The following is a 144,179-nucleotide window of genomic DNA, read 5'->3' as shown; positions in this document are numbered from 1 at the left end:
AGTGTTTTTTCAGATATTCCAGACAACGGCACTCCGGGAAAAATGGCCAGAAGAGCACTGGGCTGAGTTGATAGCCCCCTTTTTGATCAACGAAACGCAAGTAACGTATCAGGACTTAGAGCGCGCTGGAAAAGTTGACTTCCGGGTGTTGAAAGCGGAAGCGTTACAGCGATGCGGGGTCACGCTGTTAATAAAGGCACAACGATTTCATGAATGGACATATGACACCTCCCTTTCTCCGCGAGCCCAGATGCATGAGATCAAGAGGATTACGACGGCCTGGCTGCACGCAGAGCCAACCGAGGTGTCGCCCACCGATCGTGTCGTCATGGACAAATTCCTTAGATCCCTCCCGTATGAGGCAAAAAAATTGGCCGGCCAGAGAAACCCCCGCAACCTCGAGGAACTGGTAGAGATCATGGAGGGTTACCACGCAGCACAAGCGTTAGTGCGTGGGGGAAGAAACCCGAAAGTGGAGGGGTCCACCCGCAAAGAAAAGATGAGAACGGAGGAAACTACCTATGTGTCTCCCTCCTTTCCCCCAGGCTTTCCCCGACGTCGGCCGGCGTTTGGACCGGAAGAGAGGAGGTGCTACCACTGCGGCGAGATCGGGCACATCGCCTGGGAATGTCCTCACCGCCAGGACGCACCCATGCCCACGGCCAGTGAGGGGAGTCGCCCATGCGGACTGATTACCGGATGCTGGGCCACTCACGAGGACCACATGCCCCTCACCCCGGTCAAAGTAAACGGCCGCGACGCCTCCGCGATGGTGGACTCCGGGAGCGCTATTACCTTGGTGAGACCTACGTTTGCTCAGTACCCGCTCCTAACCGGCACCCGAGCGGTCACGTGCATCCATGGGGAGACCCGCGAATACCCCACCACCGCCCTCGAGATATACACGACGAGGGGTAGATACGTCGGCACTGCAGGAGTAGTGGAAGGACTCCCCGTAGAGGTGCTGGTCGGCCGAGACCTGCCCGTGTTCCAGGAGCTGTGGCGCAGCCTGGTGGTGAAACCAGGTACGACCCCTCACCGAAAGTACAAGAAGAAAGCCATCTGTGGGCTGGGGGAGGAGATCTCCACCGATCCCCTATCGGAAGGAGTCGCCAGTGCCGTGGCCCGGGCGTTGGTGGAGGCCACCCAACCCAACCCCGAGGACGTATATGCCACAGCCGTCGAGAACGACGGACCCTCCAGCCCCAGTGAGCCCGAAGGAGAGGCGCCGCCCATCCCCGAGGAGGCAGATACCCCCTCCCTCGAAGAAGAGGAGCTGGCCGGGCTGTTTCCCCAGGACCCGGAGGAGCCCATCTTACCCGGGCCCCTCACAGGGAGGTTTGGGACGGCCCAGTTGGAGGACCCCAACCTAGCCCACGCCCTTCGGCAGGTGGCCGCCGTAGACGGACGACCACTGGACGGGGTAAGAGACCTCCCTCCCACACATTTCTCCATTTATAACGGGCTCCTCTACCAGGTAGTAATAAGGGACGGGGCCCCCCTCAGGTTGTTACTGGTACCCCGTCCTTTCATACCCTCTGTCCTCCAGTTAGCCCACTCCCATATCCTAGGTGCCCATCTAGGAGTGGAGAAAACCCTGGAAAGGGTGAGGGCCAGGTTCCACTGGCCCGGAATAAAAAAGGCCGTGGAGGATTACTGCCGGAGCTGCCCCGAATGTCAACAAGTGGCCCCACAACCCCATCACAGAAACCCGCTGGTGCCCCTGCCGATCATCACCGTCCCCTTCAGCAGGATCGGGATGGACCTAGTGGGGCCACTACCCAAGACCAACCGGGGACACAGGTACATCCTGGTGATAGTGGATTACGCCACCCGGTATCCCGAAGCCATTCCCCTACGCTCTATGGCCACCAAGGGCATTGCCAGGGAGCTGGTGATGTTGTTTTCCAGGGTCGGAATACCGGAGGAGATTCTCACCGACCAAGGAACCCCGTTCATGTCTAGGATCATGAAGGATCTGTGTGGCATGCTGAAGGTGACCCAACTGAGGACGTCGGTGTATCACCCCCAAACGGACGGACTAGTAGAACGATTCAACCAGACACTGAAAAAAATGTTGAAAAAAACCATGGACCAGGACGGGAAGAATTGGGACCAACTGCTACCCTTCCTGATGTTCTCCATCAGAGAGGTGCCCCAGGCATCTACCGGATTCTCGCCCTTCGAGCTCCTGTACGGTCGACGACCCCGGGGGCTACTCGACCTGGCCAAAGAAGCCTGGGAACACCAACCCTCCCCCTACCGCACCATGGTGGACCACGTCGAGGAGATGAGGGTGAGGATGGCATCCCTCTGGCCCATCGTCCGAGAACACATGGCCGAGGCACAGGCGGCCCAAGCCCGCGTGTACAACCGGGGAACCCAACCCCGAGTGTTTAACCCAGGGGATCGGGTGTTGGTCCTGGTACCCACGGCGGAATGTAAGTTTCTAGCCCGATGGAGGGGGCCGTATGAAGTGATGGAGAAATTGGGGCCGGTAAACTACCGAGTCCGGCAACCAGGTCGGAGGCACCCGACGAAGGTTTATCATGTGAACCTGCTCAAGAAATGGGTGCGTAGGGATGCCATGCTCTGTTTCTCTCTCTCTACCCTCCCAGGAAAAACGGAGCCAGTCGAGGTACCCGTGGGAGAAGAGTTGACCCCCCGGCAGAAGCAGGACGTCCGGGAAATGGTGGATCGGTTCCGGGACGTGTTCTCCCCGGACCCCGGATACACCACACTGGTGCAACACCGGATAATCACCGAGCCCGGGAAGAAGGTGAAGCTAAGGCCGTACCGCATCCCCGAAGCCCGCCGGGGGGCGATAGAGAGGGAGGTACAGAGTATGCTGGAGGCCGACATCATCGAACCCTCGACGAGCGAGTGGTGCAGCCCTATAGTGTTGGTTCCGAAACCCGATGGCTCAGTCAGGTTCTGCAATGACTTTAGGCAGCTCAACGCCATCTCAAAATTCGATGCCTACCCGATGCCCCGGGTGGACGAGATGATAGAGCGCATCGGGAGGGCCAGATACATAACCACCCTCGACTTGACTAAAGGCTACTGGCAAGTGGCAGTAGCCCCCGAAGACAGGGAAAAAACGGCCTTCACTACTCCCATGGGACTGTACCACTATAAGAGGCTGCCGTTCGGTCTCCACGGAGCCCCCCCCACGTACCAGAGACTGATGGACCAGGTACTACGTCCCCATCGAGAATACGCGGCAGCCTATCTGGACGACATCGTCGTGCACGGGGAGGAATGGGGGGCTCACCTCCAAAGACTGGAAGCCGTCCTGAAAGCTCTGCGAGGGGCGGGGCTGACAGCCAACCCCAAGAAATGTCGCCTCGGCCTCCGGGAAGCTGACTACCTGGGGTACACCATCGGCCGCGGCTGCGTCAAGCCCCAGGTAGGGAAAGTCGAGGCGATCCGGGAATGGCCCCGCCCCCGCACAAAGAAACAGGTACGAGCATTCATTGGGCTAGCTAGCTACTATCGACGGTTTGTTCCCCAGTTCTCTGCTCTTGCAGCACCCCTGACGGACCTAACAAAAAACCGGCTGCCAGATCGGATCGTATGGACGGCAGAGACCGAGGACGCCTTCGAGAAGCTGAAGGAAGTACTCTGTTCTGAACCAGTGCTGGTGACCCCGGACTTTACGCAACCGTTGGTGGTACAGACGGATGCCTCCGAGACCGGGGTGGGTGCCGTCCTGTCCCAGCTGAGGGATGGAGAGGAGCACCCGATCACATACGTAAGCAGAAAATTATTACCGAGAGAAACGAGATACGCCACGGTCGAGAAGGAATGTTTGGCCATCAAATGGGCTCTGGGGGAGTTGAGATATTATCTGCTGGGACGACACTTTACCCTGGTCACGGACCACGCCCCCCTGGTATGGATGTCCCGTTCAAAAGACAATAACGCCCGGGTCACCCGCTGGTTTTTATCCCTTCAACCGTATGCTTTCTCTGTTGTCCACAGATCCGGGGCCGCTCATGGAAACGCGGACGCCCTGTCAAGACGGGACGCCCTAGGTTCCTGGAGCAGTCCTCCCCCCAGGTCGGATTTAAGGGGGGGGGTATGTGGCAGCCGGAGGGGCAACCTCAGAGGAGAAGTGGTAGAGGGACGATATTGCCTGACATGGAGGCGGAGCCCCCATGTCAGGGAGTGGAAAAGAGCGCCAAACCACCATCAGCCCAACAAGCAACACCTGAGGAGGAGAGACGAGGGAGCGACCACACCCTATCAGAGGAGGAGGAGGGGACTATAAAAGGGCCCCGGACACAGGAAACTAGGAGAGAGAGTAGGAGTGGAAGGAGACGGAGAAAAAGCAAACCCATTGGAGACAACTGCCTTACCCCTTGATCACCCTGGAACGTCTGACTACCCGCCCGGCTCCCGACCCCTGCCTGTACGACTACCCTGCTCCTGCCCGCGCCCTGGACCGTATGAGGAATACCCGTTGTGCACCGAACCGTGGAAGTGAACACCGACCATCCCTCTGGAAAGCGGACAGTGTATTGTTGAGTGTCTATCCTACCTCTATCCACTCTCTATATTCAGTAAAAACCTCACTTGCACCATTTATCTACCGACTGGTTGTGTTTATTGGTCCGTGTTGTCGTGAAACCCCCTTGCCACCCCGGGGGCTGTCACAATATATATATAAAGACACAAACACACACATATAGAGTCACAAACACACACACATAGAGACACAAACACACACATATAGAGACACAAACACACACATATATAAAGACACAAACACACACATATAGAGACACGAACACACACACATAGAGACACAAACACACACATATAGAGACACAAACACACACACATAGAGACACAAACACACACACATAGAGACACAAACACACACAGATAGAGACACAAACACACACATATAGAGACACAAACACACACATATAGAGACACAAACACACACATATAGAGACACAAACACACACATATAGAGACACAAACACACACAGATAGAGACACAAACACACACATATAGAGACACAAACACACACATATAGAGACACAAACACACACACATAGAGACACAAACACACATATAGAGACACAAACACACACATATAGAGACACAAACACACATATAGAGACACAAACACACACAGATAGAGACACAAACACACATATATAAAGACACAAACAAACATATATATAAAGACACAAACACACACATATAGAGACACAAACACACACACATAGAGACACAAACACACACATATAGAGACACAAACACACATATATAAAGACACAAACACACATATATATAAAGACACAAACACACACATATAGAGACACAAACACACACACATAGAGACACAAACACACACATATAGAGACACAAACACACACATATATAAAGACACAAACACACACATATAGAGACACAAACACACACACATAGAGACACAAACACACACATATAGAGACACAAACACACACACATAGAGACACAAACACACATATAGAGACACAAACACACACACATAGAGACACAAACACACACATATAGAGACACAAACACACACATATAGAGACACAAACACACACATATAGAGACACAAACACACACATATAGAGACACAAACACACATATATAAAGACACAAACACACATATAGAGACACAAACACACACAGATAGAGACAGAAACACACACATATAGAGACACAAACACACACAGATAGAGACACAAACACACACATATAGAGACACAAACACACATATATAAAGACACAAACACACATATATAAAGACACAAACACACATATATAAAGACACAAACACACATATATAGAGACACAAACACACACACATAGAGACACAAACACACACATATAGAGACACAAACACACACATATAGAGACACAAACACACACATATAGAGACACAAACACACATATAGAGACACAAACACACACATATAGAGACACAAACACACACATATAGAGACACAAACACACACATATAGAGTCACAAACACACATATATAAAGACACAAACACACATATATATAAAGACACAAACACACATATATAAAGACACAAACACACACATATAGAGACACAAACACACATATATAAAGACACAAACACACATATAGAGACACAAACACACATATAAAGACACAAACACACATATATAAAGACACAAACACACACATATAGAGACACAACCACACACATATAGAGACACAAACACACATATATAAAGACACAAACACACATATATATAAAGACACAAACACACATATATAAAGACACAAACACACACATATAGAGACACAAACACACACACATATAGAGACACAAACACACACATATAGAGACACAAACACACACACATAGAGACACAAACACACACACATAGAGACACAAACACACACACATAGAGACACAAACACACACACATAGAGACACAAACACACATATAGAGACATAAACACACACACATAGAGACACAAACACACACATAGAGACACAAACACACACAGATAGAGACACAAACACACACATATAGAGACACAAACACACATATATAAAGACACAAACACACATATAGAGACACAAACACACATATATAAAGACACAAACACACATATATAAAGACACAAACACACACATATAAAGAGACAAACACACACATATAGAGACACAAACACACACATATAGAGACACAAACACACATATAGAGACACAAACACACACATATAAAGACACAAACACACACATATAGAGACACAAACACACACATAGAGACACAAACACACAGATATAGAGACACAAACACACACATATAAAGAGACAAACACACACATATAGAGACACAAACACACACATATAGAGACACAAACACACATATAGAGACACAAACACACACATATAAAGACACAAACACACACACATAGAGACACAAACACACACACATAGAGACACAAACACACACATATAAAGACACAAACACACATATAGAGACACAAACACACACATATAAAGACACAAACACACATATAGAGACACAAACATACACACATTGAGACACAAACACACACATATAGAGACACAAACACACACATATAGAGACACAAACACACACATATAAAGACACAAACACACATATAGAGACACAAACATACACACATTGAGACACAAACACACACATATAGAGACACAAACACACACACATAGAGACACAAACACACACATATAAAGACACAAACACACATTTGAGACACAAACATACACACATTGAGACACAAACACACACATATAGAGACACAAACACACACACATAGAGACACAAACACACACATATAGAGACACAAACACACACATAGAGACACAAACACACATATAGAGACACAAACACACACATAGAGACACAAACACACATATAGAGACACAAACACACACACATAGAGACAACTACACACACAGAGACAACTACACACACACATAGAGACACAAACACACACAGATAGAGACACAAACACACACACATAGACACAAACACACACACATAGAGACACAAACACACACATATAGAGACACAAACACACACACATATAAAGACACAAACACACATAGAGACACAAACACACACATATAGAGACACAAACACACACACATAGAGACACAAACACACACATATAGAGACACAAAGACACACATAGAGACACAAACACACATATAGAGACACAAACACACACACATAGAGACAACTACACACACACATGGAGACAACTACACACACACATAGATACACAAACACACACATCTGGAGACACAAACACACACACATATAGAGACACAAACACACACTCATAGAGACACAAACACACACATATAGAGACACAAACACACACATATAGAGACACAAACACACACATATAAAGACACAAACACACACACATATAGAGACACAAACACACACACACATAGAGACACAAACACACACATATAGAGACACAAACACACACATAGACACAAACATAGACTGTGTGTCTAAGCAGAGAGGCTGCTGTGGTGAAGTGAAGATTACAAGTCGTCACAAGTAAAAAGCTAACACTTTCTGTGAACATGTAAAACCTAATTCAGTCTGCCACCGCCGCTGAGTTTACACAAGCACAGCATGGACGATCGGCAAAAAGCTGTTTTTAGTAACCTTCTCTGCCAGCTGAGACAAAGCAGCAAGGTGGACAGAAGACAGGAGGACAGAAGACAGGAGGACAGAAGACTGGTGGACAGAAGACTGGTGGACAGAAGACAGGAGGACAGAAGACCGGTGGACAGGAGGACAGAAGACAGGTGGACAGAATACAGGTGGACAGAAGACAGGTGGACAGAAGACAGGAGGACATAAGACTGGTGGACAGAAGACAGGAGGACAGAAGACCGGTGGACAGGAGGACATAAGTCAGGTGGACAGAAGACAGGAGGACAGAAGTCAGGTGGACAGAAGACAGGTGGACAGAAGACAGGATGACAGAAATCAGGTGGACAGAAGTCAGGTGGACAGAAGACAGGAGGACAGAATACAGGAGGACAGAAGTCAGGTGGACAGAAGTCAGGTGGACAGAAGACCGGTGGACAGGAGGACAGAAGTCAGGTGGACAGAAGACAGGAGGACAGAAGTCAGGTGGACAGAAGACAGGTGGACAGAAGTCAGGTGGACAGAAGTTAGGTGGACAGAAGTCAGGTGGACAGAAGACAGGATGACAGAAGACAGGACGGCAGAAGTTAGGTGGACAGAAGTCAGGTGGACAGAAGACAGGAGGACAGAAGACAGGTGGACAGAAGTCAGGAGGACAGAAGTCAGGTGGACAGAAGTTAGGTGGACAGAAGTCAGGTGGACAGAAGACAGGAGGACAGAAGACAGGTGGACAGAAGTCAGGAGGACAGAAGTCAGGTGGACAGAAGACAGGAGGACAGGTGGACAAAAGACAGGAGGACAGAAGTCAGGTGGACAGAAGACAGGTGGACAGAAGACAGGAGGACAGAAGTCAGGTGGACAGAAGTTAGGTGGACAGAAGTCAGGTGGACAGAAGACAGGAGGACAGAAGTTAGGTGGACAGAAGTCAGGTGGACAGAAGACAGGAGGACAGAAGACAGGAGGGCAGAAGTTAGGTGGACAGAAGTCAGGTGGACAGAAGACAGGAGGACAGAAGACAGGTGGACAGAAGTCAGGAGGACAGAAGTCAGGTGGACAGAAGACAGGAGGACAAAAGACAGGTGGACAGAAGTCAGGTGGACAGAAGACAGGAGGACAGAAGACTGGTGGACAGAAGACAGGAGTACAAAAGACAGGAGGACAGAAGTTAGGTGGACAGAAGTCAGGTGGACAGAAGTCAGGTGGACAGAAGACAGGTGGACAGAAGACAGGAGGACAGAAGTCAGGTGGACAGAAGACAGGAGGACAGAAGACTGGTGGACAGAAGACAGGAGGACAGAAGACAGGTGGACAGAAGGCAGGAGGACAGAAGCCAGGTGGACAGAAGACAGGAGGGCAGAAGTCAGGTGGACAGAAGACAGGAGGACAGAAGTCAGGTGGACAGAAGACTGGTGGACAGAGATCAGAAGACAGGTGGACAGAAGACAGGTGGACAGAAGACAGGAGGACAGAAGACTGGTGGACAGACAACAGGAGGACAGAAGACAGGAGGACAGAAGACAGGTGGACAGAAGACAGGAGGACAGACGACAGGTGGACAGAAGACAGGAGGACAGAATTTAGGTGGACAGAAGTCAGGTGGACAGAAGTCAGGTGGACAGAAGACAGGTGGACAGAAGACAGGTGGACAGAAGACAGGAGGACAGAAGTCAGGTGGACAGAAGACAGGAGGACAGAAGACTGGTGGACAGAAGACTGGTGGACAGAAGACAGGAGGACAGAAGACAGGAGGACAGAAGACAGGTGGACAGAACACAGGAGGACAGACGTCAGGTGGACAGAAGACAGGAGGACAGAAGACAGGAGGACAGAAGACAGGTGGACAGAAGACAGGAGGACAGAAGACAGGAGGACAGAAGACAGGAGGACAGAAGACAGGTGGACAGAAGACAGGAGGACAGAAGACAGGTGGACAGAAGACAGGAGGACAGAAGACAGAAGTCAGGTGGACAGAAGTCAAGTGGACAGAAGTCAGGTGGACAGAAGTCAGGATGACAGAATTCAGGTGGACAGAAGACAGGTGGACAGAAGACAGGAGGACAGAAGTCATGTGGATAGAAGTCAGGTGGACAGAAGACAGGAGGACAGAAGACAGGAGGACAGAAGTCAGGAGGACAGAAGTCAGGTGGACAGAAGACAGGAGGACAGGAGGACAGAAGTTAGGTGGACAGAAGACAGGAGGACAGGTGGACAAAAGACAGGAGGACAGAAGTCAGGTGGACAGAAGACAGGAGGACAGAAGACCGGTGGACAGAAGACAGGAGGACAGAAGACAGGTGGACAGAAGACAGGAGGACAGAATACTGGTGGACAGAAGACAGGAGGACAGAAGACAGGTGGACAGAAGTCAGGTGGACAGAAGACAGGAGGACAGAATTCAGGTGGACAGAAGTCAGGAGGACAGAAGTCAGGTGGACAGAAGACAGGAGGACAGAAGACAGGAGGACAGAAGTCAGGTGGACAGAAGTCAGGTGGACAGAAGACAGGAGGACAGGTGGACAAAAGACAGGAGGACAGAAGTCAGGTGGACAGAAGACAGGAGGACAGAGGTCAGAAGACAGGTGGACAGAATACAGGAGATTTAAAACAATGATTTAGTCATGCAGAAAAGCCGAGTATTGACAAGAGTAGGTCCTAGTAGTAATACAATCCTAAAGATACATCTCCCTTCACCACCCTCAGGCCACCCTAGTTCTGAGTATTTCGTTGGTTGCTATCTGCCACAAACATGCCACTAAAACTTACACACTGTCCCTTTAAGTACATTGCTGATAATACTTCTGTCTGTTTACTGAACTATGCTTTTGAATGCAGGACTTTTAGTACTTGTGTAAAAAAGTTGTGTGTGCACACCCAAATCTACAGCGACAAAGTCGTTCGTCTTGTGGATCAGGAGAATACAGAGGCAGTGAGAGGAAGTATTGACAGCGCTAAAATCAAACTAACCCCGTCTTCTCTGGCTTCATTAAGCTTCCAAACGGCCACTTATCAAGAGTCCCTGAAAATGAGCTGTGAAGGTAACAGAGGATCATTAGATTGGCACTTCACTCAATATCAGCACGTTGAATGATTAATTGCTGAAGGGGGGGGGGGGGGGGCACTTATAGGAGGCACGGAAGAGAAGGGACTGAGAATAGACAAATTAATAATAACAAGCTTTATTCATAGAGCACTTTTAAAACAATGTCTGCTTCACAAGATAATTAAAATGACACAATTAAATGACACAAAAGTAAAAACAAAAGAATAAACTATTAAAACAGCATAAACTAAAATAATAGTGAAACATCTATGGCTTTATTTTTTAATGAAACTTTGAATGTTTAAAAATCTTGAACAAAATCCTCAATTTTAATAAAGTGATTCATCGTCTTTATATCTTGATGACATCATCTTTCTTTAATGGATATCTTTCAGTGCTCCCTTTGTGCACAGTAAGCGGGACAGGACACAGGATGTTGACCGCAGTGAAAATGTTGGTTGTGAAAGGTTAAATGCCAATAAATATGGAGAGAAGCAGAATATTTTGTTTGATTAAAACATGTTGAGTTTTCTATCTTTTTTCAATGTTTCATATGAGTCAGAAATAATCCCACGCAGCAACCACTGGTATCTAATTCTACAAATATTATAATACTAACAATAAAATGGTAAATGGACTCTATACTCTTCCGACCACTCAAAGCACTTTAACACTACATGTCATCGTTCACCCATTAACACCCATTCATACACTGATGGACAGGGCTGCCATGCAAGGTGCCACCAGCTCATCAGACTAACTAACATTCAAACACATTCATACACCGCAGGAACAGCCTGCAATTTGATTTGTCTTGCCCAATGACACACGGACATGGACATGGAGCCAGGGATCAAACCGCCGATCCTCTGATTAAAGGACGACCCTGCTCTACCACTGAGCCACAGTCACCCCTAATAATAATATGAGTGTAGCCTGATGTTGTATGTAGATACGTACACACACAGAGGCACATACATATTTGTCTTTGTACACATGCTTCTAGGGATGATACATTTATATTTTAGTTTCATTTATTTAACTTGGCCCAATACTCATTTTACTGAATAGAGCTTGAATGCATCATAGCAACCTCCATTACCGTTAGCTTATAGCTCTGTTATTCAACAGGCAGGACCGTGCTGCCCACCGGCTGCTAACAATCGGATTTAACGAGCTCTCCTCTTGCCGATTACAACACGGAGTAAATAAATGATAAATAAATACAACATGTGACACAAGAATAAACATAGTAAATATTATATAATGTTAATGAATCTATTAATCCAACAATTCAAAACACAAGAGTTTACTCAACTGTGTGTGTGTGTGTGTGTGTGTGTGTGTGTGTGTGTGTGTGTGTGTGTGTGTGTGTGTGTGTGTGTGTAGGGGCTTTTACATGAGGCTCACTTTCTTGTACTTGTTCCCATAAGAATACGTGCATGTACTCTGACTGATAAGAATATAATGTCTCAAAATAATCACAGGCAGCTGATGTATCAATGTGGATATAATGTCAATACTCACTGGCAACATGTGGAGCAAGCCATTTCCCATTTCAATCTTTATCATTTGGCTTATGACCAACAGTGGTGGGCTGTCAGGGCCAGCAAGGCCTCTCTGCTGCCTAAACAGAATCAAGTTATAGCTATTTTATGATTGAATAATTTTTCATAAATACACTACATGTATTATAATTTATAAACATATTTTTCCCATTATCTTATGTTCTCATTGCACAGCTACTGTCTTCCTCAGTTGCTCTGCTTCCAGCGCAGCTTGTTTTAAGTAGAGCTTTTATCCAATCAGATCTCACCTCTATGTCTCTAAGAAGAGAGGCTGGAGGCCTGCAGACTCTCAAGTGAATCCCTTTGCAGTTTAAGTGAATGGGGACGATATTGTTGATTGTTATAATCTTCAACCAATCAGATCTTTAGTTTGACGTGTTGGGCGTATTCTTTGATGTGTCAGAGCTGCTAGCTGGCCTACAAGTACGTCAGCATTAACGTGCAGCTCAGTTTTCAGGTGCAGCGTGTGTTTTGATTGGTCAGTGGGCGAGCACATGACTATTGTGAACCGAAACTTAACATAGCCATCAGAGGCTTAGTTGGAGGAGTAAGAGTTCAAATTGAAAGATATGGAAGAAATGATAACACTTTTAGGGTTTTGCTTGGTGTAGATTATTTATTTTTTTACCGAGCTTTGTTTTTTTAACACTCAATGGCTGAATGAGGAGGAGAAACGGATTTAGTGGCGGAGTTACTGACAACGCCTTTCTCAAGAAGGACATTTCAGGAAAAGCTGGACATCGTAAGAAATGGTCAGTCAACGCTGCAGCTGGCAGCCTGACTCAGCCAGGAAAAGGATTTGTATGAACGGTATTTCTTGCTGACAGCGTCGGAGAAGCGTTGCACATTTTATGGCTGGGAATGCGTTTCATTGTGAGCGTCTTGGTGTTAGGCGCTACGCTAACCTGAGGACACCATAGCACGGCAGCACACAAGCGACGGTGCTTTTGAAAACTTTTGAAGAGACTCGAGTGGATTTACAACTCAACGAACACGTTCACAGGGAAACAGCTCCACAAAGCGGCCGGTCTGCAGCGGCCAGCAGCGGCCAGCGGGTGCCCCGGCGGAGGTGGGATCCCGGCCCCGCTGCGAACCGGGCTGCCGCAGACCGGCGAAATACAACTGGGGCGGCTCGACTGTTATCACTGCCGTCCATGAATCGAGAAGGACTTCTTACTGGAACTTAAACGATGTACTGGGATTAAACTCTTTAACAAAGAAAGGAGGATGGAGTTTGTCTTTAAGTGAACAGCATTTGGTAAGTGAAGTGCGTTTGTTTGTTTGTTTACATCTGCAGTAATGTTACGAGTGTTCATTTGTCTATCGTGTCGTTTTTATGAATAATATTTGATGGCTCGTGCTCTTGTGTGGTGGAATGCGTTGTTGGGAACTAAAGGAGCGTGTTTGGGTTATCAACATTTAAGAAACTGAATTCTTGACATCAATAGAATTATTGATGTATGTAACAATTATTAATGATTATTAATAACAACGGGGCACCACCCTGCGAACAGGGACCAATAACCAAACGATAAAACTAAGTCTCATAATTAGTAGTCACTCATAATGTCAATAGTCTGCGTATGACTATACATTCAGTGACAGTGAAGGTTTTTAAGTTCGAGCACAGGCTACTACATACAGGTTCATCAAATACATATGCACAAGTAATCACAGACGACTGCTCCTTAAAGTATAACAGAGTTTATTAAATCAAAATAATAAATGATCAAATCAATTAATATTGCAACCAACAAACGTTATCATACAATTTTATATGCCTAAACTAAAGAATGAATAAAATGGATGAGGGTGTATGTCTGTGTGTGTGTGTGTGTGTGTGTGTGTGTGTGTGTGTGTGTGTATGTGTGTGTGTGTGTATGTGTGTGTGTGTGGGTCTGTGGGTGAAAAGGAAGGGGAGTCTTACAGCTATTGCTAAAGACTACAAAGATGGCGGCGTCGAGTGATGCGGGCCAAAAGGGGAGGGGCCTTAAGATACTACAGCTAAACTACCACCAGATGGCGGAGTCGAGTGACTCGGGCAAAATGGCGGTGAGACTGCTATACGTAATCACGTGTGCCGATGCACACGTGTTGTGAGGCGATCGTTTGAACGGGGTTTCCCTCAGGGGCAGAGATAGGATCTGTGTGTGTTCGTGTTACGGAAAACACGAGGAACAAAAGGGGAGAGAGAGGAATCAGAGTTTCTGTGTGCGATGTCGCGTTGTAGTGAGAATGAGGATCGGCGATCGTATCTCACACAAGTTGCCGTTGTCGCTTCGCGAACTGACGACACTTATGCCCGATAGTCGCGTTTCCACACTTCACTCACAGAATCGATTCAAGGAAATAGAGCAAGAACAAAAATGAAATCAAATAATCCCAAAAGCAACAGTCAAACAGTTAATACACAAATACAGCGGAGCTTCTCTGCTCCGTAATGATTGCGCAATACCTCCGTATCACGTGACAGTAACCTAAACACACAAAAACACGGGAATATCAACATATAAATGAATGGCCTGAATTAAATTTAAGTTAATTTAAGCTAAGCTACGCCCAGATACCAAGAATCTTACTTGTCGATGCTTGTTGCAACGTTGGAGTGTGTTTGTGGCAAAGTGGTTCGTTTTCCTCGTCAGAAAGGGGGGGGGAAGCTTTCAGCGCGGCCTTGTAGCGGGCGCTGTGTGTCGCACGGCTTTTGCTGGTGCGGCTTCGGTCCGTTAGCGTGGCTCTGGAGCAAACGCAGACGTGATCTATCCTCGCTGCAGGGAGGGTGATCTAACTTCGGCTGACGGCGTGGTCCGTGCGTCTTACCGGGAATCGTCGGTGAAGGAGGGAGGCTTGGTCGTCTTTCCTTCGCCGGAATGTGTGCACCAAAAGAAAAAGAAAAGCAAAAAGCGGAGAACGGATCGCTGAAGCGGATTCGTTATCGCGGGCGGAGTGGGTCTTTACTCAGCGTGGAACACTGTCGTTTCGTCCAGCGAAACGGCTTGTGACCTGACAGGGTTTGAGGCGGGGTGAAGGGCCGTTGCTTCCTCGTGGCCAGCGTCGTGCTGCCGGGGAAAGCTGGTTCTTCTGTGGCCTGGACGGGGGTCCGAGCGAAGAGAGTGTTGTGTGCTCCCTGTCTCAACCGAGGTCGAAGGGAAAAAGCATTGAGGTGTGATCTGCAGGCAGTTTTGTTGAACAGTGGTTGAACCACAGGGGTCCTGGGGTCTCTTGGCCTTCGGCCAATGAGATTGCAGCGGTGCATTCAGGTGACCATGGTTTTTTGGGGGGGGGAAATTTACACCCTAGTGTGAAGAGGTTGCTCTCATCAAACTACAAATCAGGATGAAACCTTTGCTTGAAAAAGTGAAGGCCTGATTCTCTTTGTCCACAGCACATGTTGAAGCCATATGGTCAGACCCCAACAGCGTGGATCCGCTGCAGGTCTGCTGGATTGATTTATCATGCTTTGTTGTCATATGAATATATGTGAATTCTTGTGAGTTTGTCATTGTATTAATTACATTGATTTTGAGTATATGCATTGTCCGTTAATGACGCAGCATCCCGTCATGCACCTTTTCATGTATCTGCACTCTGTTTGTGTTTTGTAGGTGTTGAGCTTCATGTAACATTTTATTTCACTTGATTCAACTGTAGTAGGACAGCACTGAAGGCCCGGGTTTAAAATGCACGGCCCGCCACTGATTACCAACCATGCACTGTTGCATGAAAATAAGACTCTTCCTTACATTCTCAGCAGATCTAACTCCAAAGATGAAGCAGATTTCCCACTGAGATGTCCTCCGGCCCCACAATGTCTACTCCATCCATGTGAAGGGAGACTGAAGGTCTCACCAGCAGCACAAGTGTAGGGGTCTTCGCCACAACACATCAACAGCATCTGAAATGAATATATGGTATTTGCAATGTGGTGTTCAAGCACTCTCAGTTTTACCTGACTGTCTCCAGTGGCAGCTTAAGTGCTGTTTCCATTGAATATTAATCTTGTGTCTGTTAATTAGGCATTAGTTAGACACCAAATTCGAAACAATGACATCATTAATAAGCCACAAAGTGCTGGTAAGCGTTAGGTTTGTGGAGGAATTTAGGTAAATCCGTTGTGTGCCACTGACCACTTTTCACATAATGCTATTAAATATGTATATACTTTGTTAATTTCCCCTTCTGGTATAGGAGGATGTGGGCACTCCAAACCACCATCATATTTGATCACTTTTTGAGGATTTTCTAATTTCTCAAAAACAAAACAGACCATTGCAAAACAGACCATACCTAAAGCCACATGCTTGTTCATAGGTTAGGCATTTGGAGGGTGAACTAAATAATGTGAAATCCGTCATGCCTATTGGAAACTGTGGGATTCTCTTTTGCTTATGATAGTCTTGCATATTATGAGCTCTGGCATGCCTGCTGTGTTTTGTTTGGTTTAATGGAACTCTAGTGTATTGCTACGTTGTGGTTCATTCTGATAGGTGAGGATGCTGGTGAGTGGACCTCACAAGTCTCTTTGTCATTTGGTACAAGTACATTTTAGAACACCAGCTGTTCATGAGGGTCAGGGGTTTCATCAATCTAACATCTCTCACATAAGTTTGACGTTTTAATACAAAATGTTTTTTTGGGGCACTATTATTATAACTAAAGAAATGAAAAACTGTAGAAAAACACCCAGGTTGTGATAAACAAAAATAAAATTCCAATTCATTGTTTCACACCTTTTCTATTATTTATATGTATGTATAATTTTTCAATGATAGAAAATGTAATTTCCCCCCCCAAAAAGCATAGGAAGATATATGAATACAAATGTTGAAGCTGAATATTAGTATAAATATTTTGCCTTTAATAAATACGACAGGACAGACTGGAAAGGAGAGCGAGAGACTGCATGCAGCAAAGGACCATGGGATGGATTTGAACACAGGCCGTGAACTACCTGGCCAACACTGTCCATGACACAAGTACATGACTGAAGACAGATGTTTTTTGTTTTGTTCTTCAGTTCACCCTGTGTGAATGCTTTGGTCAGAGAGAATTTCAATTGCCTCTCAACATGGCGATGCCTGAGCCAGCAGGATCAAAGCTAATGGTGCTAACAGCGCTAACAGTGCAAACTACAGCTAACGTGCTGACAGAGCTAACAGTGTTTACCTGAGGGGGTAATGCTACGCTCCCGTAACGACGCTGTTGGTCAGGACGGCGTTATCAGCTGTAACCGCTGTATGAGAGCAGTGCAGAGCGCCAGCCGTGAGTTAACCAGTGGGGCAGATACTAGCTGGTTGCTGCTATGTTAATGCCCTGAATGTTGTATGTTGCTCCTTTAAGTAAAACTGCTGCTGTATTTTAGCGGCTCATCCCTGTCATGGGTGGGGTGCTTGCTTCTCTGCCTGTGTCACCACCCTCATTAAAGTGGCACTGTGCAGCCCCCCCTTAGACAATCAAGCCCGCCCTAACACACAAGCCACCTATAAATCACCTTGTGAAAATCAATGGGCTTTAGTTAGCCTGGGACTCATTGTGTCCTTGGAAAGGTGTGAGATGAATTGAGATGAAGTGAGAACAAAACAGGAACAACATCCACCAAAAGGGACGGAGGAGAAAAACACCAAAGAGTGCAGCAGAGACTTTGGTTAGACTGAGCTTTATGGTCACTGACTCATCTTTACTGACACAAAGCTAACCGATATTCATTTGGCCGAATGATGTATGGCGCTGATCATTTTCAGACTCTGATAGTACAATTGAAAGGCAACAGAGGATTAGTCAGGTTGCCATTATTACTTTCTCTCAGAGATGGATGGAGGTCTTAAACTAAGGCTACCACATTGAATGTTCTTTTTCTTTCAGGAAACTTTGAAACCCCTGCTCACTGCATAACTTTCCTGAATATTCTCCCCATTCCGTTGATTGAACTAGAAAAAACAGCCTAAAGCCCTATTTTCAAATAGTATATTAAAGGTCATATATCATTCATTGATTTTCTACTAGAACATGTGTGCATGCAATCATGTTCTAAAAACACATAATTCCTCTCATTCTGCCTGGATTTAAACTCTGTCTGAAAAGTTCTTGTTCAGCGCTCTCTTTCAATCCAGGACCCTATTTCTGATCCACTTTATTTTACACAGATTTTCCTAGCCTATCCATCTGTGTGGCGCTCTCAAATCCTACACACTGCCCCTTCAATTAAAGATGACAAAATGATCATATATAAACCGATACGTCCTCATTGCAATTTCATGGAAAAGAAGCCGGAACAACAGGAAGAGGAAATACAAACTGCATGTTTAGTTTCAGGTCTTTTTACATTTTTATTCCATCTTTTAATTATTTTCCATAACATCACAGTAATTGATGTTGTGGAAAGGGTTAGGGTTAGGGTGTTTAATGTCTAATGATGTTTAAATTACCATAATATCCCAATTTAAAGAATACATGAATAAAGTAGTTCTAACAATGAAGCATAATCTCCACAAGCAGCCATTCAACACCAATGAATCAAGGACTTAAGTGTGACTATGTGTCTTCTGAATTGACTTTGGGCCTTTAGAGCTACAGTAGAGTAGGTAGGTGTTTTCTGCCTATGTACTCTAGCCCAGTGGTTCTCAAATGGGGGTACATGAAGGCACTCCAGGGGTTACGTGAGATTTTTTTTAAATATATTTAAAATTAGCATCCATTCAAAAATCCTTGAAAAATATATATTTGATAAATATTCAATAAAATATAAGTGTAAGTTCATAAACTAAATGTTATATTCAGTAGGCTATTCAATTTCATTGTCCTAAACCAGGGATTCCCAAAGTGGGGTGCGCGCACCCCTGCGGGTGTGCGAGAGAAAAAATGTAATGGCGGTGCAGTCCCGTCTCCTAAAAATTACGTTCCCCCAAAACTAAAATGCATTCTCAATTACGTTTTACCACGAACGTATTTTCTCCCTGATTACGTTTGTGTTTGACGTACAAATACGCTTCTCATCAACATATCTTTGCTGTACTCTAGTCTTTATGATGTTTCTGTGATCTGCCTCGCCTCTGCCCCGCCACCCACAAGTTATTGACCCGCGGCCTGTTCCGAGGGCTGAAGACCTGACGATCGGGTGCCTCACGGCGGGGGCGGCTGGAGACCTCGCGTCCCGGCGCCAACGGGTGAGCGCCGGCCACTCGGAACCGTAAAACCAAGTCCCGGATTTCACCCGGGGGACATTCTGGAGGTATTGTGACCGGGTGATGTGTCTCGTTGCTGGGGAGGTGCGTGCGTGTATGAGCGCATTTCTGCCGGAGACAGGCGGCGTGTTGTGGTAGTATTCTGACTGCGTAATAGGGAGAAGGAGGTGCGGTGGTGGAGAGGGAAAAAAATGTTAAAGAGATGGTGGAATGTATGATTGGAGAGAGAGAAGCGAACAAGTTGGACGTGATCCCGGCGTCCAACAACACTGTCGCGCGCATCGATGCTTTGTCCGAAGACATCCTGGCTACATTAGTCGGTCGCGTGAAGAAGAGTGAGTTTTACTCTCTGCAAGTAGACGAGCCTACAGATGTGGCCAATCTGGCCAATCGTCTGGTGAACGTCCGTTACCTTTTCGAAGGCACGGTGCAGGAAGAGTTTTTTGTGTTTTTTATCTTGTAAACAAACGCCACGCGCGAGCAAACTGTTCTCTCATTAGTCCGATTTTTATGCGGCTCTGTTGCTTTTTTTTTTTTAAAGGTGTGTGTGTGGGGGGGGGGGCGATTGGGGGTGCGTGAACCCGGTCTGGATGTAGAAGGGGGTGCGTGGCCTAAAAAGTTTGGGAACCGCTGTCCTAAACAATGCAATCTTCAGTTTAATAAATCCGACACTGATGATCTTTTTGTCAACCAAAAATGCTTTGCGCTGGTTGGAGGTACTTGGCTGAAAACATATTTCACAGGCGGTTGTTGGGAACGTAAAGGAGCGTGTTTGGGTTATCAGCATCTAAGAAACTAAATTCTTGACATCAATAGAATTATTAATGTCAGTAACAATTATTAATGATTATTAATAATAACGGGGCACCACCCTGCGAACAGGGACCAATAACCAAACGATGAAACTAAGTCTCATAATTAGTGTTCACTCATAATGTCAATAGTCTGAGTACTATTACACATTCAGAGTGAAAGTGAAGGTTTAAGTTCGAGCACAGACCACAAATACAGTTATTATCACAATACGCATGCACAAAGTAATCACAGACAGCTGCTCTTTAAAATATAACAGTTTATTATGTTCTAATACTAATGATCTAGTCAACTAATATCTAAACTAACAACAACTGTACATTCATGAGCACGCTATCTAAAATCAACAGACTATTGAAAAGAGGGTGTGTGTGTGTGTGTGTGTGTGTGTGTGTGTGTGTGTGTGTGTGTGTGTGTGTGTGTGTGTGTGTGTGTGTGTGTGTGTGTGTGTGTGTGTGCAAAGGGGGGGGAGCGAGGGAACAGCTCAGTGACGTGTGACGTAGTTAGGACGTGGTGACGTCTCTCATGCACGAGACCCAAAATGGCGGATAGCCAACAGGAGACCCGGTGTCTACATGTGCCGGTAGCTGTTTAGCACGAAGCTAGATTAGCTCAAAGCTATATGTGTGTGCGTGGGTTAGTAAAAGAGAAGGGAAAGGAACAAAACAAAATGAAATAAAACAAAACAAGCGATTACGATCCTCTGCGCCGCGCAGGCGTACGGAAGATTGCTCTCTCAGCCAGGGGAGAGAACAGCAACTCTTTGTCTCAGCCGGCGGTTCTGACCTCCTGAACTGATGAGAAGCAGCTTCGACCTCACTAGGCGGCTCGCTCCAACACAGATCACAGTAGCATGGAATACACTAGCTTCTCCACAACCCCAACGATCTCAGCGATCGTTAGTGTCGGCGATTATTAAGCATACACCACGTTATAAAAATGAACAGTACTTTAAGCACGTAAACAAGGTAAAATAAACACAAATGAACTCTCTCTAACTCTGCCCAGAATCTATTCGCCTTACGGTACGATGCAATCGTGGTGATTGAGGGGAGTCTTCTGAGGGGTTCTTCTGAGCTTCAGTGGGCTCGGGCAGCGTTTTTCGCGGTGGGAGAGAATCGCTGTCGTCTGGATAAGGGACTTTCGCGTCCTTATGGCCGGAGCAGACGAGGCGCTTGGTGGAGAGTGGAAGTTCTCTGTCTCTCTTTCTGAAGGAGTCTTGGTTCTTCACTTCTGCAGGATTAAACGGGTTCGCTTCGTGGATGCGAACCAAGATAAAATAGACAGTTTGGTGAATTCGGCCAGGGAATATAAACTGTGAAACCTAGGATTTTGGTTAAAAAGAGGAACAACGTTGGTGTGCTCCCTAGCTCGACGGAGGTCGAGGGGAAAAAGCATTGAGGTGTGAGCTGCATGAGTTTTGTAGAACAGTGGCTGAACCACAGGGGTCCTGGGGTGTCTTGGCTCTCGGCCAATGAGATTGCAGCGGTGTATTCAGGTGACTTCAGGAACGCATAGTTTTTGGGGGGAGGAAACTCACACCCTAATGTGAAATTCCTTCAGAGGAGGTTTGGTGCTCATCAAACCACAATCAGGATGAAACCTTTGCTTGCAAAAGGGAAGACCTCACTCTCTTTGTTCCACAGCACATGTAGAAGCCATATAGTCAGACCCCAACACGGTACATCACTGAAAAAAGGTTGAGAACCACTGCTCTAGTCTACGGTGCCTGAAAGCTATTTTGTCCATTGAATTTCAAACAGGAGTTAGCCTGCTGAAGTTTGTATCGCTGCCGTCTGTGTTCCCGTTACCACAGCAACTTCTGTGGACAGATTAGGTGTGGATTTAAAGCATGGTTACTTCAGTAGCACATCTGCTGTTAGTTCGGATGCAATTAACAAACCATAATTTGTGCAGATTACACTTTACACTTTGTTTTCAGAAGACCTGGCTGTCGACATGTTTCTTCAGTGTCTCAGTTCGTCTTTAAGAACAATTCTTCACTATTCTAATGGGGGATGCAGCCCTCACAGTGGTCCTTTGCATCCCTGAGTTGATGGAACTGTACGAAGTGTGATGAACAAAGTGAAAATAAGAACTCTACCGTTGAAAATGTCAATGGAGAATACGAATATAAATGTTGGTTGAATTCAAACCTCTCCCATGATTGTAGCACTGACTGAGCTTCATATTTGTGTTACTCATATTGTACTGTACATTTATCTGAAATACAAGAAAATACTTTTTTTTTTAAATTGTTTTATTTGAAGTGTTCCAGACTGCGAGCATGACGATACTTTCAGTATATGTTGGCCTGTGATAAAAGCATGATGAATTCTAAATGGATTATATCTATCAGCTGTGCAACAGGCTGAAAGGTGATGGACACTTGGTAATGCTTTGACAAAGAACTTCACAAAGACAATGTGGAATGGAAGGTACAGTGAGTCTCGAGTGCTCTCAGAGATCGGTGACATAAACACAGTTAATTGCAGGTGTAACGGAGCCTGCTTCCTCGCTCTTACAGATAATAGTAATACTTTTATTTGAAATACTTGTTCAAAAGACTTCCACCAGGAACAATATGCTGTCGTACTAGTAGCTGCTATGTGATGTCCACTGGGCATGTGACCAGAGTATCTCACCTGCAGCTCTTTTCTCAGCTGTTATCTTACATCCATATTATATTCAGCCAGCTTAGTCCTGTCAAACCCCTTCTGGTATCTAGTTTGTGTAGTGAGGAGTCCCTGCTCTGTGGCATGCATTAACCCTGTCCTGACTAGTTCTCCCGTCTGTGCCATGTTCGGTCACTGGATGAAGGGAGAGAGAGAGGGAGAGAGAGAGAGAGAGAGAGAGAGAGAGAGAGAGTCAGAAAATGAGACACATGTAGAGGGAGGGGAGGGTAATATTAACTATTCAGGAAACACAGAAACAGGACAGTCTGGGGTAGTGCAAACTGAGTGAAGTACAATCTCAAAGTATCCGTTACAAAAACACCAAAATAACAAATAGCAAATGTGCTTTGAGTCTGCTTGTAATACATGAAAGATAACTCAACTTGAAAAAGCATTTCTTGGAGAAAATGTGTGTGAATACAGACACGTGAAATAAAATGCAAAGCAGGACTGAAAATACAGGAATCTGAACCCGACTAATCTTAAACCCGGAGGCTGAAATGTAAAAGTGGAAAAATTAGAAGCTGAACTGCATTACCTAAAGAAGCTATAAAAGTCTGACGTTGAAATGAGTTCAAAGGCTGAAAGAAGAAATTGTTTGTATTAATAAGAGACAGATGAACTGCTTTGCCCTGAAGAGCTGAAATGTATTGCCTGAAAGACATCAGTAACATCACAGGTCACGTGACACACTAAGCAGCTCAATACACAACCATTATAAACTCAGAAAATACAAATGAAACTGAAAATTCAGTTCAAAGTCTTGTGACCCGTTTTAAAATTGAAATGAAATCGGACACTGAAAGTTTGCTTCAGTAGTAGAACTTCACAGTGAAGTGGGTTTGTAGTGAATTCAGAGATTTCTACTATTCACTTAAAAAGTTGAATATTTTTAAAAAACGTAAAAGGTAGAACAAAGTTGAATACAGCCATTCATGTCTTACAGAGGAGAGCGTGTTGATACTTGAATGGTCTCTGGAGCTGAACGTATGCAGAAGTAGTAGTTGACCAAAAAGTGTTTGGAAGAAGAAAAATGAAAAGCTACGATTGTGTGAATGCTGCTGAATCAGCAAAAAACATGGCTCTCAGTCGACATTGGAACAGGAGCGAAGATGTGACACAGCTGCATCAAGGAGTTAGTCATTAGAGGGTGGAATACTTCCAGATGCTGGATATTCATTCGACAGTAACAGAGCAGTGAGGCGCTGTCCAGAGAAAGGTTGTGTCCCAAACATCTGTGAGCAGGACACACCTGGACGCATATTAAACGTTGGCCTTTGGTATCATAGCAGTTTAACAGTGTCACCATGCATGACCTCTTGATACAGATGTCCTGATGTTTGTCATCTGCATATAAACCGACTGAGGATGACATTATAATACATTCTCAACTAACTTTGCTTCTCAAGGAGTGGTTTCCAATAGTTCCATCTTTGTCCAAGCACTGTGAGAAAGTAGCACCAAAAACATATAAAGACATCTATACTCAGGCACAGAGGAATAAAGTAGAAAGCATATTTAAAAGTACATATTTAGAAACATATTTAATACATTTCAATGCAATACAAAATGTTTACTTTTATTTTAAAAAAAGAGGAAAAAAGGCACATGCAGTGATCTGTAAGAGCCGAGTGAGCATCCATCTCCATCCTCTGTCTCCTCTTCACTTGTTCTTGGCTGCCAGTGGTTTGCGGCTGATCTTCTTACTCTTGTCATTGCTCTTCTTCGGTGGTTCTGGGTTGGCCTGCATGTGTCGGCCATAGAGACTGGGGGGAGAAGAGGAGGGTGGGGGAGGGGAGAGGAGTTTTTAGACGATCTAGTTCTGAGAAGAGTTAGCTGGATAAACAAACCAAAGAAAGCATGGTCTGCCACTGATGCATAGGCTGCTTGCAGGGCAAACACCAACTTGGGAGTGGTCGAAACTAATTCAAATCAAACCATCTCTGGCACATTCTCACATCTCAAACCCCTCTTCTTGGACAATCCGTGATCCTCACCAGCCAAATAGTGGTCGACAGTTTCATTTCAACAAATACTGAAATACCAAATATTCACACAGCATACACTGGACACACACAGTTGTGGAGTTGAGTTGGTGGTGATCATCAGCATTCACTGAGGTTCACGTATTAATGTTGATTGATGCTGAATAGTGGACAGTGTCTACCCCATCTGTCACTTCTCCTCTCCCATGGGTGTCTCTTGTTCACCAGCAAGAGAGCTCATCGGACTGTGAAATACTCAGTCCTCTGTGCTTCCTCCACAGCCTGTTAATAACTGTATCTTGGTGTTTTTCCTCCTCTTACTGTATTCATGCTTGGCCTGGGTTTATAACAAGCTTACTTAAAACTGGGAAATGTTGGCGCTCCACCAATCCGCTCACACCGTAACCCAGTAGCTTGTGTTTATATTGGTGTAGATCGCTTCCTTTTGTTCACCTGCTGTTTCGCAGCAATGAAAGTGTTGCCAACCCTTTCGTTGAAGGTCAGCGTCAGCGTTTTGCGCCGTGGATTTTTTTTCTTCCATTTTCAGGCTGGTTTTGTGGATTCAAGAAAGTCGTGGTTAAAAGTTGTGTGGTGGTGATACTTGCCACCCTGAGAGTGGAGGAGAGATCCACTTCTAAAACATGACTAAAAACCCGTGGAGCTAACAAGAAGCAGAAGCAGATTGAAGTCTGCTTCTCTCTGAAGTGGCTTTTTAGTTTTTTCCTAAAATGAGATCATATTTATTCAGCGAGTTCAGTTGGTGACAATGTGGGTCCCGTGGTGGCTCTGACAGCTTGACTGAGTAGCAGCAGGGGGTGGGGCTTAGCAAGCGGTCAATTGCCACCCTATTTCACAGCCAATTAAAACTTCTGCACACATTTCTCTAACCACTCCAGCAGCTGTCTCTGATTGTCCACTGGCCGTCCACATGCTCAATATATCCCGCACACTCATATTATCACCAAGGAGAGGCTGATGGAAAAGACGGGTCCGTAAAGTGAGCAAGCTGTGGCACTTCTACGGTCACTCATGGTGCCACACAGATGGTGGAAAGAGGAAAACAAATATAAAACACATCAACATCCCTCTAAGAACTACAGAAGACACTATGGCCGTGCTTTTCTACAGTGTATGCATGCACACACCCCTACACACACACACACACACACACAGACACACACTCTGAGAAAGTGTGTATACAAATCCACAGTGGTGGAACTGTCAGTCTATGATTGAAGTGTCTTGTATTCTCCTCCCCTCTTTCTGCCTCCATCCCATGTCAACACTTCCAGCTGGGAATTGAATGCTGCCAAACTCCATAATATCTGCTGCCCATCAAAACCACGACAGGCCTACGGCAGAGAGAAAGGGAGGGGCAGAGATACAGCCAGCGTCAGACTGTTTACCTTTGAAGAGCTCATCACAGCTGCTCGACAACTCTGTCGAAGAGTCAACAGTACAGTCAGCCACCGTGGTTTATTTCCCACATTCCTCTTACGAGAAGATGTCTGCCTGTTTGGACTTAAGAGACCACCCCATTTGGAGGTTTCTAGTCTGCAGGGATACTTGTTTGACAGAGCGGTTGAGACAAAGTGGAATACTGGGACTCGGTGGAGCTTATTGCTCAGTCAGCTGGGCTGCAAAGTCCCAGAGGAGAGTGTGGAACAGGGAAAGGAAGGCTCCCATAGTTTTGCCTACGGTGTGAGAATGTTAGGTAGTCCTGATGGGCAGGTGGCACCTTGCTTGGTAGCCCCTGTCATGAGTGTATGAATGGATGTGAATGATGCCGATATATTCAACATTCTGATTGGACTTCAGAGCTATGACAGCAGACCACAGAACAGGTTAGCTTTCAAAGCTGATACCCACTCTGAACCGGTGGACTGTGAAGTTCTACCTGTTGATATTTCTAGTACATTAGTTGTGAATGTGACTGTGTCATGTGGGATTGTCTTGGTGCTGCTGCATATACTGTATGGCATTTGTTATCAGGCCTCTCTTGCAAATGAGATGTTGATCGAGACGAGACTTTTGACCTCGGTAAAATGAAATGACTAAAATCACACAAAGCAATTTTGAAAAAACTAAATCTGAACAATTTTAAGAGAAATGGAACTTCAAAATCCAAAATGTGTAACGACCAACATCCCAAGATGGAAATTCTTGGGTTTTCCTGTCCCATGTATGCGGATGTTGAACATCTATAATTTCCCCACTGTGGGACTAATAAAGGAATGTTTCTTCTTCTTCTTCTTCTTCTTCTCCCTTATTTAAAGGATCAATGCAGCACCTCTGCCTTCTCTCAGGTTCTGAAATCGATCCCGTCATTTCAGGTGAGAGGGATGACTGTTGAGCATTAACCTAACAATCAGGTCAAAAATGTGAACATTGTTCATTTTTCTTCATTTCATCAATCCCTCATTTCTTAACAGACATATATTACAGATATCAGTTTCATAGCTTCTTCCTGTCACAATATGGGTGGGTATTCAATTTCCACTTTGGGTCATTATTTGTAAGACAGAAATTATAACATCATAAAGATATTTATGATATATTAAGATATGATATTCCCTTTGATGCCTGATTCTATCGCCCTCGTCCCAGGTCAGGGCCGTATGTCCTAACTTTACCCCGAGGGAGGAGCCCCGTAAGCGGATACACAACCACCGCGATGGGCTGCCCCTCTCTGTGCCAGTAACGGGGAGGGAAGAGTAAAACTGGGTTTATACACATATTTATTTATTCATAGGGATATTAGTAGATGTACAGTATTTGTGTATTCATGTGTAGATTGAAATGTGTCCCATATTATTACTTTGTAAATTCATTCAACACTCCTCACTCACCCATTAACCGGACCAGACATAAGATGGACACACACACACACCTACACAGACGCACACACACGCACAATCACACAGACGCACGCACACAAAGTGAAGTTGTTTTTTGTCTCCGTCTTACTTTGAAACATTTCTTGGGTCGTATATGAGTTCATGTACTTGTTTTGTACTCACTTTTCCACTCAATAATAAAAAAAAGGATATTCATGCTTTGCCAATATGTGCCATTACAGCTGTTTGTATGTGACGTGGAGGTCTAATGAACAGAGGGCAGAGCTGCTGGACCAGACCAGGACTGTGCTGAGGGATTGTGTACGCTCCTTTTCAGAAAAGCAAGATTATTCATTTAGTCAATAAGCAGCCAATGCGGCACACTTGGTGCTGTCATAACGAGCTACTGCTAGCATAATCGTGGGTTCCCAGCATTGATGGATGAGTTGAGGAAAGCAGGACGTATAGGGAAGAAGGGAATGATCAGTCAGTGTGTCATAAAGGAGGAAAATAAATCAATGTGAAGAGGGGAGAATAGTGCAGCCTGGCTGATGATGGAGCGGTCACTCAAAAGTCAATGTTTATTCATGTTTTTAATCATTTGTGTCATGACAAGAGTGTATAGTATGTGGTGCTGTGATGTTAAGTCACACTCTTGTCTATCTGACAGTTGAAAACTGACACGGGGCCTAGCATGGACAGAATAATGAGGACGGTAATAGGAATGTGTCTCATTCCAACACTGAACCGGGAAGAAATGGAGGTTTAGAGCGTTGTGGACCAGAGCAGCTGGTCTAGATGAAGCAGGTGGTCTATGACGGCGACATTTTGTGATGTCACTAATCAACACTTCACATCAGCATCACGGTCACCCTCAAAGGGCCGGTTGTAAATGTAACTACTCCTAACATATTGGTAAATAACTGTCTCTGCATTTGATTATTGTTTATTGAAGTGTAAAAATATTGTACATGCAGTTATATAAATGTAAAAATATATTTAAGCACATTTCTGTTATTATAACTTAAATCCTTTTAATTTAGGGTTAATAAACCCACATGACTCTATCAAAGATCAAACTATTAAAGAAAATATCAAAGACAAATATCAAACAAGTTATTACAATAACTTTGTTCAAAGCTAAAAATCCTTTCAAGGGTGCGTTCGCACAATCCCGCGTGAAGTATTTCATGTGTTTTTAAAGCCACGTTTAAAGTCTTGAATGTACTCGCAATACATTTCCATTTCAAATGTGCAGTAACCAGCCAAAGAGCTGCTTCTGTGTTTAAGTATCTCATCATTATGACTTTCTATCTCATAATTTCGACTATGGGGATATTTTTATTGTCTAACTTAAACTTAAGTCTAACTTAAAAAAAAAAAAAAAAAAAAAAAAAAAAAAAAAAAAAAAAATATATATATATATATATATATATATATATATATATATATATATATATTTTTTTTTTTGCTGGCGGATTCGCGGGCCACATAAAATGACGTGGCGGACCGGTTACGGCCCGCGGGCCAGGAGTTTGAGACCCCTGACGTAAGGGATACGCTGCAGGGATCACTTGCATATATGTTGGTCCACAATGTGTGTGTGACAGATCTATGGCTTTAATGAGTCTCAAAATCCATGCACATTAAACCAGGCGCGCGCATGCAACAGTATCCTTGAGCAGAAACATGGCCTCGTGAGGGAGCATTTCTGCAAGCGCTCAAACCCGCTTGAGTGGACTCGGAGCGGCAGGGCGCTGCCGGGGGCAGAGCTCATACTTTGTCTGTGGAGAGTCCTGTGCTGCACTACTAACCCTGTAACATGTGCACAGTCTGGAATAAGGGAAGGCTTCTTCTTATCTTAATCTATGACGCTGTAAAGCACAGAGTAGACATCTAGTCCCACCGGTGGCCTGCTCTCTGTTCTCTGCCTCTCTCTCTCTCTCTTTGTGTGCTGAGGAGGCCAGAACCCAGGAGAACATGGGGGAACCAACCAGCCACATCCACAGAAGACATATACACATAAGCCATGACAGAACCACTTTCATTATGCTTTTATACAAGCAATAGCAGTTCTAGCCATCGATCAACATAAAGATTTCCTATTTCTTTTAAGTCCATGTGTGTGTGTGTGCGTGTGCGTGCGTGCGTGCGTGTAGCTCTGGTGATGAACTGTTAGGGCCAATTAAATGCAGGAGAAGAGAGGCGAATGGATTCAGATTCCTGACGATGTCTTTATGGAGCTCTGCTATTCCACAAGGCTTAATTAATCAGGGCAAAGTTTTGTGTGTGTGTGTGTGTGTGTGTGTGTAAAGACATTGAAAGTTGGTATTTTCTTTCCTCTATGTGCATGTGTGTGTTAGAAAGTTAAAATATGAATGTGTGATAAATGCGGAGGGAGGCCAAAGGCCATTGATCTGATGGGGGCCTTCCTCTCACAGCCTCCTCCTCCTCACCAGAGCTGCAGAGCAATTTAGCAGCTTCTTCTACAACCGGAGAAACATTAGTGGGAAAGAGAAGAAGGAGCTGTGAAGGTAGGGAAGGAGGAGCAGGGAGGGGGAGGAGGAGAAAAGATCAGAATTAAGATTCATGACAAATAACTGGGTCTTTTAGCCAATAGTGGCAAAGATCTCTGCCCTCATCAGTAGTTAGTTACAATTCCTGCTGACTCACCAGTTCTCTGAGGGATGTGTACATGGATATATGTGAGCACTATTTTATCCATTATTTAAATCAACATAAATAACCTCTAACTTTGTCAACCGCACGCACGCACGCACGCACACGCACGCACGCACGCACGCACACACACTTTCCGCTGCATTTGACCTCCAGGCCCTTACCTGTGCATATGTAGAGGAGGTCACCAGTCTAATATCAGATTAGTCTCAGCTAACCTGGTGATCCAGATCAGAAGGAGATTGGATCATCTGAACCCCCCCCCCCCCCCCTCACAACAACTGCACGCAGCCCACCTGTTTACATCCTCCACTGGATGTATTGTGTAGTGAAGATCTCAAAGAGCGCAGAGACTTCCCACACATCTTAAAGCCACTATAATGTGTAGAATTTAGAATCTCTCCGTGGAGATACCAGCAAAGGAACTGTGAACGCATGCTGCTCCTTGTTCGAGACTTCATAACCTCATCAGCACCTAACCTCCATAAGAACCTATACAAGTCAATGAACAGTACACACGGATAGAGCTGGAGACTCACAGGACAACAGTGAGTTAGACACAGAGGGACACGTTTCTTCGTCCTGCACTGGACACCATGCATTTCCATATCAGGAGGCAGTTATGGATGTAATAATCAATGGACCACAGATCATTATTTGCTGCCGTTTGAAATATGTCTTTGGTGATTAATAATTGTTCTTGCTTTTGTGCCACTTGAGAGTGACTGAATATGGTCTGCTCATTACTCTTGAACAGCGCATGGATTGTTTGCATTATCGTGGTCAATTAGGCGACTCATTTTGGGGCATTAAAGAAAAGACGATTGTTGCAAATCAGCAGAGCCTCTTTGAGAAAACCTGTTTGACTTCAGCCTCGACAGTACATGATGAATGGAGGCCGGATGAAGGGCCGGAGACACTCCCAGACAGACAGCAGACGTGTAAATAAAAATATCTTCATTCAATGTTAAATAATATGAGCTATACTTGTAAGCTTATATTGCGGAGTTGTGAGGTCACTGTAAGTAGGTCAAAAACTCCAAGCAGGGCATTCCGTCGCCTGTTCGCACGATAGAAACAGATACAGTGGCCCTGAAAGAAACACTTGCTTAAACCACCAGATTAGGGCGGAAACTGCCATCTTAGAGTAGGAGAAGAGTTCTCTTTATCTATTCACACAGAGACTTCGAAATAGCTTAGAACTGCACCCTTTTTCGGCACCTTAAGTGTTAACAATATGCTGTTACATCAACATTTCACACACACTGACGTTCCAGAGAAGGCGGTCCCGGACGTGAGCCAGTGTGGGCGGAGATGCCCAGTGCTCCAACAGGCTGTCTGAAAGCTAGAAACAGATCCGCCTCCAACTTTGCTTTAACCAATAGGCTTCCATCAGAAGAACCTTTAACACGCATGCGCACTCTGTCTAAGCGCCTTTTAGCTTTTCATTCGCTCCTACAGAGTGAACTTTTCTAGGTCCGTGCACGTTTAACTGCTGGACATAATACTTCTGTTACAAATAAACCTTATTGCTTGAATTGAGCTAAATGCCTCGACCTAAGTCTGTTCACCTGAGTTTTCTCCTCAACATGAGTTTTATTCTCAACACATGCACTCTTCTGTTCCACTGCATTGGGTTTCTGCACACTGACGGGTCACACAGGGCTTAAAAAAAACTTGCTGAAATAATCCTGACAGAAGAAATGAATGTAAATGCACATGTAGAAACAGGCCAAACAAACATGGTCACATCGCTCACTCACCGTCCAGCCGGCCAGAGTGCCAGCAAACACAAACGTCACATTACGCTCGGTACTGCACAGTGTGGCGAGTGAGTCCACCCGACACACGTTAGCTCAGCTAGCATCGCAGCTACATCAGCTGATGGCATAGAGCCGTACCGCCAGCTACAAAGAGTCCTTTACTGCAAATGGAAATAAAGATTTCCTTTGGCTGAACGGGTCCTGACTGAGTTGTCAGCAGAAGCTTCGTTGAAAAATCAAATGTGTACATTAGGCATGAATGTTTCTTGAAAACTGATGCTACTGACCATTGAGCAGCTAGCGTTAGCTTAGCCTGGGTGACTGCAGACAGCCTCCAGGATACCTGACCTCAGCTGTGTGGTTACATTTTGGAATTACAGGGAGTCACATTTCTCCTCGTTAGCTGGAGGCCAACAGCCCAGTCTCTCCACTGAACACAGTAGCTGTGAAACTAATACTTTCAATTCAAATACATAATTGTATACGTTATAAAAGACAAAAGACAATCAAATATGAAAATGAATATGTAATCGTGGTAAAGAGCAGCAGTAACTCGGCTGTTTGCACCACAAGCAAAAACACAATGTCACTGTCATTGATTGATTAACGATGTCAGAGAACTCTGCCGCAGAGAGAGCGAGAGACAGAGAGACTACGTAGTGATCAGCTGTGTGCTCCACATCAGATTGGAGATGTAACCACTTCAAAGACAGATGACATTTCTACTTTTTAAACCGATAACACACCTTTTATATTCTGCCTCCTTGTCAAGGTGTTTGTAGTGAAGTGAGGAGGTCTCGTATGGAGAACTCCTCACTTCAACTTCAGCGCTCAGCCTTCCTGGATCACATCGCTCCAGTTCTGAGGTCTTTGCACTGGCTTCCTGTCCAACAAAGAATTGACTTTAAAATCCTGCTGTTGGTTTACAAAGCACTGAATGGTTTTGGGCCAAAATACATCTCTGATCTGCTGCTACCTTATGAACCATCCCGACCCCTCAGGTCGTCTGGGACCGGTCTACTTTCTGTTCCCAGAGTCAGAACTAAACATGGAGAAGCAGCGTTCAGTTTTTCTGCTCCACATATCTGGAACAAAGTCCCAGAAAGCTGCAGGTCTGCTGAGACCCTCAGCTCATTTAAATCAAGATTGAAGACCTTTCTGTTTGCTGCTGCCTTTAATTGAACCACGTTCAATTAATATATTAATCAATTTCCTGCATTTTACTACTGTATTCTATTTCTTGCACTGCTTTTTAGTGTTGTAATGACCGTTTTTTATATTTCAATGAATGTTCTTAATTGTTTTTAAATCTCCTTTTCTTTTGCCTTATGTTTTGATGCTTTTAATGGTTTTATGTGAAGCACTTTGAATTACCTTGTTGTTGAAATGTGCTGTACAAATAAACTTGCCTTCCTCGTCCACTGTGGCCTTTCAAAGCAAGTCTACAGGAATAATAAGGAAACAGAGTGCGTCAAAACATTGTGCAGTGAGGACACGCAGTCATGGACATAACATGGAAAAATAGATATTCAAATGGTTCAAACCTCGGAGTTTTCTATGAATGAATGTTGAAACGTAATTTTTAGCCAATTGTGCCCGCCCTAGAACCCGGAGATTAAACTGATATCTGGTGGGACCCCAAATGTCAAAGTAAGAGAGCACTACTGGGACTAGTAACTGTAATCAATCAATTTGTAATGCATCACTACTCGTTACTGAAAAAAGTAATCACACTATTCCAACATTCATTAAGTAATTGTAACAATATGTGCCTTATACAGTAAAGTTGCACTTTAAGTTCACACTCTCTCTCTCTCTCGTACTGTTATTCTCTCTCTTTTGTTCAGTGGCCCATTCACTAATTTCTGCTGCTTTTTATTCAGCTGTTGGTTTTTAGATCAAGTGACATCAAACTAAATTCCCAATGGTCTAAAGAAGAATCTATTTCCTACCAGTGTTCATCTGCATCCTTCACACTGCTGGTGAAAGACGTTGCATGCATGTTCATTGTGATAATGCAAATAGTGCTGCACCCAAGCAGCTGAAGACACTGCCTGTGAGTCAAGCTGTCACCCTTGCATGTATGCATTGTTTGGTGTGTGCAGTTTAACATGTGCATGGCTCAAACTGGAATTAGACTTCTCCAAACACACACGTAACCATCTACGCAGAGGGGGGGGGGGGGGGGTATGGGTAACCGTAGGTTGGATAGGCTCACGAAGGACGTGCACACCACCCGGATCTCAATTACATTGGGAGCCTCTGAAAGCTCCCAGACATTTCCCTGCCCCTGGGAGTCCCATTCAGTCAATTGTAAGGTGTCACTGTTGAGTCTGAGTCATGTTCCTGTGTGACGGCCGTGTTTGTAAAATATAAAGGACATGGCAGCATAGAAGATAGCGCTGGGCGTCACAGACTGGCAGAATATCTGCAGCATCCTGTTGGAGACTTTGAAGCACCTGATCCTCGGCAGAAAGCAGATCCGGTTCTAGCCCTACTTGTAAAGGGCCCCCGTATTCCCCGCCCGTTCTGGCCTGTTTTCTGGGCGCACTCCCATTCAGCAGCTTCCAATTCGTGGCCTCAACACAGCCCCCTCCTGATCTGGTGGATGGCAGGCTGTATTGTAGCAAGAGACGAACCCGGTTGTGATCCGACCTGCCAAGTGGAAGGAGGGCTATGGAACTGTACGCTTTGTTGACATTTACATACATATAATCTCCTTAAAATGACAACTAAGATTATAATCTTCAAAGGAAATGGGGGTAAAGGCTAGGTGGGGGGTGAAGCCTGTTGACCTGGACAAAGTAATTTATAGTTGGTGGAGATGTCTTTAATACGAGATCCTCAACTGAATTGAATGTCATGATAGCTTTTTAACCTGAATATCTATTAAGGCAATATCCCCCACCTAGTTTAGTAGCCCGAGCAACATTGGGAAGCTTCAATTAATGTTCAGAAAAAATTTGGTTTCAGCCACATAAACCAATCCTATCCACGCCATGAAGTCAGCAGCAAGTAAAGATGAATCTACCGTGTGAGTTGCGTCCGTCCTTCCATATTTGCTCTCCTACACAGGAGCAATGTTGTCAGCAGCGTTGACCTCGTCCCAACTCTCAGTGCTGCTGTTTAAATGATGTCTCATGTTTCAGATGTCCCTCCTGTCTGTCCTCACAATCACCGGCTGTCCGAGCTTCCTCTGCACCGACCATTTGTTTCTTTGTCTTTCCCTCTACCGGTCGATGTTCAGTTGCTGCTCTGTGCGCACCGCAGGCTCTCTTTTTGTGAACCCAGCGGCGCAGACAGGTCCAAGTGAAGTGTGACGGCAGCATGCCAAGGGAGTTACAAGAGGAGAGAGGAGTTTTAAGTGACTCACAATTATTTGTGTGTAAAATGTTTTCAACACACCTGTTGATGCAGAAGAAACTTGCTTAATCATCATGCCACTGATGCTTAATCAAGCGGCACCTAATGCGCACACAAGCGCGGCGGTTGTGTTATTTTACAACAGTCTGACGCTGGTTGCACCAAATGTAACCAGCAGATTTGCTGTGCGTCATTGTGGCTTAACGGTGACATCATCGCTCCTGAAATATGACCATGCGTTCCCGTAGACAACCGTCTGCCTCGGGAATAGAACTGTTCACATACCCGCCTGTGTACTACACGTGTTACTGGAGGACTCCACTGGAGGGCACAGCAGAGAACTCAGAGCATATAGCATGATGAAAACAATTAATATGGCTACGCTCAGTTCAGCAGCACCATCAGAGATGGTACAAAAGGCCTCTAAATCAAGCATGTTGGCTTCTACAATGGTACTGATCCGTCGCCAGCTACTTTGACGAGCATAATTGTCACTATCCAGCTGCAATAACGCATCCTACAGATGCCATGCAATAGAAATGCAGCATTAATAACTCAGAAGAACCTGTAAGAATGAGTCAAAAACTTGCAACACGCCTTGGCTGAGCAACAACACTAGCGGAATAGAGAGAGGACAGTCAGGTGGTGTCGTATGAAATTCTGAAACATCTAATGTCCACAAGCCTTATTTCTCAAACACAACAGACACAAGCTGTGTTAACCCCAGTCGGACACAAGTGTCCGACTAAAGCCTTATCTCGTCCTTTAGTTGTTCTCTGAAGGGGATTATAACGGCATTGGTCCCACATTTATCTCCATTGTAAATAAGTCTCTGCCCTGAAGCATGCAGGAGTGCACCCACCAAATTACCAGCTTTCTACCGAGGAAAATAGAAGGGCACAGGGTTATTATTACTTCCACGTTCAAGCTACATGCTACTAAAGTAGACAGAAACTGGAAGTGCAAACAGATGTGTGTGTGTGTGTGTGTGTGTGTTCACAGAGCTTGAAGATCAAGGACATTTAGGCAGGTGTGAATGAAGCTGTGAGGACACAAGGAGGATCTCTTTGGGAAATGGTTCAACACCTGCCTAAAGGAAGGCTGCTGCTAGCTGTCTGCGTGTGTTTGCGCGTGTGCATAAGTGTGCCGCCTCTTTCCCTCTTACACTTCTTCACTTGCACTCATACGTCTTTCTCACCCTCACGCATTCTCAGTCTGTTTCTACCGTGTCTCTCACAGACTGAGGGGGCATTGTCAGTGTGATAGCCGTCACAACGGACTGAAAATAGGGACGCATGCCGTGCTGAGGCCGGGCTGGTCCTTATCCTTCATCACTTCCAGAGTAACTGAACTCTGTTGCTGCCCCTCAGTGGTTGGACGTCTCGCCTTGCTGCAGTGATGAACAGGTTTAGCTTCAGACCGCTACCATCACCGTTAGACCCGATTACAGGTTTAACAGAAACACACACCTGCTCACACAGTGATGCAGGCCATGGTCACAGGTGAAACCCGCCTCAAACTTTCATCAGGAGGCGGTAGCGATTCGCAGCGATTACATACGCCCATTTATAAACTTATTTTTCCTCCTTTTTGTCATGTTATGTTTTCTTTCTCGTTTATTTGAAAAGTTTGTCCTTAAGAGGGCCAGCTGGAAGTGCAAGTCATTTAATACAGCCTAAAAAATTTAAATCAACCAACCAAAGCATAACTACCACGCTTTCCATCTTGTGTTCCTGCCTCATCAATCATGTGAGGACTCTGTTATTATCTCACTCATTTAATATCTAAACCATTTCAGCTCTTCTTTTAAGGAGGATTATTTTGGCCTTTTGCCTCTGAGAGTGAAAAGACAAACATGGGCAAAGGGGAGCACATGAAATGGAACAGGCTTGTTTCTAGGAGTTGATAAGGTTTGGGGCTAAGCCCCCCCAGACTCTCTAGGGCTAAGCCCCCCAGACTCTCTAGGGCTAAGCCCCCCAGACTCTCTAGGGCTAAGCCCCCCAGACTCTCTAGGGCTAAGCCCCCCAGACTCTCTAGGGCTAAACCCCCCAGACTCTCTAGGGCTAAACCCAGACTACCTAGGGCTAAACCCATACTTCAATTGTTAATCATCTTTCTAAATATTTGAAGCTATATTCTATAATTAGTGTCGTTATTGCTGAGCTAGTCTGTTCTCCAACATATTCTATTGTACCATTGACTGGGTGTTAACCTGTGTTAATCTTAAAGTTAGTCTTTTAAGGCATTATTTGAATATTTCTGTGATTGAAGAGTATATGCCAACAGTGTTTATATAGCACAAGCGTTTAAAATGGAAGAGCTCACTAACATTTTGGATAGCATGTCAAATGACTATATTAATGGCCTGAATGTTAATTATTTCTAATAGCAATGTATGTTTTTTTCTTAGTTAAGGCGACTCCAGGTGTATTCAGTACAGAAGGTAACTTCAAACCTCGTGTCAGTGTAACCTTAGCATTAAGTCTTGCCCGAGGACACATGGACATGGACTGTAGGAGCCAGGGATTGCACCGCAGGTCTTCCGATTGGAAGATGACCGCACTTGCTCTGAACTCTGTCTCTGGATCAATGCAAACCACATCCAACACATCTCACTCATCAGCCAAGCAGCAGCCCAAACATCAAACAGTAAAGAGGGCCATGGAGGCCTTCTCCTGTGAAGATCACACCACAGACCTAAAGGACCTGGACCTTGCTGCTGATAAGCTACTAGTGCAGCGCAGCCTGGGGTTACACTGGGACCTGAAATCAGAGCCACGTATCGTGTTCAGGGTGAGAGAAACATTTATCTTTACTTACTTTGGTCCTTCTCAGAGAACTCACTGCAGACTCTTCTGACTGATGTTCCACTGAAGGTAGAGAGGCTGACGTCCTGGGTCAGCTAAAGAGATTCTCATCAGGAGTTATGGAACCTAAGTCTCGCTAGGCCGCAAACTGGCATGTCACCATCTGCAGCCAAGCTAACTGAACTCTGTGCCTTCGAAGACGCTTTAGAGAGGACAATAGCTGCGCTGGCAAATATTAACACTGTGGATGCAGATGGAAAGTGTCACGTAGATTAACTCTCAAGTAGTGGTGCAACAGATCATAAAGATCACGGTTCGGATCGGATAAGAACTAAATAAAAGAAGGGAGCAAATATAACTTTCAGGAGATCCCTGATCACTTTTTTTTTCGCAAAATGGCAATCATTGATGATCGACATTGTCAGATACAGATCTCTTTGTTGTTGGACTATAGCAGCTGGTCTACAAGGCGCCAGACTATTTTTTTTGCCACCATTCCAAAAATCATTGCAATGCGCTGAAGTCAGTAAACCATCAAAAGTTCTAAATGTTATCTTTTTACTTTGTTGTAGTAATTTATGTTTTTTCTTCTTCATAAAAACACTCAATTCAAATGATTAGGATATAAAAGATTGTATTTTCATTGAATAAAACAAATCTAGTCATTAGTAGTTTTAATTATGTATTATAAGACAATTACAGCTAGTGTAAACAGCTCATAATTCATCTCTAACATCTATTTATGCTGTTGTGAAAACATCTCCTTCATACAACTAGATTTATTCAAGTGTCTCACCAACACTACATTTTGCAGATTACATAACGTTATAATTTAGCTTTATAAATGCATCAGAAGGTTTCTGGGGATACAAGGACGCTCTGATAGAGGGACTAATCTCACTGGAGCCTCCACAGGCCTGGGAATGCCCACCAATGTTGATGGAAAAGATATGGAAAGGTTTCTCTCAACAGGGAAGTGCATGGACATTCAACTAGTGCCCGAGTCGACTGACTCTACTGATCCTTTCAACCTGCTTCATTGCTGACCCAGACAGCAGCCGTTGTCAAAGACTTATTCAAGACGCAGTGTCGAAAAGTGGCCATCTGACCAATCGATTTCTGTGAGCAATAAATGGCCTGCACCTGATGACCATTGACCAAAATATCAAACAAATGATAGTTTGGTCAAATCTAGGGGCAGTACGGTGGCCGGTGTGACATGAGCCCGACAGCCGAGGAGAAGCAGCTTCACACTCGTTGGGGCTGCAGAGGGACAGACTGAGCTCCCTCAGTCTGTCTACATTCAAACACACACAAGTCAGAAAGATTCGGGGCTAGACAACAAAACATTCCCCGCCAAAGACCTGAAAGCCCAACGCTGACAACGGCACTGACATGCGACAAAGATCCCTGGTTGGAGTCACACTGTGGACGGTCATGTAGCATCGCTAACCACCATGCCATCGGGGCAACTCTCACTTTAGCTCTTTTGAAGAGAACATCAGAGAACAGAGACAACAGACAGGTTTGGTGGATGTAGCGCTGCTTTGCATGCATCGATTAGAGTGATAGGTACATTATGCATGTGTTGCTTTATGTGTGCTGACTTAAATGTTGACAGTGATTGTTTTATGGACTGCTATCTGTCTTTGTGATCAGAGTAGCTCAGCTCTCCATCATCCACCCTGACAAACGCAGGTGACTAAACATAATGTATCGTCTTTCATTTCAAAATAAAAGTGGGAATTCATCTGGCTGGCCCATTGGCTTCCAGTGGTCAAACACCTATAGACGTAACAAATGCCCTGCTTCAGTACTTTTGGTCAGGAGAATGATATCTGCAAGTACCACTAGTAGGGAAAACGTCCAACTGTACACAATTCATCAAATCATATTCATGCTGTTCAAAATATGAACGATTACTATCTTTAAAAAGACGACGAGGTTGACCAACACCCACAGTACAAAAGCAATGAATGGATCTGTGATACCAGCATGTATTTTAATGGGGGGGATCCACAGACATGTTGGTGGATGGAGATCAGTCAGATGCTGTATACATACAGTATACTAGCAACTCTGTCTGAATACCTCATGTTGATTCAACAGCAGTGTATGGAGAGATGTACTCAAGAGATAGAAAAACTCACAGCCACACATTTCTCATACAAGTATGCAAACATAGTATTGTAACCAAGTGGAACTGACGGGGTGTAACTATTGGGTCCGTCGGACCGGTAATGAGGTGCACGGTCCTGATTCGGTGAAAAGAGGCACCTGCTGGCAACTCGCGTCCTGTGTCTTTCTCTCCGCCGTCACGAGCGGCTGTGCTGAATCTGCTCTCTGTCTCCGCCGCCACAAGCGGCAGGGGGGGGGGCATCAGTTACGGAGGGGACAGCGTGTGTTTGGGGGATGGCTGTTTCAGGTATATGTCATTTTATGCATTTCATGTGCTGGGGAACTTCAGTATAATTTAGGAATATGTAATGGTGTATTTGTGTTATTTTAGAGTTTCCGGAGCAGTGCACCCAATGGTAGCTGGGGGGGGAATCCAAGTAGGGGTGGCTGGGTTGCTGAACAGGTGTGTGGAAGTATAATCTTTTGGGTTGGTTTTCTGGTTATTGGCAGTTATTGGTGAGTACTTATGTTTTTGTTTTCATTTCTTTTCTAGTTAGTGGGACGCTGCCTTGGTCTTTTTGTTTTGTTTATTTGGCTTTAAATTGTTTGTGATACCTATCTTATCGCCTGGTCTGTGAACTCCTCCTGCCTGCTAAACCAGCTATCACTGGTTACTCCACATAGTTTGTACCAATAAAGCATTTATATTTTTATAACACTGCTTCCTGTGTGTATGTGCCATTACGGTGTTGTGAACCGGATCTCTGTGGTAACTAGGTGCTACAGTTTGGCGCTGTGAGTAGGGTACAATTAGGCAGTGACAGTTTGGTTGGGCCTAGGGCTGGAGGGGCAGGACTGGTGCGAAGGCAAACGATTTTAGACCAAGGCAGTGGGTCTCACGAAGTCTACACAGCTACAAGAGCCGGGGTCGTCAGCTGGTGAGGACGGTGCGAACGGTGGAGATGGAAGAACTTCAAGAGCAGATACAGGCCCTAAAAGAGAGGGTGGTGGCAGACAAGGCAGCTATGGTGGCCTTAAAATACATTAATGACTCCTTGAATGAACAGTTGCAACAACAGGGCTCTCCCGTTACATCCCGCGCCCTGTCTTCCCCACAACCGGAGGAAACAGGAGTACTGGGGGATGGTGCTGCTGGTCCGAGGGGTAGAGAGCGTGTCATTTACGTACCAAAGGAAAAAAAGTGTCCGGTTTTCAATGAAGGGTCCTGTGCTGAGTTTTACGAGTGGTTGGATGAGATAAATGCAGTTTTGGGTTATCGTCATTTCGACAGAGGATACCGAGAAGGCGATGTACATTTATGACCATTTGGGTGGGGAAGCCAGACAGCAGGTACGTTATCGGTCTCAGAGTGAGAGGAGAGACCCTAGGCGCATTCTGGAGATCCTGAAGGAAGTATATGGGCAGCCTGATTCCCTGACCAGATTGCAAAAACTATTTTTCGACCGGAGGCAGCGAGAAAGGGAATCTGTCAGGGAGTATTCGCACGGGCTGATGGCTATTATTGATGCTATTAATCATTGTGACATCAAGCAGGCCTGGTGTAGTGACTTTGCTTTACGTGACCAATTTGCCGAGAACGTTAGGGATTTAGCGCTCCGTAGAGAGCTAAAGAAGGTGATTCGGCAGAATAATAAAATCACTTTCTTTGGGTTACGCGAGGAGGCGTTGAGGTGGGACGATGGAGAGCCAGCGGGTGGTCAGAGTCGGCGGGTGACATACTCATGTGAGATGGGAGCTGTTGAGTCCAATAAAATTGTTGCGGCTGCCCTCCCCGAACCTGACCCACTGCTGGTGGAAATTCTGCAAACTTTAAAGAAACAGCAGGCTCAGATTTTTGATTTGGCACAGAAAGTGTCTGATTTGTCCGGTCTAGGGATTAGCTGGCAGGGGGTACGTGGGGATCAGCCGAGGTTTGACGCTGATGGTCAGCCTGTTTGTTTTAAATGTCGGGTTGCGGGTCACATGGCGCGACAGTGTCTGGTACGAGCGCCAAACAGAGGGGCAGCTCCGGTGTTGCGCCATGAGGTCTCCCGTGACAGGCTTGCCCAGGTAGCTGAGCAGCAGGGAAACTCTCCCCCCCTGTGGTAATGAGTCCAGATACAGGTGTGGTTCAGTCGGGCTCACACTTTGAAGTTCCAAAGCAGGAATATGAATGTTTGGTCGGCAAATGTCCAACTGTGGAAATTTTGTTGGGTGATGTGAAGGTTATATGCCTCCTAGACGCTGGGTATAACGTGTCAACTATTACAGAGACATTTTTTGAGCAGCATTTTAGGCCAACTCTTAAAACCTGTGAGTGGCTTTCCCTGTCGTCGGCAAATGGGTTGGGCATTCCTTACCTGGGGTATTTCGAGAGAGATGTCTGTGCCTTGTAGGAGGGGCATTCTGGTTGTTCGGGACCCTACGGACACCGCAACATTCCATCGGAAAATAGCTGTTCCTTGCATATTGGGCATGAACGTAATCAAGCGGTTTTATGAAATGGAGCAGTTGGCATCAGATGTTGAGCAGGATTCGGCATCTGATTCGGATGAAGTGTGGGGTTTGGCATTCTCTGTTTGCCAGCAGGAGCAAGCTGTTTCACCTATAGGCTTTGGCTATTCCACCGTACCTTTCTGTGTTCCGGCTGGATCCATGTGTTTTGTACCCGTGTCAGTTCCACCTGGGCAGACTTTGTTAGGCTCATTTGTGTGTGTGGAGTCATTGGGGGCAGGGGAAGGGAGCCTCCCGGGGGAGTTACTCGTTTCCAATGCAGTTGTTCCAGTGGCGAATGGACAGGTTGCGGTGCCGGTCATGAATGTAGGACATGTGGATGCGAACATTGCATCTCAGACCTGCCTTTGCTCAATACATTCAGTGGAAGTGGTGTCAGGGGGTAATGCCCCTGTAGCATTTGAACAAGTAGGGCCGCAGGAAGAGAGAGTCTTTTTGTGCGAACAGACTGGTGGGGTAGCGGAGCGGCAGCAGCTGCCCCCGGAGGTAGCCGCACAGGAATTTCCAGGGCTGACTGTTGAACAGGTACGGAAAGTGAGGCAGCTCCTGAGTAAACATTCTGGGGTCTTCGCAAAGTCAGACATGGATTTGGGATTTAAAAACGTGATAGAGCATGAGATTCCAGTCCTGGATGAAGCCCCGGTGAGGCAGTGCTACCGACGTATACCCCCAAGTCAGTATGAGGAAGTCAAAACGCATATTGCACAGCTGTTGCAGCAGGGCATTATCAGGGAAAGCAGTAGTCCCTACTCCTCCCCCTTGGTGATAGTGAGGAAGAAAGATGGGTCGCTAAGGCTCTGTGTGGATTACAGGCAGCTTAATGCGAGAACACGGCGAGATGCGTTCCCTCTTCCAAGTATCGAAGAGTCCTTGGATGCTTTGAGCGGGGCAAGGTGGTTTACCGCCCTGGACCTGGCGAGTGGTTACCATCAAGTGGGAGTGGCTGAGAAAGATTGCAGTAAGACTGCATTCTGCACTCCTTTTGGCTTGTATGAATTTACACGGGTGCCGTTTGGGCTCTGTAATGCGCCAGATACCTTTCAGCGGTTGATGGAACGAATTTTGGGGGATCAGAGGTTCCAGTCGCTCCTCCTGTATCTGGATGACATTGTGGTGTTTTCATCTATCATTGAGCAGCACCTTGAGCGCCTAGATTTGGTGTTGTCCCGGCTGGGGCAGTTTAATCTCAAGGTCAAGTTGAGTTCTTTCAGTCCGAAGTTGTTTACCTGGGACATGTCATTTCAGCTACTGGAGTGGCTACTGATCCGGAGAAGATTCGGGCGGTTGCAGAGTGGCGTCGACCGCAGAGTGTGGCGGAGTTGAAATCATTCCTGGGTTTCGCTAGTTTCTACAGGAGGTTTGTGAGAAACTTTGCTAAATTGGCAGTCCCCCTCCACGCTCTGTCCACACTGCTGTCAGCTAAAGGGGGGAGGAAAGCCTCTTCGCTCCCCGTGTTTGGCCAGTTGTGGGATGCAACCTGTGAAGATGCTTTTGAAACATTAAAACAAAAGTTAATTTCCGCTCCCGTGTTGGGGTATGCAGATTTTAGCAAGCCATTCTTCCTGGAGATTGACGCTAGCCATCAAGGGTTGGGGGCTGTTTTGTCGCAAGAGGGGGAGGGACAGCGACGGCCGGTTGCATACGCAAGTCGGGGCCTCCGGTCGTCGGAGCGGAATATGGAGAACTATAGCGCCATGAAACTGGAGCTGTTGGGGTTGAAGTGGGCTGTTATGGATAAATTTAAGGAGTATCTGATTGGGACCAAGTTTACAGTGTTTACTGATAACAATCCGCTAAGCCATTTGAACACCACAAAGCTTGGAGCTGTAGAACAGAGATGGGTGTCTGAACTGGCTCAGTTTGACTTTCAGTTGGTGTATCGGCCAGGTAGCCAGAATGCGGGGGCGGATGCTCTCTCTAGGCAGTATGTAGAGCAGAAGGGGACAGAGGGGGGAGGAGTGGCGCAAAGTATTCAGGACACACGTAGTGTTCTGTCCAAACCCCATCGAACGGCTCTGTGTCAGGAAACCAGTGCCAGCCCCCAGCAAGCTTCTATGTCTAGCTTTCCCTCATTTGACATGTCGGCCTTGGCTAGTCTGCAGCAGGTAGATTCCGTAATATCAGCTTTTCGAACATACTGGGTGAGGGGTGTGAAACCTGGTAGGGACGAGAGGTTGCAGGAATGTGACAAAACAATTGGACTTCTGAGACAATGGGGAAGGATTGTGGAGCTTGGGGGTGTGCTGTACTGGACGCTGTGTGATCAGAAGATCAGAGATTAAGCAGCTTTTGTTGCCAGCAGTATTGCACCGAGAGGTGCTTGCTCGCATGCACTCTGACCATGGGCACCAAGGAGTGGAAAGAACATTCAAGTTGGTTCGAAGTCGGTGCTATTGGCCGGGAATGTTTGCAGACATTGAGGCTTTTTGCAAGACTTGTGAACGTTGTATTGTTGCCAAAGCACCACAGCCAAGGGTGGTTGCAGCATTGGGGAGTTTGTTGGCTTTTAGGCCGCTGGAAGTAGTTGCAATGGACTTCACCGTGCTGGAAACGTCGTCCGATGGACGAGAGAATGTCTTAGTTTTTACCGATGTGTTCTCCAAGTTTACGGTTGCAGTACCAACCAAAGACCAGCGTGCCATAACGGTCGCAAAGACACTGGTGAAATATTGGATTCAGCCCTATGGGGTCCCTTCAAGGTTGCACTCTGACCAGGGGAAATGCTTTGAGGCTGGAGTTGTCCAGTGTCTCTGTGGGTTGTATGGAATGAAAAAAAGTCGCACAACCCCCTATCATGCCCAGGGGAACGGACAGTGTGAGCGTTTTAATAGGACGCGGCATGATCTGTTGCGTACCCTGTGCCCGGAGCAGAAAAGGAGGTGGGTTGAGTACCTTCCGGAGCTGCTGTATGCTTATAACACCACTGAACATCAAAGTATGGGCTATTCACCGTATTTTCTCATGTTCGGGAGGGCTCCAGTGGTTCCGCTGGATGTCTGGCTGGGACAGGATAGGGAGGATTTTGACGGCAATATGCACGAGTGGGTTGAGGAACATCAGAGGAGGTTGGGCTGTGCCTACGCTCGGGCTAGAAAGAACATGGAGCAGGCAGCGGAAGCTCGTAAAAGGTATGCAGGCATGCCTGTAGGTGACCATCCTTTACAGCCAGGCCAATTTGTGTATGTTAGGAATCGTCAGTTTTCGGGTAGGCATAAGATTCAGGATGTGTGGCTTCCCACCCCTCACCGAGTCATAGCTCAGCTGGGTGGTGACCTGCCTGTGTATTCTGTGGTCCCGATTGATTCCTCGAAACCCCAACGCAATTTACATCGACATGAGTTGCGTGTTTGTAGGCCAGGCGTACAGATGGCAGATCAGGAACTGGGGGACCGGGGAGTGGCTGGGTCCTCACTTCCTGATGTGGAGTCCGATTCGGACGACTCTCTGCTTGCGATGGTCTGGGCCGATGGGCCGGGGGCGCAGGGGAGCATTGGGAGGGTAAAAAAAGGAAAGGGAGCGAGAGGTTGGCTTAGAAGGGCTGTCTCCCCCCCGTCCAACGGGGGCTACCCCCTCTGTCGGCGAGGAGGAACTGAGTGCAGGCGAGAGTACACATGTCCTGCATTCGCCACAGACACTGCCATTACCTGTGCCGTCGCCATCACCTCCACTTCGGAGGTCAAAGCGTGCGACTGCGGGGGTTCATTCTAACCCGCACCGACTGCCGAGGTCTGCGGTAAGCCATCTAAGGGAGGAGGGAGTAGCTCCGGTGGGGGTGACGCAGTTGCAGCAGATTTGCGAGGCGGTGCTGAAACAGGTTCTTTCAGGGTTAGCTGAAGGATTGGGGAAGGGTGATGTGGGATCTGGAGGGGACATATGCCATCAGTGGGACACTGAGTGATTAAGGGGGGGGTGGATGTAACCAAGTGGAACTGACTGGGTGTAACTATTGGGTCCGTCGGACCGGTAATGAGGTGCACGGTCCTGATTAGGTGAAAAGAGGCACCTGCTGGCAACTCGCGTCCTGTGTCTTTCTCTCCGCCGTCACGAGCGGCTGTGCTGAATCTGCTCTCTGTCTCCGCCGCCACAAGCGGGGGGGGGGGGGGGGGGGCGAGTCCACCTGCTTTCTCTCCCACAACAAGCGGAGCCGTATGGTGAGGCCGCATACGTTGCGTCAGTAGCGCAGTGTCTGAGAGGCATCAGTTACGGAGGGGACAGCGTGTGTTTGGGGGATGGCTGTTTCAGGTATATGTCATTTTATGTATTTCATGTGCTGGGGAAATTCAGTATAATTAAGGAATATGTAATGGTGTATTTGTGTTATTTTAGAGTTTCCGGAGCAGTGCACCCAATGGTAGCTGAGGGGGAATCCAAGTGGGGGTGGCTGAACAGGTGTGTGGAAGTATAATCTTTTGGGTTGGTTTTCTAGTTATTGGCAGTGATTGGTGAGTACTTATGTTTTTGTTTTCATTTCTTTTCTAGTTAGTGGGACGCTGCCTTGGTCTTTTTGTTTTGTTTATTTGGCTTTAAATTGCCTGGTCGCCTGGTCTGTGAACTCCTCCTGCCTGCTAAACCAGCTGTCACTGGTTACTCCACATAGTTTGTACCAATAAAGCATTTATATTTTTATAACACTGTTTCCTGTGTGTATGTGCCTTTACGGTGTTGTGAACCGGATCTCTGTGGTAACTAGGTGCTACAGTATGGAATGGAAGACGGTTGAGATGGTGTTATTGTCTCACTCACACACACAGTACAGGGATCAGTTCCACAGCATGCCTCAGAGCAGCAGCCTGGAGCGTTCACACAGAGGATTTGCAGCATCTCCTGCCTGGAACAAAGAATTAATAGCAGCCTTCTGCTTCACAGTGCAACCTCCAGCACGCTCTTCTTCACTAGAGAGACTGCTTAGACTTCAATTGTCTGTGCATGTGACATCAGACATTGCACATCACACACATTCCACCCCAAAACACAGATCCCCAAGATCTCCACTGTCTTTCCAGACCGTTTTCAGGGTTGAACACTGTTCGTTGTTTCAAATCTTTTGACTGCTCTTAAGAGCTGGTGGAAACCTTTAACTGTAAAGCAGCAGTGTAATGTGTAATGTTAGCATCAAACACTGAGTGGAGTGATGAGAAGATATAGATAGCTATGAATAGTTTTGCCCAGCAGTAGTCCTCTCTCTGTGTATTGCAGCATGAACGTTGGTTCATTCCAAGTTACAGGGTTAAACCCTCTGAGGGTTGGCCTCATGAACAAGCTGTGCATCAAATCAGAGAGGACAAGGAAGAGTAAAGCTGCAATCCTCTCCATCAGTACCCAACAATCTGTTTAAAGAGAAAAGAAGGTCCACACTTGGCAGAATGAGCGGAGTGCCCCGTTAGCTGCTACTCGTTGACAAATGTCCCGTCTTATAGAGCATGGACACATTCACACTATAGCATGTATAGAAGGAAGCAGTCCAACCCAGAGCTGAGCACAAACCCTGACATAATGAGACAAGTTTCTGCTGTTGTGTCATTATTTTCCTGGATCACCGTGAACATTGGATTGAAGTTTGAACGTAGCACCCTCAGTACTGAAAAACGGTTGCGTTTTTATATTTTTAGTGAAATGGGATCAGCAGGGCCTGCCCTGATCCAGTGCAGTTTGCAAACACAGTGACAACCTATCATGATGTATATCAGTAATGCAACAGACATAGATTAGGGATTGGGATACTGACATGTGGGAAATATGTTTATATTATGCTGAACTTTTGAATACATTGTGAACTATTCTGTTTAATGATCGAGGTAAAGTTCATCCAAAGAACAGACTGCACTGTGCAGAAGGAGTCCAGTGTTTGCTTTCAGTGTGGAGGTGCGTTCGTGTTAGTACTTACTACTTATAGGTCTCCGAGCGAACATACTCAAAAACATGGGAGACACCCAGCTGGAACTGGTCTGCAATGGGAGTGACCCAGGGATTATTCTCCGCTTTAAACACCTGTTTAGGACCAGTCAGATCCAGATTACCTGCAGACACACAAACATACAGAAGAACCTGTTCACATTGACAGTTACACACAGCCACCCACTGAGCGGACAGATTAAGCACCTCAACAGTGGTTAAGAGGGGGACACCACCGTGGTGTCCTGCTGGTACAGGGTGTGGAATGCTGACCTTCTGGACACAAGCATGATGAAATGGAAATTGTAACTTGAGGTCTTTTAGAAAGAAAATACATGAGGAAAGTTGAAATGTTTGCTCATTTCTAAGATGATACCGGATCCAATGTGGAACTACGCGGTACAAGCACAGACTGTATCCTCTGGTTTGTAGCAACTGCTGTAAAAGCACGAACACACACACGAGAGAGAGCGAGAGAGCGAGAGAGCGGTGAGTACCTAGCTCAGGGGGGAGGACAGTCAGTCGGTTGCCCTGGATGTGAAGCTCTTTGAGTTGAGCCAAATCCCCAATCTCCTTCGGCAACGAGATGAGATCATTATCCCTCAGACTCAACTGGACATTAGGAAAGAAACGGAAGAAAAACAGAACACACTCATTTAACACACACTGTTGTTTTCCCAGCTGTAGTTTGTACTCCAGGTGCAATGCTCAGTGCACTGGACCGGTCCCTCAACCTTGGTGTGCCCACATGGACTTCCTTAATGGAAACCAGGGGCCAGATGCTTAAAACTCAGTGTGGAGTCACTACAACTGTGTGTACGAAAGAAAACAAACAAACCAGCAGGACAAAAATGTTCGCATGTGGATGTTTTTGCATTCATTTATAGTAACCTAATATATTCGGCGACTGTTATGCGTGTGCGTCTGTTTGTCCTGTAAATGAGAGACCAGCAGGACCTTTTCCTTGTGGCTCTCCATGCTTTGCTGGTAACTCATGCATGCACTGGATTGCCAGCTGACTTGGCTCATTGTATCAGTTGCATTGGCATGAACTTACTATCTGAAGCTTGGTCAGCTTCCCGATGTCAGCAGGCAGGGCCTCGAAGTCGTTGTCACTCAGATAGAGACCCCGAAGAGTGGCTGCAAACAAGCATCAGTGTTAGTGTGTGTGTGGGAAACCAGACTGGGATGTGATCAGCACCACCAGGGAAGCAGTGGAACAGTGGAAAAAAGGGTGAGCCTCCTTTGCGTGGGAGAATGTTGTTTTTTTCCCATGCAACTGTAATAACACGGAGCCAGATCGCTGTTTGTGCTATAGAGTCCTATTCATCTCTTAATGTGAAATCAATAGTGTGTGTGTGTGTGTGCGTGTGTGTGTGTGTGTGTGTGTGTGCGCGCTCACTGAGGTAGAAGAAGTTCCCAGGCAGGGAGTTGTGGTTCAGGTTGTTGTAGGTGAGGTCCAGCACTTCCAGAGCTGGCAATGAACCAAATCCTCTGGGCAAGCCGCTCAGACGGTTCATACTGTCCTCACAAACACACACATGCAAAACATACATTACACACACAAACCACCACTGTATGAAGGCACTTCATTTAAGGGGTAAAGACACACACACACACACACACACACACACACACACACACAGAGTAGCTATCAGCTGTGAGCTCCACATCAGATGTAACCATTTGCCACAGATAGATGAGTACATTTCCACTTTTAAAACAGAATACACAGGTTTTATATCGTGCCGTTTACTTTGAGCCGACCTCCCTCCTGCCAGCTGCCTCCTTAATAAGGTTGGAATTCAGAGTCAGTGCGTCATTCTGATCAGGCTTTACAGAGACCAGCGATCAATCAGCTGATAATGAGCGGCCAGACCATTACGACACATGACATTGAGACTGAAGGGGTACAGCCTCTGGACTGTTCAAGTCTTTTACCGTTCCTCTTTCAAATGAGCCAGGCACCAGTTCACGGTTGTATTGCTGATGAACTGGATTGGTGGTCAACTCAGATGTGGATGGCCACGTGTTCTTGTATCGGGCTCTCATATATAATTCAATCTTAATTTTGATTTGGTGACATAATTAAACTTGATGTTAACCTTAATGTGGGTACAGCACACTGATTCACATGGGAATAAAAAAAATGGCACTTCATGTGAAAAGGGAGGCGGGCCCCTGGTCCACTATTACCAATTACAGAAATGTGCGAGTGATCTCGTGTCTCCACTCGTGTGGTCGCTGACGGTGCTTGCAGACTCACCATCACCCGCCCAGTGAGCGAGTGAGCAGGAAGCTGTTTAGAGACCTGCTTTGATGACGTAAGACACACCAGCTGACTTTAAGCAATCGACAGGTCATGGGGACGACTATTCTATTCCAATTCCATTATGTGTGTTTGACAAATGAGATTAAGCACTTACAAGGTTACATGTCCACTGATAAACAAACACACACACACACACACACACAGCCAACAGAAAAATAAACAGACGATGAAAAGTGAATGCACGGCCTGAATAGCAGTTTGCGGCTTACACTACCCAGATGATGTTTGTCTGTGGATCAATGCACACTACGCCCCCCCCCCTCCCTAATCCTCCCGTCACCGACACCCTGCCTGTGTGAGCCTGCACTCACATCTCAACACGCACTGGCCAACAGGTGAGGAACTGAACCTCCAGCCACAATTTTGTCGTACACATGCACAAACACGCTTTCTAACATTGGATTAGTACATGTGTGTTTGTACACTGAGCGTTATGCATGTGTGAGTATTACTTGTGAAGAAAACTGCTGATACAACAATGCAGAGGGAAGTGATGTGTGCTTGAGCTGAGCATTAGGTATCACACTGACGTGGGATGAACCCTGCAGTGGGACCGCCTCTCAACGAGCGCCGTCTCTGTCACACAGCCTCGTGAACAGAACCCAGCAGAGAGCCTCCAAGGTCCAGAAGAACCCTGTAACCAAATCTGAGCTGGACAGCCTGAGGGGGCGATTTGTTTTTCACTGCGGAGAGACTGCAGACATGGAAATGAGAATCTAGTGGCTGAGGAGGAATGTGAAGTGTGTGTTTGTGGTTATGAAGGAAACAGGAGGATGATCAGACAGTAGACAAGCCTGGCCTCAGGGCAGCAGCAAATAAACAACAGGCAACTTACCTATGCACGGCTTCAGCGAGTGTGCGCGCGTGTGTATGTGTGTGTGTGCGCGCGCGCGCAGAGGGACATACCCGAGGTTGAGGTGTTTCAGCTTCTGCAGACTGCTGATCTGAGTTGGCAGCTCTTCAATCTGGTTGTTGAACATGTTCAGAACCTCCAGGTTCTTCAGCTCAGAAACGTTAGCAGGCACAGCTGGAAAACACACGTAGAGGAGCGAAATGACAAGCATATCTCTCACACACACACACACACACACACACCTCTCAAGATGTTCATAGCTTTTCACACAAGTGTGAGCAGCACTCAGCAGCTCTTCGTCGTCAGCTGCATGTTCCTCAGTGTTTCCACAGGATGTAGTGAGACTGGTTAGGTGGACCTCGGACCCTCCAGCACGGTAGTGCATCAATCAGGTGCTCGACATTAAGAGGTCTATGAAGAACGTATTCACAACCTGTGCTCTGGTTGTGGTGGAATGAAGTGCATTTACTCAAGTACTGTACTAAAGTACAATTTTGAGGTACTTGTACTGTAACTTCATACTTCTAGTAAGTAAGTAAGTAAGTAAGTACAATTTATTTATAAAGCGCTTGTTACAGACATAAGTCACAAAGTGCTTAACGAGGCAGAATTACAAACATCATGAACACAATGTGACCATAGGGCCAATAATTTACATCCACAGAAAATACAGAATTAAAACATGGTTTAAAGGCAGGTCTAGGACATGGGTTTTATCCAAACGCCAGTCTAAAGAGGTGAGTTTTGAGCTGGTTTCTAAATGCGTTCACAGAATCTGCGAGGTGTAGAGGTGCAGGCAGAGCACTCCACAGCCTCGGTGCTACTGCCTCAGAAGCTCCGTCACTACGAGTCTTAAGGCGAGTGCGTGAGAACTACATCTCGGAGGGAAATACTCTACTTTTATGTATTTGACTATATTAGTTACTAGTTAGGCTACTTGCAGATTCAGATTAAAAACAAAATATAAATCAATGACTAATATATGATGTGTCATTTAGCAGTATATAACCTAATTGTGAAGTATATAAAGTAGTTTGAATAGATGAACACATTAATGCATCAATAATTACAATGATATAGGTCGACAGTAAATATATTGAAAAGTATGGCATAATGAGTACATTTTTACTTTTGGTAGTTGAAGTAGATTTTGATGCAAATACTTTCATACTTTTCCTTTAGCATCATTTTGAATGCAGGACTTTTACTTGTGAGAGTATTTGTTGGAATGCTGTTAAGCATTCCAACAAATACAATTTAAGCTACAGAAACCGTTCAACTATTAAAATGTTCAGCTCTTTCACCAGAGGTCTGCTATGACTTTTCATATTTCTAACCTTTAAACTTTTTGAATGATTAAGCTTTTTATTTTCAATGGGATCTCTATGGAGAATATTTTCAAATGGCTTCAGGCACACAGGTGTTCGCGATTGAGCCAATTAGTGATGTTTATAAACACACAGACTCACAGACACACGCGCACATACACTCCTCTCCCTCTCTCTCTCTCCCTCTCTCTCTGTGTCTCTCATACAGTCATTCGGGTCTTAGGGATCTTTAGAGGTCTTTCCCCCCTCCTCCACACACACACACACCATTTTAAAATAAAAGCCGCACACATGATTTGTTGCAGCTGTTACGTGTTGCATCTCGGCCAATCAGACATGAGTATTCTGATAAGTTTCCTGATTCGAGTGACATTTACACACGAGGCGAGGAAAGACATGGCAGAGCAGGACAACAGTCATGTAAGCTGTAAAAGATAAAACAGTACAATCTCCAAATGAGAAAGTTTGCCAGAGATATCAGAGCCTCTCTCTCGCTCTCTCTCTCTCTCTATCTAATTCTTTCTTCTCTCTCTCTCTCCCTGTCTATGTCTCTCTCTCATACAGTAATTCAGGTCTTAGAGACTTTTAGAGGACCCCCCCCCCCCCACACACACACCCCATTTCAAAATAAAAGCCCCAAAGAGTGAATTCTAATTGAACTGCTTGTGATGAAGCCAGGCATTTAATAACCTCTGTTTGTGTGTCAAACATGATGATTATGTCTCCTCTCCCCCCCCCCACCCAGCACCACCCTTTCAAAATAAAAGCCCCATGGATTAACTGCATTTAAACAAGCTCAAAATTTGGCTTTTTTGTTGAAATTACTTTTCACTCCTCTCCCTCTATCTCTCTGTGTCTCTCATACAGTCATTCAGGTCTTAGGGATCTTTAGAGGTCTTTCCCCCCTCCTCCCCCCCCCCACACACACACATGCCATTTTAAAATAAAAGCCCCACAGAATGAATCCTAACTGAAATGCTTGTGATGAGCCTGTCATTTAATAACCGGTTTGTGTTTATCTAACATTATGATTCTGTCTCCTCTCCCCTTCTCCCCCACACCCCACACCCCATTTCAAAATAAAAGCCCCAGAGCGTGAATTCTAACTGAACTGCTTGTGATGAAGCCTGCCATTTAATAACCTCTGTTTATGTGTCAAACATGATGATTATGTCTCCTCTCCCCCTCCCTCCCCCACCCAGTCGCAACCTTTCAAAATAAAAGCCTCATGGATTAACTGTATTTACGTTTCGCTCAAAATTTGGCTTTTTTGTTGAAATAATGAATGCTCTTACTAATACTGCGACAACTACTACTACTGCTAATATTTCTAGTATTACCACTACTACTACAACTTTTGCTGTTGCTACTATTACTACAACTGCTATTACTGCTACCATAAATATTATTACTACCACTACTGCTATTACTACCACTACCACTACTATTATTACTGATACCACAACTGCTAATACTGCTACTACCAGTACTAATAACCAGTACTAATACTACTACAGCTATTAGTACGACTGCTGATACTACTACTTCTACTACTTCTTCTAATTACAAATACTTCGACGACAACTTCTACTACTACTGCTACTACAAATATCACTACTGCTACAACTAGTACTTATTCAAATGCTACTCATACTTATACTGCGAATAATACTTCTACTACAACAAATATCACTACTGCTGGAATTCTTTTAAGCTACAGAAACCGTTCGAATATCAAAATGTTCAGCGCTTTCAGGAGAGGGGTGATATAACTTCATATTTGTAATCTTTCAACTTTTTGAATTATTCAGCTTTTTGCAATTTTTTTTATTTATTTTTTTTTAAATTGGATATCTATTTTCAGCAATGTTTTTGAGACTCATTTCAGCTTTCAGCATTCCAACGCATTTTCAGCAGGAAATGCATTTTCTAGTTTTACATTGTGCTCTGGAAAACAATGTACCGGTAGTCATAAACACGGCGAGCATTACATTCACGGAGCCGGGAAGCACTTCCACTGCAGCCGAGAGGCAGCCAGCCCACCCGTCCAGAAATGTAGAAAAATGATGTTTAGGTTCATTATGAAACTGTGGCCGGACAAAACAGACTTTGGCAGTTCGCCACAGTGTAGGTAATGAATAGGAAATAACAGATACGTCCACCAGCTGCCTCTACATGGTGACATTTACACAGCACACATATTGCACTCTGTCTTCACTTCCATCTGTACTTTTATCCCCGGCGGTCTGTGGACACAGATCAATGGGCTGATAACAAAGAGCAGGAGCTTAATCAGATTATCAGACTGATCAATGGAAGCAAGAGGAGGCAAGAGGAGGAGAGTAAACCAGCAGCCAGGCCCTGACCTGAATGCTGCCAGGAGAATGAGTGTTTGAGAGGTGAGGTCTGGGCATACTGATACTACATCAGTTAGACTGTGTGTGTGTGTGTGTGTGTGTGTGTGGAATCACACCAGTGATTGTTTAACCTGCCACCTATGAAGATGTAAAATACATAATGTCATTATTGTAGGACTGATCAAGCCTGAGTACCACTACTCACCCATCAGCGAGTCACATGGAAGTGGCCACGGGTCAGCAGCTCTTAATCAAAGATACACGCAGTGAACTGAAGTCATCAGCTTCCTACTCTGAAGACAACTGAGCCTGAGAGACGAAGAAGTGAACTTGTCATGTCTCCGTACATTTCTTACACATGATGGACTTGTACTTTTTGTATCTTTGTAACTTGAAGTGAAGTCTGTGTGCTTTGGGTTCGGATGTGCTGGTTGTGCATGTGCTGTGGAACCTGGACATTGTTGATGCAACTCCTGCTTTTGCTATGCAACAGATATGGAATTATGAGCATCGCTCAACCGTTGACTATATATTCTACAGCATGTGTTTGTCAGATTAGACTTTGATGTGTTAAAACATTGGTGTCATGTTTCCAACCCAGCAAACCACCAAGGGGGAGTCTGCATATAAGACTACAAAGGCTGGAGTTGTAAAGATCAACAGATCATTGGTTCATTTTGTCATTCAGTTTGCAGATCGTTTTCGGGGGGGGGGGGGGGGGGGGGTGATCTACCACACTAAGGCCATATTGTAACTAAGTAACATATTGTCCAAAAACAAAAACTGTTAAAAGGAAAACAAAAGAAGAGCCATTAGATGGCAGAAGGCTACTTGACAACATCAACTGGAGTTTCCTCACCTGCAAAGCAACACAATCACATTCACACCTGTTCATACACCTTCAGCAGCAATCTGAGCTTCAGGCCCAATCTCATACTCAAAGGTTTAATTCTGTCCCACTGACAAGTTGTTGAGTCTCTTTCTCTTTCCATAAGACCACATTTCTGCAGATTTTGCCCAAGGGAATTACCCACAATTCATAGCTATGTGACGTTAAACACGGGGTTACCAGTGGAAGCATGGAGACGTAAAGACGGTAAACAAAGAGGACGGCACATGTGTGTTAGTCTGGAATATTTAATTTACTCAGAAACATTAGGCTTGAAGATGGAACATTAAAACACATGAAATCAGAGGAATGAAACTAGACAACTGGTTTCTTCATCAAACATTTAATTTTGTCCTTGAAGCTGTTTTGACAAAAACAAGTAAATAGATTATTTAAAATGACCTCTCATCTCGTGAGGACAGAGTGTGGAAGATGTTGAAATCAGGGAGTAGAAAGTACAAAATAAATACCCATGTTGTACATAACGTGTTATGCGTCATGGTAACGTGATATGTCGCAGCAAAGTGCTGTCTCATTCATATTTATATATTCATATGTTAAGCCCTTACAGTCCATTACACTCAAAAATTCAACAGGTGACGGCACTAAGACCCTGAGGGTTCAGGGTTTAAGGCCTTAAGGGGGACACTGGGGTTGGGCCTAACTTCCTACCAAAGGATGCTAGGAAGATGACAAGCTTTACCTTCAGCCATTTACTCGTCACATACATAGTCTTTTCAAAATAAACCTTCATCTGCACAGGAAGTTACATTAAAGCGACAAAACCAGTTAGTTCGGTTTAGGAAAAGAGCGTGGTGGATGTTAAGCTGACTGACTAAAGACTAGTGAGTGACTAACGAATCACGTGACTCATCGTAGTTTCACATGAATGTGGTTCTCTTTCAGCGTCCACTGATGCCGTGGGAGGGTTTGCATTGGAGTTAGCTGAAAGCCAGGTGTGTCATACAGTCGCGAAGGGTGCCTCTGTGCGGCAGTCTCAACTGCTAAGGAGCACTGACCAACCAAGTTCGAAAGTCACCAGGTCCTGTTTGTTCTCCCAGTCAAAGCTATTTGCTCATGTTGTTTCTCCATCATCTCAGACTCCGACATTAGCCGTGGTGTTGTGAAATGTGCAGCTGCAGGCTACGGGTAAGCTATGCTGTTTTGTCTTGATGTTTTCTTGGGATGTGCACAAGTAAGCAGGGTGGAGAGGAAACAAAAGTACTGGGACAATCATCTATTCTACTTTTGATTTAGAGTATTGAAACCGAAAGCAGATTTCGATGGGTTTTCGAATGTAGAATCGCAATCGTGGCACCCCTGAAGCGTAAGGAGTGGAATCACAGTGCCAGTGCTTACAGCTCAACAGCCTGTGGTGTGCCAGAGATTCAGTGAGGACTGTCTGGTTTTAAAGGTCCCGCTGGTTCACCGACGATGTCGGAAATCAATTCCATTTAGCTGGCCTGTCCCTCTGTGGGCCACTGACCAGAGCTCAATCATTGCAACACTACAACCTCCTGTCAGGTGGACAAATCCACAGTATGGATAAGGTACAATATATATGATATTGATTTCCATATGGGCTCTTTTGCGCTGTTGCGTGTTAGTGTGACCTGGGGAGCCTCCGGATTACCAGCTTCTATGTTGCTGTGTTTGAGGAAGATAAGCCCTGCGTGGTCTCCTGAACTCATCCTCCAATTATAATAGACTTTTTCTGTCTTTCTTTCCTATGTAGCAAATTGGGACTACAATCTAAACGGTGTTGTGCAACCCTCTCCTCCAATGACAAAAAAGAAAACCTTGTAACTTGTGGTTGGTGTCTGATGACTACAGTTGTAGGAAATTTGAGTGTCGAACTGTGTGTTAAGAAGTTATAATAGAAGTGTTTAATGATTGATATTTAAGAATTCATAATAAGTAGAAGAAGAAAAAACGCCAGAAAGCAACTCCACCACCTAGCGGCCAGGAGGAGTAACTGCTAGAGAATAACAAACCGAGTGTTTCGAATCTGTAATTACATTAGTACTAAAACAGTCTGACATCTGGTGGCTTAGAGAGGCAATCACAGCCTAGTTTTATAATATTACAAGAGGTACGCCACCCAGTGGATTAATAGATCAATTATAACAATAGGTTTTTTTAGAGATATTCATTGTCTTTGAGTCTACATTCTGACTTTAGTTTTAATTAAGCATTTTAACTTTAGTTGTTGACTTTGGTTTTAATTCAGCATTCTAATGAACATTAATAGTTTCAGTTGTGCTTCTTCAATTCTTGAACTTAAATGTGATTCATTATTGTGTCGATCAGATTGCATTGTAATTGTAGTTCAACAGTTTGACTTGCATTGGTATTTCTGATTGAATATTTTTGAATACAGTTAGATTTTTTGAATTTAATTTTAATTACATTTTTACATTTATTAATTATTAATTATTAATTAAAAAAATTGTTTAATGTAATTTACATTTCTGAATTTGATTTTAATTTTGATATTGATTTAAGAGTTCTAATTTCAATTTTGGTTCAAGATTTCCTAACCTATCCAGTATTGACTAATTTTGGTACATTTGTGTATTTTACATAGTTCCTAAAACTCAATTTTGACACGGACAGTGCTGAAATAGTTGAGAGATCGTTGAACTCTCCTAGACTACAGAAGTATTCTGACGTTTACTGCAGAACTGTGGGCGGCAGTTTGTGTTTAATCAAGGTGCGTGGTCGAGTGGATCCAGATCTGGGAAGTGGAGCAGTGGATCCCAGTTTTGGAGTCAACGACCGCACACAATACAGCACAGAGTGTGATTTTGGCTTCATGAGATGACAAGCGTGTACATTTAATACACACATTTGAATACTCCTAGGCGGCATCATGTTTACATTCAATTTGGCAGAAAGGGTGTTGGAAGGACAAAGACAAGAAGTGCAGAGGGAGAGAAAGGAGGTGCATAGACAGAGAAGGGAAGTAGAAGAACTAGTAGGAGAACTAAAACGTGAATTAAGAGAAGTAGAACGCACCAAAAAAGATCTACAACAGCAGATAGAGGAAAGACGAGGAGAAAGTAAAGAAGACGAAGATCTGGAGAGAATGACGCGGCGGCTGCTGAAACTTCAAATAGTGGCGGCCGACAGAGAAATAAGTAGAAAACATCTGGCCAAGAAACAGATGGCCGTAGCCGAGGCTCAGGCCTCACAACAGCCCCAAAATCCAGCAGGACTGGCCCCCACAGTGGTGTACTACCAGCCTCCACCACATTACAGAGGCAGAGGGCGTGCACGAGCATCCAACAGAGGGAGAGGCAACTACAGAGGGGTCTATGGAAGACATGTAGGTAGAGGAGAGTATGCGGGAGTGAGAGTCATTGGGCAAGAGATTGCTCACAGAAAGCAGGAAGATCGTTCAGTGCATCACCACATCAACAGATGCCCATGCTGCCACCAGGACCATGGGAGGTTCAGTGTATAGCCGAGATACATAGATGATCGCCACGTGATCTCTTACAGCAGAGATATCGTGGCGAAGGGGGGATATGGTAATGTGTAAAATTTATTTTTGTAGATCCACATTTAGAACAGTTTTCAGGATAGGTGCTACTCACATTTTTTGAGATTAAATAACGTCATGATAAACCACAACTTTTGGATTGAAATACAGCAAAATCCAAGTCTTCTAACTCAGTGATGGGTCCTAGCCTAGACTTGTTAACCCTAGAAATTGAGGAATATACAAGAGCGCTAACTAACATGAGTCGAGTTTTGTTTTCTCAGGTGACAAATGCAGAAGCAGCAGCTGACGGAAGGAAGCAGGCTCCTGCTGTGTCACCAGGCAGTTTGGTGTGGATAAAAGTCCACAAGCATAAGTGGAGTGAACCAAGGTGGACCGGTCCATGGGAGGTCGTATTGGCAACCTCACATGCAGTAAAGGTAAAAGGTAAAACTGGAGCTACTTGGCACCAGCTCACTCACTGTGCAGCAGCGAAGGAAAAGACCCCAACCCAAGCCTTAAAGACCGACTAAAGATGTTAAATGCCCCCATCTTCTTATCACATGTGTAGAAAGGGAGTGGGTAGTTGTAATCCTTTAAGACTTGCCTTAACGAACCCAAAAGTGACTGACAGTGGACTTTACGTAGTAAAGGGAAAGGCAACTGCAGATAGCCCTGCCCCACAAGGGCTCCTTAGAATTATTGTTAAGCCTGTCAAAAAGATCATGGATGATCAGGTTCGACATACGACTGACTTGGGGAGTGATGTAACGGGTGTGGAAACGGGGATGGCGGATGGGAATTTATGGCTCCAGTGGGTACAATATACGGCTTCAAGCCAGAAAAGTACAGATTGTATTGTGAGTTCAGGACCTACACCCCTAGCAACACATGTTCCTTCAAGATTTCGACCCCTAAGCCCTGAATTTAGTTGTATTTTAACTCTGTTTACTGATGAAGCTTTGCCCCTTCATCACACTTGTCAGGGGCTACATTGGGATTACCCACCTGTAGAATATACTACTGTTGGGAACTAAAGGGGTGTGTTTGGGTTATCAGCATTTAAGAAACTGAATTCTTGACATCAATAGAATTATTAATGTATGTAACAATTATTAATGATTATTAATAACAACGGGGCACCACCCTGCGAACAGGGACCAATAACCAAACGATAAAACTAAGTCTCATAATTAGTAGTCACTCATAATGTCAATAGTCTGCGTATGACTATACATTCAGTGACAGTGAAGGTTTTAAGTTCGAGCACAGGCTACTACATACAGGTTTATCAAATACATATGCACAAGTAATCACAGACGACTGCTCCTTAAAGTATAACAGAGTTTATTAAATCAAAATAATAAATGATCAAATCAATTAATATTGCAACCAACAAACATTATCATACAATTTTATATGCCTAAACTAAAGAATGAATAAAATGGATGAGGGTGTATGTCTGTGTGTGTGTGTGTGTGTGTGGGTCTGTGAGTGAAAAGGAAGGAGAGTCTTACAGCTACCGCTAAAGACTACAAAGATGGCGGCGTCGAGTGACGCGGGCCAAAAGGGGAGGGGCCTTAAGATACTACAGATAAACTACCACCAGATGGCGGAGTCGAGTGACTCGGGCAAAATGGCAGTGAGACTGCTGTATGTAATCACGTGTGCCAGGGCAGCACGTGATGTGAGGCAATCGTTTGAACGGGGTTTCCCCAGGGGCAGAGACAAGAAAGAGAGCAAAGGTGGGGGTCATGAATCAAACTTCTGCGTGCGGTCCGCGTTGGAGTGAGAATGGGGATCGCTGGCGTATCGTACACAACGTGCCGTTGTCGGTAGAACTGCCAGCAGTTATGTACGATCGCCGAGATTCCACACTTCACTCACCGAGCTGATTTAATGAGAGAATACCATACGAATTGTAATAAAACAAATCAAAATAAATCAAAATAAATCCCAAGCAAACAGTCATAGCAGTTCATACACAATGCAGCGGGGCTTCTCTGGTCCGTAATGATTGCGCAATATCTCAATATCACGCGACACTAACTTAAACACACAAAAACACCACGGGAATATCAACATATAAATGAATGACCTGAATTAAACTTACGTTAATTTAAGGTAAGCTATGCCCAGATGCCAAGAATCTTACTTGTCGATGCTTCGTTGCAACGTTGAAGTGTTCATGGGGAAGGTGTCCGTTCTCCTCGCCAGGAAGGGGGGCAAGGCTGCTTGCAGCGCGGCCGTGCAGCGGGCGCTGTGCCGTCGTGGCGTGAGCTCGCTCTGGAGCGAAACGCAGACGTGATCTATCCTCGCTGCAGGGAGGACAGTTGAACTTCGGCTGAGACGACGTGGTCCGTACGTCTCCCGGTAATCATCGGTCAGGAGAGGATTAGACGTCTTCCTGCCGGAGTGTGCACAAAAAGAAAAAGAAGCAAAAAGCGGAGAACGGATCGCTGATGCGGATTCGTCTGGCGGGCTGAGTGGGCCTTTACTCAGCGTGGAACACGGCTGTTTCGTCCAGCGAAATGGCTTGTCAGGGTTTGAGGGGCCGTTGCTTCCTCGTGGCCTCCGTCGTGCTGGAGGGGAAGCTGGATCGTCTGTGGCCTGGACGGGGGGTCCGGGCGAAGAGAGCGTTGTGTGTGCTCCCTGTTCGACGGAGGTCGAAGGGAAAAAGCGTTGAGGTGGGGGCTGCAGGTAGTTTTGTAGACCAGTGGTTGAACCACAGGGGTCCTGGGGTCTCTTGGCCTTCGGCCAATGAGATTGCAGCGGTGCATTCAGGTGACTTCAGGAACCATAGTTTTTTTTTGGGGGGGGGGGGGAAATTCACACCGAGTGTGAAATTCCTTTGCTCTTATCAAACTAAAAATCAGGATGAAACCTTTGCTTGACAAAGTGAAAGCCTGATTCTCTTTGTTCACAGCACATGTTGAAGCCATATGGTCAGACCCCAACACTACCCCACCTCTGTTCAAGATTTCAGAGGGTCCATTTGATTGTATAGTCTCAGATACAGCTAAGGGGGCCAATGTAGGCAGTATTATTGAAGCAAATTGTAGCAACAATGCCAATGACCATCTATATAACAGCGTGTTAAGACAGACAGCACCCAGAGCTGATTTATGGTGGGGGTGTGGAGAGAAAACCATATATCCAATCCTGCCAAGGGATTGGCCAGGTAGATGCGCATTGGTGCAACTTATATTGCCATTCTATATCTTGCCTGTCAATGAAGCAACTTATAAGGAACTCATTTCTCCACGCACACATGTTAACAGAAGACCCAAAAGAGGTGCCGATAGCCCGAAGGGAGCTTTTGATGACCAAGTGTACATAGATGTCATAGGGGTGCCAAGGGGGGTGCCGGATGAATTTAAAGCAAGAGATCCAATGGCTGCCGGTTTTGAATCAGCATTTTATTGGTGGGTAACGATTAATAAAAATGTCGATTGGATCAACTACATTTACTATAACCAACAGCGTTTTTGTAAACTTCACCAGGGACGCCATATCAGGACTGCATGCACAGCTGGCGAAGACCAGTTTAATGACCTTGCAGAACAGAATGGCATTAGATATGATTTTAGCTGAGAAAGGTGGCGTTTGCCAGATGTTTGGGTCTGCTTGATGTACTTCCATTCCAAATAACATAGCTCCTGATGGATCGGTGACCAGGGCGCTGGCGGAATTGACAGCACTCAGCCAAGAGCCAGCGGAGAACTCTGGTGTCACCAACTCACTCACCGACTGGTTGAGGGTATGTTTGGCAAATGGAAAAATGCATTTTTGTCAATCGTAACTACTCTTTGTGTTGTCGCCGTAGGCCTACTAGTCGTTTGTGGATGCGGTTTCCCTTGCATCCGTGGACTTCTACAGGGGTTTATTGCTTCAACGATTAGCAAGACGCAAATACAGGGCAATCAGTTATGTGTCGAGGATGAGGAAGAATTGGAGCTGCTGATGGCCACAGTCTAGATGAGGCCACCAGCGATGCCATAGCAGGACTTCACAAGCAGCTCCTGAACATCTTCTCGGAGATCCTGAAGGACCTGATGAGGCCCAGATGGACCTCAAAAACACATCCGGGGAAGTATTGGAGATTTGGGATTGTTTTGAATGAGAATTTTGAGAATTTTGTTTTATTGGGTTATAATGGGATTTTAGGGTGCAAGGATTCAGAAATGTAATTTTGTCAAGTGTAAAAGAACAGTCAAGGCTTCTCAGGATTTTTTCTCTAGCACTCAGATTGTATCCTGAACCCACCAGCCCCACCACCTGGATGCCAGTGGACTTCAACCGGACTAGACTGTTTTTGTGTTAGTGAGGCAAGCGTCGGGTGAATCAGATAGGATAGGGGTACTTGAGACGATATCTGTATGCTTGAATTGTTTGCTGTTCTTTAGTTAGATAGGGAACCTCTCCCTGGAACAAGTAGGGGAGGGGTTTCCGGGGCATTGGGGTTGTGTAACCCGCAGTGAACTGCGGGTTAGGGGGGAGTTGTAGGAAATTTGAGTGTAGAACTGTGTGTTAAGAAGTTATAATATAAGTGTTTAATGATTCATATTTAAGAATTCATAATTAGTCATAATCATAAGTGTTTTGGAAATGCATAATTAAGATAAGCATAAAAGTGTTTTAGGATTAGTAGTTAGAAGTAGAATTTGTAGACATGAAGCTTTTGCCAAAAGTTGCAAAATCTTATCTTTTATATAGAATGTTTATCATAGAAGGGTTAAGCCATAACAGACAGTCCTTGAATGTATTAAGAGCGAAGGGACAGATCGACTTTTAGACAGGCGATTACAGAGCACACCAGGACAAGGGTCCTGGGAGTTAGCCAATAGGAATTGTGATGGACAAAAGGGGAGGGGTTTCAAACTGTATGAGGGTGGGATGAAACAGTCTTTTTCTCTTGCTCGCGCTAAGCTTCCAGGGAACATATGTGTTCTCTGAGGGGCTGAGAAGAGTTTTTTGCACGGGGTTATATAGTTTAATATTCCATAGAAGTAGTGTACTTCACTGTATTTGCTTCAGTAGGATTAAATTCCTTTTAATTGTAAACCAGTTTCTGTAACGTTATTGCGATGCGGCGCAGCTGAAGACTGCAGCACCGCGTGCGTACAGGCTTGCTCTCACGGTGGGGCAGTTCCGGCCTTCACACAGTAGAGGAACGTTAGCAATGGGCAGCAGCCAGAAGAAGACTTTCTAAATGTTACTAGAACTCCTGAGTACCTTCATAAAGCAGCAACATCCCATCCATCCTGTCTGACACAGTGCATCTGGATTTGTAAGGTCACCAAATGACTGTGGGTGAGATGGAGGAGGAAGAGATAGATCAAACCACTGTGATATTTGGGGCCGCTGAGAGTCCTGAGCATACATTGAGAGGGCCTGCAGGTGCGGAACAACACCAATTATGTTATCCCTGTTTCTGTCTGATCTGAGCTATGAATAACCTCGCAGTGAGAGATGTGTGTAATCTGTTCATCTCCAGCAGCAGATTAGAAAACACACCAGAAGGTGAACATGTCACTGAATGACTTCATTCATCTGAAGTTTTTCCTCAGTGTGGATTATGTATTATTAAGTACTGATCGCATCATTTTGTAGCAATGACAATATTGTTATTTTCTCAAAATCTTCCTACTGTCATGAAAACTGGCAAGTGAAAATTAATTAAATTGATCTCAAAAGAAAGTGAAATTGGGTTACGAGAGTGGAGAGGATCTCTGTAGTGAACCTACTGCATCACTTTAAATGGATGAGCATCTGTTCATCACAATCGTACTTTACTGTGAGCGCTGCTTTCTCTTACAAAATTAAATAACCACACTTACAACGCCATTATATTCCTAATAGTACAGTTTGATAATAATAATATAAGAGAAAAGATTCACAAGCAAAATTCAGTAGTTTTAGGTTGGTGTGAAGGTGTTTATGGGTCTGTAGTGACCTCTGCTGGTGCTAAACACCACTGATCCCACCACTCCAATCTGCTGGAGATCAACGTGTTTCCACAGGACATATTCTACCTCAGTAAACTGACTTCAGCTTCACTCTGTGACTCTGTGTGTGGTTGTATGCAGATCAGATCAAAGTCAACAAGTCCAGAGTGTCCAGATCGTCAAAGCCACGCAGACGTCACGTGTCCACGACATGAAAGCCCACAATCTGTCACACCTGCATGTCCTAAATAAGCTGTGAGGATACAAACTTAAAATCATTTGGAACAACTAACTTCATCAGGTTTAAATAATCAGACAGTTATTATATTGTAATTCACACCCATTAGGGGATGCTATAGATTGGACAGGAATACACTGTATGGTTTAGGATGAACACAGGAGGTCATTGGTCTGCGTTGGCTTCACAATGCCGTGCTGTTCAGACCTGAATCAGCTGCGTTGCTCCAGGTACAAGGGGAGGTTCAGTATGAGGAAGAGAACCAGGAATTGAAAGCTAAAGAAGCTACAACACTGCTGAGGAGTTTATGATACTCAGGACTGTTATCACTGTTATGTATTTTGTGTGGTAAACAGTAGAAATACGCCGTCTGCGGTACTAATGTGTCCACCATGTATTGGACTGAAGCGCAGGGCCTTTCTGGATGACATCGTGTCGCGCTGTGGCAAAAGTTAAGCAAGGTTAAACTTATTGGTTGGACAACACTTTGTTTAGTTGGTTTTTTTCTATCATGAATCAGCGGTCCTGCTAATTCTCTGACTGCCTGAATGCCAAAATTAAATTCAAAAAGGAGTGAACATAATAAGTACATTACATAACTTGAATAACAAGAAACATGCCCTGAGAGCATCGACACTTTAACCAGTCAGGTATCACAGAAGAAGAAGAAGCAGAGCCCCTGGTAGGGTCTTTAACTCGCAGTGATTCACTCAACAATGCTAAGAAATAGCAGCCACAGTGGGCGGGTCAAAGGGAGAGCAGCCGGGGACGGCCAATGGCTTGCATTAGAGTGAAGTCAATCTTCAGCACATGGATAAGTAACACCTTGTAACAGTTGTGTAGAAACCATCCGCACTGTGCTCAGAGATACATGATGGTATTATACCAGACATTAGTGGTGTAACGATACGCGTATTCCTATTGAACCGTTCGGTACAAGGCTCACGGTTCGGTACGCATGACGAACCGAATAAGTTTGAAAAAAAAATAATTATATATATATATATATATATATATATATTTATTTTTTTTAAAAACCTTTATTTAACCAGGTAGTCCCATTGAGATTAAAAATCTCTTTTGCAAGATGTAAGTAACAATACTACATAACATTAAGGAGCAGTTTTTGTTTTTTATGCTTATGTGTTGCTAAGAAGACTCCCCAGAAGATGGGTCACTCAGGTATAGTTCCATCATTGTTCAAAGTCAAAGAATAACTTCATGATGTTAGTTGTAATGAATAAATATATTTTAAAATAAAGTACATTTCTCTGCATTTATAGTTTTCTACTGTACCGAAACGTACCGAACCGTGGCTCCACTGTATCGTACCCAACCCAACCGTGAGTTTTGTGAACCGTTACACCCCTACCAGACATGCAAAAACACTGTTCACTACCTTTGCCCGTTGACGGTTAACCAATCAACTGTTCACGCCCACTTGGTACGCCAGATACGTCCAGCCAGCGGCAACCCTAGCACCTGCTGGATGTAGCAGGGATCCAGCCTAAAGTCAGCTGGGTTGGGTTTATCTCTACTTTGTTATTAAGCAGTACAACAATGGCTCGCAAGATTTCTTAAAACAATCACTGCAGGCTCTGGATGGGAATGAACCTCATGCCGCGCAGCATTTGAGGTGTTTTGGGCCAATAACAGATATGAAATACATTAAAGTGATGGAAGAGGTCCATCACTAAGGAGGACAGGAGGAGCCTGTTGGCTGCCCTGCAGGTGTCGATGTTGATGCATTTTTATCAGAATTCAGACTGTTTTATTTTTTTAGACAACTAAATATTGTATAGATGATACGGTCTGTATCTATACTATATCTGTACTATACTGGCAGTATGTACTTATTTAATGTAATAAATAATGTAGCATGTCGTATGCAAAGAAAAGCAGAATCTAAAGTATGACAAAAATAGTAATAATAATAATGTAATACTGATCTGGAAAAAAACTCCTGTATGGATCAGACCCGTCTACCTCGCCTAATGTATCCCACAATGCAAAGCGCTGTAACTTCAGTCCATGGCCACAAAAACAAAGGCCAAAAAGGTGAAGTGTTTTTACAAAGTCCATATGTTATTTCATCACCAAGTTCACTTCTGAGAAGTTTTGAGGTGAGAAATCCGGCGTAGCTCGCTGACAGAGCGGCTACACAGCAGCAAGCATGGTGATGGGAGAGCAGAAAGAGACTAACACATGTTCTAATATGTGGAGAGATACCATTCCATCCCTCATCTAGAGCAGCGGTGTCAAACTCATCTTCACTCTGGGCCACATCAGCATCACGCTCGCCCTCAAAGGGCCGGTTGTAACTGTAAGACTGTAGAACTAACTTCTCCTAACATATTGTTAAATAACTCTCTGCATTTGATTATTGTTTATTCAAGTGTAAACATATTGTACATGCAGTTATATAAATAAAAAATGATATTTAAACACATTTCTGTTATTATAACAAATCATTTTAATTGAGGGTTAAGAAACCCACATGACTCTATCAAAGATCAAACTATTAAAGAAAATAACAAAGACAAATATCAAACACAAGTTATGACATTAACGTTGTTCAAAGATGTTTGTTCACCTCTCTGCATCACTAATGTTCCTCCCTGTCGTCGTCCTGTGCATGGCAGCTACATCCAAGAGCTGCTCACTGAGAGTCAGGTCTGATGAACATGATAGATGATGTATCCGTGTTGTCTGTGCTTTCATCAACAGTTCATTACAAACACAAGTACCTGCTCGTCTCTTAGCTGCTGTGTTGTTAGATTGCTGCTAGTTCATCAACTCGGTCTGCGATGGTGTTTCTTCACAAACTGACATTTGTAAAAGTCTGTATCTGGTCGGAGCTCTGCTCACATACCTTCAGCATGCACTGGGCTGTAGCTGTGTAAATATATTATGCTGTGATTGCAGTCTGCCTTTTAATTCTTGGACAGTTTGATGTTTTTCTTGGAGGCTAAATTTAGCTCCGTGTTTGGTGTCAAAATGCCGACGTGAATTGTATCCTTCATCACCGACACGCCTCATAACACAGAAGACAGACCCGTTGTTCTCCTTGAAGCACAAACATGTATTCTCTTTCCCATCTTTCATTACATTTTCTTCCCTCTGTATCAATTTTTCTCTTCGTGGACATTTTGGGATTATTTGTCGATCTTTTTCAATCGTTGGAAAACCTCTTTTCGGGCTGTTGCCTCTCCTGTCCACCTGTTGTGATAGTTTTAATGTCGGTACACAGACAACATGCTATCTCATCATTTCAACTTTCTAGCTCATAATTTCGACCATGGGGATACTTTTATTATCAAGTCTAACTTTTAATTATTTTTCCAAAAACAAAAAAATCTTTTTTTTAATTTAAATTTCTTTTTTTGCTGGCGGATTCACGGGCCACATAAAATGACGTGGCGGGCCGGATTCGGACCGCGGGCCTCGAGTTTGACACATGTGCTCTAGAGCAATGTAGTATATTAACTGTCTCCCCTCTGTGAGGTCTTATTTCACCATGGACTGTTGGAGTACATTGTTGAGGGTGTGTGTGGGTGTGTGAGTGTGTGTGTGTGTCTGTGTCACACAGAGGAGACAGCAGGCTGTGACTGTCCTGCTACACAGTGATAAGGAAAAAGTACAAACGAGGTTGTGGTTAGAAATGATGCATCTTGGGTAAATAGGACGTTGCTTTGTTTATATTGCTATTACAGCTTTTACCATGTAAAGTGCCTTTGAGTACCTTTTAAAGAGCTGTACAAATACAATGTATTAATAAATATTATTATAAAAAATTAAAATAAACTTAAAGTGTGCAGCTACTGTTTAATGTTTCCACAGCAAACTAAACACTCGTCTGTTTGAACAAAAAATAGCGGTAAAGTAACATGGACATGATTTGCAGTAAAAACAAGCAAAAACACTAGTACGGTCCCTTAACTTGTCGTAATTCACAATAATCACTACTACACTCTCTATAGTCCCAGTCTATCCCTACTGTAGATGCCTTTTGGCAGGAAACTACTGTAACAATGATAGTTAATTCCAAAACTTAAATAATAAATGAAGTGGTCTGCAAATGTGTGGCTACCACGGCACCAAACAGGTTGTGAAAAGGACTTGAATATTTGTGCTGATATTAATGCCTCATAACTCTCCATTTGTTCTTTTTTTAATTGTCTAATATTCTGAATGGCCAATTTTGCTGCGTTTCTTAACCATTATTATATTCAAACGAGTCAGGGTTTGGATTCTAACATTATTTAAATATTGATCTAAATGCCACATGCAATGGTTGAAAACAACACTCTTAGTCACAGCTCCAGCCCAATGACAGAGGGCAGAGGACAGAGGACAGAGGACAGAGGGCAGCTTACCTGTGAGCTTGTTGTGGCTGAGGACCAGCTGAGTGATGTTAGACAGAGTGACTGAAACGACATGGAACATTAAGTCAACACAGCAATGCAACTACCTCAGCAGTTTGTTTACTCCTGCATCTCACTGGGTAATACTGTTTAAAATCAGGCTGCAATGAATACTATTCTAGCAGTAAAGTTGTTCTATAGTTCTAGGTATAAAATGACTCAAGTAGTAACATGATTCCCTATGTAGGTAATGCCATAATGTAACATAACATATGGTGTATATGTATATAAAAAAATATATCTTTGGAATGTATCTTGCAGCTTGCCAGTCAGTCCAGCAGAAAGCAGCCAGACCTGTAAGTGGACTAAAGGTAATGTCAAGAAGTTACACCTGATGAAGAGACAATCTAGGCTGAAACTTTTCTTCATGGACATCGCATCCATGCAGGCTAATGGCATCGCATCCATGCAGGCTAATGTCATCGCATCCATGCAGGCTAATGACATCGCATCCATGCAGGCTAATGGCATCGCATCCATGCAGGCTAATGGCATCGCATCCATGCAGGCTAATGGCATCGCATCCATGCAGGCTAATGGCATCGCATCCATGCAGGCTAATGGCATCGCATCCATGCAGGCTAATGACATCGCATCCATGCAGGCTAATGTCATCGCATCCATGCAGCCTAATGTCATCGCATCCATGCAGGCTAATGTCATCGCATCCATGCAGGCTAATGTCATCGCATCCATGCAGGCTAATGACATCGCATCCATGCAGGCTAATGGCATCGCATCCATGCAGGCTAATGGCATCGCATCCATGCAGGCTAATGTCATCGCATCCATGCAGGCTAATGGCATCGCATCCATGCAGGCTAATGGCATCGCATCCATGCAGGCTAATGGCATCGCATCCATGCAGGCTAATGGCATCGCATCCATGCAGGCTAATGGCATCGCATCCATGCAGGCTAATGGCATCGCATCCATGCAGGCTAATGTCATCGCATCCATGCAGGCTAATGGCATCGCATCCATGCAGGCTAATGTCATTGCATCCATGCAGGCTAATGACATCGCATCCATGCAGGCTAATGGCATCGCATCCATGCAGGCTAATGGCATCGCATCCATGCAGGCTAATGGCATCGCATCCATGCAGGCTAATGGCATCGCATCCATGCAGGCTAATGTCATCGCATCCATGCAGGCTAATGTCATCGCATCCATGCAGGCTAATGTCATCGCATCCATGCAGGCTAATGTCATCGCATCCATGCAGGCTAATGTCATCGCATCCATGCAGGCTAATGGCATCGCATCCATGCAGGCTAATGGTATCGCATCCATGCAGGCTAATGTCATCGCATCCATGCAGGCTAATGTCATCGCATCCATGCAGGCTAATGTCATCGCATCCATGCAGGCTAATGACATCGCATCCATGCAGGCTAATGGCATCGCATCCATGCAGGCTAATGGCATCGCATCCATGCAGGCTAATGTCATCGCATCCATGCAGGCTAATGGCATCGCATCCATGCAGGCTAATGTCATCGCATCCATGCAGGCTAATGACATCGCATCCATGCAGGCTAATGGCATCGCATCCATGCAGGCTAATGGCATCGCATCCATGCAGGCTAATGGCATCGCATCCATGCAGGCTAATGTCATCGCATCCATGCAGGCTAATGTCATCGCATCCATGCAGGCTAATGGCATCGCATCCATGCAGGCTAATGGCATCGCATCCATGCAGGCTAATGTCATCGCATCCATCCAGGCTAATGACATCGCATCCATGCAGGCTAATGGCATCGCATCCATGCAGGCTAATGGCATCGCATCCATGCAGGCTAATGGCATCGCATCCATGCAGGCTAATGGCATCGCATCCATGCAGGCTAATGTCATCGCATCCATGCAGGCTAATGGCATCGCATCCATGCAGGCTAATGGCATCGCATCCATGCAGGCTAATGGCATCGCATCCATGCAGGCTAATGACATCGCATCCATGCAGGCTAATGGCATCGCATCCATGCAGGCTAATGGCATCGCATCCATGCAGGCTAATGACATCGCATCCATGCAGGCTAATGGCATCGCATCCATGCAGGCTAATGTCATCGCATCCATGCAGGCTAATGGCATCGCATCCATGCAGGCTAATGGCATCGCATCCATGCAGGCTAATGGCATCGCATCCATGCAGGCTAATGACATCGCATCCATGCAGGCTAATGGCATCGCATCCATGCAGGCTAATGGCATCGCATCGCATCCATGCAGGCTAATGGCATCGCATCGCATCCATGCAGGCTAATGACATCGCATCGCATCCATGCAGGCTAATGACATCGCATCCATGCAGGCTAGAGGTCCAAACAAGCCACGGATTGTTCTCTGCACCAAGCGCACTGAGATGGAGAGTGAAGAGCACAGTTGAATAGGACTGTGATGAAGTAAACAGGTTAACTGAAGTTTCTTCTTTTCTACACCGCAGACGAGTTAGGCTGCGGTGACGTCATCGTAACCGAGTCATTACGTCTAACGTAACGATGGCCTGCCTCGGTCGGCGCTAGCTGCTATTGGCCTGTCTCGAACGATTCCGTCGTGACGCCCTTTCCGGTCATTTCGCTGTCATTTTCTTCGGCGATTGCCAACCAAACGTAAATAATATTAATTCATACATATCAAATAATCTATGTGTCAAATTTCATGACTATATATATGGACGTTTATATGTCTAAATACTATAGGAAAGTGACTTTGATGAGAGAAAGCAGAAAGAACGCTCGGGCGACGCTAAAACAGCTCAAACGGAAATTAAGGAGCTTTTATTGCATCATTTGGAGTTGTTGAAGCGTGAAGCGTATCTTATTGTGAAGGACAGAACTACGGTCCCGGATGTGTTGACAGCATTGATGGTCATTTTTGCGACCCTGGAACAAGCGAATATCCCCGAAAAACCAGCAGCAGCCAGTGTTTACAACGAGGATAGAAGTTCGTACGGATTAGGCCAAGAGCAGTGCACGGCTAATTCACCGGTGTTAGCATCGTTTTAACGACTCTGGTAAAGGCAAAGCTAACTGTAATAATTACAACAACATTTCGTTTGAAAGGTACAAAGTTAAACTTCAGTTTAACACCATTAAATCAACTGAAAACATTACACGATCATTTTTATCAACATTGTAAGTGAATTGTATTGAAACATTAGCTAAAAACTGTCCGGTTTGGGGTACAACTCCGTTATATGGAAGATCGTTATCGTCAGACGAACTGAACCGGACCTAACAGCACACTTCACACAGTCTGGTGGGGTCATGGAGACTTTGTCTTACACAGTCCGGGGATGTCCAGCATGTTAGAAATGCCTCTATCGCACATTTCCACCTCCGGGATGTTCTTGTCACGACTCTCCTCCACTATCTTCTTCAAAGACTTGGACATGTTCTCTGTAGACGTCGATCCAAACAAAGAACAGGGAGAGAGTTAGTCGGTGAAGTAAAGTGGTCATTCGTACGCTACATTGTAACATTTGGAGACACACGTTAGTCTACAGGAGAAACTCCAGGGCGCCATGTTGACACGATGGAAAACACTGAGGAGTCTTACCGTTTGGAAAAAATGAATGACAAATATATATAAATATATATATTCCCTGTTTCCTTCACTTGCGTCCTTTCCTTGCGTCTTATATATATGTATATATGAGCTCTTTAATTCCCGATAGAGACTTCACTTCGAGCAGCCACCCTTACCGGAAGTTTATGTGAGAGCCTAAATTCCATAATAGGAGACTTCCGGTCGTTTCGGCCGTTCAGCCACACCTCTGTGTCAAAGTAAGAGCTTCACTCTCCACATTCTTCCGACTTCTCCATGATGGTGGCCGGGTGGAGCATTCTTTTCCAACATTTCTTTTAGGTTATTTAATTAATTTATTAACCACAAACTATTACACAGTTCAATCATCACCTCTCTGAAAGAGTTTCACCAACAACGGAACATGATAATCATGAAGGGAGGATTTATTACTGCAGGGCTAATGGATTAGACTGCATTAGTTTTAGTTAGGTAGATTTAATAATCTGGCATCTGGGTGTATACTCCATAATCCCAAACCATCTGTATTTCTTAAAATAATTTAAGAAGGCAAAATACCTGTGCCAAATTCTTGTCAACTTTTACAGAGGAGCAAAGCATCCTGACTGAAACATTACAAACTGCAGGATGTTCACAGCTCAGTACAGGAGGGCTCTACAGTGGGTGATTAAACCGACCAGATCATCATTGGTACCATGTATATGTGTGTGTTTGTGTTGTTATTTCTGTCTTTGTTGTTTTTTTAGATTGGGATTACAATCTAAATGTCGTTGTGGAACCCTGTCGTACAGTGACAAATACAAAACTTGTAACTTGTAACCTTGTAATGTAACAGATGGTGGCGGTAATGCGCCATTTCGTTGTTTGACAACCTCCGTAATACACCACGAAGAAGAAGACGAAGAAGATGAAGAAGAAGAAGAAGAAGAAGAAGCAGCGTTAGCAGCCATGGAGAGTCTGCGGGTGCTCGAGCTCTACAGCGGGATAGGCGGCATGCATTACGCTCTAAAGGGTGAGCCTGTCGGTTTTATGATTTGACGTATTTCCGCCACAGTCCTCACGAGGCTAACGAAGACTGACCACATTATATCAGAGCCACACTGGGCTTCAACCGGACTCTCTGTGGACTCCGGGGGTACATCCCAAGTCTCTTCCCTGTTTCCTTCACTTGCGTCCTTTCCTTGCGTCTTAGTCCCTCCCACCAGGGATGCATGAAGAGGAAACCATGCGAGGAGAGAGGAAACGAGGAAATATGTTTTAAGGGAAATGAGACGTCCTTTCCTCAGTTGCGTAACGTGAAGCGACGTCTGTTTCTGATGTCGGAGGATCTGATCACAGCTGGATCAGATTTCAGTCGCCTTTAACAGCTGGAGAGACTTTTGAGTTTGTCTGTTCACATGATCACTGTAGCCTACTTAACTAATGACGCTAATAACTAATAAAGACACACAGTTATCATCACTGTAGCGGTGTCTGTAGCCGTTACCTCTTTAACAAACTGTGTTCTGTTTATAAGCACAGGATCGATTTCTACCGGCAGAATGCATTTGACTTATTTATGAATTATTTGCGTCTGTACGTTGTGAAATTGTGATCGTGACGTCATTGTTAATTAACCCAGAATATGATTATGGTGTCTCTTGAATACTGGAATAAATATATTAGGCTCCATGTTTCATCTTACCGGTTAACTTAAATGATAAAACTCAAACACTCAGGAATGATCATCCTCATGTGACTGAATGAAATGATGATAAATGATGTAAAAAGCTCTCACTGACTTTAATTGTTTCCATAATAAAAGTTATTGAGGGAAATATCAGATCATGAAGACAAATCTTTCTAATAAATGTAGAAAGTTGTTTGTGGTCCTTTTGTTGTTCAGACTACAATGAATATTTATTTAAACCAGATGTTGAATCAGAAAACGAATCAAATATAAACTAGATTAAATCTGTGATCCGTCTTCACTCTGGTATGAAACTCCAGTGATGTTTAGAAAAATCTGATCAGTCCGATCAAATAGCTGATGAACAATGAGGGGGCGTGTCGGCCGTTAAAACACTTCCTGTAAGGCTGTTCTCGTGAATCCTCGCTCATGGCTCCTCAGAGATCCCTCCTCGCTCCTCAGAGCAGAAATATGAGCTTTGGGACGGCCGTCAATATGGCGGAGCAGAACAAGGTTTAAGCGAGGAAATGACAAATAAGAGACTTGGGATGTACCCCGGTGGAGTCAGCCCGGGATGCAGACAAAGTTACCCATAATCCATAGTGGTATAGCTGTGACAATGTAAAAGAACAATGATAATATGTTTATTTTTTTAAGCTATAAACTCATTGATTGGCTGAATAACTTGGATCGGTTCTGTTCTGCTGAACAACGTGGGCGCTGGTTGTCTTTAGTTGTCATGTTCTCTCCCTACCAGAGGAGGGACAAACGGCTACATGTCACGTTGTGGTGTGGATATACACTGTATATATATTTCATGTTCTCAGTCATCTGGAAAGGCTCAAAGTATAGAGTTATTATTATTATCTAGTATCATTACGTGGGCTTATGTGAATAAACCTGAAAAACTTTATCAAAGAAATCACAATTTGCACCGTATCAGCAAAAAGAAAAAATATATTCAAGAGGAAAGGATGATGACAGTAGCTAAAATATTTTAAAGAAATCTTTATCTGTTTTTTCTCTTCCTCCAGAGAGTGGCATACCTGCTCAGGTAGTGGCTGCCATCGACATCAACACCACAGCCAATCAAATCTACAAGCACAATTTCCCAGACACCACCCTCTGGAACAAGACCATTGAGGTGGGTGATGGGGGGGGGGGGGTTAGCATGACGGGTTGCATCTGAACAAAACAGCAATTCAAACCTGTACTCGATGGACTGCTGGTGTGTTAAGCCTCTCTTAGCCTTTCTGTGGTCCGCAACAGAAATATTGAGGATGACCATTTAAACGCACACACATAGAGGGCTTCACAGACAATCCAACGTTTGGGGCTCTGCAGTGTTATAACTCTGAAACACTTCAATAGTTTTCTGTCTTGTTTTTTTATCGTCCTTTATTTCTAGGGCATGACACTGGATGACTTCAATAAATTACCATTTGACATGATTTTGATGAGCCCTCCTTGTCAGCCTTTTACCAGGTAGGTGTTGGTATATCATATATGTGGTGAATAAGATTGGCCCAAGCACAGAACCTTGTAGAACTCCATGACTAACGTTGGTGTTCGTCGAGGTTTCATCGTTTACATATACAAGCTGAGATCGATCTGATAAATAGGACTTGAACCAGCTTAGTGCTGTTCCTTTAATGCCAACATAATGTTCTAGCCTCTGTAACAGGATGTAGTGGATGACAAAATGAACTGGCTGAAGCTAGAGCAGCTAAAGTACTCTACCAGAAAACAGATGCGCTGGCAACCGGAAGTGAGACAACAGGTTTACCTTGGCATGCCAGCACAGTTGGCTTGATTCATTAATATGGCAATATATGATCGTAACTTATTTCAAATCACTGTATTTAATGTCTTTTATCAATTTCAAATAGTTTTCCCACTAAAATCTTTGTTTTTTTTCATGTGCAGGATAGGACTTCAGGGTGACATTGCTGACCCCAGAACCAAGAGCTTCCTCTACATCCTACATCTTCTGCCAAGGTGTTCAATCTCCACATTCAGCTTTTTCTTGCCCTTAGTGAAAACTATTTTCAACTACAGATCACCATCCTTTGGATGTGTGCAAGTAGGCAGGGGGAGAGAAAAAAAAGTGGAAAGCCCATTTTGATCGATCTCCACCGAGCATCCGAACCCGAAAGAAACTGAAAGACAATGCCCACTCCTGTAACAGCCTGTTCACCCTGTTGCCGTCTGGCAAGTGATACAGAAGTATCCGCTGTCGCACCATGAAGCAACTTCTTTCCTCCGGCTATAAGACACTCGTCTTTCGTACTTTTGTACAGCATAAAGGCACTCAAACTCACATTTCAAATGACAGTAAACAGACCTTGTAATGATCACAATAATTGTTATCAATAATGTCAGTATGCGTTAGAAAGGTCTCTCTCCTTCTGACAGAGCCAAAGGACCGAAGCAGGTATATTCCTTGTTGTAGAATACAATATAGGGCTCCTGTCCTAACACCTCTGATGCTAGTCTTGAGGGGCAAAGATTAGCATTAATAACATTTTAGAGAATTATTAGAATACAATGGGCCACCAAATTGTAGAATGTCCTCTCTCACACATTTCTCCTCACCTGTATCAAAGGATTACTTCTATATGCACCTCGGCATGCACCTTCAGAGCAGCACTGTTGTTTAATGCTCGTAATAACCCAGCAAGTATTCCATAAGCAGCTCTCTCATTAATAGTACATCTTTTACTTATTTTTGGTATCCACCTTTATGTTTGACCACATGCCATAATCCTCCCCAACTTTCTTTTGTTTGTCATACCACTCCTGGGTTCCACACACAGCTGAATATGAGGCCTCAGGTCTGTTCTCTTAGTTGTGGGACTGGGCTGGACATCTCTGCATACTTTCTGTCGATAAGCCCTCTCATCCTTTCCTCTCTTGCATATGACCGTGTGGCCAGGCTGTGCAGGCTGCCCCGATTCATCCTGCTGGAGAATGTGAAAGGCTTCGAGAGCTCCGCTGCCAGGTAACGTCAATAGGTCCCCATGTCGGCAGGCAGCAACATGTACAGTAGGCAGGTAGTATTGAAATCTACAAATGAGTACAATATTGGTCTGTGTCTGTCCTGCAGTATAAAGTCTTTGCGCCCACTGACTCACTTGAGTTTTACTATTTCACATGTTCTACTCCGTCTGTAGTTTGAAAACCAAGTGAATTGTGAAATGAACATCCATCGGCATCCATCCATCGGATTGGTCTACATCTACATTGGATGTTGATTAGCGCTAGATCTAGATCTATATCTGTTCCCAAAGTAATCATACTTATGGAAATGAATCAAAAGATGAGCAGAGGCACCAGTTGTCTTATGTCAACATGAACAAAGAGGGCCATCTAATAAATCAATCAATGCTTTTACAGTGCAGCTGCTGCTTATTGTGATTGCATGATGTTAAAGGGATATTCATCCATACTTGCCTGATATAAACAGTATCGTCAACTCAGTTTCCATCTTCAGTCTGACATTGACTCCACTAAGTGTATTTTCCGATCCAATCACGAGAGACCAACGTATCTACAGGAATCTTAACAGCATTTTAAGTCAACACTGATGCGAAGCCATTGTTTTTGAGAAGCTATGCTGGGGTTTTAAGAGTGGAGTAGAGCGAAGTATAAGATACACTACAATCGAGAAAGACTGCCATCTACGGCGCACAGCTCGACAACGCTTCACAACCGCTTGACAATAGCATTAGTCCCGCCCCTGGCGTTAATTACTTCATCATTAGTCTCCAAACAGAGCTCATTGGTTGATTACATTTCAACCAAGAAAAGTCAGTTTCATGTCACGATGCCAGACAAATCAGTCACCTCAAACTCAATGGAGGGGCTGAATTCAAAGGTCTGGACTCAGGCAGCATGCACATGTTTTTTCCAGTCTGAAAAAAAGAATGGGTTAAAGTAACATTAAAAATCCTCAAAAGAGCTTAGACCGTTTTCATTGTAACATAACAAGGTATGCTTGATGCTCAAACACAGTCAAAGTTGATGGACAATGTTTTCTGCCATATTATCTGCCCAGACAATTGTTTTTCTTGATGCTGTTTACGTTCCTTTTGATGCAAATTTAAAAAATAATTTCGTTCACAAAGTGCTTTGACAGTCAAAGCAGCAAAAACAAGGTAATAGTAACAACAGAAAGCTCAGTGAGACAGTTGGATACGTTAAAAATAAACGAAATAAAATAATAAAAGAAAACAAAAAATATATATATATACACACATACATATACACATACATACATATATACATACATGTACACACATACAGTGGCACATTTAAAATGCTTAAACCCCCACCGCAAATCAGGTCCATCTGCAAAATCGACCAACCCCCAGCCGCTCGATACTTTGATCTAAATGTGTTCTGTAATGATTGCAGATCAGAAATATACATCTATGCAGCACTTATGTATTACATCCAAAGTACAAGTTGTCCTTTTGTAATATTGGACATTTTATGTCTTTATTCGATAGCCGCCATCAGAAAAAGGATGAGAGATAAAGTTTTTATAGCATCGGACGAGGTGCACTAGGACAACGGCATGAGGCAGAGATGCTGACAATCTCATTTCCAATGTCATTTGGACCCTTACGTCCAGGCGCCATATCGCCTACTAGAGCAGCGCTAGTGTTGCGAAACCTCTTATTATTATGCTGTGGCCATGTTAACAGGGTAGAGCAGCCACACGGCTTGGCTGTGGCTCACCGAGAGATTCAGAGTTTTGCCCATGTTTTCCATGTGAGGAAGAATTTGATCTCTTGATAGTCATTTTGACGTCATGCCAGCAATATTGCACATTTTTTGTCTTAATGTCTATATCTTTAGAATATGTCACAGACATTGGGGGAAAGTGTAAATACAGATTTAATACTTCCTCCTTCCATTTCCAACCAAAAGCCCTCTCGCATTTCTGTGGCCAGCATGACATCTATAATGAAAATAAATGAAATATGTTATTGATGGTAATTATCAAAGACAAACTCAGTGTAGAAAGATGGTGCTGGTCTGCAGCTCACACGTTCGAGCCGTAGCAGTTCAGCAAGGCAGTCATCAGCTGTTGGCCAGAATTTGCCAGCGTCTCAGGACCATTTCTCATATTCTTCTTCTATTCTAGGGAGCTATTGGTGAAGACACTCATGGAATGCGGATACACTTTCCAGGAGATCATGGTCTCACCCACCAGCGTAAGAAAGACACACTGTGTGACTAATTCCATGAAATACGTTGTATTCATATCACCGTTCTATTCATAAATCCAGGTTGGGATCCCAAATTCAAGACTGCGTTATTTCCTGACTGCTAAGCTGTCAACAGAAAACGAAAGCACCCAGAGTTCAAAGGTGAGGCTTGCTGACCAGTTGTAGACAATAATAGACCCTATTATTTTCCAAGAGTCATTCCAACTGAACTTAAGACCTCATTCTTGCACAGAACAAGGCCTGTGGAATTTGTCCCCATCACTCAAATTGAAATTGCATTTAGAAAGGACCTCCGTGTAGCCACAGGGGGAACAAACAGAGCGACCAACTAAGAAGTACTGTGTTAAGATTCACCTTAAAAAACACTCGCACTGATTTTGTTACATGGTTGTTGTTACGACACTCAACCCAGCTCATTGATTTTTAAGCTGAGACTGAGATGCAGGAACCAATGAGATAGCAGGCTGGAGGGGGGGGGGACTAAATACTGCACATACTCGTGGCATGTATACCTTCAGGTAGTTCACAACTCAACCTTCAGAACCTCCATGAATTGCCCATGAACATAGACCAAGTGTCTTGGTATTTGATGATGTTAGGACCTCACAATACTAGTCGTGTTTATATAATGCTTTTGATAAAGTATGTGATCTTAGATTTTCGATGCCTTCCCACACCCTGCTGAGAGTGATTCTCCTGAGCAGCACACAGTCTCGAGTCCTCTCCGCCCAGATACCTGCCAGCCAGAAGAGGGTCACGTCCTCTACAAACAAGAGACAAACATGGATGCCCAGAGGAAGATGAGTCAGAACAGAGATCTGTCCGTCAGGCAGATCCAAGACTTCCTTGAACCGCTGATGGAAGTAAACATGGAACACTATCTTCTTCCTCCCAAGACGCTGCTGCGATATGCTCTGCTCCTGGACATTGTTCAGCCCACATGCAGGAGGTCTGTGTGCTTTACTAAAGGGTGAGTACTCTTCATCTAACTGTCACTAGCTTCACAGGGATGAAATAATAAATGCAACTAGGTAGGGGTTGCATCAATTTTCTTTTTGATGAATTGTAGACATGATTTATTTTCCTCAGATCTGACTGTAACAGAAAGTTGCTGCTCACATTTTAATATTCAGATTTGTCATTTCCTGATTCAGAGTATAGTTTGCAGTAGGGATATTAAAAATCAACCATTTAACCACGCTATCAGATTAACAGTTAAAAGAAATATTAAAAATAAAAAACAAACTCAGCGGAGCGGCCTGTCACATAAAGTCTTCAAAAACACGTTTGTTCGATTTGAATTTTCATTACATCCCGACAGCAATCAATGAATCAATGCTCTGGTAAAAAGAAAATGAAAAAATCCAGAATTTGTGCCTGTCGACTGTAATAAGCTCGTCCAATCATTCCATTCGGCCCAAATGTAACGATTGGACGAGCTACCTGCCCGTCTGCCGGTGCACATTCTGCCCTCTTTGCACGTTACCAGAGTCTGTAAATAGCCATGTTCTTTGTTCCATTTTTAATGATCATTTTTGGATGTGTTGTAATATTGCTCGTTACTTTCAATCGAAAAGAGTTGGCAAAACTGGGCTTTTTAATTCTTTGGTTGGACCATTTGTAAATTCCAGTCTCTAGCTAGTTTCTCAAGTTTGCCTCCCCTAGTTTTAAAGGAGAATAGCTGGTCCGCCTTGACGGTCAGCCAACCTTTAGCGTGCCTGAGCGGTTAGCGTTTGGGGCTAACCCTTCACTGTAATCAGGGGGTGACACAGGATGGCTTGGTTCTTGAGTTGTAGCATTTATTCACAGACAGATGAACTATTTCTGTTCTTAGTGCTACTTGTGCCATTACTACATGAGCTATTATGATCTCTCACACTTCTGTCCACCCTAGAGGGATCTCTCCCTGAGGTCTCGCTCCATGCCCAGCATCAGACAGTTAAACAAGTGTAATTTCAACCAGTCCGATATGGGTCCTGGGTCGGGTCACCTGTAATCTGAGCGGCCCAAGAGTGTACATGGGGTATTTGATAACCTGGTTGATAACCTGGTTAACCTGTCTGTGGTCGGTTGAACACTGTTAAAACGATCACTTAGAAATGCTGTTATTTGTTTTAATGTGTTTTATCCACAGCTACGGCCGGTATGTGGAGGGAACCGGCTCCGTACTGCAGTGCTGCATGGAAACAGAGGTAGGTTTTAATTTCAGTACAGGCATCAACAAGACAGCCGAGGACTGTGTCTGCGTTCAATGTCTTCATTTGGAATTCGGCACATGCCCCTTTAAACCCACTCCCGCTCATTCACGGCTCCACCGCGGTTCAATTTGTGTCAAAGGCTTTTGCTTTGTGTGCTCTGAAGATGGAGAATGTGTTTCGAGGTCTGGACCAGTTCTCTGAAGATGAGAAACTCCAGCAGCTGATGAAACTCAAGTTGCGTTATTTTACTCCAAGAGAAGTTGCCAACCTCATGGGCTTCCCTCAAAGCTTCTGTAAGTCTATTCGTCAGCCCTTGATGATGTGCAATGTAATCACTTTTTCCGTTAATGCTTGTTTATAGCAGAGAGAGAGAGAGAGAGAGAGAGAGAGAGAGCTGTTCAGAGCGGACCGCTACACGGCAAATCGAAGGGTGGCGGAATCTGTTTTTATACCAACAGTGGCTGCTGTACCGATGTGATGGTGGTTCTGCAGCACTGCTCTGCTGATCTGGAATCTTTCATCATCAACTGTAAACTCTTTTTCATACTGGTCGGAGTTTACATCCCTCCGCAGGCCAACGTGCAGGAGGCACAGTGCGCACACATCTCCGACCAGATACTGTGTGTGGAGCAGACCAACCAATCATTTGTTTGTTTATCATATTTATTGTACATTTTCAGATTTTCTATTCATAACTTGTCTTTTGCTATTGCAGTGTGTTTATTTTCACGCACCAATCACCAAACCAACTTCCTTGCGTGTGTAACGTACTTGGCAATAACATGGTTTCTGGTTGTGACGCTGCGGCATCTCCTGCTATCAGGCCTTATGAAAACAGAAAATGTTTGAGCTGGTATATTGTCTGACGAGATAAAGCTAAATTCAATCCAGAAAGCTATTTTGGAAGAATTACTGTTCACTAAGCCAGGTAACATTAATATGGTTCGACTGTATTACATTAGTCATTTAGCAGACGCTTTTATCCAAAGCGACTTACAATTCAGATTCTATCACAATTGTACACCGTAGGCACAGCTACATGTCATATAGCAAACATAGATCACAGTAGAGTTGGCAGGAGTTTAAAGTTGGATGACTGGCGTTTCCACAACCATAATCAGATTTTAAAAGATGCCCCAATAACCTGCCAAGTCTATTAGTCCGACTGTTAGACGGGGACAAACATTTCTATTGCTTCTTTTTTTTCGAATTCTAGCTGCAATGTGATATTAAACTGTTTTTATGTTATGGGATGGATTGCATAGCTATTTTGTTTCTTATTTTTATTTGAATGTGTTTTGCAGCCTTTCCGGAGCAGATCACCACCAAGCAGCAGTACAGAGTTCTAGGAAACAGCCTCAACATTGTGGTGGTGGCCAGACTCCTGCAGCTGCTGGTCTCCTAGCACTTGGAGCACTTTGAAGGACCAGACGATCCGTTTCATCATAGAGGGCTGCAGAAAGGAATCCTGAAACCCAGAAAGTAGTATGTGCTTTTGCACTTCCAGTTCCCTTGTTTCGAAGTCAATGGATCTTTTGAATTTTAGAAAAGACGACGACATTTGAGAAAACACCACAGCAGCAAAAGAGACAAGACATTAAGGCGGGACTCAAACAGGAAACGGTGGGTTCGTATTGGATAATGATTCCTCGTTGCTGCGTGCATGCACCGCCAGTCAACAGACGTACTTCCTCTTATTCTTCCTCTTACACTCGATGAAAGCAAAAAACAGAAAACAAAGACCTACTTAAATCAAAACACCCACCCACAGACAAGGCCTTCACATTTGTTTACGTAAAGTTTATGTAGTACAGTATTTTAAAACTATAGTTCAGTAGTTAGGTTGAATTGCAATTAATCAGACAGATAAGGGAAGGACAGAGGACCAGATAAATCAGTACAAATTACCAGAAATATCTCATTCGGTGGGCAACACTAATAGAGGGGGCGACCGTGGCGCACTGGATTAAGAGGTCGTCTGGGAACCGGAAGTCAACGGTTCGGTCCCCGACTCGGACGCGTCATGTGTCGAAGTGTACCTGAGCAATACACTGAACCAATGGCAGCCCCCTGCTCCCTATATCCAGGGATGGCTCAAATGCAGAAGCCAAATTCTGTGTATGTGTAAAAATGTACATGACAACAAAATCCTAACTTCCTTTTAGATTCTGAAAATATGAAATGAAAGGTTGCCATTTCTTAGCGAAATTGTCATTACATCCTCTAAGTGCATATTTAATTTGTTCAAGACTTAAGAAAAACATCACCTGAAGCCAGGCAGACTGAGATGGTGGACTTGGAGATTTCCAAGCAAGAAGTATTCTGCGACGCGCCAGAAGAGTGGTAAAGGCAATAATGTCCTTCTCTTTGGTACTGTATAGGATGGATTTGGCTGGGATTCCAAAGACTGCCAGAAGAGGGCACGTTGTACCTTGATCCCTAAAACTACAGTTAAAATATCAAAAACATAGTACCAGAAGTGTTCAAGTTTAGGACACGCCCAAAACATGTGTAGTAAATCTGCTTGAGGATGATCACAACGGTTACATCCTGGGTCGTGACCTGGGAATATTTTAGCTAGTTTGCTGTTACTAAAGTGCATCTATGGACCACTTTAAACTGAATGAGACCACGTCTGGCACAAGACGTAGATGTGTTCACCCTATTCAGTGCATCCACCCACCAATTCTCTGTCATGTTCATGTTCAACTCACTTTCCTATTTGGTTTTGATTACAGAAGAGGTATCTATTGTAGTTATGATCTGGTTGTAAACTTTAGAGATCAGTCCCTTCTGAGTTGGATGTGTGTCCAGTAGGCTTTCCCAAAGTGTTTTGCACGGGAGATCAGGGTATGACGGAAAGTGTTTCACTACAAAGTGACGGGCCTGAAAGTATCTGAAGAGATTTGAACGGTCCAGGCCACATCTCTTACAAAGAGAGTCGAAGCTAGAGAAGTGGTCATCGTCAAAAAGATCCCTGAAACACTTCAGTCCACTTTTTCCCCACTGTGAGAAGGTTCTGTCCACTACAGATGGTGGGAATAGATGATTATTACTAATCGGACCCTGAGCAGAAGCTGTTAGAAATTTAAAGTGAAGACGAAATTGAATCCAAGTTCTAAGAGTAGCAAGGACAATCGGGTTAGCAGAGTGGCTGGACAGTTTTATCGGAAGAGATGAGTATACCAATGCAGGAAGAGAAGATGAATGGCATGATTGAGCCTCCAAAATGCACCAATCAGTCTCAGGGGCATTAATCCAAAATGATATTTTTTGAATGTTAGTTGCCCAATAATAAAATATATAGAATTAGGAAGAGCCAGGCCACCCAAGTCCCTTGGGCGTTGGAGGAAGACCTTGCTCACTCGTGGCGACTTGCCTGCCCAAATAAAGTTTGGCAAGAATATTGGTAAGCATCTAAACGGGTACAGAAATTTGGGGAATACATTCATTTTTATAGACTGCACCCTGCCAGGTAGTGACAGGGGCAGGTTGCTCCATCTAAGAAGATCATTTTTCATATTTTCAACCAAGGGGTTAAAGTTGGCTGTCTGAAGAGAGGCAAGACCGCGGCTTATGTTCACACCTAGGTATTTGAAATCCAAACGAAAAGGTACTGAAGACTGTTGAATTTGGCAAGCCAAATCATTTATTGGGTACAATTCACTCTTTTTGAAGTTTAGTTTATATCCTGAGAATGAACCACATTCCGTCAGAATCTATTTAATTATAGGGGAAGATGCCACTGGGTCATTCACATACAGTGACACACTATGTTCTATCCCACCCCGCCGTACTCCCCGCAAAAGTGGTGACGTTTTCAATGCAATGGATTCTAATGGATTCTTTTTGGCATCTAATGAAACAAATGCTTCCGGGACCAATGCAGAGTGGGAAATATGAATTATATTAAGTAACCTGCGGATGTTGGAAAATGAATGACGACCTTTTATGAAACCAGTCTGGTCTTCAGAAATAATTAGAGGCGGAATATTTTCAAGTCGGCGAGACAGTACCTTTGCAATGATTTTCGCGTCTACATTGAGAAGTGAGATCCACAATCAGAGGGGTCCTTATCATTTTTTTGTCAGAGTGTAATGGTTGCTTGTGATAGTGTAGGTGGAAGAGTACCCCTAATCAGCAACTCCTGATACATTCCAAGAAGAATTGGAGAAAGCTTGTCTTTACATTTTTATTTAAACTCTGCGGTAAAGTCATCAGGCCCCGGAGTTTTGCCACTTTGCATAGTTGTAATTGCTGCTTGGACTTCCTCTAGTTCTACTGTACGATTCAGTTCCGCGATTTTATCTGATTGAAGACAGGGGAAGTCGAGGCCGTCTAAAAATGTTTTCATTGGTCCTTTGGTTAAGGTAGATTCAGAAGTATACAACTTAAAGTAATATGCCTCAAAAACTTTATTAATTTCTTGCGGGCTTGTTTTCAAGTTGCCATGACGATCTTTAATGTCAGGGATCAGTCGTGAGGCTGCTTCCCGCTTTAGCTGATGTGCCAGTTCTTGTCCCCGTACTCATATGACCGGCCACGAGAGTACAACAGTCGTTGTTCAGCTTTTTTGGTTGATAGTAAATTAAATTCTAATTGCAGGTTCTCCCTTTCTTTAAAAAGTTCAGGTGATGGATTAGAAACACACTGCTTATCAATGTTGTGAATGGATTCCGTTAAATTTTGTAGTTGTTGCCTACCCATTTTATTCGAATATGACGTAAAGGAAATGATTTCCCCTCGTAGAAACGCTTTAAGCGTTTCCCACAGAAGGGAAAAGGAGACTAATTTCGATAAAAGTATCTATTTTGCGATTTTATTGCAAAAATCTTTGTCAGAGAGCAATAAGGGGTTTAGCCTCCATAGTGGACGGTCTTTCTGATTTAAGGTGAAGGAGATGTCTCCTTGTAGAGGAGCATGGTCCGAGATAATAATAATGGGTAAATATTCTACAAATTTAACGTAGGGTATGAAAGCTCTGTCTAAAAAGAAGTAATCAATTCGTGAGAAGGAGGAGTGAACATGTGCAAAGAAGGAAAAAACCTTCGAGCTTGGGTTTGAAAGCCTCCAAGGATCTACACATCCATTGTCATTCATAAAATTTGAAAAAGCTTTGGACATTTTAGTGGGAGGAACACTTCTAGAGGTTGAGCGGTGCAGGCTAGGGTCCATGACACAGTTTAGATCCCCTCCAAGTATCAGTTGATGTGTATTTAAATTTGGAAGTGAGGCCAAAAGTCTGTTAGCAAAGCCGACGTCGTCCTAGTTGGGAGCGTATACATTAACCAGCAAAACGGGTGTATGGAATAGAGAGCCTGTCACTATCACGTATCGACCGCAAGAATCCGAAACAACATTTGTCGGAGTGAATTGTATTTTTTTTGCTGACCAGTATTGCAACCCCACGTGCCCTGGTATCAAAATCTGCGTGGAACACATGACGTTTTACCGGTCCATTTACCCCTTTCACATTCCATGAGATAAGTCTGATGGCGTTGTCTCCAACCCTCAAAGTATCAGAGGAGCTTTTAGTATTAGCCATAAATATTTGATGGTTTAGAGTAGAGGGACTCTAAGGTGAGAGTTAGGGAGAAGATTGTTTAAATACTGGTTGGAAAAAAGAGAACATATCTGGTTCTGTCCTTTAATTCTGTCCTTGTGATAACTGTGTTAATTTGTTTGTTTGCACTACAGTGTATTTTGTAGGCCAAGCCCATATTACCCCAAACCCCCATAAAAAAAATAAAAAAATGGAAAAAAAAGCTCCTAGGTCTACTTCCCCAAACGAAGAAAACCGCAGGAAACAACTATTCATAAATAGTTGGGGGGAATCCAAGGTTCTTAAATGTTTATTTTGATCAGATACAATGTTAGGTGACTGACAGTTAGAGCACTTTTAAGTCAAAGTGAAGTCACATTTAGTTTTGTAGTGAAAAATAATGTCAACGTGATTTTTAAATGCATCATTATTTCTTTATTATTAAAAGAAAGAAAAAAGTTATTTGGGGAACTATAAACTATTACATATAGCTGACGCTGTGCTGCTGTTTTCCCTCCAATTTGCCTGTCACCTGATCCAGCTCACTTGTGCGTGGTGTCTGTTTCACCCTTTTTTCTAGTTTTAATTGATCTACTAATAGTACGATGTCAGCCAACACGTACTAGAACTTCTTTAGAACTTTTTTAGAACTAGAACTGTTTTTGCATTGATCTGCTATGGCTTCACTCACCTCTCCATCCGACTGTGTGAGCTGCGCCCGCCTGGTGGATAAAATCACAGAGTTGGAGGGAAGAATATCCACGCTCTACAGGATCCAGTATGCTGAGAACCTCATGGACACCATCATCTTCGGTCCATCACAGACTGACACAGCCAGCGACCGCGTGCATGAGTCCATCGCTTCCAGTCCTGCTGCCGCGGCCCCTCCTCCGGTCGCAGCTCCTGAGGCCTCCTGGCTACGGCTCGGAGCTAAGCCTAAAGCCCTGGTCAGCTCTACTCCATCACATCACGAGCCCTGGTCCCTGGTCTGTGCTCGCGGCAGCCGGAGAGGGAGACGCACATCTCCTACACCCCATGGCTTCGATGTCCAGCTGAAGAATGGATTTGATGCCCTTGCCCTGCACGAGTTCCCTCCTCTGACTACGGACTCCCAGCTTCCTACATCATCCCAGCTGCCGCCTCGGGGGACCCACAGCCCCGGGTTCACCGACATCCCTACGCCAGTCATTCCTGAGCCCTCCTCTTGCCCCAGGACACGCCGCTCCATACCGTGCTTTACACCAGCACCGCGGCGAGCTTCGGTCGACCGTTCTCTCAGTCCTTGCTCGTCTGCTCCGCCACCACTGGTTAAATCCTCGCCTCCATCCACGCGTATTGCACGCGCAGTGTTGCCGCCTCGTCCCCTCTTCGCCCGACGACGCTGATAGTCGGGGACTCAATCATCAGGAACACCCGTTTCTTCAACGCGGAGACACACTGCTTCCCCGGAGCAACGGCTCAAGACATCCTGCTGACACTGCCTGGTCTGCTGCGCGCCCTCCCGTCTTCCATTCGGCGAATTATCGTTCATGTGGGAATTAACGATACAGCCCTCCACCAGTCTGAGTTGACCAAGATGGATTTTACATATCTTTTAAGCTTTTTAAACAGCTGTGGACTGTCTGTTTTTATCAGTGGTCCAAGTCCAACACTCGGCCGTGGATCACAGCGGTTCAGCAGAGTCCTCAGCCTCCACACCTGGCTCCAGGCCGCCTGCAGGACCAACAACGTGAGCTTCATTGACAATTTTAATCTGTTTTGGGGCTGCTCTTCCGCTTTTAAGAAGGATGGTATTCATTTTAACAAGCTGGGTAGCCGCCTGCTAGCGGCTAATTTACAGCATGCTGTTCACTCCCATTCACATGATTGACTGTTTACACCTGGATCCCCTGTCCGCTGTCACTCTTCCTCTACGATCATTCATCAGCCGCATTCATCCCCTACAAGCAACACCAGCTCCCCCTGGCGGCATGGAGGGTCTCCAGCCTCTACCGTAACTTCCACTCCACGACCCATGAACATTCCCGTGAGAATCACAGACTCGCGCTCACGCCCTAGTTATGGTCGGTTTCGAGGTGCTGCACGAGTGATCCGTCCTATTGCACATACCCCCAAAGCTTCCTGTGCTGATGACGACACAGTGTCTTCCCCCATCAAAATGTGTCTGATTAATGCACGCTCTGTAACAAACAAGGCTCACATTTTAAATGACTTGTTCACAAGTCATAATTTGGCTTTTTTATTTCTGACCGAGACATGGCAACGGAATATGGAATGCATCCATTTCAATGAACTCTGCCCTGTGGACTGCTCTTATGTTGGGACACCGCGTCTGACAGGCTGCGGTGGAGGTCTCGCCGTGGTCTGGAAGAATCAGTTTTCCTGCCACTTGGGGAGCACAGAATCCTATGTTACTTTTGAACTACAGCTGACTAAAGTGGGCCGACTAAAGCCGTTTTACTGTTTTTTAATTTACCGACCTCCAGGTCCTGCAGGTCAGTTTTTATCAGAGTTCACAGACTTTCTGACCTCTATTATCAAGCTAGACAAAGTGCTTCTGGTTGGTGATTTTAATCTGCATATCAATGATACCACAGACTGTATTGCTGCTGAGTTTCTCAATATTACTGAATCTTTTAATTTCACGCAACATGTTTCTGGTGCCACTCACAGGGGTGGTCACACCTTGGACCTTGTGTTTTCTCTGGGTCTTGATATTGATAATACCCGTTGTGAGGACCCATTGATCAGTGACCATAAATGTATTTTCTTTGATCTTTCTGTCAATGCTGACCCCTTGTGTCTGAAACAAACATTCCACTCCCGCATTATTACTCAGAGTACAGCTGATCATTTCTCTGTGCACTTCTGCTGTGATATTAACACAAATCTCAATGATGTTGAACACTTGATACAGTCATTTAATGAACATTGCACCACTTTGCTGGATAAAGTGGCACCTCTTCAGGAAAGGACCAGGGCTGCCTATAACACTACTCCGTGGATGACAGACGCTGTGTGCAGCCTGAGAGAGAAGTGTCGCAGGACAGAGCGGCTCTGGAAAGCTACTGGGCTAGAAGTGCATTGTTTATATCTCAAAGACCTCAGAGTTTCTTTTAATACTGGAGTAAAGGAAGCTAGAACTGCTTATTTTGCCAACCTAATCTCTTCTTCAAATGGAAATCCCAAGATTCTGTTTGACACAATTAAAGGAATTGTTTCACCGTCTGTCGCCACTTTACCATGCTATTCTGTTGACGATTGCAACTAATTCCTTATCTATTTTATTGATAAGGTAACAGGTATTAGGTCTGGCATTCAGCCTGGGATCTGTTCGTCTACTTGTAGCTCCTCGCAATCTCCTGCTGTTCTGGACTCTTTCCAGCCTATCAGCCTTCAAGACCTGATGGACTTAATTAACAAAACAAAGCCATCATCTTGCCCTCTGGATATAATTCCATCCTCTCTATTTAAGAAAGTTCTGCTAACTATTGGCCCTGCAGTAACATCTATTGTCAATTCCTCATTATCTACAGGAATTGTCCCTTCCTATTTCAAACATGCCACTATCCAGCCCATATTAAAGAAACCTAACTTAGATCCAGCTTTGCCCATGAACTACAGGCCCCTATCAAAACTGCCTTTCCTGTCCAAAATTTTAGAGAAAGTGGTGGCCAAACAACTGACTGCTGCACTGGAGAGGCACAACATGTATGACAAGTTTCAGTCTGGGTTTCGTAAGCAACACTCTACTGAAACCGCTCTCCTGAGGGTTTCAAATGACATTCTCATGTGTGCTGATGCAGGTGACTGCTCTGTGTTAGTTCTTCTGGACCTCAGTTCTGCATTTGACACTGTAGACCATGACATCCTGATTAAGAGGCTACGTGATTGGGTGGGCATATCTGGCATAGCGTTAGACTGGTTTACATCTTACCTCAGTGACAGAAGTTTCAATGTCTCTGTGGGTGATTTTGTGTCTGTTACCTCTCCACTGTCTTGTGGTGTACCGCAGGGCTCGGTTCTGGGGCCTCTGTTATTTTCCCTTTATCTGTTACCTTTGGGACCGATCCTAAAAAGCTATAATGTGTCCTATCACTTATATGCAGACGATATCCAACTCCATCTGTCATTCAAACCCAGCGAGGCATTCACATTCACTAGCTGCCCATTGCAACCTGCGCAATCTAGGGATTTTCTTTGATCGATCCATGCCGTTTGACCCTCATGTTAAGCAGCTGTCCAGGTCATGTTTCTTCCATCTAAGAAATATCAGTAAACTGAGATCTGTAGTATCAACACCTGAATTAGAAATAATCATACACACATTTATCTCTTCACGCATTGACTACTGCAACTCACTTTTCACATCACTCAGTGCATCTGCTCTTAACCGTCTGCAGGTCATCCAAAACGCTGCCACCAGATGACTCACCAGGACAAATCGACGGTCTCACATCACCCCCGTACTCCGATCTCTCCACTGGCTCCCTGTAGCATTTAGGATACACTTTAAAATTCTCACCATCACTTACAGAGCACTTCACGGCTTATGTAGCTGATCTACTTCGCCCCTATTCACCCGCCCGCACTCTCAGGTCAAACGCTCTAGGTCTTCTGTCAGTCCCACGCACACGATTTAAGACCCGTGGTGACCGAGCCTTTGAGGCAGTGGCCCAGAGGCTCTGGAATGCTCTGCCTGCAACTCTACGCCTCGCAGATACTGTGGATACTTTTAAACGCCAGCTCAAAACCCACCTGTTTAGGCTGGCGTTTGTGTAAAAGTAAACCCATGTCCTAGACCTGCTCTTAAAATATGTTTTCCATTTTTATTTTATTTTTTATTATTTTAAATTTTTTAATTTTTATCTGTGTAGATTATTTATTGACCCTTGGGTCACATTGTGTTTTTATGCTTTTAAATGTCTGCTCTGTTAAGCACTTTGTGATACCACTGTGAAAAGCGCTATATAAATAAAATTCATTCATTCATTCATGAATGACTATGACAGAGAGAGACAGACAGAAAAATAGACAGAGAGGAGAGAGAGGCTGAGTGAGACAGGCAGACAGACAGTTAGATGGACTGAGTGAGTGGGAGAGTGAGACAGGCAGATAGACAGTTATAGGCTTTTATTTAAAAATGGGGGGGGGGTCTAAAAGTCTCCAAGACCTGAATGACTATGAGAGAGACAGACAGAGACACAGAGAGATAGAGGGAGAGGAGTGTATGTGCGTGTGTCTCAGTGCCTCTGTGTGTTTATCAACATCACTAATGAGCTCATATGAACACCTGTGTGCCTGAGTGCATGTTGGTGATTGGAGCACCTGTGTGTTAGAGGCTAATTAAGAGAGAGAGTGAACAGTGATTTTCAACAAAACTACCTGTCAAACATATGCCCTTCATACCAAAACCATGAGACTAATCAATAAAATATGGATACCGTGAGAGAGATAAGACTCCCCCCCCCCCCCCCCACATGGGATTAAAAGACACCATGATTTTACATACATGAGGGGCAGGTAGGTAGACAGGTAGACCAGCAGGTAGATAAACAGGTAGGTAGTTGGATAGACAGGTAAGCAGGTAGACGGGTACATACATAGGTAGACAGGCAGGCAAGTAGACAGGCAGGCAGGTAGAGAGGCCATTTAACAGACAGCCACAGATACCTGATTTTCTGTCCTTGTTTTGTCCGAGTATTTGATCGTCTCACATTTCTCCTTGTCGTTCAGGAGATGGCGGTCTACAGGAGGTTTTAGATGAACACAAGATCAGTCTGAGGAGGAGATGTGAAATATGACTGAAGGAACTGATGAAAGAGGAAGTGGAACCCCCCTTAACAGGATCTACACTGAGCTCTACATCACAGAGGGACAGAGTGAAGAGGTAAACAGCCAACATGAGGTGAGTCAAATTGAGTCAGCTTCCAGGAAAAAGACTCTCCATGACGCTCCGATCAAGTGCCACAACATCTTTAAAGCCTCAGCTGACCAACAGGGACCCATTAGAGTCGTTCTGATGACTTCTCGGTGCAGAAGTTCACTCTGGAGTGGGCCGAGGGTTTGGAAAACCAAGATGTCAGTCTGGTGGTTCTGCTGTCGTGCAGGGAGCTGAACTTGATCAAAGAGCAGTACAGTCTTCTCAAGCTGCTCCATGTTTTCCATCCAACATTACAGAAGATCACAGCAGAGAAGCTCTCTGTCTGTAAAGTTGTGTTCATCTTTGATGGTCTGGATGAAACCAGACTTTCATTGGATCTCATCAACAATGAGGTCGTGTCTGATGTCGCACAGAAGGCATCGGTCAACATGCTGCTGGCGAACCTCATCGAGGGGAATCTGCTTCCCTCGGCTCTCGTCTGGATAACTTCCAGACCTGCAGCAGCCAATCACATCCCTCCTTCACGTGTTGACAGGGTAACAGAAGTACGAGGCTTCACCGACCCCCAGAAGGACGAGTACTTCAGGAGGAGGTTCAGTGATGAAGAGCTGTCCAGCAGAATCATCTCACACATCAAGATATCCAGGAGCCTCCACATCATGTGTCTAATCCCAGTCTTCTGCTGGATCACTGCTACAGTTCTGGACCACATGTGGACTACAGACCAGAGAGGAGAGCTGCCCAAGACCCTGACTGACATGTACTCACACTTCCTGCTGGTCCAGACAAAGAGGAAGAAGCGGAAGTACCATGAGGGACATGAGACGAGTTCTCAGGAGCTGACGGAGGCTGACAGTGAAGTTCGGACAGGGAAGTTCTGGGGAGGCTGGCGTTTGAACATCTGGAGAAAGGAAACATCATGTTCTTCCAAGAAGACCTGGAGCAACATGGTCTTGATGTCACGGAGGCCTCGGTGTTCTCAGGCGTTTGTACAGAGATCTTCAAAAGAGAGAGTGTGATCAGTCTCCTGCTTTGTTCATCTGAGTGTTCAAGAGTTTCTGGCTGCAGTCTACATGTTCCACTGTTTCACAAACAGGAAGACAGAGGTACTGAAGGACTTCATGGGGAGGGATGATTACCCAACACTGGATGTCTTCCTGAGGAGAGCCATGGAGAAATCCCTCGAAAGTGAAAATGGCCACCTGGACCTGTTTGTCCGCTTCCTTCATGGCCTCTCTCTGGAATCCAACCTGCCCCTCATGTATGTAAAATCGTGGTGTCTTGTAATCCCATGTGGGGGGGGGGGAGTCTTATCTCTCTCACCGTATCCATATTTTATTGATTAGTCTTATGGTTTTGGTCAAAGAAAATATTAAAAGTTTGACTTGAGAATAAAAAGATTCCCATAGTGGAATTATGAGATAGAAAGTCAAAATGATGAGATACTTAAACACAACAGTCATAGAAGCAGCTCTTTGGCTGGTTACCCTACATTATGAGCATCCCGAAACTGGCTCAGTCCGGGACCAGCGCAGTCCAGGACAAACGTTTGTTTGAAAAGTGAAGATGACGGTTTGTTCCGTGACTCGATATCAGTTCACATTCACATAATTATCAGTTCTCTTCTCCTGAACCGAACTAAACCTTTTGGTTTCCTAAACCAAAAGGTCAGGGTGAAGTTGCTAGGTTACGTAGAGCATGATGGCAGCAGCTGTGACCGAGCCATGTTATTTTTAGAGTTGGTGTAAAAACGTGTTGCGGCCATGAAGAGAAACCCTCCAGGAGGCTCTGGATCAAGAGAGGGGGTCTGTGCTGGGTCTACTGAGTCTGAGACTTGGAGGATCCACGGATACATTGCTGATGATGTCTCCTGTTTTAGTATCAGACGATGTGTCATTACAACAAAAAGTCAACTTACAATCTACAAATGGTTCCTTTTGTAAACATATGAGGTCACAAAACAGATGGAAACAGCAGATTTAATGCTCGATAATGTCTTTAATTCTACGATTATTGTGAGTTGAAATCTTAACTCCAGAAGAACTCTGGATGTTCAATAGGCAGTACAAGAATAAAGGAGCAAAAAAAGGTTTCAAGTAAATTACTCGTATCTAAAAACTGTACCTAATGTCGTAAATGTATTTAGTTCCTCTGTAGTAGGCTGTGTTTTTGTATTTAATCTCATTGTCACCAACTGTCGCCTCATGTTTAGTGATGAAGACGAGATTTGAACCAGCAGCTCTGGTTCTGTTTGTTCTGTAGAGGAAATGTAATCAGATGGAGCTGCAGACCAGCTGCTCTGTTTACATTTAACATGGCATCCACTCAGTCTGATTTCTGAGTTCACTGCACTGAAAACAATCCTTTTACGCAACATATTTTTGTTTTTTTACTTATTTTCCATAAAAAAATAAATGTCTGTAGATTAACAGATATTTACAGTAATTTCAATGTTTGCTGTTTTGATTGCAGGTAATTAACCATAATTTAAGATAACTTTATATATACGTGTGTATTTCTATGTAGACTGTATATAGATTACTTCATACCTAAATTTGGGTTATTACCGTCATTCCGCAGTTATTTTATCTTTTTCTTAACCGAACCGAGTAGTTTTTGTTGCATAACCCTAACTAAGTATTTCACTATCTTTTCTTATCCTGGGGATACAAGTTTACATAAAGTACTAAAGTATTTTACTTATCCTGTTTCTTTATTCCACTATTTCTTCCGTCCCCCGTTTCATCGCAACGCTTCTTCTTCTTCATTTTTTAAGCTACAGAAACCGTTCAACTATCAAAATGTTCAGCTCCTTCAGCTGATGTCTGCTATGACTTTTTCTATTTCTAACCTTTAAACTTTTTTGAATTATTAAGCTTTTAGCAACTTCTTTTTGAATGGGATCTCTATGGAGAATATTTACAAATCCTCTTAAACTTCTTCAACTTTCAAATCCTTCAACTTCCTCATACTTTCAGCTACAGACACCATTTCAACTTTCAAATGTTGAGAAAACCCTCAACTATTGCCAACATGATTCAGCTTTTTGATATCATTTTAACTTTTTGAACTGCAGCAATTTAACTTTTATGATTTTTCAGCCCTTTTCTGACTTTATAATGGATGTGTATTGCGCAGCTTAGAGTGCGTGATGTCACCGCTAGAGTGAAGAGCAGCTTGAGATTCTTGTGAAAAAAACATTTGTATTTTGCCACTGTGTCCACAATCTTCACTCTTCATGCATAATTTCTGGATGTAGAAGTAGCTAATATTGTCCTTGTCGTAGAAAAATTACTGTGGAATCCCACAGATTTCCACATTTGACACGGAAGCCGTTAATTGAGAGGAAAACCAACTTTCTGCTCCATAGAGACCAATGTTAAATTTTGCTTCAAAAACATCTTCCACAGAACACGGTACCCCATTTCTAGATCGCCAGTTAAGCCACATTTTTTACACTACAGACACAATTTTTACAGAATCTGTTCTTCAACTCATTCTTCCCCTCAATTATTAATATCGGAGCAATAGGAGCTACGGTTATGGGAGTTTTGATGATTTGTTTGAGAGGTGTTTCCCTGTTTTAGCTCCATGAAATGATAAACACACAGACTCACAGACACACGCGCACATACACTCCTCTCCCTCTATCTCTCTGTGTGTGTCTCTCTCATACAGTCATTCAGGTCTTAGGGATCTTTAGAGGTCTTTCCCGCTCCTCCAACCCCCCCCTCCACACACACACACACACACACCCCATTTTAAAATAAAAGCCGCACACACATGATTTGTTGCAGCTGTTACGTGTTGCATCTCGGCCAATCAGACATGAGTATTCTGATAAGTTTCCTGATTCGAGTTACATTTACACACACAAGAGGGAGAGACCAGGAAAGACATGGCAGAGCAGGACAACAGTCATGTAAGCTGTAAAAGATAAAACATCGGACAATTTCCAAATGAGAAAGTTTGCCAGAGATATCAGAGCCTCTCTCGCGCTCTCTCTCTCTCTCTCTGCCTCCCTCTCTCTCTCTCTCACACAAATTCTTTCTTCTCTCTCTCACAAATTCTTTCTTCTCTCTCTCTCTCTCTCACTAATTCTTTCTTCTCTCTCTCTCCCTGTCTATGTCTCTCTCTCATACAGTCATTCAGGTCTTAGAGACTTTTAGAGGACCCCCCCTACACACCCCATTTCAAAATAAAAGCCCCAAAGAGTGAATTCAAATTGAAATGCTTGTGATGAAGCCAGGCATTTAATAACCTCTTTGTGTGTCAAACATGATGATTATGTCTCCTCTCCCCCTCTCCCCCCACCCAGCACCACCCTTTCAAAATAAAAGCCCCATGGATTCACTGTATTTAAACAAGCTCAAAATTTGGCTTTTTTGTTGAAATTACTTTTCACTCCTCTCCCTCTATCTCTCTGTGTCTCTCATACAGTCATTCAGGTCTTAGGGATCTTTAGAGGTCTTTCCCCCCTCCTCACACACACACACGCCATTTTAAAATAAAAGCCCCACAGAATGAATCCTAACTGAAATGCTTGTGATGAGCCTGTCATTTAATAACCGGTTTGTGTTTATCTAACATTATGATTCTGTCTCCTCTCCCCTTCTCCCCCACACCCCACACCCCATTTCAAAATAAAAGCCCCAGAGAGTGAATTCTAACTGAACTGCTTGTGATGAAGCCTGTCATTTAATAACCTCTGTTTATGTGTCAAACATGATGATTATGTCTCCTCTCCCCCTCCCTCCCCCACCCAGTCCCACCCTTTCAAAATAAAAGCCTCATGGATGAACTGTATTTAAACGTTTCGCTCAAAATTAGGCTTTTTTGTTGAAATAATGAATGCTCTTACTAATACTGTGACAACTACTACTACTGCTAATATTTCTAGTATTACCACTACTACTACAACTTTTGCTGTTGCTACTATTACTACTACTGCTACTGCTATTACTGTTACCATAAATATTATTACTACCACTACTGCTATTACTACCACTACCACTACTATTATTACTGATACCACAACTGCTAATACTGCTACTACCAGTACTAATAACCAGTACTAATACTACTACAGCTATTAGTACGACTGCTGATACTACTACTTCTACTACTTCTTCTAATTACAAATACTTCGACGACAACTTCTACTACTACTGCTACTACAAATATCACTACTGCTACAACTAGTACTTATTCAAATGCTACTCATACTTATACTGCGAATAATACTTCTACTACTACTACAACAAATATCACCACTGCTGGAATTCTTTTAAGCTACAGAAACCGTTCGAATATCAAAATGTTCAGCTCTTTCAGGAGAGGGGTGATATAACTTCATATTTGTAATCTTTCAACTTTTTGAATTATTCAGCTTTTTGCAATTTTTTTTAAATTGGATATCTATTTTCAGCAATGTTTTTGAGATTCATTTCAGCTTTCACCATTCCAACACATTTTCAGCAGGAAATGCATTTTCTAGTTTGAGATGGTGTTTGGTCAGAAAATGTGCAGTATTCGTCTTAAACTCTTGGTGTGGAAGGTTGATAGTCTGTAAGGTTGATAGTCTGTTGAGGTCTTCTTGTGTCATTCTCCAGCATTCAGAACCGTACAACAGGGTGGATAAAACACACGTGCTGCTACCATGATGTGGTGGGGAGGCTTGCGTGCCTCAATGACCCTATGAGCTATACCGACGGGGCCTTAGGTCCCTGGCAGGTTTAACCATGGTTACGGGTGAGGGGTCTGACAAAAGGCGGCACCTGGTCCTCCAGGTTTGGGGGTTGGGCTCAGGGTTAACAGCTCTGTCCTGGAAAAATAAGTATTGTTACGGAAACAGCAACAAAATTATCAAAAGCAACTAGATGTGATGGGTTTCCAGGTGTATCAATTGATGCCAGCATGAATGCCAGTGGTCAAAGCCATAAGGAAGCCACTGACAGGAAGTTGGAAGTGCTTCATATCAAGCACAAGACAAGGATGGGCTATTGGAATGTGCGTACAATGTATGAGTCAGGGAAACTTGCGCAAGTGACAAATGAGATGAGAAGATACAACCTACACATACTAGGAGTAAGCGAAAGCAGATGGACAGGATCGGGACATCTCAGAACCAGTACAGATGAAACAGTATTATACTCAGGGAGGGATGATGGCCACCATTCCGAAGGAGTAGCCATCATTCTACAAAAAGGAGTCGGGAAAAGTCTTATCGAGTGGAAACCGGTCAATAGCAGGCTTATGAAGATCAGGCTAAAAGGAAAACAAATCAACAAATGATAGTTGTGAAGAAGCAAAAGACGAGTTTTATGAGCAGTTACAAGCTGAGCTCAACAACACACCAGGACATGATATAAAGATAGTGATGGGGGATCTGAACGCAAAAGTCGGAAGTGACAACACCGGCTATGACAGGGCCATGGGAGGACAGGGCTGTGGCATCATGAATGAAAATGGGGAAAGATTAGTGGAATTTTGTGCCAGTTATGACCTTGTCGTCGGAGGGACCTTATTTCCACACAAGGATACATAAATTGACTTGGAATTCACCTAATGGGCGAGACAGGAACCAGATAGATCATCTGACGATAAATGGAACCTGGAGACGCTCACTGTTTGATGTCAGGGTAATGCGAGGAGCAGATGTTGCTCGTGATCATCACCCTGTTAGCAGTGCTGAAAGTAAAGTGAAGGAAAGCTGGTAGCAGAAAGATAGGAAGACAACAGTTTGCCACTGAAAAGTTACAAGATCCTAAAGTGAAAAGCTCCTTCATAGTGCAGCTAAAGAATAGATTTCAAGCATTATCTGACCAAAGTGATATGCAACAGGATACAGATAGAGATGAGATTAACACCAAATGGGAACAAGCAAAACAAGCATATCTAGAAACCAGTAAAAAATGTCTGGGCTTCAAACAGAAGGATAGAAAGGAGTGGATAACCGATGATACATGGCAAGCCATTGATATACGCAAGGGAGCAAAGAAGAAAGTCATGGAAGCAAAATCAGATAGGCTAAAAGAAAGTCAATATCGAGATGCAAACAAGGCTGTGAAGAGGACAACGCGAGCTGACAAACGGGAATATATGGAGGACCTTGCAAAACAAGCAGAAGAAGCAGCCAACAAAGGTGAGCAAGGAAAGGTCTACAAGCTAACCAAGATTATTAGCGGCAAATACAGGGGGGCATCTGATGTACCAACAGAAGATAAACAAGGAAAGCTTACAACGGAAGCAGACCAAGAAGCTAGATGGGCGGAGCATTTTAGCGAGGTGCTGAACAGGCCTCCACCAACAACACAGGCCAACATCCAAGATGCAGAAGCAGATTTGGATATCAGCATTGAACCACCAACCACAGATGAAATTATAATCGCGATTAAATCTTTAAGAAACAGGAAAACCCCTGGCCCAGATAATCTCAATGCAGAGCTCTTCAAAGCAGACCCGATTCTGGCAGCAACAATTCTGCAACCACTTTTTACATCTATATGGGAGAAGAAGAAAATACCTGATGACTGGTCAGAGGGGATCATCATCAAAGTACCAAAGAAAGGTTCTCTAAGAAATTGTAACAACTGGCGTGGAATTACACATCTGTCAATACCAAGTAAGATCATGGCGAAGATTATTATTCATCGAAAAACAGATGCTGTAGAGCAGCGGTTCCCAAACTTTTTAGGCCGCGCACCCCCTTCTACATCCCGACCGGGTTCGCGCACCCCCCCCCCCTTAATAATAAAAAAAAAGAAGCAACAGAGCCTTTTAAGCCTTCATAGCCGCATAAGAATCGGACCAATGAGAGAACAGTTTGCTCGCGTGTGGCATTTGTTTACAAGATTTAGTCCGCTGTTAAATGTTGCAGTGTGAACACAAACCGAACAAAGGAGCAACTGCAACAAAGCAAACGAACTGAAGGTGTGAAAACGCCCTGAAACACTGCAACAAAGTTTCAATAACTTTCAGTGACACAAGGCGTCACTTTTAAAGAGCAATACGGATGGCGAGCACACACGCACAGGCTCAGAGGCAGATTATCACATTTAATTTACAATTAATGACCGACTAATGTAGCCAGGATGTCTTCGGACAAAGCATCGATGCGGAGACACAGTGTTGTTGGACACCGGGATCATGTCCAACTTTTTTGCTTCTTTCTCCCCAATCATACATTCCACCATCTCTCTGGCAGCTGGCAAGCTCACGTCTTCGGCGATTGTGTGCGGTAGCCCCTTTCTCGCTATTCTGTAACCAGATATGAAGCCCGTAGTGCGTCATTTATAGACCCAACACATGAATGAGACTGCAGTTGTTTTGGGCTGTTTTGTAACTCCTCCAATTTGGATATAAACAATGTAAGGGGCTTTTGACTTGCACTGGCATGCTTGGTGTTCAGGTGGCGACGTAAATAAGAGCTTCAGACTGTTAGCCAGAACCTCACTGCACACCACGCACTGTGGCTTTGGGGAATCTGCGTTGCCAATCCAAGTGAAGCCCAGACACAGATACTTTTCATCATATTTCCTCTTTTTTTCCCAGTCTGATGCTCACTCTCGTTTCCTCTTTTTTCACCTTGACTCCGCGATGGGCCGATGTGCTCCCGATTTGTCTGTGCTATCCCTTCCTCCTTTTCGGTCTCCTCCATCTCATCTTCCTCTGACTCTGGCTCGATGTCTTCTCCCGGTCTCTCCCCAACGCACCTCTCCGTTCCCCTCGCCTCCGATTCCTCTCTCTCTCTCTCTCTCTCTCTCTCTCTCTCTCTCTCTCTCTCTCTCACTCTCTCTCTCTCGCTCTCTGTCCCTCTCCTCTTTTACGACTGATAGCTTCAGATGTCCCACCTGACAGTTTCCCCGATTTCAGCCAGTTTAGCATATTTGCATGAATGTTGCTGAATGCATGAAGTTCGCTGTTAGCTGACGTTAGCTGCACAAGCTAGGCTGGCTAGTGTGTACGACTGGCGGCAGGCGGCAAGACTGCCGGAAGGAGCTCAAGTGCATTTATTAAATTGTACGTTTTTAATTTTAAATGTTACAAAGGGAATTTTTATAATTCATGTTTTTATTTTGTGAAAAATCCCACTTTTTAAATTAAAATTACATTTTCTTTTAATATTTAATATTATTACACCATCAGACCGCCATTACACTTTTCCTCTCGCGCACCCCCTAGAGGCAGCTCACGCACCCCTGGGGGTGCGCGCACCACACTTTGGGAATCCCTGCTGTAGACCAACATCTCCGAAAAGAACAGGCAGGTTTCAGAAAGGGTAGAAGTTGCAACGATCACATATTCACGTTACGTAACATCATAGAGTGCACAGAGTGGCAGAGGGAACTGTATATAAACTTTCTTGACTTTCAAAAAGCATTTGACTCCATTCATCGTAAAAGCCTTTGGCGTATATTGCGGCATTATGGGATCCCTGAAGATATAGTTCATGTGATCCAAAGTTTTTATACCAACTTCACATGTAGGGTTGGAAACAGTCTCCAGAAATTCCAAGTAAAAACAGGTGTGAGACAAGGATGTGTGATGTCAGCTTTGCTCTTCAATATTACTATTGACTGGGTAATGAGACAAACAACTGAAGACTAAAATAGAGGCATTCGATGGACACTTTTTTCATCACTTGAAGACCAGGGGTGTCAAACTCATTTCCACTCTGGGCCACATCAGCATCACGGTCGCCCTCAAAGGGCCGGTTGTAACTGTAAGACTGTATAACTAACTTCTCCTAACATATTGTTAAATAACTCTCTCTGCATTTGATTATTGTTAATTCAAGTGTAAACATATTGTACATGCAGTTATATAAATGAAAAATGATATTTAAACACATTTCTGTTATTATAACAAATCATTTTAATTGAGGGTTAAGAAACCCACATGACTCTATCAAAGATCAAACTATTAAAGAAAATAACAAAGACAAATATCAAACACAAGTTATGACATTAACGTTGTTCAAAGCTGTTTGTGTCACCTCTCTGCATCACTAATGTTCCTCCCTGTCGTCGTCCTGTGCATGGCAGCTACATCCAAGAGCTGCTCACTGAGAGTCAGGTCTGATGAACATGGATAGATGATGTATCCGTGTTGTCTGTGCTTTCATCAACAGTTCATTACAAACACAAGTACCTGCTCGTCTCTTAGCTAGCTGTGTTGTTAGATTGCTGCTAGTTCATCAACTCGGTCTGCGATGGTGTTTCTTCACAAACTGACATTTGTAAAAGTCTGTATCTGGTCGGAGCTCTGCTCACATACCTTCAGCATGCACTGGGCTGTAGCTGTGTAAATATATTCTGCTGTGATTGCAGTCTGCCTTTTAATTCTTGGACAGTTTGATGTTTTTCTTGGAGGCTAAATTTAGCTCCGTGTTTGGTGTCAAAATGCCGACGTGAATTGTATCCTTCATCACCGACACGCCTCATAACACAGAACACAGACCCGTTGTTCTCCTTGAAGCACAAACATGTATTCACTTTCCCATCTTTCATTACATTTTCTTCCCTTTGCATCAATTTTTCTCTTCGTGGACATTTTGGGATTATTTGTGGATCTTTTTCAATCGTTGGAAAACCTCTTTTCGGGCTGTTGCCTCTCCTGTCCACCTGTTGTGATAGTTTTAATGTCGGTACACAGACAACATGCTATCTCATCATTTCAACTTTCTATCTCATAATTTCGACCATGGGGATACTTTTATTTTCAAGTCTAACTTTTAATTATTATTCCAAAAAAACAAAAATAGTTTTTTGTTTGTTTGTTTTTTGTTTGTTTTTTGCTGGCGGATTCGCGGGCCACATAAAATGACGTGGCGGGCCTTGAGTTTGACACGTGTTATCTAGACTATGCAGATGATCTCTCTCTTCTTTCACATACTCATCGACACATGCAGGAGAACACATCCCGCCTCAGTGATTGGTCAGAAGATTGGCCTGAAGATCAGCAAAAAGAAAACAGAAGTGATGACTCTGAACATTCCAAATCCCTCACCAATTCAGGTTAATGGAGAAGATCTCCCTAAAACTGACGAGTTCACATATTTGGGCAGCACTGTCACACACGACGGGGGCACAGATAAAGACATCAGGAACTGTCTTAATAAGGCAAGGAACGCTTTCAAAGTACTGAAAAACATATGGAGGTCACAGCAGTACACCATCAAGACCAAACTTAAATTGTATCACAGCTGTGTTTTATCCACCCTATTTTACTTATTACTTTCTGTGAAGTAGCCGAGGATCATGGGAGTTGTTGTCTTTACCACCACTATGCTAACAGGTGCTAGCTGGCTGCAGTTTAAACTAGATTATGATGTCACTGCTCTTTAATATAAAATGTATCTTTTTTTAAAACAACCAGAAGATACAACGATGGAAGCAAAAAATCAAAAGGGAGATAAAAAGACAAAACTAGAGACGTGATGAAGGTAGTACTGGGTAATATATAATATATAAATGATCTACTGAATAACATACTGATGATTAAATGTTTTTTGATGCACTCTACTGTTAATGTACAGTTGAATACTGTAGATTTGTCTTTGTTTTAATGTACTTATGGCAATTCTATACATTATGTTGTAGTTATTGTAAATGAAACCATAACAATGTTTTAATGGTAAATTACTGTCGTTTGTGACAAAGTAACAAAGAAATGGGCTAAATTCACAGGAAGGTACTTTTTAAATGTATTTTAACACAATATGTTTTCCAGTGGTTTAATAAACATTTATTAACAGTATATACAGTCATTTTAATACATTTAGAAATTGCTCTGATTATTTACTGTTCATTACACTGTCCAATCATCAGCCTGTCCAATCACCAGACTGTCCAATCACCAGACTGTCCAATAATCAGGCTGTCCAATCACCAGCCTGTCCAATCATCAGCCTGTCCAATCACCAGACTGTCCAATCACCAGACTGTCCAATCATCAGACTGTCCAATCACCAGACTGTCCAATCACCAGACTGTCCAATCAGCAGACTGTCCAATCATCAGCCTGTCCAATCATCAGGCTGTCCAATCATCAGCCTGTCCAATCACCAGGCTGTCCAATCACCAGACTGTCCAATCACCAGACTGTCCAATCACCAGCCTGTCCAATCACCAGACTGTCCAATCACCAGACTGTCCAATCACCAGACTGTCCAATCACCAGGCTGTACAATCACCAGACTGTCCAATCATCAGGCTGTCCAATCATCAGGCAGCTGAACGTCCCTCCCTCCTCTGCTGCTCCTTCAGATTCAGCCACACTGAACAGTTCAAAGTGAAAACATCATCAACGGAGCACAAACAGTAAATCAGAAATAGCCCATTAGAGCCATTAAAGTTACTTACAAGGTGTTTGTTGCTGTGACGATGGTGAGCGTCTTCCTGAGGATGATGATGACATTAACTCGACCAAAAGAAATAATGAAGCAGACGAGGAAGATGATCTGCAGCAAACCCCCCAGAAACAAGATTGGAGCCGTAGTGAGTGTCTCTATATCTGTCTATCCTTCTGTCTGCCTCTCTGTGTCTTTGTCTGTCTCTTTATCTGTCCTTCTGTCAGTCTCTCCGCCTGCCTGTCTCTCTGTGTCTTTGTCTGTCTGTCTTTGTCTATCTGTCTGTCCATCTGCCTGTCTTTGTCTTCCTGTCTATCTCTGTGTCTTTATCTGTGTGTCTGTCTCCCTTTGTCTTTATCTGTGTCTGTCTTTATCTGTCTCTCTGTGTCTTTATCTGTGTGTCTGTCTGTCTCTCTGTGTCTTTGTCTGTCTGTCTGTCTATCTCTGTGTCTTTATCTGTGTCTGTCTGTCTCTCTGTCCCTTGATTTATTTCAGCTCTTTGTCAGGACAGAAACTCACTGTGTTGCTGTTTGTTTGGCTTTTGTGAACAATCTGTTTCCCCGTCAATTCGATTGATCAAGATGAAGGATGATGTAATTGCTTGTTTGTGGACTTTAGTTTGTTGAGCCCACAGGTTCATATGTCAATAATGTTCATAATGTTAATTATGTTCATACGTTCATTATGTTCATGTTCATATGTGAATGTTAATTATGTTCATTATATTCATGTTAATTATGTTCTTATGTTCATAATGTTCATCTGTTCATAATGTTCATAATGTTAATCATGTTCATAATGTTAATTATGTTCATACGTTCATTATGTTCATGTTCATATGTGAATGTTAATTATGTTCATTATATTCATGTTAATTATGTTCTTATGTTCATAATGTTCATCTGTTCATAATGTTCATAATGTTAATCATGTTCATAATGTTAATTATGTTCATATGTTCATTATGTTCATGATGTTCAACTTCATACGTTCACAACGCTACTGAGTAAAAGTGGTTTATCAATACAGATTTATTGATGGAAAGTGTTGCTCCAACAGGTTTACGTCATGAATACAGATTAATTACGTCACATTCATTTTAGATTCATCAATAATCACGCATAATGAACACTTATTATTGTTATTGATGATCTAGGTCCAGTTTCCCTCCTGATGATGTCATGTGATTTTTTTATGTCTCTCACAGCAAAGTTTCTTGGTCATGTCACTGTTTGCAGTGGCCATGTTGACTCCAGCTGCCTGGATCCTTCATCACCTGCCACAGTACCGCCAGCAGTCCAAAGAGAGGCCTAGAGACTGATCCTTATCTTCTTCATCCTCCTCTTCCTCACCACATCAATATATTCTACACTGTAATCAATAAATGTGTCACATTTGATCATCATTATTAAACTTGGATCATTAAACAAAGTGAACCTTCTTATTTTATTGTGTTCTATGATCAAAATGTGGATTGACACCTGAAGAACAGAGTTGTCCTTTCCAAAATAAGAGCAGCCTATTTCTCTCCTTGTGGTATTTTATTACGTTAAAACAACGTCCAGCACGTAGTCTGCTTCTCTCTGCTTCAAAACATCACACATGAACTTGTTCTGAAGTTTGTACAAACAGGAAGTGTTTGAAGATAAAATAAAGCTTCAGTTTGTGTTAGTTTAGTTTGTTCTGCTGGATTGAACGTTAGTCACTTCCTGTTTGAGAACATCAGTTCCCACAGAGAAGATGTAATTAAACCTGAGAGCAAAGAGGACAGACATCCTCATCACCATCTTCATTATTCCTAATCAAAAAGTTAAAAAACACCAATCCGTGACTTTAATTTAACAATTACAATAAAATCACCAGCTCTACCCCCACTAATTCGATTGGCACCATCCCCGAGCTACTGGGACCTTCGGAAGGGTTAGTTCTGGGATTTGGACCCATTTTTAAATGGGTTACGGTCAGATACACTTTCTTTGGGAGGTCGTAGGCACTTGGCCTCTTCCGGAAAAATGAAGGGGATTGTGACACGGGTTAGGGTTAGCTAATAGCAAAGAACCATCAACATAATCTGTGCACTGTCCATCACTAACTCACACCACGAAGCTCTTATCTCTCATTGGCCTTTGGGATGTGTGGTATCGTCTGGATATCCAAATCCTTTCCGCCCTCTTTCTTTGGGGTGTATTTCATTCAGGATTGCACAGAATGACTGGTGTTAGAACAGATTTCCAGCCATGTTGGGGGAAATGTTTCACTAAGAGAGTGAGTACCTTTTTCTTATTTAATATATTATATTTATGTTGGGTAAATCAAATTGAAATTGTGTTGCCGGTTTCACCCAAATATTGCAAGCCACACTGTCTACATGTAATTCAATATTTGCAGTTTTTAGATTTCGGACTGCCACGGGTCATTGTATGGAAGACCTCCTTCGTCTATTGATTAGTAAACCAGTTGCGGTGTTGAAAATATTCACCCTGTCCTCTGGGTTTCGGATTAGTAAGGGGTTTTAATTTTGCTTTCACCAGGAGGTCCTGTAAATTCCTCTTTCTCCTGAATGCTGCAATAATACTGTGGTGCTGTAATAATGAGGTACCTGTAATATACTTGTGAAAGTTCTTCCCAATCACTCTGACAAGTTTAACAGTAGCCAGGCAATATGTGGTTCCAAAAGGGAGGCTAGAGGTCACCACGGGGAGACCGTGGCTTACTGGGTTAAGAGGGTTGTCTGGTAACCGCAGGGTCAACGGTTCGATTCTCGACTGGGATGTGTCACGTGTCGTAGTGTCCCTGAGCAAGACACTTAACCCCCAGCTACCCGGGGCAGCCCACTGCTCCCTATATACAGGGTATAACTATTCGACCTTGATGAGAGAGTGCAGTCGCTTTGCTCTTGCCTCTGCTTGCATTTTCTTGCATTTTCTTGCTTCAATTTGCCAGATATATCACATATATCTTGCCAGATATATCACATATATCACTCTTCAATGTTTGAGTGAAGACAAATCCAGAAAGTCGTCGAGCTATTTGGATTGTTGGCTACTGCTAACTAGCAGCTAAGCTAAAGCTAAGTAGCAGCAAGATGCCTCCCTTCTCCACGGATGACTACTACAAACTCCTACAGAAGATTGCAGTCTTGGAAACAAAAATCTACCGACTAGAAGTAAACGCGGAAGTAAATGGACTGTGTGGGAATGATACCACTCTACCATGGACTCAAAACACTGGACAAATGCAAGCTAAGACACAGCTAACTAGCATAACCAGGCCTACCAAGAAACAGGAGGAGAGAGCAGATAATGAATCTTATGCGACTGACTGGCCTGCACTAGCACACGGGCAGAACTCCTCCTCAACCCCTGCACCCAGATGGACAAAGCCAAGGACAGCTAATGTTGATAAAATTAGCTTATATACAGCTTTAATCAGCCACTAGCTTATATACAGTTTAATTAATCACTAGCATATTTGTAGTTTTAATAACCATTAGCTTATGCAGCTCTATTAACCACTCATACAATGCACACAGTACACGCTAGGGCCAGGGAGAAGCAGGAGGGAGATTACTGACTTAACTGCGCCACAAGGAACAGGCCGCCATCTTTAGAGAGATAAGGAAGGAACAATAGACAGTGAGATACAGGGACAACGCCCTAGTAGTCTCCCCTCTTCACAACTTGCTTCACAGGTCCGCTCTCATGCAACATCTCACACACACTGATAGAAGAAAACGCCTTCTGGGAGGGGCCAATGTGAACGGACGTTCAGGCCTCCACCCAGGTGTCATACACGTACAAACGTGCCACGCCTGCATCTTTGAATTTGACAAATGGGCCTCAAGGGGAGGAACCCTATATTAAGCTTCACACTGCCGTGTCCAAGTGTGTCTCATGGTGAATCTCTGAGAGTGCAACCATTAGTACCCATGCATGTTTAATTGTTTGGGCTGAATAACTCTGTTGATAAATAAACTATTGCTTTTTGAAATAACTATACGCCTCTTGAGAGCTTCTGTTTCATTCTTAAATCCGCTCTAAGTGTGAAAGATAGCTTTATTTTCACAACAAATTGGTGGAGGATGCGGGCAAGTTTGATACAGAGCAAATCGGGTTGGAATGATAACAGACCTCTCTATCTGTGATTTCAGAAATAAAATGCGAGTCTCCCCGGAGGCTGGGAGCCCTGGTATTTGCCACCAGGTCGTGCCTGCAGTTCGGGGGACAGTCTGATAGTGCCGGCACAACAAACAAGGTGAGCAGAAGCCTATTTAACTGAATTCTGCATATTCTATTTATAGACATGATCCAAATTTTATCAGACTGACCGAACTGTGAGTATGGCATAGTCATAGAGTACTGGTAAAGAATAATCACACTGCTGCGGAGTTATTCAGCCCAGCCATTTGGGGGGTCTGTACACATGCGTGAATGAGTCCAGCAGAAAACGTCAAATAAAGACGAAAAATTGCGCTCCTGTGACAGCGTAGATGTGAGGTGATGTGAGCCGTGTCACGCGCCTATTCGCTGTCACGCGCTTCGCACTAAGCACTCAAATTCATGTCACAAATGGCGTAATTGTTAACGAAATTTATAAGACGTTTTGGGCTACGAAGAAATTGTATAACATGACGGGGATATATGTATATGTCATTGATGTCATTGATAAACTGTATTGAGAAAATTGACTGTGGAATTCCCGTATTGAGACCACCGAGTCCCTGGATCTTAAATCGTGTGTGGCGTTCAATGTAAAATAGTATTATCTCTGCTTAGAGTAAGCTTGACGAAGTTTTTGGACGAGAGCACAGACTTTAAGTTTATCGGTGTGTAGTTGATAACGGACGAAATTAAAGACAGTAGCCAGAAGTGTACAGGTCCAGAGCAGAGGCCTAGGCTACTTAAAGTGTATTAAATTGTGTTGTTGCTGTACTGCGTTGGTGGTGTGGTGGTCAGCATAGCTGCCTTCCACGCGGGGGCAAGCCGTGTATAGTTGGCATACGCTGACAGCCAATGAAATTGCAGCATTTCATATCGCTGGTTTCAGCTCCTGGACGCAGATTCGAGTCTCACTGGGGCTAAGCCACTCATCAATGACAAAGAGCTATTCATAAATCAAGAAATGTTTATCCAGCTTTACCTTTTACTGATTATCACTAGATTGTAGTGGCAGATAGATTATCAAGTACTTGACTTATTTTTGGCTATAAACCTATTATATTGTAGTTTTTACTGTTGACTATAATGATTCACGTATTAATGAGACATGTGAACATTAGTGATTGAAATATATTTATTAAACACAACAGGGACAGTGAATATTGAACACAGAGCCAATAATGCAAGGTCACAAATACACAACACAAATATGTTAAACAAATATAATAATGACAAAACACTCCCCTTTTCTCTTACTTTCCCTTTTCAACCTCCCATCTCTTTTTTTCTGTCTCATAAAAAGCAGGTCGTCTGCTTCTCCATGCCCTGGTCTTTGTAAAAGGAAAAGACTTTACCAGGGCAGTAAATGTACTTCCCTGTTAGTCCAGGGAACCCCGTGTGGATGTGAGGACTGTTTGGATCCTGCTTCAGATCCATCTGACAGAATCGACACTTGCGACCTGTGGGCTGGGATTCAGTCCTCTTCTTCTTCTGCTGTCCTCTGTCCTCCACCCTTTTCCTTGTAGCATCCAGTTCCAGCTGAAAGAACTTTGGAGGAGGAAGATCAGAGATGCTGTGGATTCATTCTGGCTGGGGAGGGAGACGCCACAATGACACCATCTTCATAAGGTTGCGCACAGGAAAGCAGCCTGGCCAGAGACCCATGGATTCCAGCTCTGTCTTCATCCAGATCCTCTGCTGCTGTGAACAGGTCCACTGGCTGACTTCATGGTCGTAGCCAGGGAGCTGTGGAGGAGGACGGGTGGGGACAGCTAACGGCCTGGGTGATTGCTCACCTAGTCAGACAAGAATAAACGGAGCAAATTAGTACGATTCTGGGTGCGTCTTGATTTAATCTTTTGACATGAAAAACCTTCTCACACTAACTTTGATCTCTCTGTGCAGGTGACAGTTGAGCGGGCTCTGCAGACGTCTCAGGAGAAATCAGGGGGGCCTCTGACACTATCGAGAATATTAAACATGTTGTCATTATTATTGACAGTAAGATGAAGCAAGGATGTAACATGACATCTACACTGTAGTCTGTGAAACTCAGCAAGCTGGACACTGGAGTGCTGCCTACCTATTGTCTGAATACAGTGCAGCAGCAACTATATAGAATTAACAACAGTTTTGATGAACACTACATGAAGTATATTTTTAAGATGCAAATACAGGTCAAATAACACACACCAGGGACTGTGACAGTCGCCTCTGTTGAGGACGACCCGCTCCTTCTGGCAGCAGACACGTGAGCTCCTGAGGAACAGGCACTGGTCTCCTTACAGTTACAGCTGCAAGGAGAGAAGGATCACAAAACACAATCAACGGTTTATAACAGATATGAGCACAGTGAATATGACAGATGTGTTTAAATGTTGGATGTATTTACCATCTACTTGTGAACCCTTCAGATGAGTTGGTGCAGCCAGTGTAGCAGATGGTTCTACAATGGAAAACACCTTGTCAGTAATTTATATTTTGACAAAGAAACACAACTGTTAGTATCGTTACTTCACCTTTCTCAGCCGTATCCAATGACAGACTGTTTCTCACATTAATATATAAAGAATATACTTCATTCATACACGTGTGTTTGTCTTTCAATGGGTTAATATTCAGTGTGTGTCATTGTTATGTAACCTAGGCAGGTGAAGCAACATGGCACACTTCAAACACATGCATTCAGGTGTTAGTAACACAGCAGTTTCAGACATGCATATTGTTTCTTTTTATCCATATAAGAAAACAAAGAGTGATACGTACCCTCATCATGACTGGTATCAATTCATAGTCACGAGGACAACAAGCAGAACACCTAAACATGAGACAGAACAGTTCAATGCTTCATGTGGGATAAGAAGTCATGGTCCCATGCTTGTCTGTTGACGGCAGAACGTTTTTGGTGAAAAACCTCTTTCTGTTCCCGGAGCCTGTTGTTGTCTGGCTGTCATCAATGCAGAAACAGCTGGTAAACAAACAAAAAACATATCATATACACTGAATAGAACACACGATTAACCGTTCAGCAAACCGGCTGAACTGTAACTGATTTTAAATCTTCAGGTGGTAGAAATGAAAGACATCAAATGTTTGCTCTCAGCTCTGCACATGTGGCTTTGAAGGAGATACTCAGCATCCCTCTCTCCAGCTCTTCATCTTCATCCATCACTGAGATGCAAACAGACGAGAATTAGAACTTCATTAAATTAATATCTTCTTGCACTTCTTGTACATAAACATTATTTTAACAGTGATGGAGAAAGTCTACACATCTTGTACTTCAGTAAAGAAATATGTATTAATACCACCACATGGTGTAAATACTCTTTAAGTGAAAGTCCTGCATTCAAATCTTACTTACTCAAAGTCTGACTTAAGTAAAAGTACAAAAAAGCATGTGTTCATCACTTTAATGACTTTATATACTGCTGGTAGTTTAATCTGTAATAACACATCATTTATTAGTTGAGTATATTTTGTCTGATATCCTGAATCTGCCAAGTAACTAACGTTAGTAACTAATGCTGTCAAACACACGTGGAGCAGTTAATGTACATAACTATGAACTACATGCATTAATGACGATACGTGACGTGATACAACGGAGACGTGCGTGTTTATTTAACGTTAACGTGATTCACATGAACCACCGGGTCCGGTCACAGCTTGTTGTTCTTTCGTTACGTGTCCGTAAAGTAACAGAGTATATCTTACGTTCACCATAACCTTAACCGGCCGCTGCTCAGCCTCTATATTCACTGACATACGTAGTAAACGCTAACTCATTTTATTTGAATGCACGTTCGTGTTAACTTGTGATACTTTTGGTCACAAAAACGCATCAAAGTCGGACATGAATTAACCGATATGAACCGTGAACGGCTCCAGATTACGTTACGTTGTAAGGTAACGAACTCATACAGAAGTCCGCCTTCGACACAATAACACAAAAAAAACACAACTAACTTTATCTTTGAAGCTTTCAAGTGAATGTCAGACAGCCCAGACTAATTGTCATGACATTTTAATTCATTGTTATTCATCTTAATGACTTACCGTTCAACATAGTGTCCACCCAGCGAATAGATCCGGAAAATGCGCCGACTGACTGACAAACACCGGAGAAAATCTTTCTCTCGCAAAACGGCACCACAGCGCTGCTGCTGCTGGTGGCCAAAGATATATTACATCCGTACTGGTTTAGGACTACCATTGAAAATGAATGGGAAACGGTTTAGGGAGTTTTAGCTAAAGAATCCCCGTGCCGCGCGGGGGCAAGCCGTGTATAGTTGGCATACGCTGACAGCCAATGAAATTGCAGCATTTCATATCGCTGGTTTCAGCTCCTGGACGCAGATTCGAGTCTCACTGGGGCTAAGCCACTCATCAATGACAAAGAGCTATTCATAAATCAAGAAATGTTTATCCAGCTTTACCTTTTACTGATTATCACTAGATTGTAGTGGCAGATAGATTATCAAGTACTTGACTTATTTTTGGCTATAAACCTATTATATTGTAGTTTTTACTGTTGACTATAATGATTCACGTATTAATGAGACATGTGAACATTAGTGATTGAAATATATTTATTAAACACAACAGGGACAGTGAATATTGAACACAGAGCCAATAATGCAAGGTCACAAATACACAACACAAATATGTTAAACAAATATAATAATGACAAAACACTCCCCTTTTCTCTTACTTTCCCTTTTCAACCTCCCATCTCTTTTTTTCTGTCTCATAAAAAGCAGGTCGTCTGCTTCTCCATGCCCTGGTCTTTGTAAAAGGAAAAGACTTTACCAGGGCAGTAAATGTACTTCCCTGTTAGTCCAGGGAACCCCGTGTGGATGTGAGGACTGTTTGGATCCTGCTTCAGATCCATCTGACAGAATCGACACTTGCGACCTGTGGGCTGGGATTCAGTCCTCTTCTTCTTCTGCTGTCCTCTGTCCTCCACCCTTTTCCTTGTAGCATCCAGTTCCAGCTGAAAGAACTTTGGAGGAGGAAGATCAGAGATGCTGTGGATTCATTCTGGCTGGGGAGGGAGACGCCACAATGACACCATCTTCATAAGGTTGCGCACAGGAAAGCAGCCTGGCCAGAGACCCATGGATTCCAGCTCTGTCTTCATCCAGATCCTCTGCTGCTGTGAACAGGTCCACTGGCTGACTTCATGGTCGTAGCCAGGGAGCTGTGGAGGAGGACGGGTGGGGACAGCTAACGGCCTGGGTGATTGCTCACCTAGTCAGACAAGAATAAACGGAGCAAATTAGTACGATTCTGGGTGCGTCTTGATTTAATCTTTTGACATGAAAAACCTTCTCACACTAACTTTGATCTCTCTGTGCAGGTGACAGTTGAGCGGGCTCTGCAGACGTCTCAGGAGAAATCAGGGGGGCCTCTGACACTATCGAGAATATTAAACATGTTGTCATTATTATTGACAGTAAGATGAAGCAAGGATGTAACATGACATCTACACTGTAGTCTGTGAAACTCAGCAAGCTGGACACTGGAGTGCTGCCTACCTATTGTCTGAATACAGTGCAGCAGCAACTATATAGAATTAACAACAGTTTTGATGAACACTACATGAAGTATATTTTTAAGATGCAAATACAGGTCAAATAACACACACCAGGGACTGTGACAGTCGCCTCTGTTGAGGACGACCCGCTCCTTCTGGCAGCAGACACGTGAGCTCCTGAGGAACAGGCACTGGTCTCCTTACAGTTACAGCTGCAAGGAGAGAAGGATCACAAAACACAATCAACGGTTTATAACAGATATGAGCACAGTGAATATGACAGATGTGTTTAAATGTTGGATGTATTTACCATCTACTTGTGAACCCTTCAGATGAGTTGGTGCAGCCAGTGTAGCAGATGGTTCTACAATGGAAAACACCTTGTCAGTAATTTATATTTTGACAAAGAAACACAACTGTTAGTATCGTTACTTCACCTTTCTCAGCCGTATCCAATGACAGACTGTTTCTCACATTAATATATAAAGAATATACTTCATTCATACACGTGTGTTTGTCTTTCAATGGGTTAATATTCAGTGTGTGTCATTGTTATGTAACCTAGGCAGGTGAAGCAACATGGCACACTTCAAACACATGCATTCAGGTGTTAGTAACACAGCAGTTTCAGACATGCATATTGTTTCTTTTTATCCATATAAGAAAACAAAGAGTGATACGTACCCTCATCATGACTGGTATCAATTCATAGTCACGAGGACAACAAGCAGAACACCTAAACATGAGACAGAACAGTTCAATGCTTCATGTGGGATAAGAAGTCATGGTCCCATGCTTGTCTGTTGACGGCAGAACGTTTTTGGTGAAAAACCTCTTTCTGTTCCCGGAGCCTGTTGTTGTCTGGCTGTCATCAATGCAGAAACAGCTGGTAAACAAACAAAAAACATATCATATACACTGAATAGAACACACGATTAACCGTTCAGCAAACCGGCTGAACTGTAACTGATTTTAAATCTTCAGGTGGTAGAAATGAAAGACATCAAATGTTTACTCTCAGCTCTGCACATGTGGCTTTGAAGGAGATACTCAGCATCCCTCTCTCCAGCTCTTCATCTTCATCCATCACTGAGATGCAAACAGACGAGAATTAGAACTTCATTAAATTAATATCTTCTTGCACTTCTTGTACATAAACATTATTTTAACAGTGATGGAGAAAGTCTACACATCTTGTACTTCAGTAAAGAAATATGTATTAATACCACCACATGGTGTAAATACTCTTTAAGTGAAAGTCCTGCATTCAAATCTTACTTACTCAAAGTCTGACTTAAGTAAAAGTACAAAAAAGCATGTGTTCATCACTTTAATGACTTTATATACTGCTGGTAGTTTAATCTGTAATAACACATCATTTATTAGTTGAGTATATTTTGTCTGATATCCTGAATCTGCCAAGTAACTAACGTTAGTAACTAATGCTGTCAAACACACGTGGAGCAGTTAATGTACATAACTATGAACTACATGCATTAATGACGATACGTGACGTGATACAACGGAGACGTGCGTGTTTATTTAACGTTAACGTGATTCACATGAACCACCGGGTCCGGTCACAGCTTGTTGTTCTTTCGTTACGTGTCCGTAAAGTAACAGAGTATATCTTACGTTCACCATAACCTTAACCGGCCGCTGCTCAGCCTCTATATTCACTGACATACGTAGTAAACGCTAACTCATTTTATTTGAATGCACGTTCGTGTTAACTTGTGATACTTTTGGTCACAAAAACGCATCAAAGTCGGACATGAATTAACCGATATGAACCGTGAACGGCTCCAGATTACGTTACGTTGTAAGGTAACGAACTCATACAGAAGTCCGCCTTCGACACAATAACACAAAAAAAACACAACTAACTTTATCTTTGAAGCTTTCAAGTGAATGTCAGACAGCCCAGACTAATTGTCATGACATTTTAATTCATTGTTATTCATCTTAATGACTTACCGTTCAACATAGTGTCCACCCAGCGAATAGATCCGGAAAATGCGCCGACTGACTGACAAACACCGGAGAAAATCTTTCTCTCGCAAAACGGCACCACAGCGCTGCTGCTGCTGGTGGCCAAAGATATATTACATCCGTACTGGTTTAGGACTACCATTGAAAATGAATGGGAAACGGTTTAGGGAGTTTTAGCTAAAGAATCCCCGGGTGCCGCGCGGTAGGGCTGTGATCGAGCCCCAGCCAAAGCAGATATTGTACTTGTGTTTTATGATACCCAGCGGCCGTTGTGATGCATTAAATAGTAGCGCTGTTTTCTTTTGTGTGTAAGATAGGGAAAGAATTCATTATAATCTGACTGTATTTGTTTGCTGAAAAAGCAGTTTGTCATTTGTGTCGTGGTCAAGAGATCAGCGATACGTCAGTCTGTTTGCTGAGTTTGAGTAAATAGAAATTGCTGTTGAAATACGCTGATGTGAATGTAATGTGTCTGGAGACTGCAAAAACGCCATTTCCTAAAGGGACCACGTTCGTCCATGTTGTACACTGTAAAACGAAGATCCATTAGGTTTGTGTACCAGTATTGCAGAAGTGGCCGTGTATGGGTTTGCATGCAGCATAAATGTCAATTATAGCACAAGAAGTCGCCATTTCCTTAGGGACCGTGTTCGCACAAGGCGTACACTGTAAACAATAAGGTCAAAAGACCTTTCCTGTCGAGGTCTGTGTGCGATTATTTGTGGAATCACGGCTGTGTATGGTCGATTGAGTGTTTTGTTTGAATGACAGTGAATGTTTGGAGCGTACATGTAAGACAGAGAGAGACAGCTGAGAGCTGGAGTCGAGTTCACAGGTTCGTGTGCTTTCCAGTGCTGAGTTGATACACATGTTCGTGTCAGTTGAGCAGAAAAAACACGCATGACACACAGGCGTTGCACTTACACACAAACATAAAACATTAGAATAGACTGAGAGACAGCTGAGGGTTAATATAAGTGTCAGTTTTAGTGGCGTAGTTAAAAAGACTACAGGTTTATTGGAAAATTGTGTTCCCTAGGGACCGTCAGCAAAGTTTAAAGCGGAAAAAGAGCAGGGATCCATTCAGTCAGACAGACGCTGAGAATATTAAGGAGTGTGAGCTTTCCTGATAAGAAAGAACAGGAGCGGCCTTGGATTGTGTCCACTGCAAGGACAGAGAGCTGAAGAAATTATAATGAGGGGGGTTATGGGCATACTTGTTGCCTTACTGATCTGAGAAATTCGAAACCAAGTATCAGACACACACCCGAACTAGACATAACACCCCACTAACTTCTGATCCAGACGATTCAGATGATCTAAAACATCGAGTTACAGCCATTGAATTAGTAATTCCAAAACATAGAAGTTCACACCTAGCAGGGGTGAAAAGGGGGATTTGTAAATAAAATATATTCATTCACTGTTAAATAATATGCGCTATGCTTGTGAAGCTTATATTGCGGAGTTGTGAGGTCACTGTAAGTAGGTCAAAAACGCCGAATGGGGCATTCCGTCACCCGTTCGCACGATAGGAACAGATACAGTGGCCCTGAAAGTAACGCTTGCTTAAACCATCAGATTAGGGCAGAAAACTGCCATCTTAGAGTAGGAGAAGAGTTTTCTTTTTTTTTAATCTATTCACACAGAGACTTCGAAATAAGTTTAGAACTGTATTCATTTCATTCTCTTCACCTTAAGTGTTAATAATAAAGTGAATCAACATTTCACACACACTGACGTTCCAGAGAAGGCAGGGTTCGGACGTGAGACAGTGTGGAGGAAGCTGTTCAGAGCTCCATCAAGCCATTTGAAGGCCATTTGAATTGAACTGAACAAGAAAAGTTGGGAGAAGCTTTGGCTCCCTCTGTTGGTACTTCACGAACTGAGAGAAAAAAAAAAAAAGAAAGAACATTTGACAGGAGTTTTGGCTTTTTCTGTGGCCACTTCAGGAACTGCAACAAGAACAGTGGACAGGAGCTTTGGCTCCATCTGGTGGACATTTGGGAATACTGAATTCAAACTTTTTATATTGCATATTAGTGCAGAAAGTGCAGACATGGCAGGCAAAGAACACACTTATGATAAACACCGAGCAGCAGTAGATGGATCAGATGTGGAGCTCAAAGCATGGCAAGTGTCACTAATGAAGAGACAGCTGGCAGAGCTTGACGTGGCTCAAAAGACTGTTAAAGACAAAAAGAAGCAGGAAGGAGGAACTTTCTACTGCTACAACTGTGGAAAGCCAGGTCACTACGCACGAAACTGCCGCTCGTGTGGTCAGCAACAACAACAAGGCTCACCACGTGGAAGAAGAGGAAATTACCAGAGAGGGAGAGGCAATCAGGATCCAAGAAGCCAGAATCAAGCTGAACAGCAATATCAGCAGTCACCTGCCTGGCAACAACAGAGACACTGCTGCAACTATTAGCCTCAAAAGAAAACCAAGGTCCAAACATGTAGGAGACAAGTCACTTTCCTGGGTCGCACTCTCTCATCAAGCAGCCCACAGACCCACAGCCCACAGCCCACAGCCCACAGCCCACAGAGAAAGCATCCTCCATCATGAAACACCTCAGCCCCACTAGTTTGGACACAAGAAACAGAAGAAGCGTTCACCACTCTCAAGCAGACTCTGTCACATGCATCGGCACTTCAAGCTCCAGACTATTCACTCCCTTTCCACCTAGATGTTTCTGAACAAAAAGGTGGGATGGTAAATGCAGTTTTGTATCAGAAAAAAGGGGGAGAAAGAGAGGACATGCACAAGAGCACATATTGTCTATGAAACAGGAGGAATCAATATGGCGTCATCATTACAACAGGGAGATCAACCACACAGCTGCGAAGCAAGGGCAATCATTGAAAACAAACTAAGGCCAGACTAGGAAACGCATCAATCCTAGGAGCAGAACTGTGGTTATACACGGACGGATGTTGCTACAAAGGAGATGAAGGAAACACAGCATCCTATGCTGTGGTGAGACAATTCGAAGATATGGAACACTCAATAGTAGCATCAGGTGTCCTACCTCAACCAGCATCCGCGCAACTGGCAGAAGTCGAAGCGCTCATACAAGCCTTGATAATAGCAGAAGGAAAATCAGTAAACATCTTCACAGATTCGGCTTAAGCACATGGAGCAGCTCACGTTGATGGGCCCATGTGGCGAAGAAGAGGATTCACGACATCAATGGACGCACCCATCAAACACAAGAAGGAAATCATGGCACTGGTGGAAGCTATGAGCCTACCAAAAAGAGTGGCAATCATGAAATACAAAGGACATGATGGTAAAGCAAGGACCAGAATAGCTGCGGGAAACGACATGGCAGATGAAGCTGCTAAAGAAGAAGGAGGATACAGACGAAAACAGATGGTTCTGAAAACAGCCATACAAGAACCAGAAATCACTGAAGAAACACTGATTGACATACAGAAGAAGGCTGGACCATACGAATGGTCCGTATGGCAAGGGAAAGGAGCAACAAAAGGAGAAAGTGGACTTTGGAGATCCCATGATGGCAGAGTGGTAGCACCAGCAGAATTGTGTGTCTCACTGATACCAGAGGCACATGGACCAACGCATGAAGGAAAGAAAGGAACATTACAAAGGATGCAAGCACTGTGGTGGCACCCACACATGGAAAGTATGGTGTCCCTCTTCTGCGACGAATGCACCACCTGTGGGGATCACAATGTGAAGAAACCGTACAAAACACCTATGGGCTCTTATCCTGTACCATCAGCCTGCTTCCAGGACGTCAGCATAGACTTTACTGACATGGGACATGAAAACAGAGTACAAGGAAAAAGGTACATCTTGGTAATGGTGGACAGATTATCAAAGTGGGTGGAGGCAATCCCAACTAAAAGAGAAGACGCACAGACAGTAATAAAGTGGCTGCAAACACAACTGATACCTCGCTATGGGGTTCCTAGATGCATAAGGTCCGATAATGGTTCACATTTCAGTAATAAGCATTTGCAGGAAGTGGAAGCCAGACTAGGAATCAGACATAGGTATGGATCAGTGTATCATCCACAGTCACAAGGTTTGGTAGAAAGGGCAAATCAGACGCTAAAATCAAAAAATAGCGAAGACATGTGTAGCATCAAAGCTGACATGGGTTGAAGCTTTACCACTAGCTCTAATGGCAATGAGGAGCGCACAAGGAAATGAGACGCATCTTTCACCACATGAGTTAATGACAGGGAGGCAAATGCCTGGTCCTCCAAGAGACGGTAGTCATATTCCTGCCCTAGATGTGCAGCAAGTTGAAATGAAGGCATATATGACTGCATTAATCATTCTCACGGAGGCTCTCTCCAAACAGGTCCAGCGAACCAGTGCAGCTGACCAGGAAGAGGTAAAAAATCTCATCCGAGTGGGTGACTGGGTCAGGGTCAAAGTTCATAAGAGAAAGTGGACTGACCCCAGGTGGACAGGGCCGTACGAAGTGAAGGAGGTTACTTCACACTCGGTCCAAGTCATAGGTAAAGCGGGAGCACCTTGGCACCACCTGTCACACTGTGCCCCAGCACCTGAGCCGTCCAGACCTCTAGCAGAGGTCCGAGGTGATCTGACGCAAAATGCAGGGTAATTTGTTTTGTAATTTGTAATTTGACTTTTCAGCAACCACCAATTAGCTACAGGACATGGAAACGACAATGTTTGGTTAAATTGGATTGTTGATAATGCTATAAAAAACAAAATGAGTGGCTGTGTAGCTTGTGCTGCAGCTAGACCAGCTATGTTCACCGAACCAGCACCACTATATCCTGAATCTGACCCAACAGGATACGCGTGCATGACAAATATGACTAAAATGGCTACTCCACCAAATTGCACGGCACTGGCATCCATATTTCCACCGATTGACAACCAAACTGCAGTAGGTTATTTCAAAGCTTACAAAGGACTAGGATCCAGATATGTCTGTTACCATTTCACCAACGATAGAGCTCAAACCAACCTAGGCAGAGTGCCAGAAGACTGGTGCAACATGACACGACCAGGCTCAGAGATAGGTTCTTGGGCTAGGGGAGGACTAATTCTACTACTATGGGGTCTGCGCTTATTCTCTAACATACCAGCATCTACAATGGGAGTGTGTGCTATGGTGAGGCTAGCAATGCCACTTACCTTAGTGGGAGACAAAATACTACAGGAGCAAAACAAAGTACAAAACCTGACCCAACGCAGACGCAGACATATCTTAGCAAAAAGAGCAGCTGGAACTGAGTTCAGTCTGGACAAAGGTCCAACCTACATAGATGCAATCGGAGTGCCCAGAGGAGTGCCTAATGAATACAAATTGGTAGACCAAATTGCAGCAGGTTTTGAGAGTATCGTGAGTATAATTCCAAGGATAACAGTGAATAAAAATGTTGATCGTATCAATTATGTGCATTACAATGTTCTTCGTTTGGCTAATCATACTAGGGATGCAATAGAGGGTCTGGCTGAGCAGCTGGCCCCAACTTCTTTGATTTCTATGCAAAACAGAATGGCTTTGGACATGTTGCTTGCTGAAAAAGGGGGTGTTTGCTCAATGTTTGGAGACCTGTGTTGCACTATCATCCCCAACAACACTGCGCCGGACGGTTCAGTCACAAAAGCACTGAATAGTCTGAAGGCACTGTCAAAAGAAATGCAGGAAGCATCAGGTGTAAACAATCCATTTGGAGATTGGATGGAAAACATGTTTGGAAAATGGAAGCACCTGATCTTGTCAATAGCAGTGTCAGCGGGAGTGTTCGTTGCAATACTGGTCTCATGTGGATGTTGTATAATACCCTGTATTCATTCTTTGGTTGGCCGTCTTATCACCACTGCCCTCTCCAAGGAACCACCACCACCCCCTCCTTATGGAGCTTACCCAGTATGGGAAGAGCAGACCAGCCTGGTAGGGTCAGGAGAGGCAGAGCCAGACACAAGCGTGTGAACAGGGTAGGAAGGTTAAGAAAGTGACGTCCTTCAGACGTCAAGAGAGGGATTTGTTGATAAAATTAGCTTATATACAGCTTTAATCAGCCACTAGCTTATATACAGTTTAATTAATCACTAGCATATTTGTAGTTTTAATAACCATTAGCTTATGCAGCTCTATTAACCACTCATACAATGCACACAGTACACGCTAGGGCCAGGGAGAAGCAGGAGGGAGATTACTGACTTAACTGCGCCACAAGGAACAGGCCGCCATCTTTAGAGAGATAAGGAAGGAACAATAGACAGTGAGATACAGGGACAACGCCCTAGTAGTCTCCCCTCTTCACAACTTGCTTCACAGGTCCGCTCTCATGCAACATCTCACACACACTGATAGAAGAAAACGCCTTCTGGGAGGGGCCAATGTGAACGGACGTTCAGGCCTCCACCCAGGTGTCATACACGTACAAACGTGCCACGCCTGCATCTTTGAATTTGACAAATGGGCCTCAAGGGGAGGAACCCTATATTAAGCTTCACACTGCCGTGTCCAAGTGTGTCTCATGGTGAATCTCTGAGAGTGCAACCATTAGTACCCATGCATGTTTAATTGTTTGGGCTGAATAACTCTGTTGATAAATAAACTATTGCTTTTTGAAATAACTATACGCCTCTTGAGAGCTTCTGTTTCATTCTTAAATCCGCTCTAAGTGTGAAAGATAGCTTTATTTTCACAACACTAAGGAAAGTAAAACCTGCAAAATACCTCCACAACAACCAAGCCTACAACTTCAAAACAGATTTGCTCCATTGTCGCAGGATCCTAAATCATCTGATGACCTGGATAAGCAGCTATCTCCTCAAAGCAGGGTAAGAACTGAGAGTAAATGTGAGAAAAGGCCGCAGGCAAAGCTAGTGACTGGGCCTGAGACTCTGATTGTTGGTGACTATGCTGTAAAAGATGTCAGAAAACTGTGCAGCAAGAACACCAAAAAACTCTGCTTTCTGAAAGATATGGTCTCTGACATGAGAGACAAATTCCTGGACATCGTGGCTGACTATCCCACAGCGAAAAACATCATCGTGCATACAGGAAGCTGTGATATTGTGAAACAACAGTCTGAAGTTCTAAAGCGAGACTTTATTGATCTGTCAAGGTCTGTCAAGTCAGCTCTGTCAAGGCTGAGGTGTTTATCAGTGGCCCTCTTCCACCAGTCAGAGGAGGAGATGAAGGATTCAGCAGGCTGTTTGCACTGAACAGATGGCTGTCAACTGCATGTGCTGACCATTCAGTACATTTTATCAACAATTTCTACCTTTTCTGGGAGCGCAGACATCTTTTTGCAGCGCATAGAATTTGCCTGAACACGTCAGGGGTAAAACTGTTTACCTCAAACCTGTTTTTCTCCCTGCGTCACCCGTCTGTCCCTACTGCCAAGGACAAGATACAAGACGAGTCTAAACACAAGATAACCACACAGCATCGCCATGGAGACCTTACGGGAAGGATACCCCCGCCTAACGACAGCCAAAAGGAGGAGTCTCCAACCTCATCATCAGGGACCGCCTCCAATCTCCCACTTTCCACACCCTTCCCAGACGCGGAGTCTTTACCTCCCTCCCCAGCACCAACTAAAAGTCGATACTTTGGACTGCAAAGTATGGACTTCCTAGACGAGGAGTCTTTACCTCCCTCCCCAGCAGCTACTTCTATTTCGGGTCCATACTTTGGATCGCAATCCTCTCTCACACTCTCCCCATCTTCCACCCCACCTGGAGTTCACTGACCACATGGAAAAGCTGGTCATTGCTGGAACCAAACACACTCCTCTCCCCACTCCTCAACGGTACCACAATTGATATCTTCTGGGTCCAGGCTACTAGGCTAATGACACCAATGACTCTCTCCAGGAAAAGTCGGGGCCCTGTATGCAGCTAGCCGTTTCAATTGCTGTCCTGCAAGTTTATAGAAAAAGAAAGGTGAGGCTGCGAAGAAACAACAGTAAACATGCTAACTTATCAAACTTAGCATACATTCCTCGTCAGCCTGTCCAAATAAATTGGGCAAAGAAATCTTTAACCACATTAAACCTAGCTTTATTAAATGTCAGGTCTCTGTCAGGAAAAACATTTTTAATCAATGATTTTATTGTTAGGCACAAACTGGACATTTTGTTTTTAACTGAAACTTGGTTAAATCAAGATAACAGTGCAGCTGTTCTTATTGAATCAACACCTCACAACTTCAGTTTCATGAGCGAAACAAGAGCACATGAGAAAGGAGGTGGAGTTGCTATTTTATTTAATGATTCTCTTCAATGCAAGCAGATGTCCTTTGGTCATTTTAGTTCTTTTGAATATGTGGCTCTGAATTCCACTCAAGCTTTATTCCTAAACATTTACAGACCGCCTAAATACTGTGCAACCTTCTTTGATGAGTTTATTGAACTGCTGTCTGTAATCTGTATTGATTTTGACTGTGTTGTTATTGTTGGTGATTTTAATATCCATGTTGATAATCCCCAGGACAGAGAGTCTATAGAACTATGTGGTGTCCTTGATAACTATGATCTGACTCAGCATGTGACAGGACCCACCCACAACAGGGGGTACACTCTGGACCTAATCATCACCAAAGGTGTAAACATTTCCAAGGTTGCTGTGACTGATGTTGCACTCTCTGATCATTTCTGTGTTTTCTTTGACAGTGCAATCTCCTTGCACACAAATGTCCAAACCAAGGTTGTGACAAAGCGTTACATCTCTGAAAACACCAGTGAACTATTTATTCAGAAGTTCTCCTCCACACCAGCCCTCTCTTGCCTCTCAGTCAATGAGCTCGTAGATGGCTTCAATTTTAAAGTTAAAAATATTATTGATGCCATTGCACCCACTAAAGTGAAGGTTGTCTCGGGTAAGCAAAGATCTCCTTGGAGAAATGCTACGCTGGTCAGAATAGAGAAACGAGAGTGTCGGAAAGCTGAGCGCAGGTGGCGAAAAACGAATCTCCAGGTTCACTGTGACATCTATAAAGAGAGACTTCGCAAATATAATTTGGAACTTAGAAATGCAAGGCAGTCATTCTTCTCTGACATCATAACCAAAAACAAGAATAATACACGCGCCTTATTTGCTACCGTCGACAGGCTAACAAACCCTCCAGTGTCGGTAGCTGCTGAACTCCAATCCACCTGGGCATGCAATCAATTTGCCTCCTTTTTTACTGACAAAATTCAGAAAATTAGACAAGCAGTCAGTGCCTCCACACCAACCACAGGATATGTGTTGTCCCGATCTCTGAATAACATCCATTCAAATATCATGACACAATTTCATTCAATCGACCGTAGAAGCCTAGAAGACATTATACAACATCTGAAGTCATCCTCCTGCTGCTTGGATATTCTACCAACACACTTTTTCAAAAATATTTCAAACTGCATGACCACTGATCTTTTACAAATTGTAAACACATCCCTTCTCTCAGGTGTCTTCCCACAAGCCACGAAGAAAACTTATAGGCCAATATCAAACCTCCCATTTTTAAGTAAAATAATTGAAAAAGCGGTTTTCCAACAGCTGACCAACTTCTTGACCGTAAATAACTGCTGTGATGTTTTCCAGTCAGGCTTTCGACAGCACCACAGTACTGAAACTGCTCTTGTTAAGGTTTTCAACGACATCCACTTAAACATAGACAATGGCAGAAGTTCAGTCTTAGTCTTACTAGATCTCAGTGCTGCATTCGACACGGTCGACCATGCCATACTCCTAGAAAGACTAAACATCTGGGTGGGACTCTCTGGCACAGCACTTAACTGGTTTGAATCCTACTTGAAGGACCGAGAATACTTTGTGTCTGTGCCTCATTGCACATCGGAGCTGACTAAAATGACATGTGGTGTTCCCCAAGGTTCAATACTGGGGCCTCTTCTGTTCAACATCTACATGCTTCCACTAGCTCAGATTATGGAAAACAACAAAGTGTGTTATCATAATTATGCAGACGACACACAAATCTACATAACTATGTCACCAGGGGACTATAATCCTATACAAGGGCTGGGTAACTGCATTGAACAAATCAACAACTGGATGTGCCAGAATTTTCTTCAATTAAACAAAGATAAAACAGAAGTAATTGTTTTTGGTACCAAGGACGAACAATTGAAAATCACCGCTCAGCTTCAGTCACTGATGTTAAAACCCACAAACCAAGCCAGAAATCTAGGTGTAGTTATGGATTCAGACCTCAACCTGAACAGCCATATCAAGACAATTACAAAATCAGCCTACTATCACCTGAAGAATATATCAAGGATTAGAGGACTTATGTCTCAACAGGATTTGGAAAAACTTGTCCACGCATTTATCTTCAGCAGACTGGACTACTGTAACGGTGTGTTTACAGGTCTCTGTAAAAAGTCCGTCAGAAAGCTGCAGCTGATTCAGAACGCTGCAGCTCGAGTCCTCACTAAGACCAGGAGGGTGGATCACATCACTCCAGTTCTGAGGTCTTTGCACTGGCTTCCTGTCCAACAAAGAATTGACTTTAAAATCCTGCTGTTGGTTTACAAAGCACTGAATGGTTTAGGGCCAAAATACATCTCTGATCTGCTGCTACCTTATGAACCATCCCGACCCCTCAGGTCGTCTGGGACCGGTCTACTTTCTGTTCCCAGAGTCAGAACTAAACATGGAGAAGCAGCGTTCAGTTTTTCTGCTCCACATATCTGGAACAAAGTCCCAGAAAGCTGCAAGTCTGCTGAGACCCTCAGCTCATTTAAATCAAGATTGAAGACTTTTCTGTTTGCTGCTGCCTTTAATTGAACCACATTCAATTCATATATTAATCAATTTCCTGCATTTCTACATTTTACTACTGCATTTTATTTCTTGCACTGTTTTTTAATGTTTTAATGAATGTTCTTAATTGTTTTTAAATCTCCTTTTCTTTTGCCTTATGTTTTGATGCTTTTAATGGTTTTATGTGAAGCACTTTGAATTACCTTGTTGTTGAAATGTGCTATACAAATAAACTTGCCTTGCCTTGCCTTGCCTAGGGTCAAATGCAGAAGTCAAATTTCGTGTATATGTATATGACAATAAAAATGGTTTCTTCTTCTTCCACAGTAGGTTTAGTTTGCTGAAATGTCCTGTGACATTTTCTGAGGGAGGCCCTAGAGTACCGTCCCTGGCCAAAGCTAGGAATAGCTGTAACTGCTATAACTGCAGAATTAAAGTCAGAATCAGAAGCAGCTTTTTTGGCCATGTACGCTTACGCATACAAGGAATTTGACTCCGGTTTTCCGTTGCTCTCTACGTACATACACAGAATTTACAATAAACAGGAAAGATGTAAGCATAAACATTTAACGACTATGTACAATATAAATATATGTTCAAAAAGTGTATATATACTGTATATATGAACGTAACCATTGGGGTTAGACGTCAACGGTTCGATCCCAAACTGGGACGTGTCACGTGTCGAAGTGTACCTGAGCAATACACTGAACCCCCGGCTCCCCGGACGCTGATCAATGGCGCCCACTGCTCCCTATATACAGGGATGGGTCAAATGCAGAGAAAAATTTCCCCCTTAAAGGGAAAGAAGCTGTTCCTGTGTCTGGTGGTTTTGGCGTACAGAGCCCTGTAGCACCTACCAGAGGGGAGGAGTTGGAACAGGGTGTGAAGGGTCTGCAGAGATCTTTCCTGCCTGTTTCCTGACTCTAGAGGTGAACAAGGGCAGGCTGGAACCAATGATTCGGACCGATCCGAACCACACAGAGAGAGAGAGAACAGACTGAGCTTGTTCAGCTCCAGGTTGTTCTGACCACACCAGAGGACCAGCTGTTCAACCTCCCGTCTGTACGCAGACTCATCACCGTCCCTGATGAGGCCGATGACCGTTGTGTCCTCTGAGAACTTCAGGAGTTTACCAGACGGGTCCTCTGAGGTGCAGTCGTTGATGTAGAGGGAGAGGAGCAGTGGGGAGAGCACACATCCCTGATAGTCCGGGTGCTGGATGTGATCTTTCCCAGCCTCACCTGCTGCGTCCTGTCTGTCAGGAAGTTAGTGATCCACTGACAGGTGGAGGCTGCACAGTGGGCTGGGAGAGTTTTGGTTGGAGTATTTCCGGGATGATGGTGTTGAACTCTGAGCTGAAGTCCACAAACTGAACCCTTCATATGACCCTGGGGAGTCGAGGTGTTGCAGCATGTAGTGCAGCATGTAGTGCAGTACACATGTTGATTGCATCATCCACCGACCTGTTTGCACGGTAGGCAAACTGCAGTGGGTCCAGCAGGGGCCCTGTGATGTTCTTCAGATGGGTCAACACCAGTCTCTCAAAGGATTTCATGACCACAGACGTCAGTTAATCCTGTGATGGAGGATTTCTTGGGGACCGGGATGATCGTGGAGCGTTTGAAGCAGGAGGGGACTTCACACAGCTCCAGTGATCGGTTGAAGATCTGTGTGAAGATGGGGGCCAGCTGGTCAGCACAGACTTTCAGGCAGGAGGGGGACACACCGAGTCTTCCCTTTTACTGCAGATTGTATGGAATCTCAATAACTGTGACTCAATCAAGCCTGCATACGTGTGTTTTGGATGGGAACTTGTCTTATAGAGCAGAGCGTGAGTGTCTGTGTCTTTAAAGAACTCTTTTATATCCAGTGTGTGTTTCATGGAACCCGTCACCTTTAAAAGTGGTGGTGTCCAGAAAGTCCACAGAGGTCACATTGCTGGTGGATTTGAGCTTAATTGAGTCACTGTGATTTTTCAGTGTTTAGTAACACCCCCCAGATGTCATCTAGAAACCTGTAATAATATAAGGGTTTCTTTGGACAGCAGGTCAGGTGTCATAATATAGTATGTCGACAAAAGTCATATAGTATAGTAGTGTTGAGAAGAGTGGAGCTCACGAGAGCTGCCTCGAAAACATGCATACACGATCAGGGGAAAGTCAGGATATAAAAGCACGAAGCATATACTCAGAAATCAATAGTTAAAGTGTAATCGAAAGATAAAGTGTATGATTGTTACATTACGAATGTTAAATACATAGAGTGATTTAACAAATGTAAACCTGATAATAATAATAATATGTGTATCTGAGTATAGTGCAGTCTTTGTGTAGAAAGTATGGAGAAAGAGGAAGTAAGCAGGGTGTTGGCTTCAAGGGCTGGGGAAATAATGATGGTTGAGAAGAAAAGACACAAAGCACAATAATGATGAAGGATGAGATCAATAATCATTTTATAAGCAAATGTGTACTAAGTAAACTGATTATAACAACTGTAACTGATTTAACAAATGTAAAAACTGATTATAATACTGTTCTGTGTGACCGGAGCCGAGATGTGGGAAAAGTGTTTTGTCATGATGAGTCAGCAGAAAGAGTGAAGTTAGGAACAGATGTTTTTGGGTGTGGATCGGAAAAGCAGACGTGGCAGCAAAAGACTGTAGCAAAAGATGAGTCATAAATAATAAATACCTTTCAGTGCTCAAGGAATATAATATTCGGTCAGTGCCCCTATCAGACTCATCATGGTTAAGAATATCAGAGCGCATAAGAACAACTTAGAACAGAGAAGATACATTCATTGCTGTCTGTTGCTAGTCGCAGGGGAGAGATCAGCAAGACATCTCGGGCTGTTGTAAATTAATTATTCATTAATTATGAACGTTTTCAGAATGTACATGTTCTTGGATGTGTTGTTAATATACAGTGCTTTTACCCACTATAGAGCAAATTGTGCTGTACGTTGCCCATGAACCCAAATCACAACCAGAAAAACAACGTGAATTGTGATAGATGGAGCAGATGAAAGAGAGATAGAGGATGTTCTTTTCTCATATTTTTGGGGTGTCCATGTTGAAAAACCATTTGCAAAATATGTAAAAGTGGTGGATTTTTACCACAAGAAACAGTTCTAAAATTCATCAAGGAAATATTCAGATTGACGCTGAAGTTATTTTCTTGTGTTGCCATGAAAACAAATCAAAATGTCATTACTTCTCATGAATATGTGACTATAGACATATAGACTACAGACTGGAAGCTAGCAGAGGACCGTGTGTGTAATTATCTTGATCCTCAACTTTTACAGTTAGTCTATTGCGACATGCGGCCCAACTCTGCAAAATAAACCAATAAATCTAAAGCAAGACCGGACAAATTCACTTTCCATTTTTATATTTATTGCTTTTAATTACAGAAAAAGAACATCAATATGTTGCATAAAATCCAAATTCCGCTGTAAAAATAGATTTGACCTTCAGAGTACAGGCAGCAGAGGGAGCACTCCTCAAATGTAAAAATAGGGTCAAACCATCACGGTCAACACAACTACACTCCAAATAAATACTGGACTCCACATTTGCCAACTGCTTGTGATTGATGGATACAGAACTCTGCAGGACCTTCTGATCCACTTCCAGTGTCCAATGAAAAGTGGAGCATTCTGGGAAAGTTTGTGACATAAACAGAAGCTCAAAGAGGAAGTGGAGACACTCCCATCTAACAGCAGTTATCTCATAGTCTCCTCTACTGGCAGCTCCTGCCTGTCATTTTAAACATTCAAGAAAATGTGGAAAAAGTGTATGCATAGATTTTAATTTCCCTTATGACAGTAGCTGATGGCAGACGGGAACACAAAAAAAGCAGAGCGCCCACAAAGCCCTGAAAACTCCGACACACACACACACACACTCTCCTGACCAGGAACCACACGGCTGGATACCACGATGCTGAGGAAATGTTGGAATGGCACAATAATGAGAAAGCAAGTGGGAGCGTCGCTGAGGAGAATGGGAATCCTGACGGTGTCAAACTAACTGACTGTACACACACTCCTCCATCACAGGCTCAATGTTATCTTGTTACCACGGAAGTGTTCAATATTAAATACATAAAAGATAAACATGAATTGTGTAAAATATTTATACAAACCAGTTCAATTTGAATTTGTAATTCATTTTGATCATTTGCTTTTCATAAAATCAAAGCTCACCTTCAATGATTTCACCAACTGTGTTTCCTGTATAATTGATTGAACACTACACTTTGGCTCTCCATGTTCTCAAACACGGCATTTATCATAAAAGAGCCTGAGGCTTGATCACAAGTGACACGTGACAGTATGGTGCTGCCAGATGCAGCGTGGGAAGTGTTCAAGTGTTTATTCACACGAGGGATCTCAGTTCAGAATGTTATTGTCAGGTTAGTCAGACATCAACAGTTCTGTGACAGAGAACACAACCACACACGGACACTTCAGCTTCATGAACAAGTCAGTCCTCGGTGCACCGCGACACTGTGCTCTTGTGTAAGCAGCTGTGAATGAGGCCATCTGGACATGAAGTACAAACGGACGGCGTGAACAGGGCTGAGCAGCAGTGCTCGTTTCTCTGTAGAAATGTTTGCATCAGTCTGCAGAACTTCAGCTATGCCGTACATTTCTGTCAACCCTTGAAGAAGAAATCCAGAGTAGTTTCATGCTGGCTCCGCCCACAAAAGCAACTGTGGAAAAACTGACTCGTCCTACATTTAAACAATGTAAGCTTGACATTCTAAATGCAGCTTTTTAACTGGACTAGGATCAGGTTTCCTCATCTGTGGTATTTCTATCTGTAGTGTAATTAACACAGTTTCACACCTGAAGTACGAAAACACACTCAGCACTCAGAGTACCGCATCAGCTGACTGTTGTTGCTGTTTCGTGGTAATGAATCCTTACATCTGCTCGCTTGTGCAGACTTTTTAGTGCACTTGTGTTTGCTGCTTCACTATAGTGCATTTCACCAAGTATAACCATTTTAAAAATGACAAAAAGAAAAGATTCCTTCAATGAGAAAACATTACAACAAAACAACCAACATAGCATCCATTTTGCTAACATTACTTTGTTGATTTTATATTTGAAAACAGTTGTACAATTCTCTCCGACACTAAAATGCTCGGTGAGCAGCAATAATGAGGGAGAAGAATAAATATGCTGTTTTAGAAATATAGAACAGTGTTTAAGAACTTTTTTCAGCCGAGACTAGTCTGTTCTTTAATGTAAAAACAAAAACAATACTCAATCTCTCTTCCTAATAATTCAATAATAAGTTATTCATGTCCAGCCCTCAGTGCAAAAATATCAAAGGCAAACTAAAAGGAAAGGGACTGAGAACAAGACCTCCCCAGGCTGTGTCCACGGAGCCTCACAGGTCACTTTCTTTTTAAGAATAATTATTTTCCTGAAGCACACAGAAGATCAGCGGGGGGGGGGGCAGACGACAGTCACCGCAAGACCAGAGGAACTCCTCTTCGCCCTTTCTTCTTCTTCTTCAGTCGGCATTGTCAAGTACATCTGAAATGTGGGAGGCTGCGTACTTTAACCGGACGCCACCTGCGGGGTCAACACCAACACACAAGCAACCACATGCAGACATGAAGAGATGCATCCAAACACACACAGGATATACCAACAGTGTGCACATTATGAAGGCCTTTGTTCGAACTTCACCTCATTCCACTGAAACTATGAAGTGAGTGACCGGTACCTGCCTGACAGCCACTAGTCTGCCATTACTTCTCAATGAGCGCGCTGCAGGCTGCTCCTGATGTTGTCAACATCACTGAGCTGAGGGGAGAAGCTCTGTGCAGAGGGGCCACCTTTGTGTGACTGGCCCAGCAGTGTTTTCAAGCATTGCTGCCACTTGTGCCCAACAGAAGCAGAAGAAACATCACAAAAGAACATTTAAAGGGGGCAGTGATGAGCCCATTACCACTTGACAAAGACTCGGGGAGATTTATGCCGTTATCAGCAGCTTTTGCTTTTTACATGAGAAAAGATTTAATGGGGGATTAAGTGCAGAAAAGAGCCGCTTGCCTAAACTATCTGAAACGGCCCCTGATGGCTATGCGTGTTTGCTTTTTGCCATGTTTTTCCTTCTCTGGCTCACAGGTGTCCTGGAAGATAACCAGTATATTGTTGCTGTTATTTGATGCAATGTTAATGTTCCAGTGACACAACTTCTCCTCCGGCCAAATAACCCAAACGGAAGGAGGTAACTCATCAGAGGTGACATTTAACAGATGAGCCCTAACTCTTCGGTCTTGGCTAAATGTTGGACTCTGCTGAACACTACGGGGTCCTCTGTTTCTCCCTGTTCCGTGTTGCTGCACTACCTTGCTGTGTGGAGTCTATGGAGGGTTGGTTGCCGTCCTGAGCGTAGTGGCCACTCACTCCACAGTTATAACAGGACACATTCCCGCTCTTCTTGTTGACTCCACCTCCCCCCAGCGCGGCGGACGGCAGCATCCCCAACGGTGGGTACATATGCTGGTAGACACGCTGGCAGAACGATGCCGCCGGCGCCATCTGCTGCTGGAGGTTGTAGTTTGCAGCTGCGACAGCTGCCACCGCTGCAGCCTGACTGCCCAACATATGTGACGGCAAGTCGGCGTGGCTGTGAGAGTGAGTGTGGAGGGGGCCGTACGGGGACGGGTGTGCAGGAGGTGGAGCAGTGGGGAAGAAGGGGGGCAGGGAGGCAGCACCGTTGGCCTGGTGAGGAGGCTGGGCCTGGGTGAGGAAACTGTTACTGCACAGGCTTGTGAGCTGGAAGAGAGGCGGTGGAACGCTGAACACCTGCCGGGCTGCTGCCATCTGGTGGGAGAAGAATAAGGGTGCACCACTGACACTGTTGGTACTGACGCTGCCTCGCCCACCACAGTTGTTGTGACACCCACAGGTCCCACAGCCCATCGGTTGCTGCTGCTGTTGTGGCTGTAGCGGTGTCAGCTGCTGGGGGGGCAATTGTTGCTGTTGGCTTTGCTGAAAAGCAACCGGGTTGCCAGAGACGACAGAGGCACTGCTGTTGCTGTAGGATGTACAGTCGCTGTGTGCCATGCTGCGAGTGAGCGCTGGGCTGGGGCTGGGGGCGGGTCCAGGGGTGTGGGTGGGCACAGCTGGAGGAACAGCTGCTTGCACGTGTCCAGGAGATGGAGCCATTCCAGTGGCCGCAGGTGCTCCTGCAGTGGGTAAGACAGAGGCGGGGACAGGGGGCAGAGTGAAGGGAGAAGGCAGGCCGGATGGTAGTGTTAAGCCAGGGTGCTTGGCATGTAAAGTCTCCACGTGAGGCAGAGAGGAGGTGGCCGGGTCTTGGCAGGGCAGAGACTGCTGAAGAGGAGAGGAGAAGGATGTCGGGCCAGGAGACATGATACTGATGGCTCTTACAGGAGCCTGGACTGAAGCCTGTGGGGCAGCAGGATTATAACCACTCCCTGAAGCTCCATCAGGGCCACCTTGGCTGTGAGACATAGCTGTTTTGAACCTATGAACCAGAGGCTGCACAGCAGGACTTCCTGAAGGGTGTAGGCCGATAGGTGGAATCCCAAAGGTTGGGAGGACATCCCTCTTCTCCGGGTCTCCCACAATTCCAGAGCCTAGGACAGCTGGAGGCACTGGGGGCATGTGCATCATCAGGGTCCCAGGCGAGGGCTTCCCATTGGGGATGATGCTTTGACTTGGAGGAGGGACCAGTGGAAGTGGAGAGTCAGCAGCCCCGTTACGGAGCACATAGGGCAGAGAGCGCATGACCGACAGAGGGGCGAAATTTGTGCTGGTCTCCGCCTGGGCCTGGTGGACTTTGGAAGACAGAGAGTGGACAGAGACTTCCCCCGCCACAGTTGCATCAGTCTGGTGGGCGAAGAACATGTCGGGCCCCCGACCTTTGCTTGAGTCATCAGAGTGGCTGTCTGTATCTAACAGAAACAAGATAAGGTAAGCACACCAACATCCCTGTGGCAATAAGAGAAGCATGTAGCACACTGTGGGAATTCATTCCTCAAGTATACTTTATACATAGAGTGTGTGTGTGTGTGGGGGGGGTACCTTTGTTGTTGTCATCCTCACTATCCAGGCTCTCTGGTCCTGGGTGTTGAGGGCTGGATGGAGAGCTGTAACTTTCTGATGATGTTTCACCAAAGGTATCCGGACCAGAACCTCTATCTGCAACAACACGTGTGTGCTCAACTGCAGAGAAGCCACCAGACATCAGGCTGCAGAGCATTTCATGTGAAGCTATGGACGTATTTACGATTGTGTACAGCAGTCTGGGGCTGTGTGTCACGGCCTGAACAGCGCTGTTGTGTTCAGTGACACTGAAAAGTTGGATGTTTTAAAAGCCAGTTATTCGATATGTCCAACAGACGAGGTTCTGGAACGATATTGAGGAAAACACATCCCTTACAACCTGTGGTCATAAAGTCTAACTGTTTCACATTTAGTCGATGTGTGTAGGAGCTATTTGATTGGATAAGGTACTGTGTTTTAGGAACTTTCTATAGCAGTGGTTTTTAAAGCCAGACACTGTAACCCTACCAATATTAAATCACTTTGAAGTTTCCATAATGCTACAGGGAGGCTGCAATTAGGTTTTCAAGCCTATACTTGTTTACATTTTGTCAAATTGGCACCATTAAAAGAATGCTGAATTAGCAGTTTCTGGTTGCAGTGCACCAGAAACTATGCAGTTGCATAGTTCACTGGATTAAAGAAGGAAACTTAAAAACATTATTATTATTCGAGTCCTGAAGATTTGGAATCTTGGAGACCTTTATTCTCGATGGATAATAATATCCTCAGAAAGTCTATCTCGTCTGTGTTTAGATTCGACTGTAACAAGGAGTGATTGTTAACGCAAATTGTGGTAATTCAGCATTATTGTCTTTAAACCGATATCTGCAGATGAATGCAGAGTCTGACCTCCATCCTCACGTCTCCAGTTGCTCATTAGACTGTAACCAATGACCGGCACGGATAGCTGCAGCTACACCAGAGCCCCAGAAACATTAGCCGTTGCCCCCACAGGCTAAGTCCTCGTCACACCGACAGTCGACGGGTTCTCAGATTGAAAGTACTAAACAGCCTCCATGAGCTGTGTGTCGCTGCAACCACTGGCCGCGCTGATAACTAGCATTGTGTATCTCATTGAGGAACATAATATAATGCACAATGGAGCTGGATGGAAGCAGCAGAGGGGCCAGAGGACGAGCATGTGACTCTGTGTACACACACACACACACACACTACCATCATGCAATCAGCGACTAATCCTACTTGTTGGGGCAGAATCCCTCAAATATTGTTTTGAGCCTTTGAACAATGACATAGAAGCCGTCCACACTCACCTTGCCTCTGAGGGGACAGAGCTAGCACCAACCTGCCGTTAGCTACAAAGGCAGCCCCCTTCCCCTTGTCCCTAGAAAGAGACAGAGATGGGACACAAGGGGACAGAGCAATGTCAACGAGAAAGACAGTACCGACAGACACATGTGGAATAAGAGGACGAGAGTCACTGTCTAGTATCAGGAGTAGGTCTAACATCAGGGACACTGCACTCGTCTTCTTCTAGTTGACTCAACTACTGCTGAGTCATATACTTGTGGCCTACCTGTCTGTGGGCAGGCCTCTGCTCTTTGTTTTAGTGCACGGGTGGCTCCTCTTCTCAGTGTCCAGCTGCTGTGAGGAGGACAGTGAATCAGAACAGCTTCACACCTTTCAGCCAAAAGCAAAGAAGACTACCGGTCCTCATGCTGTGGAGACACACTGCAGAGTCACCAACAAACCAGCAGACAGTTGGACCAGAGGACAGACGCTCGCTTCCTCACAAATGGACAGACAATGCTGAGTCAACAGTAACACGACACTCACAGTTTTACAATGTAATTGGATAAGTGAAACAACATTACATAACTCCATGTAAAGAACACCATTGTGATCCAGAAATCCCAGAGCGGTGCATGAGTGGATGGAGGCACACGATGTGTCGTTGATGGATGTGTATTGTTGTATATTTACTCTGTATGTTTTACATTGGGCAGGTTCCTAGACTCATTTCCCTGATGTTGAAACAGAGTCACACACACACACACACACACACACACACACACACACACACACACACACACACACACACACACACACACACACAGCTGTACTGACTAACTGAAGTGCAACCTTAAAGGTATCAATCCTTTCTCTTGAGCTTCTTCCTTTGTCATTAGAACATTTGTAGCAGTGTTATTATGACCAGAACACCTGTACAGAGTATGTAAATGTTTTCAGTATGTTCACGTACTGCAGATAAAGAGAAGGAATGGTTGACCTGCTCAGCCTCCTGGCCGCTCCTCTTCCTCCTCTCTGCTGGACCATTGAGCTCTGCAGCGTGGCCCCCCCTGCGACTATCCCCCTGGGGGCCCCTGGCACTAGAGAGACTGGTGGAGAGTAGAGCGTTCATCACAAAGATCAGAACAAATGTAGTCTCAGCGTGTTTCGCTGCTACAGATGAACTTATTTTGCTCATTTTAAACGCTGTGAACAATATTTCTTCAATAAAAACTCCAAATCAATGAGTCCTGTTAGGAATGTGGTGTAAACGTTTCTCTACTCACCTCTGACTTGGACTCTTGGTCCCAAGCTTTTTCTTGTGTCCCTGAGCGTACGACTCAATATCTGAGAGGACATTCAACACAACACCATTACACCATATACAAAGACCACCTGTGATGTACATGATGTCTTACTGTGACTGTTTGATGAACCGGGTCAAATCATTATTAACAAGATATAGAAAGTGTGAGCTGCTCCTGCTAAACCCAAAGCCCCCTGAAAGGTCACCACAAGGTCAAAGCCGCTGCTCAAGGCACATTTTAACACGACATTCATACATTTAACTACACAGAAATGAAACTAACCGTTAAAGAAAGCAGAGATATCGTTTCAAATCAAGTCAAGTGTCCTTTTTCTTATTGTTCCTATTATTTCTAATATGAAAGGTGACAAACAGGAAGTATATTCATAAATAAAGAACTGAAGTTACATCAGCATGCTTTGTGGATATAGCTGCTTCCAGAGCACACAGTTTCTAAAGCGAGACACCAGCACAGAGCGCTGGAATAGTTAGGTGTTATTATGAGGCTTATTTCATTTAGTTAGTGCGTTCACGCTTTGTGCTAACTAAGCATAACATGGCCCTGACCTCTCTGTACTGTAAACATGATATAATCCGAAATTCAGAGCAAAGGTCGGCGTACAACTACACTTTACATTTCTTCTTAAACTCCTTTGACTCTAAAGGACTCCCCACCTTCTAACTGCTATAAAGAGAGTATATATATATATATATATATATATATATATATATATATATATATATATATATATATATATATATATATATATATATATATATATATATATATATATATAAATATATTAAGTTATACAAGGTAAACCACTTAACCAACATCAATACTGGTCATAACGACCAAATATTCCTTCATTCTCCTTAAAATGCCAGTTTATTTACAGAATGAATTGAATTCATTTCTAACATGATGAAAGAGCCACAAATGCCCCCGTGAGGCACGCGGGTTACAGACGGCAGTCGGACTTTTCTATTGGTTAAAGGGAGGTACTTTTAAAAACGGTAGAACATCATGTGACCAGGTCACTACAGCTGATTATAGAATATAATATCCATGCTCTCATGACCTGTGCTTGTCCTGCTCGCCCCATGCCACTTCTACTGTCCACAGAGGACAACACATGAGTGAACAATGAGAGAAATGAATCCAGCTCCTCTCACCTTCCTCCTGACTGGAGGCATCAGAACAGTCTCCTTGGTAGGCTTTACCCAGCTGGCTGTTGCCTTTCGGAGGAAAAGACAGCAATCATACAATGTGCCTCTTGATACTGGGCTGTTCATCAAATTGGCTTGACATTTTGGACACATTAGTTCACGGGCATGGTCTGTCTATCTGTCTACTGACGCAGATGTGGAGAGTATCTGGTACTTGGTATTTATTGTGGCATCACCTCTGTAGAGGGTGGAGTTAAAACACTGCAGACCACCGATTGGTCAGCATTGTCACTTGCCCGACACGCTGTCACGTGTCCTGCACAAACCCACCATTTTTAAATAGCCAAGCTACGGTCAACAGTAACAGCATTGTTTTGATGAAAGGATCCAGCCAGAGCTGCGTCGTGTTCAAGATGTCACGGGAGTCTCGCTCAACGCCGTCCGCTAAGAAGCCGGCCCTACGTTGACTATCTGCAGCGGAAACATCTGGATATGTACCTGGTACTCAAAGTCAGTCCAGTAGAGTGGAGCTGTACCATTCAGTCGGATACTCACATCTGCAGCAAGGAGGACTTGTAGAGTAACTGGAGTCACAATTGAAGAAGCTGCAGACCTTTCTGGTCTGTCTGAAGACCGGAGGAGCAGAGAGGAACCTCTCCCTGAAGGCAGACCGAGAAGAAGGAAAACCCCGTTAAAGAGCTACAATCATACGCGTTCGGCAGCCGAGCAGAGCTCAGAGATACGCGCTCGTTTGTGTTGCAGGTCTCTTGTCGGCGGAGTCCATCAGTGCAGCAGTCTGATTGGATGGCTTCGGCTGTGTTCATAATTTGGGTTTTACACTTTACAACACCCTTCATTCAGCACACAACCACTCATCCGTCTGCTGACAACACATTCCACAGCCTCAGTCGATCTTTGGGATATCATTTGTTCAGTAATAAACCTGTACACGTTCACATCTGTTGGCATGCCTTTACGACATGACGGGCTAAAATCATTTTCCATCCAAACTGTTTTCTTGTGTCAAAGGGCTTGACTGAAATGTGCATGAGAGACTTTTTTTAGGTTCAAAGGACAAATTTGATTTGAATTCTTTGTTAACACATATATTTGTTTTTGTATGTATAAAGAGGAATCACTTCATAATAAAGCCCTTTTGATATAAAACAGCCTTCACAGTGAACAATGGACCTATAGGTGGTTTGATTGGTGCAGATTAGACCCACCGAGGGCAGCAAAGGCTCATGCAGCTGGCTGTGGGCAGGAAGAGGAGTCTCACTTTACAGTTTCGTTTTACCCAAAATAAAACTCATGGACACTGTGGTGCGTGTTCTCTATGACAACAAGGAAGTAGCTGGCTTTGAAAATCAGCCTCACCCCTCACCTGTGACACAATGTGTTACGGGCAGGACTGTAAAACAGGTTGAAGACGATGACGAGACCGGTTTGAAGGAGATAATCCTAATCTGAACTCTGGAGCAGAGGTCTCCCAGAGGAGAGACATGAGGAGAAAGGGACAAGAGTATGCTGTTGTTCTGAACAAAACAGGAAGTGAGTTATTGTCGATTGAGCTGCTGATCTGGCTTGCTCACCGGTCAGCAGTTGTAGCAGCAGCAGCTTTAAACCCTTTAGATCCTGATCCTCAGCATGCTGCGGTCACAGAGGTTATTGTAAATCTTTGGTTCTGCCACATTCACCGGACTGCTTCAAGACCCAGAGAGCCCAGGTCGGGGTTTGTCGCACAGAAGAGTGTAAAAACGTATTCCAGATGTGCAACATACAGAAAATGATTCTGGGTAAAAGGAGACAGATGTTGACCTGGTATCCTAAGGGAATGACCCGTTGAGACGGCTGCTGCAGTGAGCAATGTCTTCTCATGTGGTGTGGATGCCAAAGAATGAATACCAAGAGTTGAAATCCCAAACTCTCCTACGTCAGTCAGTCGGTTATATAAGGTTGTTTGTGTACAGTTCCATTTTTGTTTGTAAAAATAAATGATGTACACAATACAGTCTAAATAACATAGGGCTGGGCCATGTGGCCAAAATCTCCCATCACGATATATTTCCCATCTCAATAAGGATATACATCCCAATATAGCATGCTTTCTGGTAATTCAATAAATCCGATCATTTATAGGAAATAACCAGATGGTAAAGCCGATTTTGTGAGCTCCTGTGTGAATTAAATACTTGACAAA

The 144,179-nt window shown here is 44.0% G+C and overlaps 3 protein-coding genes and 1 pseudogene across 9 annotated transcripts in view; 2 read left to right on the top strand and 2 right to left on the bottom strand.

The window, feature by feature from the left end:
* Positions 1–23,063: 23,063 nt before the first annotated feature.
* On the bottom strand, positions 23,064–75,003 carry rsu1 (Ras suppressor protein 1). Its single transcript, XM_079291944.1, has 9 exons — positions 74,848–75,003; positions 74,574–74,687; positions 71,230–71,280; positions 52,663–52,783; positions 50,827–50,945; positions 50,482–50,564; positions 49,922–50,036; positions 49,417–49,549; positions 23,064–25,232 (listed from the first exon to the last, which is right to left on the bottom strand). Exons 2-9 carry the CDS (start codon positions 74,680–74,682, stop codon positions 25,130–25,132), a joined length of 834 nt encoding a protein of 277 aa, XP_079148070.1. The 5' UTR covers positions 74,683–74,687; positions 74,848–75,003; the 3' UTR covers positions 23,064–25,129.
* A 743-nt stretch (positions 75,004–75,746) lies between these two features.
* On the top strand, positions 75,747–108,976 carry trdmt1 (tRNA aspartic acid methyltransferase 1). Of its 2 annotated transcripts, XM_079291942.1 has the most exons (12): positions 75,747–75,847; positions 77,539–77,648; positions 77,913–77,989; positions 78,431–78,502; positions 79,440–79,505; positions 81,657–81,726; positions 81,802–81,882; positions 82,398–82,711; positions 83,876–83,933; positions 84,103–84,232; positions 85,244–85,562; positions 108,956–108,976. In XM_079291942.1, exons 1-11 carry the CDS (start codon positions 75,784–75,786, stop codon positions 85,342–85,344), a joined length of 1,143 nt encoding a protein of 380 aa, XP_079148068.1. In that variant the 5' UTR covers positions 75,747–75,783; the 3' UTR covers positions 85,345–85,562; positions 108,956–108,976. The 2 variants fall into 2 exon arrangements, with proteins under 2 accessions (XP_079148068.1, XP_079148069.1); XM_079291943.1 differs by lacking the exon at positions 84,103–84,232.
* Positions 85,350–109,038, top strand: LOC306794281 (NLR family CARD domain-containing protein 3-like; annotated as a pseudogene). The gene is made up of 3 exons (XR_013773204.1): positions 85,350–85,424; positions 95,218–96,630; positions 108,925–109,038. The product of XR_013773204.1 is annotated as an NLR family CARD domain-containing protein 3-like (transcript).
* Positions 109,039–135,670: 26,632 nt separating this feature from the next.
* Positions 135,671–144,179, bottom strand: part of zcchc2 (zinc finger, CCHC domain containing 2) — a 14,989-nt gene continuing 6,480 nt past the window's right edge. For 2 of the 5 annotated variants that reach the window (XM_079291936.1, XM_079291938.1), the window contains exons 6-13: positions 142,535–142,638; positions 141,986–142,048; positions 140,790–140,850; positions 140,477–140,612; positions 139,790–139,857; positions 139,527–139,597; positions 138,229–138,345; positions 135,671–138,098 (exon numbers count right to left, since the gene is read on the bottom strand). In XM_079291936.1, the coding sequence (XP_079148062.1) occupies positions 136,480–138,098; positions 138,229–138,345; positions 139,527–139,597; positions 139,790–139,857; positions 140,477–140,612; positions 140,790–140,850; positions 141,986–142,048; positions 142,535–142,638 (2,239 nt within the window). In that variant the 3' untranslated portion in view covers positions 135,671–136,479. The remainder of the gene's footprint in view (positions 138,099–138,228; positions 138,346–139,526; positions 139,598–139,789; positions 139,858–140,476; positions 140,613–140,789; positions 140,851–141,985; positions 142,049–142,534; positions 142,639–144,179) is intronic. The other 3 variants (XM_079291939.1, XM_079291940.1, XM_079291937.1) reach the window with 2 other exon arrangements.

This window comes from Melanostigma gelatinosum, assembly GCF_949748355.1.
Source record: "Melanostigma gelatinosum genome assembly, chromosome: 20".
In the NCBI taxonomy this organism is placed as follows: Eukaryota; Metazoa; Chordata; class Actinopteri; order Perciformes; family Zoarcidae; genus Melanostigma; species Melanostigma gelatinosum.
The sequence above is the reverse complement of the archived record's forward strand: the minus strand, read 5'-3'. Positions and strand labels throughout refer to the sequence as shown.

What these genes read in the sequence shown, in the direction of transcription:
- trdmt1 (XM_079291942.1), top strand. Translation starts at nt 75,784, where the DNA reads ATGGAGAGTCTGCGGGTGCTCGAGCTCTACAGCGGGATAGGCGGCATG. An exon ending in AAAGCACCCAGAGTTCAAAG is followed by an intron (nt 81,883 to 82,397) that starts GTGAGGCTTGCT and finishes ATGTGATCTTAG; the next exon opens with ATTTTCGATGCCTTCCCACA. An exon ending in GGGCTTCCCTCAAAGCTTCT is followed by an intron (nt 84,233 to 85,243) that starts GTAAGTCTATTC and finishes TGTGTTTTGCAG; the next exon opens with CCTTTCCGGAGCAGATCACC.
- rsu1 (XM_079291944.1), bottom strand. Translation starts at nt 74,682, where the DNA reads ATGTCCAAGTCTTTGAAGAAGATAGTGGAGGAGAGTCGTGACAAGAAC. An exon ending in TGTCCTCCCCCCTGAGCTAG is followed by an intron (nt 49,550 to 49,921) that starts GTACTCACCGCT and finishes GTGTGTCTGCAG; the next exon opens with GTAATCTGGATCTGACTGGT. An exon ending in CGCTCGGAGACCTATAAGTA is followed by an intron (nt 25,233 to 49,416) that starts GTAAGTACTAAC and finishes TTCTCCCCCCAG; the next exon opens with TCTCTATGGCCGACACATGC.